This window comes from Urocitellus parryii, chromosome 5, assembly GCF_045843805.1.
Source record: "Urocitellus parryii isolate mUroPar1 chromosome 5, mUroPar1.hap1, whole genome shotgun sequence".
Taxonomy (NCBI): Eukaryota; Metazoa; Chordata; class Mammalia; order Rodentia; family Sciuridae; genus Urocitellus; species Urocitellus parryii.
This window is the reverse complement of record NC_135535.1, coordinates 102,464,062-102,599,640: the sequence shown is the minus strand read 5'-3', so window position 1 is coordinate 102,599,640 and position 135,579 is coordinate 102,464,062. Positions and strand designations below refer to the sequence as shown.

The 135,579-nt window shown below is 39.7% G+C and overlaps 1 protein-coding gene, 1 non-coding gene and 2 pseudogenes across 3 annotated transcripts; 2 read left to right on the top strand and 2 right to left on the bottom strand.

The window, feature by feature from the left end:
* Positions 1-9,521: 9,521 nt before the first annotated feature.
* On the bottom strand, positions 9,522-14,331 carry Nanog (Nanog homeobox). 2 transcript variants are annotated; one of them, XM_026415279.1, is made up of 4 exons: positions 14,181-14,331; positions 11,747-12,012; positions 10,505-10,591; positions 9,522-9,962 (listed from the first exon to the last, which is right to left on the bottom strand). In XM_026415279.1, exons 1-4 carry the CDS (start codon positions 14,329-14,331, stop codon positions 9,522-9,524), a joined length of 945 nt encoding a protein of 314 aa, XP_026271064.1. The 2 variants fall into 2 exon arrangements, with proteins under 2 accessions (XP_026271064.1, XP_026271065.1); XM_026415280.1 differs by having other exon boundaries at positions 9,522-9,914.
* Positions 14,332-91,389: 77,058 nt separating this feature from the next.
* Positions 91,390-109,359, top strand: LOC144255025 (antigen WC1.1-like; annotated as a pseudogene).
* A 7,083-nt stretch (positions 109,360-116,442) lies between these two features.
* On the bottom strand, positions 116,443-116,544 carry LOC113201526 (U6 spliceosomal RNA). The gene has a single exon (XR_003303169.1). It is a non-coding gene; the product is annotated as a U6 spliceosomal RNA (small nuclear RNA).
* Positions 116,545-119,951: 3,407 nt separating this feature from the next.
* On the top strand, positions 119,952-135,215 carry LOC113201513 (antigen WC1.1-like; annotated as a pseudogene).
* The last annotated feature ends 364 nt before the right edge of the window (positions 135,216-135,579 follow it).

The window sequence follows — 135,579 nt, the reverse complement described above, 5'->3', positions numbered from 1 at the left end:
AGTTGTGCTGTGGCACTGGCTGATAAACATTCTTTTGTCTTTGTTTTGGTACTGGGGGTGTTATGCTTGAATTCAGGACCCCCAAAAGACCACCAGAGACCATGATCTATGTAAGCAGCAAAGAGGTGTTTATTGCAAGCTAGCTCGGTCCTCCGTATGCACACAACAACTGGTGACATTGAGGGGCCCCAAGCCCAGGGTTTACAGCAGTTTTATACACTCTTTGGGGAAAGCAAGGACTTCACATACATCATACCATCTCTTAGCAAATCATCACACACCTCGGGAAAATCAAACAACAACTCTAAAACATGATTAGCACATTCATTGTCGGGAACAAGTTGGGTAGGGGTGTTGGTTACTACTGATTGGTTTAAGCCAAGAGGGGTGTACATGCTGAACTACATGGTTTCCCAACACGTTATCAACCACCATAACCTACTGGGAGGGTCATCTGGCATCCCAGGTATTTCCCTGTCTCATGCTGATTGGTGGCTGCTAGGGGGTTGCTAGGGATCCCCACCTAGCCTGACTGAGTCAAGGACACCTGGCGCAGCAGATCTCTCCTATTATTTGTAGATAAACAACTCAGCAGGGTGGGTATGTGCCTAGGAGTGCTCTGTGGGTCTTTCCAAGGACAAAGGTCATTCCCCTTCCTTGGACAGGCTTTGCTCTGAGGTAGAGGCTGGTTTTTCAGGGGCTGAATCCAGGGGCGCTTTACCATTGAGCTACAACACCAGCTCTTTTATTTTATTCTGTGACAGGGTCACACTAAGTTGCCATGCTGGCTTTAAATTTGGTATCCTCCTACTTCAGCCTCTGGAGTGGCTGGGATTACAGGCTTGTGCGACCACATCTAGCACTGTTTAATAAATTTGAACTTCCTCAAAATGTGAATCCTAAATCTAGTTCCCACAAAGGTAAGTTATCACTGTCATTTCATGATTGTTTGATACAGTCTGTACTACGTAAATGATGTTTCTGGATGTTGTATACTGTATGTCGTATATTACTGAGAATCAAACCCAGGGGCTCTCTACCTTAGCTAAGCTACATTTCAAGCCTTTTTGTTTTTACTTTTTTTTTTTTTTTTTTAAGTTTTGAGACAGGGTCTTGCTCAGTTGCTGAGGGTCTTGACAATGGTTGAGGCTGGCTTCAACTTTCAACCATCTTGCCTTAGCCTCCTGTGTTGCTGGGATTACAGGCAATCATCATCATGCCTGGTTTGTATGTCAGTTTAATTATTACTGACTCTTTCTAGATATGTTTCTGTAAACCTGCAAGCCTGGTCACAGATTTCACTTTAAATGTTTTAATATAAGAAATGAGGATTAAAAAAAAAAGAAAAACCAGGATTAAATTATTAACATACATCATTTTCACATACTATATTGCCTTCAAGCTGATTTTTCTTATTTCTTGGAATTTTTAAATTAAATTATTTAAGTCTAATTTGTTATACATGATGGCAAAATGCAATTCATTTCATATTACACAATTTTTCAAGTCATTGATTGAACACTAAGTATTTTCACATCATTCGTGTCTTCATACATGTACTTAGAGTAATGATGTCTAACTCATTCCACCGTCATCCCTACCACCATCCTCCTTCCCTTCCCTTAGTACTATCTAAAGTTCCTCCATTCCTCTCATGCTCCCTCCCCCCACCTCCATCGCCATTATGATTCAGCATTCTTTTTTTTTTTTTTTTACATTTATTTTTTAGTTGTAGTTGGACACAATACCCTTATTTCATTCATATATTTTTATGTGGTGCTGAGGATCGAACCCAGGGTCTCGAACATGCAAGGCGAGTGCTCTACCGCTGAGCCACAACCCCAGCCCATTCAGCATTCTTATATCAATGAAAACATTCGCCCTTTGGTTTTTGAGATTGGCTTGCTTCACTTAGCATTATATTCTCCAATGTCATCCATTTACCTGCAAATGCCATGATTTTATTCTCTTTTAATGCTGAGTAACATTCCATTGTGTATATTTACCAAAGTTTCCCTATCCATTCTTCTACTGAAAGACATCTAGTTTGGTTCCATAATTTAGCTATTGTGAATTGTGCTGCTATAAACATTAATATGGCTGTGTCAATGTAGTATGCTGTTTTTAAGTCCTTTGGGTATAGATCGAGGAGTGGGATAGTTGGGTCAAATGGTGGTTCCATTCCAAGCTTTCCAAGGAATCTCCATACTGATTTCCAGATTGGCTGCACCAATCTGCAGTCCCACCAGCAATGTATAAGTGTGCCCTCCCACCCCCCCACCCCCCCACACACACCCCCCATCTTCGCCAACACTTATTGTTGTTTGTATTCTTGATAGCTACCATTCTGATTGGAGTAAGATGTCTTAGAGTAGTTTTAATTTGCATTTCTCTAATTGCTAAAGATGTTGAACATTTTTTCATGTTTGTTGATTGATTGTATATCCTCTTCTGAGAAGTATACACATACTGGGGATGTAATATACACACACACACATACTGGGGATGTAGCTTATAGTTGTGTGCACATATGTGTATGTATGTGTGTGTATATATATATACTGGGGATGTAGTTTGGTACAGTACCACCTCTAGTACCACCAGATATGGCACAAATTAACAATTTGTAGGGAGAATTAAGAATGATGAGAGGTGGAACTTTTAAAACATTTGGGCTGTGGTTGTAGTTCAGTTGTAGAGTGCTTGCTTAGCATGCTTGAGGCTCTGAATTCAATCCCCAGCACTGCAAAAGAACCCCCATACAAACAAAAAGCCCCATAATTTGAATGCCAAACTGATACTAATTTACCAATATGTTTCCCCAGGAATCCTATAATTAATTAATCCTATAATGGAGGATATCAAGAAAACTAACTTGTGGCTTCATCTTTATACACACACACACACACACACACACACACACACATATACTGGGGATTGAACTCAGGGGCACTCTACCACTGAGTTACTTGTCCAGCCCTTTTAATTTTTAAATTTTGAGATAAGGTTTTGCTAAGTTACCTAGGACCTTGCTAAATTGGTGAGTCTAGATTTGAATTTGAGATCTTTCTGCCTCCACCACTCAAGTTGGTGGGATTATTGGCATGCACCACCACAGCTGGCTAGACAGGCTTCTTGATTGCAGTGCTAAAATGCAACCTCTTTATATGTCAGAATTTAGAGATATCTATTTGGAATAATATAAAAATATAAAATAATCAAGATAGTAACTATGTTCAAAAACAGTAAATTCCCCTATTTTCCTTAAATCTATTAGCCAAGGTTAAGATGATTTCTTTCCTATCATTAAACACCACCAACCAGGCTATATACTACCAGCCCAGCTTTTTCTACTTAGTATATCAGATATATTTCTACTTCATGAAATTTATTTATTTATTTATTTTAAAGAGAGAGTGAGAGAGGAGAGAGAGAGAGAGAATTTTTAATATTTATTTTTTAGTTCTCGGCGGACACAATATCTTTGTCGGTATGTGGTGCTGAGGATCGAACCGGGTCGCACGCATGCCAGGCGAGCGCGATACCACTTGAGCCACATCCCCAGCCCAACTTCATGAAATTTAAATCTGTTACACAGTGTAAATTTAGATATTACACATTACAGATGCAATTCAATCTATTTTGTTGATATTTATTTTGGTTATTTGTTGACATTTGTTTTGGTTGTTTGCCACTACAAATAATGCTATTAACATCTTGTTATTATTTAATTAAAAATGCTAAGACAGATGTTTTTAAACATTAAAAAATGCATTCATAAACAGAATAGAAAATTGTCTCAAAGCTGCAGTGTTTTTGGATTAGTCATTCTTTTGATCATTCTGTTTTCATGGCCAAATGAGAACTCATCACTGGTTACTTTATCAGAGATTGTTACATAAGATTAAAAGAATGGCGGGGGCTGTGGCTCAGGGTAGAGTGCTTGCCTAGCATGTGTGAGGCTGTGGGTTCAATCCTCAGCATCATATACAAATAAATAAATAAAATAAAGGTATTGTGTCCAACTACAACTAAAAAGTAAATATTAAAAAATAAATAAATAAATAAAAGAGGAAAAAAAAAAACCTGACAAAATAGTGCATGCCTATAATCCAGCAGTTCGGGAGCTGAGGTAGGAGTATTTCAAGTTCCAGACCAATCTCAGCAATTTAACAAAGCAAATTAACATTAAAGCAAAATTCACTCTCTGTGTAAGCAAATCACCATAAAAGACTTGAAAATGTTATAAAAATTAGAAGAGGTGCAAACCTAATTTAAGGCTTTTCATTGGCACAAGGTGAACCAAAAGAAAATTAGTTACAAATTCACCTTCCAGCCTCAGTTCTTTTTTTTTTTTTTTTTTTTTTTGGTATTAGGGATAGAAACCAGAAGTGCTTAAACCACTAAACCACATCCACAGCTGTTTTTACTTTTTGAGACAGGGTCTTGCTAAATTGCTTAAGACCTCCCTAAATTACTGAAGCTGTCTTTGAATGAGCAACTCTCCTGCTTTCAGCCTTCTGAGCCACTGGGATTATAGGAGTGTATCATAGCACGTTGCCAGTCTCATTCTTTTTGCATCCCTCTTTTTCCCTTAGAAATTTCATTCCCTAGCTGGGTGCAGTTGTTCACACCTGTAATCCCAGTAGTTTGGGAGGCTGAGACTGGAGGATCCTGAATTCAAAGCCAGCCTCAGCAAGGGCGAGGCACTAAGCAACTCAGTGAGACTCTGTCTCTAATAAAATGCTAGGGGTATGTATGGCTCAGTGGTTGAGTCCAATCCCTCATACCAAAAAAAAAAAAAAATTCATTCCCTGAGGACTGTGAATGTGGTGCAATGGTAAAGTGTTTGCCTGGCCTATGTAAAGGCTCTGGGTTTAATCCCCAAATTCCCAGAACCATTAAAAAAAGGTGGGGAGTCTGGGGTTGTGGCTCAGTGGCAGAGTGTTTTTCCTACCATGTATGAGGCACCGGGTTCGAATCTCAGCACCACATATAAATGAATAAAACAAAGGTGCATTGACAATTAAAATAAATAAATAAATAACAAAAAATTGGCCAGGCATGGTGGCACACTCCTATAATCCCAGTGGCTCGGGAGGCTGAGGCAGGAGGATCGCAAGTTCAAAGCCAACCTCAGCAATTTAGTGAGAACCTGTCTAAAAATTAAAATTAAAAAGGGGGAATTGGGGATGTGGCTCAATGGGTTCAATCTCTGATACCCCCAAAATAAATAAATAAATAAATTTAAAATTTTTACTTTCTCTTTTCTCCTTCTATAAGGTGGATGTTACTTCTAATTATGTAGGTGAATTGCTTTATTAAAATGTATGAAGTTTTAAAAACCAACCACAAGAATGTGATCCTAATTAGAATAAGATGATTCCATGTATGTAAAATATGTCAAAATATACTCTATTGTCATGTATACCAAAAAAGAACAAATTAAGGAAGCAAAAAACAGTAATTGCAAAGAATAATAATAAAAGAAAATGAAAGTTTCAAAAATTCAATGTTTTGGTCTTTCAGCTTATATTTCTAGTTTATTCTGAACCTAAAAGAAAACAAACATTTGGATTCTGTTTTGAATAATACCACTGATCAGAAGACCTGGTGTCTACAACTAAAAAACAAAAAATTCAAAGAGCTGCAGACAGGTGCAGGAAAATGGGGGAGGGCTGTTGGTATATTGCTTATCTTCTGAGGCCAAGAGGACTTTGCCTCAAGCAAGAGATCAAGGGAATTGGTTACATAAAGAAGTCAACCAGGTTTTGATTTGCATTTCTCTAACTGCTAGAGATGATGAACATTTTTTCATATACTTGTTGATTGACATCTCTGAGAAGTGTCAATTCAGGTCCTTGTCCCATTTATTAATTGGGTTATTTGTTTTTTTCATGTTTGGCTTTTGAGTTCTTTATAAACCCTAGAGATTAGTGCTCTATCTGATGAGTGAGGGGTAACTGTATTCACCTCACAGCTTGTTTCTTTTGCTGAGAAACTTTAGTTTGAATCCATCCCATTTATTTTTTAATTTTTTTTAATGTTGACATTTTTATTTTTTTAGAGAATTTTAATATTTATTTATTAATTTTCGGTGGACACAACATCTTTGTTTGTATGTGGTGCTGAGGATCGAACCCGGGCCACATGCATGCCAGGCGAGTGCGCTACAGCTTGAGCCACATCCCCAGCCCTCCATCCCATTTATTGATTTTTGGTTTTAATTCTTGCACTATAGGAGTCTTATTAAGGAAGTTGGGGCCTAATCTTACATGATGATTAGGGCCTGCTTTTTCTTCTTTTAGATGCAGGGTCTCTGGTTTAATTCCTAGAAGTCAACCAGGACTGACAAATGCTTCTGGCACAGGAAATTAGCTCCTGTGGATACCAAAATGTAGGCATTTGCACAGGTCCCTTGGTGTGAGGTTGTAGTGAAACCTGATGTAAAAGTAGCAGCTGGTCCAGTCTCTCAAAATTATTCCTGGTCCTTGGGTGGTTGATATAAATTGTATGGTTCTAGAAAAAGTTGTCTAAGAATTTTGAGAGGCCAGGGTTGTGGCTTCAGGTAGAGTGCTTGCCTAGCACGTGTGAGGCACTGGGCTCGATTCTTAGCACCACATAAAATAAATAAATAAAAGTATTGTGTCCATCTACAATTAAAAAAGATATTAAAAAGTAATTTTGAAAGGTTAAGTGTCTACAAACTTACTTCTGTGTAATGGTATCACCAACTCCAACTATGGTTATCAAGACACAAATTTAGATAAACTCAGGGCAAAGAGTATAGCTCAGTGAACACTTGCCTAGATTATTTGATCCTAGTACAAGGGGAAAAAAAATCTAGAAATCACTTTACATCAATTATAAAGACAAGGCACAAAGTATGGTAGCCTACCTTAATATATTTAGGATGGGTGCCATATGGGGTGGATGGGTAGCAATGTTTATGACCTGCCTCCTTGCCACTTCTACACAGCAGCCATCAGATTCATGGTGTGGAATGAAGGAAATTAATGACTAGGACCTGGAATGAGAATTTAACCCCTAATTAGCCATGACTCTGCAGAATCGCCATGTGAATATGCTGAATCGTCATGAGAGTATGCTGTCCGTCACTGAAGGACAGTAATATTTCTGGCCACAAAAGCAGAGAGAGAGAATTTGTAATATTTTTTAGTTCTCAGCGGACACAACATCGTTGTTGGTATGTGGTGTAGAGGATCGAACCTGGGCCGCACGCATGCCAGGTGAGCACGCTACCGCTTGAGCCACATCCCCAGCCCAACAGCTCTCCTTAGCTTGATGAATAGCTGTGAAATTTACTTGCATTTCCTGAGAGTGAGTGCTGGTGTGCCTCTAGTACGTATACATATGTAGTATAGATAAGAATATTACATGCTTCTGGATTCCTTTTTGTGTTATTTCATTAGGTCAATAAAAATGGTTCCTTTTATTTACTCATACTCTACCTTTTACATGCCCTAGGGAAGTGCTTGGTTTTTTGTTTTATTGTTGCAGGGTTGTTTGTTTTTTTGTGTGCAATGCTGGGGGTGCTGGAAGTCTTTAATGATTACTAGATCAGATTGTTTCTTTTCTCCTTTTTTTCAGGTACTGGAAAATGAACCTAGGAGTGCTCTATCACTGAGCTGTAGAGCCCTAAGCCTTTTTGAGATTTGATTTAGCTAAATTGTCCAGGTTGGTCTCCTGACATGGCACTGTATCTGCAAATTTAACAATTTCAATAAAATTACACATGAAAGGAGGAAAAAAGTTTGCTTAAGTCACCTAGCACTGTATATGTGGTTACCTTTCCTTTCCTTATTTATATAAGATTACATAGTTTTTTATCCCATATCAAAAAATGTAATGAATGGGGTACAGCTCAGTGCAGAGAGCATGCAAATTGTGATAAAGAGCCAAGAGTGGTGGTGCACACGGGTCATATCCCAGTAACTGTGGAGGCAGAGACAAGAAGAGCACAAGTTTGAGGCCAATCTCAGAAATTTAGTGAAATCATCTCAAAATTAAAAAAACAAAAACAAAAAAACAACCTGGGGCTATAGCTCAGTGCAGTGGTAAAGCTGGTTCAGGACTAGCCCAGGCAACCTAGTGAAGGACACCTCAAAAACAAAAGTAATAAAACCCTACTATTTAAACCAAATGTTTACTAGTGGAACTACAAAATGAAATAAACAGAGACAACTAAAGGTAAAATAGATCTTTTATTCATTTGTACTTAAATTAGCCAAATGGGTACTGATTTATCAGAATGCGACTAAGTATAAAATATCTTAAGTATCTTTCTATAAATATTAATGAGCAAATTAGGCATTAGAGTAAAATGAGAGTCCAAACAGGTGGAGGAAATCAATGAAGCACATTATGTAGCTTAACCCTTTACTCTTCACCTCAACAACTGCCTTTTTTGGTACCAGAGATTGAACCACCCAGGGGAACTCAACCACTGAACCACATCCCCAGCCCTTTTTATACTTCATTTAGAGACATGGTCTGAGTTGCTTAGGGACTTGATAAGTTGCTGAGGCTAACTATGAAGTCACAGTCTTCATGCCTCAGCCTCCTGAGCCACTGGGATTATAGTCTGCACCACCATGCCCAGCAACAACTGACTTTTTAATAAGTAAAACCTTCCAGTAGCAGAAAGTGGAACTAATCCTTCTTATATTTATTTGTACTTTTTAATTCCTATTCTTAAGGTGAAGATTCTATATCCTAAAGACATCCAAACTAGGGGCTGGGGTAGTGACTCAGTGGAAGAGTGCTTGCCTAGCATGTGTGAGGCACTGGGTTCAATTCTCAGCACCACATATAAATGAATGAATAAAATAAAGGTCCATCAACATCTAAAAATAAAAAAAGATATCCAAACTAGTAACAGTTCTTTTCTGCAGCCAGAGACTTCTTGTCTGTAGCAAGCAAGGCTATTAAAACTTCTTTAGGCTGGGGCTGGGGCTCAGTGCTAGTGCCCTTGCCTGGCATATGTGAGGCACTGGGTTCAGTTCTCAGCGCTGCATATAAATAGATAAAATAAAGGTCTATCGAAAACTAATATATATATATATATATATATATATATATATATATAAATCTCTTTGAGGGCTGGGGTATGGCTCAGTGGTGGAGTGTTTTCCTAGCATGCATGAGGCCCCGAGTTTGATCCCCAGCACCATATACATACAAAAACTTGTTTTTGATGAGTCTCTAATCGGACTCAAAATCCTCAGATTGGCACAGTAGCACAATGAGAACCAGGATATCAAGCAGAAAAGTATACAGCTCCAAAATTAAAAACAAAAACAAAAATTGGGCTGTGGTTGTGGCTCAAGTGGTAGAGTGCTCACCTAGCAAGTGTGAGGCACTGGGTTTGGTCCTCAGCACCACATAAAAATAAAATAAACATATTGTATCTCCTAAAACTAAAAAATAAATATTAAAAAAATCCTTCAAGGAAGGAATTGAGCCACTGCCCAGACCAAAAATGAATCATGTACCCATCCTTACATATTTTCAGACTGCCTGTTAAGAGAGTAATTTAGGAATAAATCCATGGGTTGTGGAGTACTAAAATACCTATGGCTTTCACCAGTGATTGCCAAGGTGGTCTCCAAATCACTGGCAGGAAAATTTTGTTGGAACTGCATAGAGGGCTGCAGAGATTCCTCTCCATAGTTATAGAATGAATTGTTCCAGGTCTGATTGTTCCAGGCCTGATTGTTCCAGGATTGGGTATACCAGGTCTGAGTATTCCAGGAGTGGTTGCTCCAAGACTGGCTATTCCAAGACTGGCTGCTCCAAGACTGGCTGTTCCAGGTCTGGTTGCTCCAAGTTGGGTTGTTCCAGGTCTGATTGCTCCATGGTGGAAGGTTTCCAGGTGAATTAACCTGGTACCCCTGGTTATAATTAGAGTAGGGACCTGAATATTCAGTGGGTAGTGAGCCCTTTGAAAAGAAAATGGTGGATTTAATCTCATGCAAATCAAAGGGAGATCAGTAGAGTAGAGTAAAGGGACCAGGGGGAGAGAAAGGGAAAATACTTGGAAATAATAGTGGCTAAAATTATATTAGGTGCCTGTATGAATATGTAGCAACAAATCCCATCATTATGTACAAGTGTAAGGCACCAAAAAATATGGGAAAAAATAGTGGGATGACTCAAACGGTTTAAGGAAAATAACTAACTGGAATTGTATGCTTCAGAAATGGAATAAAACTAAAGGATCATCAAAAGGAAAGACCAGCCGGGTGTGGTGGCACACACTTGTAATGACAGTCCCACGGGCTCGGGAAAGGCTGAGGCAAGAGAATCATGAATTCAGAGCCAGCCTCAGCAACTCAGCAAGGCCCTAAGCAACTCATAGAGACCCTGTCTCAAAATAAAATACAAAAAAGAATTAGAGATGTGGCTAAGTAGTGAAGCGCCCTGGGTTTAAGCCATAGTACCAAAGGGGGGGGGGGGAAGACCAGATAAAATTTCCTGTTACCTGAGTCACACTATTGCTATTCTTTGGCCAGTTGTTTTTCTGCCATCTCTTACATTTCATTCTTTGGTTTTGGAACCAGGTCTTAACCTTCAGAAAAAAAAAAAATAAAAAGGAATTACAAAATACAAGGAATGTATTCAGAAATGGAATAAAACTAAAAAATCATCAAAAGGAAAGATCATAAGACCCACTATATTTAAAAGACTACTGATCTCCCTGCTTGTAGGTTTTGCCAACACTATTAGTTATAGATAACTTGTTTGCAACACCTCATCACCCTAGGAGCACAATTATTTTTGGCACCAGAGATGGAACACCGTAAAACATTTGACAACCAAACATCTCCTGGACTTCAGTGATGCAACACACACACACACACATATACACATACACACACACTTTACACTATTAAGTAGGATGAAGAGCTTTATATAAATTCTTTATTCTTTGGGGGCCAGTATTGGGGATTGAACCCAGTGCCTCTCACATGGCTGGCAAGTGCTGTATTACTAAGCTAAATCCCCAAACCTTTTTATTTTGAGATAAAGTCTTGCTAAATTGCCCAGACTGGCCTCGTACTTGCCATTCTCCTGCCTCATATAAGTGAACACAGACTGAGAATAAAGGATAGAAGAGGTTAAAGCAATTGGAGAAAGAAAATGTTCAATAAATGTATGAAAAGTGACTGACCTTGTTAGTAAAAAAATGCACACAGGTAAAGAAAATATAATGAGGGCTGGGGCTGTAGCTCAGTGGGAGAGCATTTGCCTCCAATGTGTGAGGGACTGGATTCAATACTCAGCACCGCATAAAAATAAAGATATTGTGTGTCCATCTACAACTAAAAAAAAATTTTAAAAAATATAATGAAAAAAGATTCCATTTTCATTTTAGAATTAAATTATTTGTACAGGGGTGCTTTTACATAGTATACATAGAGGTAACCTACCTGTAATCCAGCAACTCAGGCACTAAGGCAGGAGGAGCAAAAGTTCAAGACCAGTCTCAGCACCTTAGCAAGGCCCTAAGCAACTTAGCGAGACTGTCTCAAAATAAAAAATAAAAAGGGCTTGAGATTTGGCTCGGTGATTAAGCACTCCTGGGTTCAATCTCCTGTATCAAAAAATTTATGAATACATAAATAGAGCTGGGGTGGGGAGTTAATACTGAGATACATCAGAGAGATGTTAGCCACATTTATCTGTAAATTGGCATTATTTTGCAACAACAAAACAACCCTACCTGTTTGTAGCTAAGGTTCAGATTGCTAGAAAGTTCTTGCATCTGCTGGAGGCTGAGGTATTTTTGTTTCTGAAACCTGTCATTTAGTACACACAGCTGAGTCTGAGAAAACACTGTGCGAATCTTCTGTTTCTTGACCTGGGTCTTACTGTCTTCCTTCTTTATTGTGCTTTCTTGTACAGAAGTGGATGGTTTCACTTTGGGACTGGTAGAAGAATCAGGGCTATCCTGAATAAGCAGGTCCATGGAGGATGGAGAGGGAGAGACTGCTGGGAACAAAACAAATTTGATGCTTTTCTCTATAACTCTATAAATATTTTTCAAATACTTAAATATTAAATTTTTTCTTTTCAAAGCACTTTTATAACCATCATAACCTTAGACATAAGGTGAATAAGGAATAATTCTTTTTTTTTCCTTAACCAACCCTGAACACTTTACCAACCTAAGTACAAAAATGCAAAGTATTACAAGTGGCTGTGGAAATGTTTCAGTAGTAGAGTGCTTGCCTAGCATGATGAAGTCCTGAGTTCAATCTCCAGTAAAACACACACACACACACACACACACACAAAAAAAAAAAAGTTTATAAGTATCTGTATTTTATAAATATATTTATTTATTTTGTTGGGGTGCTGAGGATGGAATCCAGAGCCTTGCACCCACTAGTCGAGGGCACCACTGAGCTACACTCAGTCATAAACTCAGCAGCCACCTCATTAATTATTTGCATTGAAGTATTCTCAGTGATTCAACACCAATAGTACTCTGTGGTCTTGAAATAAATAGGCCTTAAAACAGCAAAAATGCACACTCTTCTGCTTCTTACATGTAATTTTTAAAATCTTCAACCAAGCATGAGAAATGGATCATGTCCTAAAATTTAACTACCTACACACATTTGTGCATGAAAAACAATGCTTGAGCCGGCAAGCTGCTGGGGAGACTGAGACAGGAGAATTGGGAGTTCAAAGCCAGCCTTAGCAATTGCAAGGCACTAAGCAACTCAGTGAGACCCTGTCTCTAATAAAATAAAAATAAGGCTGGGAATGTGGCTCATTCCCCCCGCCCCCCCCCACTCCACCCCCAGTTCAATCCTTGGTAAAAAACAAAAACACAATGCTCAACTACAGCAGTCATTACATTAGGGTTCTACCACATGGGTAGAATGATTAATTGGCTAGCATGTGCCAGGCCCTGGGCTCCATTCCAGGCAACCCCCCAAAATATATATGTATAGTTATCATTTTCTGTACTTTTCTTTTTTTCACTTTTTTTTGGGGGGGATCTTACTGGGTATTGAGCCCAGAGATGTTCAATTACACTGAGCTACATACTCAGCCCTTTTTATTTTATTTCAAGATAATGTGGTTGTTGTTTTTAATTGCCTAGAATTTATGATCTTCCTGCCTCTGCCTCCCAAGTAGCTGGAATTAATAGGAATGCACCACTCTACTTGGCCTAGGCATATGTTTTAAAGCCCAAATCGATTTTATTTTATTTATTTTTAATATATATTAGTTTAGTTGTAGATGGACACAATATCTTTACGTATGTATGCTGGTGCTCAGGATGGAACCCAGTGCCTCACACGTGCGAGGCAAGTACTCTACCACTGAGCCTCAACCCTAGCGCCCCCCACCCTTCGCAAATGGATTTTAAATCTGAGCTCTAGCCACATTCTGTTTGACTGTTAACAAGTTTAAAGTTTTATGAGCTGGGTGCGCAGTGGCGTCTGCCTGTAATCCCAGTGGCTCCAGGGGCAGTGACAGGAGGATCACAAGTTCAAAGTCAGCCTCAGCAAGGTACAAACAAACAAACAAACAAAACTTTCATGGAATTATCTTTACCATAAAATTAGGTCAACATTTGTTTGGGATTTAGGACAGTTGAACATAGCAGATGCGTCCAAACTTGGAACTGCTCATTAACATTCACACAACCACTACTATGGCAGAAGAAATTCATCTATATAAATCATACACTAATTAGATAATCTCACCTTGACTCGACTTGCCATTTTTGACCAACCAAAAATATGATGCTTATCCCCAAGCTGGGATGTTATTTCCTCTGGCTAATGAACCATAATATTTACTGTAACCAGGTGCCCAACACTGTTTAGGACTTGTACATCTCTTATTTAATTGTGACAACACACTTTTGTTTCCACAATGCCTAAAAGTATATAGGTTTTCAAAAACATACAAACTGCTCAATTCCATGCCCCTCATCTTAGTCCATAATTCCTTGAGACCTGTGGCATAATTGAAAATGTCCCCAAATTACAATTCAAAAGAGAACTTCCAAAGGACAATAATGACACTTTTATATGAATGAACTGTAATTTCTCAAGAGGGCAATGGACCCTTAACCCCTTTCCTTTCCTCTCTCCTAAGGAACTTGGCTTTTCAAGGATTAAATATTTCCTTACCAGTCTCTGTGAGGGGCATCTCAGCAGATGACATTTGAGCAGGTGGATACATTTCCTCGGGACCATTAATCACAGGTATTGGTGAAAAGACCCTAGAATCAGATGCTTCCAAGCAAGGCAAACTTTGCGGAAAAGCCGGATCCATGCTCATGTTCCTCAAAAAGAGGAAAAAAAAAAAAGATAAAAAGAACAAGTCTTTAAGACTTAGGTAAAGACCTAAGAAAATGAAGATCTGATAAAAAAAAAATATATCAAGAAGCCAGAATGAAGCCAGTCTCCGCCTCAGCAGGCAACCCAATCCAGTAGAAGTCTAAAACTTTAGTTTCTGAATTTGTAATATAGATTCTATCACCTTTAGACCCGCCCCTCCCGTCAGCCCCACGCCTCCCCACACCCTAGTGATTCCCTTCAACCAGCCTCACCAAGGCCATTGTAATGCAAAAGTACCTGTGGAGTAGCTCTGACTGGGTGGGGAACCAGTGGGACCACAAAATCTAGAAACAAATTTATATATATATTTTATATATATATAAAATCTGTAAACAAATTCAGCGATTAAATACTTTTAGGTTCACAGTGTTTCCACCTTTAAATCAAAGATGCACCTCCAAGTTCTAGAAATTTCAACCTATCTTCATTCTCTCCTTTAATTTACCCTAAAGGGAGAATAAAATATTAAAATGCTTTGCCTAAGGGGATTAGTTGATGTTAAACAAGGTGCTTGTTTACACCACCCACCTTAGTTCCTTCTAGTGTTGTTTAGCTCTTCCAAAGACAAAAAGTCTTTCCTTCAGGACTGTTGGTTTTTAACAAAAACCAGAGGAAAGGACATGTGAACTACTCACATAAGACACTTTAGTATCCTGTTAAACATTTATCTACCTTTATTATGGGAAGTAATTATTTATTTATGTTGTGCTGGGAATTGAACCCAGGGCTTTATGCATGCTAGGCAAGCACTCTACCAACTGAGCTATAGCTCCAGCCCACAGGAAGATTTTAAATTAGTTTTTATATACATGTTACTCGCTAGAATCTTGGTTCATTTACTTTTATGTCTCAATTTCTTCATCTGTAAATAAAGATAAATCACTTTTTGTATTATTGTAGGAATTAAAGAAGTTATACTAGTGATTCATATTTGTCCTCTCAGTGATCTACATAATGTAATGGTGGCTTGTTCATAGATCCTGTGCTACATGAGGAGCCTGTGCTCCAAACCAAGTTTGAAAAAAAACAAACAAACATTTTTTTGTATGATTATCATTTTAATACAGTGAATGTGATAGAATAAAAACACCAGCTTCTTATTTAATCAGGGACATTTCTTGATATAAAATGAGATTTACTGACCTCTAAGCCAGTCCAACTGGAAGGAAGAAGGTACAGAGAAACCTCTCAGACTTCTTCCCCTTTGACTCTTTCTTTCGTTTTTCCCTCTTAGGCTGGGAATGTTGTCATGTCCTTCAAACACCATCTCCACCCCTACTTTACAATTTTATGGATGAGGAGTATATTTATCAAACAAAAATTTCAGAATTAAGTCTCAGCACTAACATACTTAAGGACAAAAGTAACAATCTATAGCTTTCCATTTTTTCCCCATTCCTGAATCCAACATTCAAGAAACCTAAGATTTCCTGCTCTTTTCCTGTCTTCCACTCCTCAAAGCAAAACCCAAATATGTATTTTTCGGAGGCGTGATTCTAACCCTCCCCTGCAGCTGTAGGACTTGGATCACCACCCAGTACGGCTGGCCTTCCCCCCTCACAGGCTGGTTTTCATTTACAATCAAACGATGATGTCATTTTGTGAGAGTAGGTGTGTGGTTGGGCTCAAACCAAGGAGATATTATACTGTGTAATCTTTTGTCTTTTTAAACTATCACCTTTAGAAAAAAAGTAAGAATGGAGGCCTCAGAAAGTGAATAGAACTGGATGATTTGTGCTGTCACTGTCTCATTAGAAATACAATATAATAATAATATGTGCAAGGGCTCTAGGTTCCATCTCCAGCACAGGGGAAAAAAATCTTTTAAAAGGGAAAAACTTTGGGTTGAGGATGTAGTTCAGTTGGTAGAGTGCTTGTCTCACTTGCACAAAGGCCCTGGGTTCAATCCCCAGTACCACCAAATAAAAAAAAAAAAAAGAGAAAAACTTGACTTCCTGTTTCTCAATCAGTACAGTTTGGTAAATGGGTGCTGTCAAGGCCACCAAATATCTGAGTTTACCCGCATCTCTCTAAAAGGCAGAAGTTTTATTCTTTGCTGAAGCCTCTTTGCATAAGAGCCTGGATGAATGTCCCTGCCCCCATGAGGGTCTCTGGGTCTAGGGCTGAGTCTCTGGGGTGAAAGATCAAAGACCAGGGGGCTGGTAGCTGGAAGGCAGGTTTGCCACATTCTTTATCAAGGACAGCAATTTGAATAAGGTTGAGAAAAATTTCTGAAGCTGTGGGGAGACTTTGCTGGAATGGGTTGTGTGAGTGGAGGAAGAGTATGTTAAAATGAGCTAACAATTGGTAGAGCAGGTCGGAATAGACCAAAAAGTCAGTTGTAAAGTTGTGTGATAAATACTGAGAAAGATGGGCTGGGGATGTGGCTCAAGCTGTAGCGCGCTCGCCTAGGGGTCGTGTGGCCAGGGTTCGATCCTCAGCACCACATACAAACGAAGATGTTGTGTCCGCCGAGAACTAAGAAAAAAATAAATAAATGTTAAAATTCTCTCTCTCTCTGTCCCCCTCTCTCTCTCACTCTCTCTTAAAAAAAAAAAAAATACTGAGAAAGAATGAGGTATACAAAGTAGGGGAGGAAGTGGGAGCGGGATCAGAAAACTGCTGAGGACTTCAGGTGAGCTGAAAAGATAAAATAAGGAAAGAACAGGGAAGGGGATTCCAGAAAGTTAACAAATGAGAGAAAACGATGGGTTCCAATTATTGATGTTTACAAAAAGCTCCAAGGCAAGGATGCAATAGGAGAGAGTCTCAGAGATACCAGGGCAATATGGTACACTCTTGGCTATGGTAAGATATGGTGAGCTCCATTAGCCTGATACATGTACATGCATGTTTGATCACTGTGACTTTAATAAAATCAGTACAGATGGAGATGTCAAATGAAGTCACTGGAAATTAGGGACAAGAAACCTGACGCAGAAAGAAGTGACCATGGGTAGTAAAAAGACCGTGTTTTTTTTTTTTTTTAAATTAAATCTCTTCTTATTTATTCTCTCCTGGCATTCCTTCTATTATCCTGCTTCTCTCTCAGCCTCCTTTCTGGTTCTCCCACAGATCCTGCATAATCTAAAAGTAGCCAGGTGCGGTTGCACACACCTATAATCCCAGTGACTTGGGAGGCAAGGCAGGAGGATTGCAAATTCAAAGCCAGCCTCAGCAATTTAGTGAAGGCCTAAGCAATTTAGCGAGACCCTGTCTCAAAGTAAAAAATTAACAGGGCTGGGAATGTTGCTCAGTGGTTAAGCATCCCTGGGTTCAATCTCCAATACCACACACACACACACACACACACACACACACACACACTTAAATAAATAAATAAATAAATAAAAGTTAGATTTTACCAAAACTTAGTTCTCACACTTTTTCTAAAAATTATTATTATTTGTCTTTTTTTAGTGTATTATATTCATACATAATAGTGGGATTTGTTGTTACATATTCATACATGCACACAATATACCTTGGTTATTTTCATTCCCTAGTATCTCTTTTTTCCCTCCTTCCTTCTTGCTCTCATTCCTGCTCCTCTACTGACTGGTCTTCAAACTATTTCTATTCACACTTCTTTGATGACCTTATTCTGTCTTGTCTCTTTTTGGTACTGGGAATGCTTTACCACTGGGCCTCATCCCTGCCCTTTTTATTTTTTGAGGCAGCATTTTGCTAAATTACTTAAGGCCTCACTAAATTGTTGAGGCTGGCCTCAGCCTCCAGAGTGAGTCTCTGGAGTTATAGTCTAGTCCTGTGCCACTGCTCACAGTTTTGTTCTATGATTTTAAATACATGCTTTTGACTCTAATGTGTAGCTTCATTCCAGGCCTATTCCCAAATTCAAGTCTCATATATATCCACTGCCTACTTAACATGGCCAGTTGGATCTCATCAGAAAATTAATATATCCAGGGCCAAACTCCTTAAATTCCTGATAGACAGCCTCTTCTTTGTCCTATTTTCCATGTCAGTGGGTAACAATTCCATCTTTTCAGTTGTCTGGGTCAAAATTTTAATGCCATCTTTGTTGGCTATGTGCCTCAAAGTGTATCCAGAATCCAATTTAAAAAATATATATATTTATTTTTTTAGTTACAGGTGAACACAATAGTTTTATTTTATCTTATGTGGTGCTGAGGATCTATCCTAGTGCCTCACGCATGTTAGGCGAGTGCTCTACCTCTGAGCCACAACCCCAGCCCCCATAATCCAATTTCTAAGAGTCCAATTACTTCTTCTTCTTTTTTTTTTTTTTAGAGAAAGAGAATTTTTAATATTTATTTTTTAGTTCTCGGCAGACACAACATCTTTGTTTGTATGTGGTGCTGAGGATCGAACCCTGGCCGCACGCATGCCAGGCGAGCGCGCTACCGCTTGAGCCACATCCCCAGCCCCCAATTACTTCTTTCTTTCAATTTTTTTTCTTCCATGTTTCCTTTTTTCCCCACAGTTGAGAGAATTTTTGACCATCACATGGATCACAAGTTGGTGAAGCAGCAATGTCAAGAAATTGTTATTTTTGTCTTCCTTCCTCCTGCTCGCTCGCTCGCTTTCTTTCTCTCTTTCTCTCTCTCTCTTTCTTTCTCTCTCTCTTCTTTCTTTTCTCTTCTTTTCTTTCTTTCTTTCTTTCTTTCTTTCTTTCTTTCTTTCTTTCTTTCTCTCTTTCTCTCTCTTTCTCTCTTTCTTTCTTTCTTTATTTTATTTCATGTTGGTGGGATTTAAACCTAGGGCCTCAGGCAGGTGCACTCTATCTCTGAGCTACATTCCCAACCCTTTTTATTTTGAGATTTTAAAATTTTATTTTGCTAAATTGCCCAGGCTAAACTTGAACCTGTGAATCTCCATCTCAGCATCTAGAATTGTTGGTATTACATTACAAGTGTTTACCACTGTAACTAATTTGATTTTTTTCTTTTCTTTTCTTTTTTTTTTGGGGGGGGGGGTACTGGGAATTGAACTCAGGAGCACTCAACCACTGAGCTACATCCTCAATCCTATTTTGTATCTCACTAAGTTGCTCAGTGCCTCACTAAGTTGATGAGGCTGGCTTTGAACTTGTGATCCTCCTGTCTCAGCCTCCAGAGCTGATGGGATTATAGGCATGTGCCACCACCTATTTCTTTCTTTATTTCCTGTGGCATAGGAAGTTGGGGGTTTGAGATGACCTGTGTCTCTTAACAAAGAGTAAGTTCATATTTGGCATGTGTGCTAACCCATGCTGGTGCTGACCTTTCCTAAGGATTTCCAAGACTACTGCCCCATCCAAACCACCATCTATCCTTTTCTTCTCATTTTTCATTTGGATTATTCCAACTTCCCCTACTATTTTTTGTTTGCACCTTCCTTTAATCTGGTACAAATGTATTGACCAGATAAGTTTTTTTTGTTTGTTTGTTTGTTTGTTTGTTTTGGTGGTACTAAGGAGCAAACCCAGCATTGCTCTATCACTGAGGTACACCCCTGCCCTTTTTAAAATATTGAGACAGGGCTTCACTAAATTGTTGAGTGCTGGCCTCAAACTTGCTATCCTTCTGCCTAGGCATCTTGAGTCACTTGGTTTACAGTGGTGCACCACTGATCCTGGCTAGAAGTCTGTTTTGAGTGAGGCTCTAAGCAACTCAGTGAGATACAAAATAGCATTTAAGTTGTGGCTCAGCAGTAGAGCACTCGGAGGCCCTGGAATGGATCCTCAGCACCACATAAAAATAAATACATAAAACAAAGATATTGTGTCCAACTACAACTAAAAAATAAATATTGGGCTGGGGATGTGGCTCAAGCGGTAGCGCGCTCGCCTGGCATGTGTGCGTCCCGGGTTCGATCCTCAGCACCACATACCAACAAAGATGTTGAGTCCACCGAGAACTAAAAAATAAATAATAAAAATTCTCTCTCTCTCTCTCTCTCTCTCTCTCTCTCTCTCTCTCTCTCTCCTCTCTCACTCTCTCTTTAAAAAAAAATATTAAAAAAAAATCTTGGGCAGGATGCAGTGGCACATGCCTGTAATCCCAGTGATGGGGTGGGGTGGTGGTGATGGTGGGGGACAGGTGTGGAGGCAGGAGGATTGAAAGTTTAAGGCCAGCATTTAGCAATATAGCAAGGTCCTATTGAAAGGGTAAAGTTTTTAAACTACAAAGCCTAAGTTAAAATGTAAAGGATAAGATTAAGATTTGTTTCAAGTTCTGTGAAGTTTTTAAAGTTCTGTTAAATTGCAATTTCCTGAAGTGAAATTAAGTTCTGTTTTCCTGGAACCTGCAATTCATGTAGAAGCTATAAAACAACCCCCTCCCAGAAATCGTGCAGTCCAGCACGGACACACTTCAGGGCCCAGACCAATCAGTTTGAATGTGTACCCCGCTGTAGGAATGACCAATCACCCCCGCCCGACCTGTTCCCGCCAATGAATGTGCTAATCATGTCTCAGAGTTGTTGTTCAATTTTCCCGGGCCTCATCATGATGATTTGTTCTGATGTATGCAAAGCCCCCCGCCCTCCTCAAAAAGTGTACTAAACACTGCTTAACCTCAGCTCTGGGCTCTGGGCTGCTCTCCCCTCTTGAGTGAGCACGGAGCCCCAGCGTGCTGGATTGGATCCTCAATAAACCCCTTCTGCTGATTGCATGAGTCAGTCTCTTGGTGGTCTCTTCCTCCAACATTCGAGGGACCCTTACACTATGCAATTTAGAAAGATCCTGTCTGAAAGCAAGAAACAAAAAAATGAAAATAAAAAGTCATGGGACAATAATAATAATAACAACAACAACAATAACACAGCAACATATGAGGCTGAGGCAGGGAGGCAGGAGGATTAGAAGTTCAAAGCCAGCCTCAGCAATTCAGCATCTCAAAATTAAAAATAAAAAGGACCGGCGTGTAGTTCAGTGATAAAGATCCCCTGGGTTCAATACCCAGTATAAAAAAAAAAAAAAATTTCTTCTTAGTAGAGCAAATGCCAGAACATAAAGAAGGCCTTGGGTTCAATCACAGTGCTGCGAAAAAGAAAAAGTTCTCCAGGCAAGTCTTTTGCCTGCTGTTGTTTGACAACTACCATTCTAGGACAGAACCAGGCAAAAAGTATCATAAAAAGTATTATTTGTTGATAAAGGAGTGGGCTTAAATGAGAACTAGGGCTTTGTATGCAAATTGAGGGAAAGAGCCATTTTATACACACACACACACACACACACACACACGTTTTTGGTATGGGGTGCTTAACCATTGAGCCACATCCCTGTCTTTTTTATTTTTTATATTGAGACAGGGTCTCACTAATTAGGAACCACATAAGCTGCTGGGATGACAGGTATGCACCATGAGCCACTTTAATTTTTTTTTTTTTTTTTTGGTACTGGGGATTGAACTCAGGAGCACTTGACCACTGAGCCACATCCCCAGTCCTATTTTGTATTTTATTTATTTATTTTTAAAGAGAAAGAGAGAGAGAGAGGGAATTTTTTATTTATTGTTTTAGTTTTTGGCGGACACAACATCTTTGTTTGTATGTGGTGCTTAGGATGGAACCCAGGCCGCACGCATGCCTGGCAAGCACGCTACCGCTTGAGCCACATCTCCAGCCCTTGTATTTTATTTAGAGATTGGTTCTCAATGAGTTGCTTAGCACCTCTCTTTTGCTTTGAACTTGAGATCCTCCTGCCTCAGACTCTGGAGTTGTGGGGATTATAGGCGTGCCCCACTGCCCCGGTTAAATACTTTTTTTTTTTTTTTTTAAAGCCAGCAAAGTCACTTTTTAAAATATTTATTTATTTATTTATTTATTAGTTATTGGCGGACACAACATCTTTGTTTGTATGTGGTGCTGGAGGATCGAACCCGGGCCGCACGCATGCCAGGTGAGCGCGCTACCGCTTGAGCCACATCCCCAGCCCCCGGTTAAATACTTTTTAATTGACATACAAGAACATTTTTCTAGCATACAGGAGGCTCTGGCCTCCATCTCTCCATCTCTAGTGCTCAAAAAGGAAAACAAAAATAAAAGCAAAAACAAAAAAAATCCAAGAATGTTATTTGCTTGAGGTCCCCTAAACTGACAATTCAATGAGTCTTTAAAACAATCTTTTCTCTAAGAAATAGATTACTTTCAAATTACCCATATTGTAAAGAGGAACTACTCAACTATGAACACTGATAATTTAGAAATTACAAGTGAAATTGCATAGTTTATTCTTCACTTTTTTTTGTGTGTGTATGTGTGTGTGTGGTGCTGGAACCCAGGGCCTTGTGCAAGATGAACACTATCAATTGAACTATATCCCCAGCCCACTTCACTTATCTTGCTTGTCATCCCTGTAAGCACATACATTTTTTTTCTAATATTTATTTTTTAGTTCTCGGCGGACACAACATCTTTGTTGCTATGTGGTGCTGAGGATCGAACCCGGGCCGCACGCATGCCAGACAAGAGCGCTACCGCCTGAGCCACATTCCCAGCCCCAGCACATATATTTTTCACCCCAAAAGTGTATCAGCGGTTCACTTGATACTTTGACTATATCCCTATGGATTTGAAATTTATATGTGTGTTTTTTTTTTTTTTTCTTTTTGCCAATCTTCTTTTCCCTGAACTTCTCCTCCTTGATCTTCCTTTCTGGCATCTTTTCCTTCTTGTTCTCTCCTCCCTAATCTCATTTTCTCTGAATCACCTTTATAAAAGACCCCTATTCCTGGGGATGGGCAGAATCATAGCCTGTGGGACAGGAGTCACCTGTGTTTCTCCTTTGCTAGCAAAGCATAAACCTTCTTTTTCCTTTTCCTCAAAACCGTGTCCTTGTTATTGGATTGGCATCTAGGACAAGGACCAAGCTTTTGATTACAAAAGGACTTTTTTTCCAGCACTGGGGATGGAACCCAGGAGCACTCTACTGCAGAGCTACTTCTCTGGCTCTATTTTTTTTTTTTTAAGAGAGAGAATTTTTTATTATTTATTTTTTAGTTTTCCGTGGACACAACATCTTTGTATGTGGTGCTGAGGATCGAACCCGGGCCACATGCATGCCAGGCGAGCGCGCTACCACTTGAGCCACATCCTCAGCCCTCTGGCTCTATTTTTTGAGACAGGGTCTCACTAAATTGCTGAGGCTGACTCTGAACTCCCAATCCTGCCTCAGTCTGGGATTACAGGTATGTGCCACCACACCCTGCAAAAGGACCTCTTTATTATGAAAAAAAAATTAAAACTTCATTATTGAGCAATATGATAGACCTTCATACATGTATCATTTCATTTAAGTAATTGAAACATAGCTACTATTTTATTAAAGATCTTAGTGTGAGTACAATTTTGAAATCCAATAAAAGATTCACCTGACATAAAAAATATGAGACACCACTGACTCTGTTTCCCACCACCCCAGTCTTTACTTTAAAATAAAATTTATTTATTTTTTTTGAAAGAGAGAGATAATTTTTTTTTTTAATATTTATTTTTTAGTTATCGGCAGACACAACATCTTTGTTTGTATGTGGTGTTGAGGATTGAACCCGGGCCGTACGCATGCCAGGTGAGTGGGCTACTGCTTGAGCCACATCCCCAGCCCCCAAAATAAAATTTAGAAAGGCCTGGGGATATACCTCATGATCCAAAGTACTGAAAATTAATTGATTAATGATTTCTTAGAGCTAAAACACTATGACTTGTGGGTCAGTTTGGATTTGTTAGATCTTTAATTAAAGGCCTTTAACATTCAAAGACTGAATTATTATTTTTATTGTACCAAATTCCAAGGTCTCCAGGAGGGAAGTTGAGAAGGGTAAAAGGTCAAATTGAATTGTCAAGACCCCTGGCCTGAGCAACCCTGTTTTTACAAAAATATGTATTATTCTCTCTTTCCCACCCTACCCTCAGGGGATCTTTGACCTAAAGTAAAAAAGGATTTTTTTTTTTTTTCACTTCTGCTAGGTCTAGCCTCCAGGAATCAGAGGAGTATCAAGAAATGCCTATCAAAGTTTAACAAAAACAAAAACTGAAACTGCTCTGAAATAGTATGCCACTGGCACAGAAGAAAATAATTTCCTTAGTTGCTCTGTAGATGTTAGAAAAAGAGGAAGAGCTTAGATTGCAGTTCTTAGGAACTGGGTAAAGTGAAGTGAAGATGAAGATGGTAATAGCATTGGGGAAAGTAAAGGAAAAATCTAGCACTATGCTAATTCTATTTATTTATTTAGCAGTCCTGGACATTAAACTCAGTGCTGCTCTACCACTGAACTACATCCCCAACCCTTTTTATTTTGACTTGGGGTCTTGGAAAATTGCCTAGGCTAGCCTTGAATGTGTGATCTTCATGCCTCTGCCTCTTGGCAGATTATTCTATCTTGACTTCAGCTGCTGCTGTAATTAGCTGTAATAGGACAGCACAAAGCTGTTGACCCTAGTTATATTGTATCTAAATATTATACTTAGGTGCTGGGAGTGTAGCTCAGTGGTATAGGGCTAGCCTAGCATGCTCAAGGCCTTGAGTTTGGTTCAGTCATCACTGAAAGAAATGTTAAAATATTTCAGACTGAATGCAGTGGTGCACATCCATAATCTCAGTGCCTTGGGAGGTTGAAGTGTTAGGTAGTAGCTAGCAATGAGCAGTGAAATACACAGCAAGATCACAGGTTTACTGTTAGTTTTTTGTTTTTTCCCCTTTGGTATTGGGGATTGAACTCGGGGGCACTCAACCACTGAGCCACATGCCCATCCCCTTTTTGTATTTTATTTAGAAACAGAGTTTCACTGAGTTGCTTAGTGCCTCACTTTTCCTAAGGCTGGTTTTGAACTCATCATGATCCCGCCTCAACCTTCCAAGCCACTGGGGTTACAGGCCTGTGCCACCATGCCTGGACTAAGTTTTCTAAGTTACTGCCAAGACAAATGAGTAAATAATTTGTAGCAGATAACCTGTAGAAAAACATCAGTATAAAAACCTTGAGGATAAACAGACAAAAGTAAAAGAGATAATGGGCAGGGGATGCCTCAGGAAAGAAGGATTGATTTATGGGACTAACTCTTGACAGGACCCATAAAGGTCAAGATAAAACTTGGTGCCAAGGGTCTCCCACTAGCTCAGAAGTGTGTGTATGTGCAGGGGGGTGGGGAGTAATTATTTTTTTTTTTTTAGAGAGAGAGAGAGAGAAAGATTTTAATATTTATTTTTTAGTTTTCGGCGGACACAACATCTTTGTTGGTATGTGGTGCTGAGGATCGAACCCTACTGCTTGAGCCACATCCCCAGCCCGGGAGAGTAATTCTTTAGTGATGCTACCTTCTGACTGCTTATTGACCCCAATGCCCACATTAACATGGGATTAACTTGTAGATGAATATCCCTAGTAGGATGGCCTCCCTGACAGTTCCAGAGAGGACCAACTAAGGTCAAAATCTCTACCACTCAAAGGGCTGGAGTTGTGTCTCAGTGGTAGAGCACTTGCCTGGCATTTGTGAAGCCCTGGATTTGATCTTCAGCACCACATATAAATAAATAAAGTAAAAGATCCATTGACAACTAGAAGCTAAAAAAAAAAAGAACAAGAACTCTACCTCCCAACTTAATGGAGGAATTGAACACCTGATTGGCAAAGAGTACAGAAAGTGGACCTCAGTTTCTCCTGGTAGACCTCAAATGGTAATAAATTTGGAGAGAACATGTCTCCTTTGTCTTTCTTTGCTTGGAGATAGCCCATACTCCCTTGAGAGTGCTCCCAGTTTTTTTTTTTTTTTTTAAGAGAGAGTGAGGGGGGGAGAGAGAGAGAGAGAGAGAGAGAATTTTTAATATTTATTTTCTAGTTCTCGGCGGACACAACATCTTTGTTGGTATGTGGTGCTGAGGATCGAACCCGGGCCGCACGCATGCCAGGCGATAGCGCTACCGCCTGAGCCACATCCCCAGCCCCCCAGTTTGACTCTCATGTTGCTTTTAGTTTAATTTCACCTCACCTCACTTCCACTCTACTGTTACTTGTAATAAAGTTCGTTTTCGTGGCTTTTGATGTTTGACTTTAAATTTTCTTTCGTTGGAACACAAGAACAGAGATTTAACGTTTCAGCTTCCTGCTTTCCTGTGACAGAAGCAGGAAGGTCCCAAGTTCGAGGTCAGTCTCAGAAATTTAGCAAGACCCTGTTTTAAAATAAAATACTAAAAAGTGGACTGGTATTGTAGCTTCATGGCAATACGCCCCTATGTTCAATCCCTACAACCCCCCCCCAAAAAAAAAATTCAAGATATCACAGTATTCTAATTATTGCAAAGGGATTAGAGGAAAAGAAACAAGAGTAATTATGAAATTTAATCATGTGATAGTGTTACGCCAGATTCGTGGGACCCCAATAGACCTCCAGGAGCCGAATCCGATGCAAGCACACAAGAGTCTTTATTGCAAGCTAGACTCACAAGAGTCTTTATTGCAAGCTGGTTGTGAGTCTGGACTCACAACCGTTCCTGACGGAGTGAGCCCCGGTCCTTTGTTCAGTGAGATTTTATAGGTTTTGGGGGGATACTCTATGTGTCACAACATCATACAGCAAATCATTCCATACCATACGGGAAAATCAAACAACAACTCTTAACATTGATTAGCACATTCACTGGCAGGAACAATTTGGGTAGGAGTGATTGGCTAATAATAGAGGGGGATTCGTTTGAACTGATTGGTTTAGGCCATGAGGGGTGTACGTGCTAAACTACATGGTTTCCCAACATGTTATCAACCACCATAAATTACTTGGGGGTCATTTGGCATTCCAGGTATTTTCCCTGTCTCATGCTGATTGGAGGTTGCTAGAGGGGTTGCTATGGGTCTTCATTTAGCCTGACTGAGTCAGGGACACCTGGCACAGCAGACCTCTCCAGTTATTTACCAACAAACAACTCAGCAGGGTGGGTATGTGCTTAAGAGTGCTCAGTGGGTTTTTCCAAGGACAAGGGTCACGCCCCCTTCCTTAGGACAGGCCTTAGAAGCTGCTGTTATTTATTTATTTTTAAAAATGGAGTCACATTAGTTTCTCAATAGAATTCAAAGCTAAGGCACACAACATGCAGTTGAAAAGAAAATTCAAGGGCTGGGGATGTGGCTCAAGCGGTAGCTCGCTCGCCTGGCATGCGTGTGGCCCGGGTTCGATCCTCAGCACCACATACCAACAAAGATGTTGTGTCCGCCAAAAACTAAAATAAATAAATAAATATTTAAAAATTCTCTCTCTCACCCACTTGAATCAAACTGTGAAATATGATGTATTAAGAACTATGTAACGTTTAAAAAGAAAAGAAAATTCAAGTTAGGTCAGGTTGTGCCTGTAATCCCAGCTGCTCAGGAGGTTGAACGAGGAAGATCTCTTGAGTCCAGGAGTTCAAGTCTAGCTTGGGCAATACAGCAAGACCTGATCTCTAAAATTCTACTTTTAAAATAAATAAGTAACAGGAAACTCACATTAAAGGAAACATTTAGGCCAGAAGAGGTGGTCCATGCCTGTTATCCCAGCCACTTGGAAGGCTGAGGTAGGAGGATCATAAATTCAAAGCCAGAAATTTAGTAAGGCCCTAAGCAACTTATACCCTTAGCCAGTCAGTGATTTCTCAAAATGAAAAATAAAAAGGGAAGATCATGTGTTCAAAGCCAGTTTTAGCAACTTAGTAAGGCACTGAGCAACTCAGTGAAACCCTTTCTCTAGATAAAATATAAAAATAAGGGTTGGGGATATGGCTCAGTGGTTAAACACTCCTGGGTTTAACCCCGGTATCAACAAACAAACAAACAAACAAACAAAAACCCCAAAACGGAAACATTTTTCTTTAAATTGAAATGCCTTCACCAGTGAACAAATCAATGAATTTAGAACAGCTTCAATTAATTTTTACTGGATACATACAATTCATGTAGCCACCATCCAAGTGAAGACTGAGGGCATTTCCTGTGGCCCAGTGGGCTGGCTTGCCTTTTTTGTTAAGGCCTCCAAATCTAAAAATCCAATGTTCCTTAGAACTCCAAAAACCATGAAGATATTTGTACAATGTAAATGTTCGTGAAAGGCTGACCTAAGCAGAGGAGGGTTTTAATAATCAAGTGGGTAGGATGACTGTCTTATAGGTCCAGTGAGATTCTCTCCCCAACCTCTCCAGTTATTGCCCAATGGACTCATGAACAGAGTGGCCATGGTGGAGGAATAGAGATTATGCTCGACTGGGGCTGGGGATGTGGCTCAAGCGGTAGCGTGCTTGCCTAGCATGCGTGCGGCCCGGGTTCGATCCTCAGCACCACATACAAACAAAGATGTTGTGTCTGCCGATAACTAAAAAATAAATATTAAAATTCTCTCTCTCTCCCTCTCTCTTAAAAAAAAAAAAGAGATTATGCTCGACAAACTCAACAGCCAACAGCATGGACTTGAACTCACTAGGACTGACTTGGCCACAAACTACTAAGCCCCAAACTATAAGCAGCAGAGACCAACACAGGGATGGGGATGCAGCTTGCTGCTTTCCATACATGAGGCCCTGGGTTCGATCCCCGGTATAAGGGAAAAAATATACGGAAGCATACACCTATAATTCCAGTGACTCAGGTGACTGAGGCAGGAGAATCACAAGTTCCAGGCCAGCCTTAGCAACTTGGTGTGTTACTAAGCAATTTAGCAACACCCTGTTACAATTTTTTTTTTTTTTTTTTTTGGATACCAAGGATTGAACTCAGGGGTGCTCAAACACTGAGCCATGTCTTCAGCTCTATTTTGTATTTTATTTAGAGACAGGGTCTCACTGAGTTGCTTAGCATCTCGCTTTTTCTGAGGCTGACTTTGAACTCCTCCTGTTTCAGACTCCTGAGTAGCTGGGATTACAGGCTTGTGCTGCTGTGCCCAGCCCCTGTCAATTTTTTTTTTTTTTTTTTAAATGAAAAGGATTGGGAATGTGGCTCAGTGGCAAAGCACTCTGGATTCAATACCTGGTACCAAAAAGAAACAACAACAACAACAACAACAAAAAATACATATAAACAGAACCCAAAAAGGGTTTGGGATATAGCTCAATGGTAGAGTGCCTCTCTTTTAAATCTAGTATCAGTGGCTGTGACTCAGCGGTAGTGCACTTTGTGTGAGGCACTGGGTTCGATTCTCAGTGATACCACTGGTTATCAGTTATTGGTGACGAGTTCTCCTGCCTCACATGTTAAAATTTGAACCTTAGAGAAGCACACTGAGGCAAGCATATAAAGCAGAGTTTATTTAAAAAGGGCTAACATAGACTTCTCCCTGGAGGGAGAAGCAGGCCATAGCTGATATCCCCAGAAGCAAGGTGTTCGGCCCTTTTCATGTCCTAGGCTTCCTTTGTTTTCCTGCTCTCTCCCCCTTATTTTTCTCCTTCCTGCCTATGTGCCCCAGAAATGCTCACTAGACCCAGGAATGCTCCGTGGGATGGCAAAAAGGTGGGAAACAGGAGGGCTGAAGGGGGAAGGGCAGGATGGTGCAGCCCAGGACACATTAACTAACAACTTTATAGCTCCCAGTGGGGAAGGGCAATTCCTGGGACTGGTTACTTTGGCAACAGGTTGGAGTAGGGGGCAGGTTCTTGATAAGGGTGGAGGAAGGGCTGTGAAGGAATTATCATTTCAGTCCTTCAGGGGACAGTCTCCAACTTCCCGGACTCACTCAAAATTGGTCTCCTTGATCACCTGACTCAATTTACCTATCTATACTGACTGCCTGTCTAATTCTGGCTTCATCAGCACGGCATATAAATAAATAAAATAAAGGTCTACCAATAATTAAATTTTTAAAAAATTATTATTTTTTAAATTTCAGTATCACCCAAATAAATATGTATATTTATATATTACATATATTTATATACATATTGAGTATAGATGTTAGAGGGTTAATACATATGAATTATGAAAAATCATATCTATGTCTATCTAAATCTCTGATGGAATTGGGGAGTGACCAGAGCAGTGGGAGATAACTATGATCTTCAGTTTCTTCTTTTTTTTATATTTATTTTTTAGTCAGAATTGGACACAATACATTTATTTTATTTTATTTTTATGTGGTGCTGAGGATCGAACCCAGGGCCTCACATGTGCTAGGCAAGCACTCTACCACTAAGCCATCACCCCAGCCCCTAAGTTTTGTTTTTCTTTGGTGTTGGGGATTGAACTCAAGGGCATTGAGCTACATCCCTAGTCTTTTTAATTTTTTTATTTTGAGACAGGGTATTGCTAACTTGCTAAGGATTTCATAGGGTTGCTGTAGCTGACCTCAAGTTTGAGATCCTCCTCTCTTAGCCTCCTGAGTTGCTGAACTTATAGGTATGCGCCACTGAGCCTGGCTCTAAAATTTCTTTTTCAATCATTTTCCATACTCTTATTCGACCCCTAATTTATTTTATCAGTCATTATCATATCCATTGATATCTTCTTGTCTTCCCTGCCTTCCTTATTTCACCCTCTAACTTGCTCCTGTAAAAAACTGAAGAAATTTGGTCCTCTAATTTATGACACACCCCAAACAAAATCAGGTGCACTATCAAGTTTGCAGAGAAGGTAGAAAGGGTTGTTCAGAGGTGCATGACAGTTTTCGAAATGCATTAAACCCATTAAATTTATTTCCACAGAAGTTGGTGATTTCTTTATTGATTTTTTCTTAAATAAAATCAATGAACACACATAATAAAAACTTCAGATCCACAATAGGGTAAAAATACCATGTTTAGAAATTCCTTTTGTTAGGGTCTGGCAAACGTCGGAGGAAGAGACCACCAAGAGACTTGTATCATGCCAAAGCAAAGGGGTTTATTGGTGGGGGGGGAACCAGCATGCTGGGGCTCAGAGTTCTCCTGAGAGAAACTGGAGCCCCGAGTACAGCTTAAGCAAAGTTTTTATACAGTGTTTAAACAGGGAAGTTCATATGGCAGTTAGGGTGCGAGAGTGCGATTGTTACAAAATAACCATTACAGAATAATCATGCCTTTTGTCAGGGGGTGTTGGGTCAGGGTATATTTTAACATAAGTAACTGTTTTTAACATAAGTTTCGGGTTCCAGGAAGACAGAACTTAAACTTACAGAAAAGCAAAACTTAAACTTAACAGGAGAGAAAAACTTAAATTAACCTTTACACTTTGAATCTCCTCACCTAGTTCTATCATACCTTATTTCTTGTTTGTTCTACTATACAAAATTAATGAGTTACTTTTTCATTTATACATGAGAATGGTGTCAGACAGATGTTTCTTAACACTGTCCATGTATTTAACATATATCAACAGATATTACATCTGGAAAATAATTTCCATTGAAAAATGCAGGGCTCTTCCTAAAACACATGTGAAAATGTCAAAGAGGTAGGCTCAGTGGTAGAGCACATGCCTAGTGTGTCGAAGCCTGTGTTCCATCCCAAGTGTTGTTAAAGGAAAAAAAAGATCAGAAGTTGGGGGTGGGGATGTGGCTCAAGTGGTAGCGCGCTTGCCTGGCATGCATGCGGCCCGGTTCGATCCTCAGCACCACAGATGTTGTGTCCTCCTAAAACTAAAAAATAAATATTAAAAAAATCTCTCTCTCTCTCTCTCTCTCTCTCTTAAAAAAAAAAAAAGATGAGAGGTAAGGAAGGAAGGTATGGGTGTAGAAAAAAAATATATATACATCTCTATATATCTCACACCAGAGAACATTAAGAGTGTGTAAACACTACATGTGAAACACAAATTGGTGGAGCATGGAATATTTCCCAGATTACAATGAAAAACACAGCTTTTGAAGTGAATACATGAAAGGACAAAGTGAGACCCAAGAGGCTCATCACCTTGAGTGGGAATATCTTTCCTCGTGGCAAACTGAATGCATGTTCCTTTGTTTTGCTTAAGAATTTGTGCCATAATTGTCCTCTAAGAGGAGGGGACTGGTCCTTTTATTGGGTTAGGAGAAGATGTACATAATTAATTACCCTGAGCTAGCTGCCAGTAGCAACTGCTATGGGAACTATTGCACATATTTTTTTTCCTTTTTTTTTTTTTTTGGCTCTGGGGATCAAACCCAGGGCCTCTGACATGCTAAACAAGCATTGCACCGATGAGCTACACTACACATTGAGCTCTCAATGCATGATATTGAAGCTGATCTTGCTCTGTCTCATCTCATTGTAAGTAAAGTGTTGATGCATCTTGTGTCTGCGTGGTGTTTCATGGCACTCTAATACTGAGATACAATGGGTAGAAGGGTTTGGGCTTCCGTTCCTCATTGACATATTGATATTTTGTGTCTGTTTTCCTTGGATTGATAATGGTACATGGCATTCTGCTCGAAATTTATCAACTAAGATAGTACATAAATATATAGAAATAATATATAAGAATTCTAGCTGGACATGGTGGTATAAGCCTATAACTCCAGCTATTCAAGAGGCTGAGGCAACATGATTTCAATTTTGAGTCCAGCCTCAGCAACTTAGCAAGTCCCTGTTTCAAAATAAAAAGGGTTGGGGATTTACCTGGTAGTACCTGACCACCTCTGCCAGTACCTAGAGGGTTTCTGTTTTAAATCACCAGTACCAAAAAGAAAACAACAAAAACAATAGAAAATTAAAAGGGCTGGGGATATAATGCAGTGGTAGAGTGGCCCTGAGTTCAATTCTCAAAACTTGGAAGAGGGCTGGGGATGTGGCTAAAGCGGTAGCGCGCTCGCCTGGCATGCGTGCGGCCCGGGTTCGGTCCTCAGCACCACATACCAACAAAGATGTTGTGTCCGCTGAGAACTAAAAAATAAATAATAAAAATTCTCTCTCTCCCCTCTCTCTCCTCTCTCACTCTCTCTTTAAAAAAAAAAAAAAAAAAAAAAAAAAACTTGGAAGAAAAAAAAATACTTGGGGAAAAAGTTGATATTGTTTGTATCTTAATTCCTTCCAAAATCACCAAGAGAGGAAAGACAATTATCAAAAATATATTTGGGGGCTGGGGATGTGGCTCAAGTGGTAGTGCACTGGCCTGGCATGCATGCGGCCTGGGTTCAATCCTCAGCACCACATACAAAAAAGATGTTGTGTCCACCGAAAACTAAAAAAAATAAAAAATTAAAAAAAATTAAAAAATTATATATATATATATATATTTGGCATATAAAAGCAACAGAAACCACATACTGGTTTATTATTATTATTTATTGTTATTTAATGTGCACTTAAAAAATTTTATTAGTTATTGATGGAACTTTATTCAGTTATTTGTTTATATGTGGTGCTGAGAATCAAACTCAGTGCCTCACACATGCTAGGCAAGCACACTACAACTGAGTCACAACACCAGCTCATGGTTTTTTATTATTATTATTATTATTATTATTATCATTATTGGTACTAGGGGTTGAATCCAAGGGTGCTTTACTTTACTTTACTTTACTTTACTGCTCTATATTCCCAGCTCTTTTTAAAAATTCTTATTTTTTAGTCAAGTTCTCCATAAATGCCAAGGTTGGCCTTGAACTTGTGATCTTCCTGCCTCTCCCTCCTGAGTAGCTGGGATTATAGATGTGAGCCACAGTGATAAACCAAGGTGTTTTTTGTTTTGTTGTTTAAAACTGCAACCTGCCGCCTAGTGGTACATGCCTATAATCCTAGCAGTTTGGGAGGCTGAGGCAGGAGGATCATTGAGTTCACAGCCAGCCTCAGCAATTTAGTAAGGCCGTAAGCAACTCAGCAAGACCCTGTCTCTAAATAAAATACAAAAAAAGGGCTCTTGGGGGAGGGCTGGGGTTGTGGCTCAATGGTAAAGCGCTCGCCTAAGTACATGAGTGGCCCTGGGTTCTATCCTCAGCACCACATATAAATAAACAAAGGTATTGTGTCCAACTACAACTAAAAACCAAATATTAAAAGGTGGGGCTAGGGATGTGGTTCAATGGTTAGTGCCCGTGGGCTCAATTTCCAGTACCAAAAACAACGCCCTCCCCAAACCCAAAGAAAAACAACAAAAACTGCAACAAGTAGTTTATTGATTTTACAAGGGAACAGTTGTACACATCAGTAATGACTCAATAAGAGTAAAAATAAAATGAGACTATCAAAATTTATAGGATAATCAAATTAAGTTACAAAGTCAAATGACCATAAGTCTCATCTTGAGTTCTTTGACAAAACCAGGAGTTATGACTCAAAATAACAATATTTATCTGCTAATACAAGGAATAAAAATTCTTATCACTGATATTGATAAATTTTCAAAAATAAGGAAATATCATGAAGTGTTTCCATTTAATTTGAATATTGCTGTAAATAGCTATGATTCAAACAAAGAACATACCAAGAACAGCTTGGTCCCAGAGAAAAGTATAGAATGAATCAGCATGAAGCTAACAGAATTATCTACACAGTCACTTAGGTCAGTTCTGAAACTGTCCCATAAATGCCTCAGAAGACTTAATTGCCCTGCTAGAGGGAAGCTGTGGCTTACCTATATAAATCCTTCCAATAAATCGCTGCTTCAAACTGTTTAGCAGTGAAGGGCTAAGGCTGGGGCTCAGTGGTAGAGCGCTCGCCCAGCATGTGCGAGGCCCTGAGTTCAATCCTTAGCACACATAAAAAATAAATAAATAAAATAAAGGTATTGACAACTACAACTAAAAAAAAAAAAAACAAATAAATAAATATTAAAAAAAAAAAACAATGGCAGTGAATTCCTTCTTTGCTTCTTCAAGGGCTAATATGAGATTTTCCTGGATATCTGATACTATAAGGGCTCCACCAGGTGGCCACTACTTTGCCATCTTTGAAGGTAATGTCTGCCTGGGACAGTCTCAAAAAATGTTATCTACCTCCACACCCTTGGTGTAGGTTCCAGGATAGCCTGTACTTGCCAAGACAGTCATAGTAGTGTGGCTTTCTAGCCAAAAGGCAGAGAGATGCACAGCAGACCCTCTAAGGTTTGAAGAAGTGAGAGGAAGCTGGGTGTGATGGTGCACCCCTGTAATCCCAGTGGCTCCAGGAGGCCGAGACAGGAAGATCCCAAGTTCAAACCCAGCCTCAGCAATTTAGCAAGGACCTAAGAAAGTTAGGGAGACCCTGTCTCAAAATAAAAAATAAAAAAGGTCAGGGGATGTTGCTCAGTGGTTAAGAGCCCTGAGTTAATTCACTGGTACCACAAAAAAAAAAAAAAAAAAAAGTGAGGATTATTTGGCACTCTGGCTTGCCAACACAGCAATTAAACTTCAGAACTTTGGGACTTAAGCTGATGTAATTCTGTACTGCAATCAATAAAAATCTAAGATTTGGGGGTGTAGCTCAGTGATGCAGCACTTAAGTGCCCACCGATGTACGAAGCCCTAGGTATAATCTCCCTCACTGCAAAACAAAACAATAAAAATCAAATGCCTATAGCGTCTGTGTGATATACAACTACATGCAAAACGAGCAGTAAATCAAATTGTTTTTGTGCCCCTGGCTGCGACATGAAAGAGTGACAGGACCCTCAGTTACTATGGAAACACAAATAGAACTGACAGTCAATATAGTCCTTCTTCCTTCACTGCAACTTAGAAGTTTTATGTGTGGAAGCTTTTTTATTCTTGAGTCTTTTGCTGCGCTTTTGCTCAGACAGTTCTTTCATGTACTTCTTCCTCTTTTCAGAAAACCATTGTTGTATCTGCAAAAAATGAGGCAGGTGGGGTGATTAGTACAGGAATCAAGATGCTGGTTATATGCATAACAGTGCTACAGAAGTGACTTTGTGAAGAAATAGGTCGTTATACCTGTTTATCTGTCATGCTGAATTCAAATGAGAGTGACAGCCTGTCTTGTACTGTGGGGCACGAGCTTAATTTAAACTTTGCCCAAAGAGTGTCCATGAGGGATTTGCTGACTGGTCTCTTCCTGGGACACAGCTCATCATGTTCCTCTGCATTTTTCAGGTTGTCTTTTAGCTTCGCTTCTTCTTCTTCTTTGGCTTCTTCTCTCCAGTTGCGCTCCTCCTTTCCTTCATCTTCACTAGGACACTCAGGCGAATGCTCTGGACTTTGGCTCCGTGGCGTAGCTGGTTCTTTGTGAGTGACAAGATCTGTGAATAAAACCAACAGACACATGAGAATGTATTTGATTTTTGTATCAATGTTGTATATTGGGGGAAAGCAGAGAGGAAAGGGAAAGTCCATTATCAAAATCGTGGAATATTTTCATAAAAGGTACAAATTGAAATTAATTCACTTATGTTTTCTTTATTCTTCCCCTCTCCCCTTTTTTTTTGTTTGTGATTTTGTGTGTGTGTGTGTGTGTGTGTTTTATATTACTAGGGATATAACCTATGGCCCTGTGTGTGCTAGACAAACATTCCACTACAGAGCTATCCCCCCCAGCATACCTCCTTTTTAAAAATTTCCACTTTGAGACAGGGTTTCACTGTTGCCCAGGCTAGCCTGGAACTAGCTATGCTACTGCCTCAGCCTTCCAAGTAGCTGGGACGATAGGTACACCTCCTATCTTTCTTTTCTGGGGATTGAACCCAGGGATATTTTATTATGAGCTACATACCTGGTCTTTTTTATTTTTTAGGGTCTTACCTAAGTTGCTGAGTCTTGCTAAATTGCTGAATATGGCCTGAAACTTGTGATCCTCCTGCCTCAGCCTCCCGAGACACTGGGATTACAGGCATGCACCACCACACCTGGCTGCTGTTGGATTTTAAACTAATGTTCATAATGGAAGAATGCGTAAGTATTTTATACTTATTCTATTAAATAGGTGTTTTGCAAATTACAAAATGTTTTAGTATTATCTCATGGATGCAAAAATTTTGAATAACATGACTGAATAAGTATGGAAGGAGAGTTGAATGACATCCACATAACTCTAACAGTGGTTATAAAATGGGAATGAAATGAAATGAAATGGAAGTGACTGAGGGACACTTTTGCACTGTACAACAGACACTTCTGTATTGTTTGACCCACATACAATGTCAGTGCATTTGTTTTTAGGTATATTAAGGAAAATGATCACATTAATGAGCCCCATACAATACCTGAATGTGGAGAAGCACTGGAGTGCTTTAGGAAGCCTTTTTTAAGTGTCTTTGTGCTGTGGAGATGTTGCAGGCAGTCCATATATTGTGCATCTTGAGCTAAAAATTGTAGAACTGAACTCAGGGTCTCTTCAAAGCTCATGCTATTAACAACATCCTCCAAAGGCAGATTTACATTTTGGTTCAGGCCAATCCAATTATTCTGTGAACTGGATATGCCTGTGTCATCTAAAATGAGAGTAAAGAATTTCTACAAGTTGGCTTTATTATTATTATTAACAGTATTATTATTCTGGGTATTGAACCCACTCCCTTCCACATGCTGTACACTCCCACTGATATACGCTTGCAGTCCTTTTTTAAAAAAATATTTATATTCATTTATGTTTTGCAGTACTATCAATTGAACCCAGAGATGTTCTACCAATGACCTAATTCCCAGCCCCTGCCCCATTTTTTTTTTTTTAAATTTTGAGACAGGTTCTTTGTAAGTTGCACAGGATAGCCTTAAACTTGCAGTCTCCTGGTCTCAGCCTCCTGAAACAATGGAATTACAGGCATGTGCCACCACATCTGGCATCTTCTCTTTTTCTTTTATCACCTATTTTGCCATTTTGATATAAAATATTTGTAATAAACTTGGGAAGCTGGAAGATTACAAGTTGGAGGCCAGCTTCAATAACTTGGTAAGAACCTGTCTGAAAAAACAAAAATAATAATGAGGATGTAGTTAAGTGGTAAAGCACTGCTGGGTTCCCCAGTACTAAAAGACAAATAAGTAAATTAAATAAATAAATAAATAGATAGATGTGTGGATGTAGCTCAGCGGTAAAGACCCCTGGGTCTTTATTTTTGAGGGGGTACCAGGGATTGAACTCAGGGTCACTCAACCACTGAGCCACATCCTCAGCCCTATTTTGTATTTACTTTATTTTTTAAAAAATATTTATTTTTTAGTTGTAGTTGAACACAATATCTTTATTTTGTTTATTTATTTTTATGTGGTGCTGAGGATCAAACCCAGGGCCTCACATGTGCTAGGCGAGTGCTCTACCACTGAGCCACAACTCCAGCCCCCTATTTTGTATTTATTTAGAGACAGGGTCTCACTGAGTTGCTTAGTGCCTCGCTTTTTGCTGAGGCTGGCTTTGAACTCTTGATCCTCCTGCCTCAGTCTCCCAAACCACTGGGATTATAGGCGTATACCACCGCATCCAGATTCTTTTTTTTACTTACCGGAGCTTTTTGGTTTTATGAGGTTGTCATCAACTTCCAGCCCTTGCTGATAGTCATTCATGATTGTTTTGTTTTGGATCTTCTCTCCCAGAAGCTGACTTTTTTAGAGATAAAAATATTCTTAATACCAGACGTCTTTACCTAAGAAAAGTCCTAAAAGAAATAAAAAGTAAATAAGTAAATTTTAACTTTCCAAAACATCTGTATTTCAAAAAAATGAAAATCCTTGAATTTACTAAATTCCCAATTTTAAATTCATTTATCTAATTTTATTGAAAATAAAATAAATGGGCTGGGGATGTGGCTCAAGCGGTAGCTCGCTTGCCTGGCATGCGTGCGGCCCGGGTTTGATCCTCAGCACCACATACAAAGATATTGTGTCCCCCAAAAACTAAAAAATAAATACTAAAATTTTTAAAAGAAAAAGAAAATAAAATAAATTTTCTTGTGGTTGCTGTTGGTACTGGGACCAGGGCTTTACACACAGGAAACCTGTGCTCTACCACTGCACTAATCTGTTCAGCCTTAGTTATTTATTCATTCACATATTCTGTTTCATAGTGTATATTTGAATAATTGGTAGTTCTTATTTTGAGAATTCCATGGTCAAAGTTCTATCATGTTGGAAAATGCACATGCACATCATAGAGTCAGGTTTTTTTTTTTTTTTTTGTACTGGGGATTGAACCCAGGGGTACTATATTATTGAGCTACATCCTTAGCCTTTATTATTTTGAGAAAGGGTTTGAGTTCTTGAGGCTGTCCTTGAACTTGGGCTCCTCCTGCCTCAGCCTCCCAAATCATTGAGATTAAGGCCTGTGTCACTGGTTTTAGCCCTTTTAAATATTTTAAAAATTTGAGACAGGGTCTCTCACTAAATTACCAAAATTGACCTTCAACTTGCAAACCTCCTGTTTCAGCATCCCATGTAGCTGGTATTACTGTGTCTGATTATCTTTCTCATTACAATTTACATGTTGAAGCCTGGTGCAAGCCTGAGCAACATAGTGAGACTCCATCTCAAGCTAAAAATGAATAAAAGGGGGGCTGGGGTTGTGGCTCAACAGTAGAGCACTTGCCTAGCATGTGTGAGACCCTGGGTTTGATTCTCAGCACGACATTTAAATAAATAAATAAAATAAAGGTATTCTGTCCACTACAACTAAAAAATATTAACAAAAAATGAATAAAAGGGTTGGGGGCATTGCTCAGTGGTAAAACATGTTGGGTTCAATCTTCAGTACAAAAAACAAATGTTTTTGCATGGTGACAGTTCTCATTCTGTGGAACTCACTTTTTAAAAAACAATTTATTATAGTTATTTTGATCAGCAAACACTTGTTGTTAATCCCACCCCAGCTAAATGAATAAAGAGTGTCACAGAATCAGTCCTAGAGACTGACTTTTGTGTGAGCCTACATGGGATCTGACATCTGATTCCAGTTTGTTAATGCCTAAAGGAGAGACGCAATTGGATCTGTTGGCGGTAGCCTAATGGGCACAATTTGTTGAGGGTGGTGGCTTTGCTGGCAGGCGGATCAGGTAAACCAAGTGTGCAATCATGTGAAAGGAGCTGAACTGGGGCTGTCATTGTTGCCTGTAGTGTCACAGGCCATTCATCCCATCAGCTGTCTCCTCCTCCTCCTCCTCCTTTTTTAGTGTGGGGATTGAATCCAGGAGCACTTAACCACTGAGCCACATCCCCAGCCCTTTTTATTTTTTATTTTGGGATAGAGTCTCCCTAAGTTGTTAAGAGTCTCACTAAGTTGTTGAGACTGTCCTCCAACTTGCAATCCTCGTACCTCAGCCTCCAGAGTTGCTGGGATTACAGGTGCACCCTACCACACCCAGCCCAGAAGTTCTCCTTGAAAGGTACACTGACTTGCATAAGCCTGGGTTTCAGAGGAAGTTCCACAGGTCTTGTAGGGGTAGGGATTGGATGGACAATAAATTTGCAAAGGACCTGAGATTTTCTAGGTTTGGTTTTCTGGAAAACAGAATCTGTCTTCCAGGCTTTAAAATATATATATATCCAGCTAGGTGCGGTAGCACATGCCTATAATCTATGTGACTCAGGAGTATAAAGCAGGAGGATTGCAAGTAGAGGCCAGCCTGCCCAATTTAGTGAGTCCTTGTCTCAAAAAAAAAAAAAAAAAAAAAAAGGAAGGGCTAGAAATGCTGTTTAGTTGGAAAGCACACTTGGGTTCAATCTCCAGTATCAGGAAAAAAGATACACACACACTACATATATTTATTTATTTCCGGGCTGGGGATGTGGCTCAAGTGGTAGCGCGCTCGCCTGGCATGCGTGCGGCCCGGGTTCGATCCTCAGCACCACATACAAACAAAGATGTTGTGTCCACCGAAAACTAAAAAATAAACATTAAAAAAATTTCTCTCTCTCTCTCTCTCTCTCTCTTAAAAAAATTATTGATTTCCAAGGGTTAGCAGTTTTAGGAATTTAGCATTCAGCTCTGTGGCAGAGCCCTTATCTAGTAGTACTCATGAGGCCCTGAATTCAATCTCTGGCACTGAAAAAAAAATTCAAGTGTTGTTAGGTGGCATGTATCTGTAACCCCAGCTACTCTGCAGTCTGTGGCAGCAGGATCACAAATTCAAGGCCAGCCTGGGCAACACAGGGAGGCCCCCTTTAAATAAAACAGACAAACAGATTTCTTTCCCTGGCAAAATCCAGCCAAGTTGATACAATTTAACTGCTCTCTTTAGAAAATTTTTTTACCCTGGGCACTGGGGGGACATATACTATCAGTCCTAAAAGGAAAGCTATTTACTATGCCTGGCAGGCTGGTGAGAATAAGTGCTCTCAGAATTTTTTCCCAAATTGATACAGAATTTTAATATATATAATCATATTTTTACAATTTGAGTTCTGATGTTTCAATATGTGGTAATATTATGGTGTTAAGCCAGGATCATTGATTATATACAAGATAACAATTATTATCCTAGTTTGCCAGAAACTGGCTTGATTTTTGCCTTTTTTCTTTTTTTTTTTTTAAAGATAGAGAGAGAATTTTTAATATTTATTTTTTAGTTTTTCGGCGGACACAACATCTTTGTTTGTATGTGGTGCTGAGGATCGAACCCGGGCCGAACGCATGCCAGGCGAGTGGGCTGCCGCTTGAGCCACATCCCCAGCCCCTTGCCTTTTTTCTTGGCATAATTATAAATAGTGCTTCCTTTTGCTTTCAAAAATCCCATTTTGGATGATATATTATGTGACTACTCAAGTTATGTATATTATCTCTAATTTTTCCCTATCATGAATAATACTTTAATAAATATTTTTGCTTAAATTTACATTTTAAGTTTTTGATATATGTTGCTTTTCTTTCCAGAAAGATTCTATAAATTTACACTCCTACCAGCAATTATAAGAGGAGTCATTTTCTAAAACCTCAACACACTGAGTAGTGCCATTAATTTTTAAGAATCTTTGCCAGGGGCTGGGGATGTGGCTCAAGCGGTAGCTCGCTCGCCTGGCATGCGTGCGGCCCGGGTTCCATCCTCAGCACCACATACAAAGATGTTGTGTCTGCTGAAAACTAAAAAATAAATATTAAAAAAAAATCTCTCTCCCTCTCTCTCCCTCTCTTTAAAAAAAAAAATCTTTGCCAGTTTCATAAGTGAAATTGTGATTTACTGCTGTAATAGGAATTTATTTCATTGATACTGTGGGTAAGCATTTGGACAGATTAGTGTTCTTTCATTGCAAGCAACAAGCAACAATTTTGTGTGAGTTAAATCAACAGGAATGCAGAGAAAGAAAATCAGAGACATTTAAAATATTTAATGTACTTCAGGTGATATTTTTGAAATTGCTTTTGATTATAATAGAAACTTCACTCTATGACTGACAAGTCTATTATTTGAAGAACATATAGGCATTCTTTTATATGGCTGAGGATGTGGTGTATTAGTTGCGCACACCTGGATTCAATCCCTGGTACCAGGAAAAAAAAAAAAAAAGCTGGAAGCTGGGCATGGTTGCTTGCACATGCCTGTCATCCCAGCTACTTGGGAGGCTGAGATAGGAAAATCCCGAGCTCCAGCCCAGCCTCAGGAACTTGCTAAGGCCCTAAGCAACTTAGAGTCTTCCTTAAAATATGGGCTGGGGCTGTGGCTCAGTGGTAGAGCACTCACCTAGCATATGTGAGGTACTGGGTTCGAGCCTCAGCACCACCTAAAGATAAAAAAAGGTATTGTTCATCTACAACTAAACAATAAAGATATTTAAATAAATAAAAATAAAAAGGCATGGGTATATGGCTTAGTGGTTAAGGTTAACCACTGAGATCAAGCTCTGGGTTCAGTTGGCACTGTGGTTGGCGGGTACAACTCAGCTGGAACAAATGAAAAGGAAAGGGCAACTCCTGTTGTACAGTACAATGGTGTCAGGAGGGCAGTACAATGGTGTCAGGAGGGCAGTCAGCTGCCTAGTGAAGTCCTGGGGATTTCAAAAGCTGAAGGGGAGGTCTGGGAGTTAATGGTAGAGGTCTATCTAGCATGTAAGAGGCCTTGGGTTTGAAACCCAATGCCACACAAATCAAAACTCTGAATGTCCCCTATTGGAGGACCTAGCACCACACGCTGGTCCTCATCATCCTCTTGGAAGTACAGGCTAGGAAAGTGCCAATGGTACCAGCTTGCATTCTGAAATTTGGGGGAATGTTTTCTCCTGGGGTACATTGGTAACTGGAGGGGAATGCCCCGTAGGTGGTAGGATTCGGTCTCCTAAGAAATCACAGAGTAGTAGACATCAACAACTGGGGCACAGGACTGAACATCAATGTGGAGGGTGCAGTGAGTGGAGCAGGGCTTCGGTTTGAGAGTGAAACACATGCAGACTGCCTAGAAGCCCTCTTGCTCCTCAATGTGGTGCACCTGCTCTTAAGTAAGAGAGTAGCAGCTCGGCACCCTGGCATGTGCCTGTAATCCTGGCTACTTGGGAGGCTGAGGCAGAAGAACTGCCGGCTTGAGGCCAGTTTGGACAACATGTGGAGATCCTGTTGTTGTTTTTTTTTTTTTCCTAAAACACGGCCACACATGTGGTAGCAAGTGCATACAATCCCAGCAACCATGGAGGCTGAGGCAGGATTGAAATTTCAGACTAGCCTCAGCCATTTAGCAAGAACCTCAGCAACTGAGAGACCCTATCTCAAAATTAAAAGGCCTGGGGATGTAGCTTAGTAGTAGAGCACACCTGGTTCAATCCCCAGTCACACAAAAAATTTAAATTAAATACATTTTTTTTTTAAAAGGCAGAGCATGGTGAGAAATGCCTGTAATCTCAGCGACTTTCGAAAGCAGGAAGATCTCAAATTCAAGGATAGCCTGGATAATTTAGCAAGACCCTGTCTCAAAAAACACAGGAGTTGAGCATGTAATTTAGTGGTAGAGTGCCCTGGGTTCAACCCCCAGTACCAACACATCTGCACAATTAAAAAAAGAAAAAAAAAAAAGAAAGAAAAGAAAAAGGTAGGAGTCCAACCTCAGGTCAGCCTTGGGGAGCTAGGACTCAAAGGGGAAATTAAAGGAAAAAGAAAGTTTTATGTAGATAAACCTAAAAAGTGAAGTCCCAGAAAACCTACTGACTCAGAGTGTCACCACTGCAAATTACTAAATTTAGCAAGAAGACTGGGCCACATTAGAATCCATCAGTAATTAATTCATCGAGTCCTTACTGATGGCTTCGTATATGCTCAGCACTCTCATAGATCCTTGGAATACATTAATGAAAAAAGCTGACTGAAACCTAGAAAAAGGTGTTTGCAATATTACTGGATTTTTTTCAGAATATGAGAAGCACAGGACCAACATTAACCTCTCAAAATTGGAAGGAAATCTCATAGTGATTTTTAAATTTGGAGGTGGGATTCCTTTTCCCTGGAAAACTGGCACCATATAGATTTTTGTTTTTGGTAGGGCTGGGGCTTGAATCTAGGGCCTTGCACGCACATGCTAAGCACACATTGTAGTGAACTTACCTCCTATCCCTAAAACTTCTTTCTTTTTCTTCTTCCTTCCTTCCTTCCTTTATTTATTTTGATACCAGGGATTGAATCCAGGGGCACGTAAATATTGAGCCACATCCCCAGCCCTTTTAAAAAATATTTTGAGACAGGGTCTTGCTAAGTTGTTTAGTGTCATGTCTCACTAAGTTGCTGAAGTTGGCTTTGAACATGCAATCCTCCTGCCTCACTCTCCCAACTCACTGGGATTACAGGCATGTGTCATTACACTTGGTTCTAAAATTTATAACTTAAAAGAATCCAGTGCTGGACCTAGAACCCAGGACTTAGTGCTTGCTACACACTCCACCATTAAGTCACACCCTCAGCCCCATGGCTCCATTTTGAGTGTGAAGCCAAGAAGATCTTCCTCTCTTTTTTCTTGTCTCCTAATTACATGCAGTTATCACTATTTCTTTGCTATGATCTTTGTGGGTGAACACCAAATAGAGAAGACTTAAGCCTTAGGAAGAGTTTTGTTTGGGAAATGACATTTTCAAGAGATTGGTGTTATGATTTAAGCTGCTCCAGTGCTCAGGCACTTCTAAAAATATGTCTTGCTACTTTTTTTTTTTTAAACTTTTCTAATGTAGCTACATTGAGTTGGGAATGTGATATTCTATGGAACTATGAGAGATGCAACATACTAGAATCTCAGCGGCTGGGTTGTAGCTCAGTGGTAGAGAAGGTACTTAGCATATACAAGACCCTGAGTTCCATCCTCAGCAAACCTCACCCCCACACAGTTTTTTTTTTTTTTTTTTACTACATACTAATTTAAGGCAACTTGCAACAATATTAGGTTTTTCTCATGAGTATTTAGATATTCTCTCATCTTAATAGAACAACACTTGGGCTGGAGTTGTGGCTCAGTGGTAGAGCACTCGCCTAGCATGTGCTACTCGCTGGGCTCAATCCTCAGCATCACAAAAAAATACATAAATAAAACAAGGTATTGTGTCAACCTACTACTAAAAAATATGCCTAGCGAGTGCCAAGCCCTGGGTTCAATCCTCAGAATCACATAAAAATGAATAAATAAAATAAAGGTATTGTGTCTAGCTACACCTAAAAATTAAATATTAAAAAACAAAACAAAACAAAAAAACTCCTGCACAGCAAAATAAACAATTAAGAATGTGAAGAGAGGGCTGGGGTTGTGGCTCAGTGGTAAAGCGCTTGCCCAGCACACGCATGAGGCACATAAAAATACTAAATAAAGTTATTGTGGCCATCTACAATTAAAAAAAAAAAAAAAGAATGTGAAGTGAGAACCCACAGAATGGGAGGAAATCTTTGCTACCTACTCTTCTGATGGAGGCCTAATATCTAGAATACATAAAGAACTAATAAATCTTAACATCAAAAAACCAAATAACCCAATTAACAAATTGGAAAAGAGACGCTTCTCAAGAGAAGCTATGCCACTCCTCGGTTATTTATCCTGAAGAATTAAAGAGATCATCCTACTGTGATACATGCATACCCTTGTTTACAGTAGCACAATTCACATAGCCAACCATGGAACCAGCCTAAATGTCCATCAATGGATGAATAAATAAAGAAAATGTAGTTTAGCTGGGTGGGGGTATGCCTGTTATCCTAGTGGCTCCAGAAGCTAAGGCAGGAGGTTTGCAAGTTCAAAGCCAGCCTTAGCCATTTGGTAAGGCTCTAAGCAACTTAGTGAGACTCTTTCTCAAAATAAAAAATAAAAAGAAAGGGCTGGGTGTGCAGCTTAGTGGTAAAGCACCCCTGGTTCAATCCTCAGGCACCACCACCACCCTCCCCCCGAAAAAAGAAGAAAGAATAGAAAATGTGGTATATATGCACAAGGAATTTTATTCAGCCATAAAGAAAAATGAAATCATTTCTTTTATAGGAATATAAATGGAACTAGTGACCATTATTCTAAGTGAATAAGCAAAACAGAAGGTAAAGGTTGAATGTTTTCTCTCATATGTGGAAGCTAGAGAGGAAAAAGGAAAAGTGTGTGTGTGGGGCGTGGGGGTGGGCAGGGAATCTCATGAAAATCAAGGGGACAACAGCAGAGAAAAGGGACCAGAGAAGGCAGGTGGGAAGGGAATAGGGAAGTGGTAGGGAGTGATATTGACCAATTTTTAAAAAAATATTTTGTTCGTGTATGAACATGTAACAACAAATGCCATCATTATGTACAAAGATAAAAAATATGGGGAAAAAAGAGCTGGGGGTGTAGCTTAGTCATAGAATGTTCCTAGATTAAATCCCCAGTAACCCTCCCCCCCACAAAAAAGTATGTTCTATTTTATGTTATGTTATTTATTAATTTATTTTAACTCTGGATGGAACCCAGGGGCACTTTTGGTTTATTTTATATCTCAGTAAGTTACTTAGGGCCTCACTAAATTGCTCAGGTTGGTCTCAAACTTGTAATCCTCCTGCCTTGGCCTCCCAAGTCACTGGGATTGCAGGCTTGTGCCATCACGCCCAGCCTTGTTATGAGTTTTAACATAAAAATTTCAAAGAGTGAGAACTTAATGTATTTGTGTTTGACACTGCTCAAAAGTTATCTGGAGTGGGTGCAGGAGGGTGCATGCTTTTAATCTCAGCCACTACAAAGGCTAAGATAGGAGGATCCTAAATTTGAGGCCAGTCTGGACAACAAATGAGATGCTGTCTCAAAATAAAAAATGCAAAAGCTAAGGTATTAGGTCATTGGTAAAGCACTTTGCTTGGTTTGAAGAAGTCCTGTGTTCAATTACCATTATCATCAAAACAAAACATAACAAAAACCAGTCAAGGAATATGTCAGAAATACAGGCGATCATATTTGTTTTTTTGTGGTGTTGAGTATTCAACTCAGGGCCTTGGGCATGTTAGACAAACCCTCTACCACTAAGTCACATCCCCCAATAGAAATATCAAGAATAAAGCAATAAGAGTGACACTGGAGATCATCTTTATTGGATTCAGCAGTCACGGGTTACCATTGACCAAAAAAAAAAAAAAAAAAAAATCATAGTCAGGCACAGTGGCACATGCCTGTAATCCCAGCTGCCTAGTAGGCTGAAGAAGGAGGATGGAAAGTTCAAGGCCAGCCCCAGCAATTTAGTGAGGCTATAGGCAATTCAGCAAGAGCCTGTCTCAAAAAATAGAAATAAAAAGTGCTGGGGATGTCATTTGGTGGTTAAGTGCACCTGGATTCAATTGCTGGTACCAAAGAAAAGCAAACAAAAATCCTATTATTTCATAAAAAAATTCCAGGAAGTGGTAGTTGCATGGGTGCATGCATGAAAGCTCAGCAGTTCAGGAAGCTAAGGAAGGAGGGTCAGGTTTAAGACCAGCCTTGACAATTTAGCAAGACACGCCCTCAAATTAAAACAAAAACAAAAAACAAGCTGGGCTTGGTGGCTTATGCCTATAATCCTAGCAGCTCAAGAGGCTGAGGTAGGAGGATCATGAGTTCAAAGTCAGCCTCAGCAATTTAGTGAAGTGCTAAGAAGTCAGTGAGATCCTGTCTCTAAATAAAGTACAAAAAAGGGCTGAGGATGTGGCTCAATGGTTGAGAGTCACTGAGTTCAATCCCCCAGTATCCAAAAAACAAACAAACAAAAAAAGAACACCCCCAAAATAACAAGAGCTGATGATATAGAGCATCCCTGGGTTCCATCCCCAGTACTGCAAACAAAACACAATAAAAGAGAAAGAAATTTTCAAAAAGTGATAAAATAATAGAATAACCATTTATTTCTTTCTGTTTATTTATTTATTTTTCCCTGCAGTACCAAGTAGTGAACCCAGGTATGCTCTACCACTGTGTTTTTCTATCCAGTTTTTATTTTATTTTATTTTTTATTTTTTGGTGGTGCTGGGGATTGAACCCAGGGCTTTATGCATGCGAGGCAAGCACTCTACCAACTGAGTTATATCCTCAGCCCTCTATCCAGTTTTTAATTTTTAATTTTGAGGTAGGCTCTCACCAAATTGCGCAGACCTGCTTCAAATTTGTTATCCTCCTGCCTTAGCCTCCCAAGTAACTGGGAGTATAGGTGTGTGCCGCAATGACCAGATCACTGGAGCTATTTTTGAATCACATTTTTCTTTTATAAAATATCAACCAGGAAAACCTTGAATTTTTGTTAATGACCAAATAGGCATAAATTTGTAAACATGGTCTTTAAAAAATGAGTGTTTAAGTTTTGAGAGAAAGAGACTATGCTCATCAGATTTGTATTTTTGGAAAAACCCCTAAGGAGTACGGGGAGAATAAAATTGAGGACAAGACTGACAGTGACTAAACAGAACTATTGTATGAGTCCATTTTCTGTTGATAATAACAACACCACAGACTAAGTTACAAAGAAAAAGATTGTTTTGACTCACAGTTCTGGAGCTCTGAGGTCCAAGTTCAAGTGTGGCTTATGGTGATGGTCTTTTTCTGGTAGAGTCCCCAAGTGATATGGAACACCCAGTGTTAAGACACAGGAGCTCAAGACCTTATGCCTCTTCTGGTCTCTCTCCCTCTTCTTATAAACCATCATAACCCAATCAGGAAAACTCCACCCTAATAGCTTGATCTAATCTTCATCACCTTGTGAAAGTCCCACCTCCAAACCCATGAGCAGATTAGTAGCGGTGCTGCATGCCTGTGAATCCCATCATCTTGGGAGGCTGAGGCAGAAGGATTGTAACAGCGAGGCGCTAAGCAACTCAGTGAGGCCCTGTCTCTAAATAAAATACAAAATAGGGCTGGGTATGTAGCTCAGTGGTAGAGTGCCCTTGAGTTTAATTCCCGGGACCAAAAGAAATAAGTAAATAATAAATAAATAAATTCCAGATTAGTTCCATCCTTTTAATACTTCAATAGGGATTAAATTTAAATACATGAAGCTTTGGGGGACATTCAAACCATAGCCAAGATGAGGCCAGGATGTCAGCTGTCACAGTCAGTGTGAATAGAAAGCCATCCATATCTAAAGAATGGCAGTGAATGAGGACCAGGAAGGGAAGAGGCATGGAGAAATGTCTGAATGCAAAGTCCACACAACATAGTGATTAACAGAACGTGGCACAAGAAAAACAGAGGCTGAGTAAAAATTATAAAGAATGGCTTTGGGCACAGGGTGAAGCTCAGTGGCAGAGAGTTTGACTATCTTTTTTTCTTTTAAAGATATTTATTTATTAGTTTTCCGCGGACACAACATCTTTGTATGTTGTGCTGAGGATCGAACCCTGGCTGCACGCATGACAGGCAAGCGCGCTACCACTCGAGCCACATCCCCAGCCAGGAGTTTGCCTATCTTGCTTAAGGCCTTGAGTCCAAAGTTTAATCCCTGCCCCCTCCCATAAAAAGGGTTGTCTGTGAGTGTAGGTTTTTCAGTAAAAGGTGTGAATGCTATTTTTTTTCCTCCCCCCCCCCCCCCAGCTACTGGGAATTGAACCCAGGGTCTTGCAAATGCTGGATAAGCACTTTACCACTGAGCTATATCCCCAGTTCCTCTTACATTTTCATTTTGAGACAGGGTCTCTCATTAAGCTGCCCAGGCTGTCACTGAACTTTCCATCCTCCTGCCTCAGACATCCAAGGAGCTAGGATTACAGGCGGGTGCTTGTAATAAAGAAATAGGCCAAAGACGTAATTCAAGGGAAACCTACACTTAGTAATTGCGCCAAATGATAGGAGCTAATGAAGACATTGGACAGAATAGTCTCAAAGAGTTGGGAACACAGGGGCAATTTTTTTTTTTTATGCTGAGTATAACAGCTACACAAGATAAGAGGAAGGTGAATTGCATATATGTATATGTTAAGACTCTTATAACCAAATCATTTCTCCTCTAAACCTTCTTGCGTTGTCTCACATGTGAGCTTTTGGGGGGACACCTGGAAGGATGGCCTTAGGCTTTAGCCTAAGCAACTCCATTTTAAAAACCTGCAGCCTCTCCAGGCACAAGCCTACAGAGCCCTCCAATGCGTCTTCAGGTATAGCATGGTAAACAAGTCATAAAAAAGCCTCTTGATATAAACAAGTCACTTTCTACAATCCTGACAACAGTCAGAGTGAAGTCACTTAGTATAAACATGTCACTTGCCTTAACCTTGATAAGAGTCACAGTGTAAAATCAGGGCAGAAGCCACCAAACCTTATGACCTGGCTCTGAAATGTGAAATGTCTTTCTTAGTGAAGAAACCTGATTATAACAGCTGATAGGGACCCAAAGGGCAAGCAGAACTTCCAAAATTTAGTATAAATGATAGAACAAAAGGACAGTCAGCCAGCCAGCCAGCCAGCCGATTCTGATGCACACTTGCTGGAGAGCCTGATGAGGACCTGGACTGACATCCTAACTCTTATCATCTGCCTGATCCTCTGTATTGTTCTCACCACCTTCAAACTCTACAGCGGCATCTTGACCCTGGTGAGAACTGTGACTTCTCCTTACGACTGTCTCTTCAACCAGTCTTCAACTCCACTCCAGGAGAAGACTCCACCAGTTGCTGATCTAATTGCTGTGGTCTGAGTGTGCATCTGCTGGACTTAAGGCCTAAGACTTAGAACTTGAGATCTGACACCTGAACTTAGCATGCAGAGGGAATGTCTGTAATAAGTCTGTCATGATTAAATGTGTTTGCAGTACTTAGAATTAACTTAGAATTGTTTACTTTGAATTGATTATGTCGATTGCAGTGCCCAGCATTAAGGATTGTCATTTTCTTGATTAAGAAACTATTTAGTGAAATTGTATTGAGTGATTTTGAGTGAATAAAAGCATTGATAAGGGCACAAGTGCACGGACATGCTTTATTTTTCCCTTCGACCTCTTAAGTTGCACCTTTGCCCAATGCAACAACACCTCACATCCAAACCATAACACTAGGCACTTTATATAAAATAATATAAAACATTTGTATAAAATAATATAAACCTTTCCTTTTTTTGAGAGAGATAGAGAGAGAGAGAGAGAGAGAGAGAGAGAGAGAGAGAGAGAGAGAGAGAGAGAATTTTAATATTTATTTTTTAGTTTTCGGCAGACACAACATCTTTGTTTGTATGTGGTGCTGAGGATGGAACCTGGGCCGCACGCATGCCAGGTGAGCGCGCTACCACTTGAGCCACATCCCCAGTCCAATATAAACCTTTTTGACACAGAACACAGGCGCTGGGCCCAGCCAGGACTGGGAGAAGGTGCCCGCTGTCATACCTATGCTAGAAGTTCCTAAACAATGCCAAGCCCCCCCTCCCTGCCAGCCCAGAGGAAGTCATTGGTAACATGGCATCTATATAGCAAGGTTGGCAAATTACAAATCCTAAATAATTGTTTCATAAATTTTTTTTATGATGATTTTTTAAAAAATGTTGCCTCCTCCTCCCCCAGTAGCTTCTGTTGAAATCATTGCTACAGTCAACACACAATTCGTGAGTCTGTTTTCTTCAGCCTGCCCCAGTGTTAGGGTTTGGATGAGGTGTCCCCCCAAATCTCACCAGACAATGCAAGAGGGTTCAGAGGACAAATGATTGTGTTATGAGAGTCTTTCTTTCTTTCTTTTTTTTTTTAAGAGAGAGTGAGAGAGGAGAGAGAGAGAATTTTTTTTTTTTAATATTTATTTTTTAGTTCTCGGCGGACACAACATCTTTGTTGGTATGTGGTGCTGAGGATCGAACCTGGGCCGCACGCATGCCAGGCGAGCGCGCTACCGCTTGAGCCACATCCCCAGCCCGTGTTATGAGAGTCTTAACCAATCAGAGAATGAATACCTAATTGGATTAACTGAGTGGGTAACTGGAGATAGGTGGGTTATGGCTGGACGAAGTGGTTAATTTGGGGTGTGACCATGGGGTATATATTTTGTTTCTGGAGTGTGATGTGAGCTGTTTCTCTCTGCCATACTCTCCATTCATGATATTCTGCCTCACCTCTGACCCTGGAGGAATGGAGCCATCTGACTACCTCTGAAACCCTGAGCTCTCAAATAAACTTTCCCCTCTCTACAATTGTGCTTTTTTTTTGGTGAGGGAGGGGGGCGCATTGTGAGGGTTATTGAGCCACATCCCCAGCCCTAAGTTTGTATTTTATTTAGAGACAGGGTCTCATTGGGTTGTTTAGCATTTGTCTCGCCATTGCTGAGGCTGGCTTTGAACTTGAGATACTCCTGTCTCAGCCTCCCCAACCTCTGGAATTACAGGCAGGGGCCAACACATCCAGGTCTGGTTGGATCTTTAAGTCACAGCACCAAAAAAGCTGACTAAAACACCCAGGAATGGTAATGGTTTAGAAAACCCTTTGCAGGGGAGGAGGGAGAGAGGTTTCAGAAAGGGTGGATCTTTGTCTAAAACATGTGGGTTTTCAACACTGCTATAAATATAGAAATGTCACCTGGAGTTATAAACGGTAAGACTTTGGGGGCTGGGGCTGGGATTCAGCGGTAGCGCACTTGTCTGGCATGTGTGAGGCACTGGGTTCAATTCTAAGCACCACATATAAAAGGTTCTATATGGGGGTGGGACCAGGTTGATTAGTCCCTTGGCAGGCTGGGGCAGGTGGGAGCCAGGGAGCCAGGGCAGCTGCATGGAGGTCAAGGGTGTTGGATCATCCCTGGAGGCAGCAAGTGCCTAGGGCTGTCTGCTAGGATGTGCCAGCCCCACACTTGATTTCTTCGAGGCAGCAACTCCAGCTGAGGGTAGGAGAGGAAAGGAACAGGATCAGAGAAGGAAGGTGTGGAGTTCAGCCAGACCCCACAGGGCCTCCTCCAGACCTTGGATGGTAGGGCTCAGGCTTTTTCACTGGATTTCTGACCACAGAGTAAATGACTAGGCAATAAATCCTAGACAGTGGAAAAAACACAGGCAAATGGAGTCAGACCCAACTGGGCGTGAATTCAGTATCACCTATGCTATGTCAGAAAGGGAGGGGGCAAGTAGCTTGATTCATCTGGATGTCTGGTTCCTCATCTGCAAAATCAGAATAAAAGTAACTAGCTCAGAAATGTAATAAACTTTAAAATCCCATAGCTTCAGGATGTGGTTCCATACCTGGTCTATTTCCAGAGATGAATTTTCTGTGTGATACATTAGCAAATTCTCAGTTTTAAAATTCATAGTGTTTAATGCAATTTAATTCAGTTAAAGGCACAAGACAACATTTGATGACCATAATTACATCAATTGACCTAATAATTAAATGCAAATAATAAGAATGCAGTCTTGGAAACCTGTTTTAATTGAACATTTACCATTTATTCAAAGTTATACAATAATTTGAAGGATTAGAGTTTTCTGTGACATAAGATCATTTCACACAGGTTTATGTATCAGTTGAGCAGAAGAGAGGAGAAAAGGATGAGAAGGTGAGTAGCTCTATCTGGGCAGCTGGGCTGTAAAATCAAACTGGACAGCAGTCCCACAAACTCTGACCCCCACGATTACCTGCCTCTGTTTGAGAGCCAACTTTAATGACACTGGCTTCATAATTAGCGTCAAAGATTCTTTGAATTCTTCATAATTTTTTTGTTGTATCAATAAATGCCTTTTCCACATCAGAAGTAGTCTTTTTTTTTTCTTATATTTATTTTTTAGTTTTCGGCGGACACAACATCTTTGTTTGTATGTGGTGCTGAGGATCGAACCCAGGCCGCACGCATGCCAGGCAAGTGCACTACCGCTTGAGCCACATCCCCAGCCCCCAGAAGTAGTCTTAACAGAAGATTCCATGAAGATGAGTCCATGTTGTGCAAACCTTCACTTTCTTTTCCTACTTCTAGATTCCTACTCACTTTTATTTCCAATAGACTTGATGACCACATTGGAATTGGATGCTGGCAGCTGCTTCAAACCAGGTTATGAAGGGATTAAATGCACCTTTGTGAAGCCGTAGGTTAGTAAAACCCCTGCAAGCACTCTGTGATATGACCCTGCTATGGAAGGAAAGAACTTCTCTGTTCTGCTTCATATCTGAAATTTCTTGTTTCCTGTCAACAGTTATCATTGGAGGCTGCACTCACATTGATAGTGAGGTTTTCCACTGGCTGAAACCTACTGCTTGTAAACTGTGATCACGGAAAGCATGATTTATCAGTGCCTGTGTGGTTGATGATGCTGTACAGGCGTGAGCCCTAGTGGGCCACTGGCCGATAGGGCATTGGTTCTTTGTCGATTCATCATTATTGGACACTGAGGCCCTGGTGACTGCTCCTTGGAGAGAAGGACCCTGAAGAAGCCAGACAAACGGCCACAGGAGACTCAGAGGTAGACACAGCCCCACAGAGTCCACATCCTGCACTGCACCTCCACCCTCCTCTTTTCTTAATTCTTATTTTTAGGATGCATTTTTGTCTTAAATACTTAATTGAAAGAATTGTGAAAAAATAGAACAAAACAAACAAAAATAATAACAAAAAAAAAAAAAAACAAAATAAAAAGAAGAAGAAAAAAGAATTATGGCAAGCCCTGGATATGAGAATACAAGGTGGGGGCAATAAGATATGTTTGTGGAGGGAGTATAAGGTTGATGGTAGAATACTTTAAAATTTTGAGACAATTGACAGTCTTTCCATGTGCAAAAGATAGTATTTACAGAGTTTAATGATAATGTGGCTAATGGCAGTATGGGGGCAGGATGAATGCTGAAGCAGCAGAAATCTGGAGAAAAAGCAGAAAAAATTCACCTTTTAGAGAAAAAGGGAAACATCAAATAAAGGATAGATGTAAGAAAAGCTGAGCTTTCAAAATCGCCGCTGAGGAAATTAAGAAATGGATCTTTAAAATAAATTTTTTTTAGTTGTAGATAGACACAATATCTGTATTTTTATCTATCTATTTTTCTATCTATCTAATTATTTATTTGGTGCTGAGGATCGAATCCAGTGCTCCATACCTGCTAGGCAAGCACTCTGCCACTGAGCCACAATCCCAGCCCAAGAAATGGATCTTAACATGAATATCTGCATATGGTCAGAGTTTGAAGCTCCTGAATAGAAGTAGGATGCATGAATTATCATTACAGATAAATGCAGGTTTTGGATAGACAGTACGAATGTGGAACTTCCCAGCTGACTATATTTTCTCAATTTTGGGTTTTGAAGTGCTGGTAGAGTAAGTGAAGCCTGAGAGCAGTTGAGAGTAAGAGTGAGGCTTTTCTGAGAATAGGAAAAGTAGAAGATGATGAATTAATCAAATTGGAGGGAGGGGCAGGCCTGGTGGCAGAGGCCTGTAATTCCAGAGACTTTGGAGGAGGATTGCAAGTAATGCCAGTCTTCACATTTTATTGAGGCCCTCAGCAATTTAAAGAAACTGTCTCAAAATAAAAACTACAAAGAACTGGGGATGTAGTCAGTGATAGAGTGCCCCTGTGTTTAATCCCTACTACACTCCCCACCCCATGAAAAAGGGCAGATGATAAGAACAGAAAAATCATGATTAATTGTAAAAATGGTGCAAGCTGTAATCCCAATGGCTAGGAAGCTGAGGCAGGAGGAGCACAAGTTCAAAGCCAGCCTCAGCAATTTAGGGAGGCCCTAAGCAACTTAGCTAGACCCTGTCTCCAAAAAGGGTGGGGAGGCTGGGGTTGTGGCTCAGTGGTAGGGTGCTTGCCTCACACGTGTGAAGTACTGGGTTCTATCCTCAGTATCACATAAAAAAAATAATGATAAATAAACAAAATAAAGATATTATGTCCAAAATAAATAAATAGATAAATAAAAAGGGATTGGGGAATGTGACTCCATTGTTAAGTGCCACTAGGTTCAATCCCTGGCACCAATAAAAACTTTCAAAAAGTAATAGAAATAGTTGCCTGAAACTGATATAATCATAAATTATCTTTGGACAGTGAAATTTGTTCAGATGGAATTTGTTTGAATGAAGATAAGATCTAGCCAGACCAACAGCTTTAAATGAAAATAGTAGTTTTTCTGACTAATAAAATAATAACAAACAGGCATTAAATAAAATGAGGATAACAAAAGGAAAATAAAATATAATCACCTTTGCCTCTCCAACCAGCTAAAAAGTTATTGTTTTTCCTTTTCATTACTTTTAATGTGTATACAAACTTGTTTATAAGTGCAATATAAACAACAGTGGTAAAGTAATATAAACTCTGATTTATATACTGCTTTTTAATTTTTTTTTTTAGTTGTCAACGGACTTTTATTTTATTTCTTTATATGTGGTGCTGAGAATCAAACCCAGTGCCTCACACATGATAGGCAAGTGCTCTACCACTGAGCCACAACCCCAGCCCTTAAGGAATGATTTTTAAGTGCTGCATATTTGACTTAGGGCCCTACTCATACTAGACACATGTTCGGCCACTGCACTATACCTGTGGCCCCGCAGAAGTTTTCAGAATTATTTTCAGGGGGTACTAAGATTTAAACCAGAGCCTTGAGCAAGTGCTCCAACACTGAGCTGCATCCTCAGCCTTTTTGTTTTTTACTGCTTTCATTGGTGTTTCTCTTGCCTTAGTTACCTTGGATGACAGGTATGTGCCACTGTGCTCAGCAATAATTTTTTAAATTGGAGTTTTTTTTTGGGGGGGGGAATATTAATTAGAGATGACTTTTTTCTTTTTTTTACAGTGCTGAGAATTGAATCTAGGGCCTCAAGCATGCTAGGCAAGTGCTCTACAATTGTGCTCCATCCCAAACACCATTTTATTTTTATTTTGAGACAATATCTTGCTAAAAGCCCAGGATGGCCTCAAATTTGCCATTATGCTGCCTCATCCTCCTAAAAGCTGGGGTTACAGGTGTGTACCACTGTATTCGGCTAACCTTATTGATTTGATAATAGATTTGATTAATATTTTCCTTAATCATTTACTAAAAAAAGAAATGGAAGCCAGGCTCAGTAGCACACGCCTGTAATCCCAGCGGCTTGAGAGACTGAGACAGGAGGACTGAGACAGGGGAACTGAGAGTTCAAAGCCAATCTCAGCAATGGCAAGGTGCTAAGCAACTCAGTGAGACCCTGACTCTAAATAAAATACAAAATAGGGCTGTGGATGTGGCTCAGTGGTTGAGTGCCCTCGAGTTAAGTCCCCAGTACCGCCCCCCACCCCACCCCCACCCCCACCAAAAAAAAAAAAAAGAAATGGAAGCAATTCCCCTTCTCAATTTTGAACTCACAGAAGACATGGTCCCAAACTGTGTTCACTTTCTTTTCTTTTTCTTTTTTTAAAATATTTATCTTTTAGTTGTACACAATACATTTATTTTGTCTATTTATTTTTATGTGGTGCTGAGGGTCGAACCCAGGGCCTCGCACATGCTAGGTGAGCTCTTTACCGCTGAGCCATAACCCCAGCCCACTGTGTTCATTTTCTATAACAAACACCTGAGATGATCAGCTTACAAAGAGGAAAGGTATTTGGCTCACAGTTTTGGAGACCTTTGTCCATGATCATGTGACCCTGATGTTTTTGAGCCTGTGGTGAGGCTGAACATCATGGTAGAAGTATTTGATGGAGTAGAATCACTCACCCCTTTGCTAGAAAATGAAAAAGAGAGTGAAGATAGGGCTGAGGGCCCACAATCCATATCCAGGGCATGCCACTATGACGTTAAGTCATCCATACCCCTCAAGACCTCAACTTTTAAAGTTCCATCAGCTTTTAAAATTTATTTATTTAAAAAATTTTTCTACTTGTTGATAGACCCTTATTTTATTCACTTGTTTATATGTGGTCCTGAGAATTGAACCCAGTGCCTCACACATGTCAGGCAAGCACTCTACCACTGAGCCACAATCCCAGCCCCAAAGCACTTTTTTTTTTTTTGGTGCTGAGGATTGAACCCAGGGCCTTGTGTATATGAGGCAAGCACTCTACCAACTGAGCTATACCCACAGTGTTCCACCAGCTTTAATAGTGCCATGACTTGGGAGGGGATCCTTTGCCACGTGGACCTTTTTGAAAACTTTTTTTTTAAAAAAAGAGAGAGAGAGAGAGAGAGAGAGAGAGAAAGAAAGAATTTTTTTTTAATATTTATTTTTTAGTTCTCGGTGGACACAACATCTTTGTTTGTATGTGGTGCTGAGGATCGAACCTGGGTCACACGCATGCCAGGTGAGCGCACTACCGCTTGAGCCACATCCCCAGCCCATGAAAACTTAATATCCAAATTATAGAACAAGCCCAGATTCCAAACTGACCTATTACACCTGCTTTCCATCCTCAATTTTCCTTCCCCACCAGGATTTGAAATCTTGGCAAAATGAACCAGGTGCAGTAACACCTACCTGTAATTACAGCATCTTGGGAAACTGAGGAAGGAAGATTGCAAGTTTGAGGTCACTCTGAGCAATTTAGAGAGAACCTGTCTCGAAATGAATAAAAAATGGTGAAGTTGGAGCTCAGTCATAAAGCACCCCTGGGTTCAGTCCCCAGTACTCCACACACATGTATGCCCCCCCCCGCCCCAGCCCAACACACACACACACACAGGAAAAGAAAAAAAAATAATTTGGCAAAATTTAAACATAGGACCATATTCTTTCAATTAGAATCACTGATGGCTATTCTTTCTTAAACAGTATTATGGCCAAGGTAATACTGCTTGCTTGTTTGTTTGTTTATTTATTTATTTCAGTACAGGAGATTGAACCCAGGGGTGCTTTACTACTGAGCTGCATCTCTACCGGCTGCCCCACTTTTTTCTTTTCTTTTCTTTTCTTTTTAATATTTATTTTTTAGTTTTCAGTGGACACAACATCTTTGTTTGTATGTGGTGCTGAGGATCGAACCCGGGCCGCACGCATGCCAGGCGAGCGTGCTACCGCTTGAGCCACATCCCCAGCCCTCTTTTTTCTTTTCTAAAAAAAAAAAAAAAAAAAAAAAAATGTATATATATATATATATATATATATATATATATATATTATATACTATAATAAATAAAATAAAGGTTCATCAAATATATATATATATATATAATGAACCTTTATTTTATATATTTCATGAACCTTTATTTTATTTATTGATATGTGGTGCTAAGAATAGAACCCAGCACCTCACACATGGGAGGCAAGAGCTCTACCACTGAGCCACGACCCCAGCCCTTTTCTTTTGTTTTGAGACAGGGTCTGGCTAAGTTGCCCAGTCTGGCCTTCAACTTGGCATCTTCTTACCTCAGCTTCCTCTGGAACTGGGACTACAGGCATGTGCCACCATACCCAGCATTACTGCTACTTACTGAACACAATAGTTATATTATTTCAATGCCATTTTAATTTATGACTTGAGATTTTTTTTTTCTTTTGGTATCAGGGATTGAACACAGCGGTGCTTAACCACTGAGCCACATTCCGAGCCCTTTTTATAGTCTATTTTGAGACAGGGTCTCACTAAGTTGCTTAGGGCCTTGCTAAATTGCTGAGGTTGGCCTGAAACTTGTGATCCTCCTTCCTCAACCTGTAGAGTTGCTGCGATTACAGGCCAGTGTCTCTGCACCCATCTTAAACATATTGTTTTTGAGCATCTGTCAAAGTTTATTTCTTCCTTCATGAGGAACCTAAGATAGAGATAACAGACAGTGCCACTTACAGTGGCATGGGAAATAAGAAGGTTCAAATAAGGAGTTAATACCTATGGTTCCCCCACTGGGTACTGGTTATTATTGACTGCTGCTAACTTTTCCTTTCCTTCTGTAGAGCTGAGGATTGAACCCAGATTCTCACCCCTCACCCTCACACATGCCAGGGAAGTGCTTTATCACTGAATTATTCCCCAGCTGCTTTATTTTTTATATTCATAATACTGTCATGTCTTTATTAATTGTTCTAAATTAAACTTAGAACATGATGATTTGGAGCTATGTTCCCAGAAATACCATTAGCAGAAACAATACATCATGTATCTGAGAAGCAAGCCATAAACAAATTGACTTTAGACTGCTAATCAGTTGTAGGCATCAAGGTCCATCTCCCTGGCTTGATGCCTGTTAGTTGAGAAGCACTGAAAAGTGTCGAGGAGAGTTCTGCTAGCAGAGATATGTGGTTTCCTTTGTTCTCTAGTAGCTGTCAATTTCTTCACTATTCAATATAAAATACACAACCACTATTTGCTTGGTTTTCAAAGGACTAAAATTTTCTTTCTTGCTTCTGATAGTTTAAAACTCTGTCTTTTGTTCTGAGCTACATCCCCATACCTTTTTATTTGATTTTGAGACAAGGTCTTGCTAAGTTGCCCAGGCTGGTCTTGAAATTGTGATCCTCCTGCCTCAGGTTCCTGAGGAGCTGGGATTACAGGAATACACCACCACGCCCAGCTAACATTCTATTTGATTTAAAATTTTTCATATTATCAGGTTTGAGCTCCCCAGAACTGATTCTATTCCCGAGTTCAGCTTGGAGAATACAGGCCTTCCTAACAAAAATCTGTTAGAAAAAGAATCTTGGAAGTCTAAGAGGAGATTTTTGCTCTCCTGAAACTAAAAAAGTAGATCATTCTGTATCACATACATGTCCTGTACTAACTGTCCATGCTCTTTTCTAAGGGCGATACCTCCTATTCTGTACTTGATCTCTCTTTTTAGTTGCCCAAGAACATTACTCTAAATATTTAGTCTCATTACTACTTACTGCATCACCAATGTTTCCCACAGTGCCTGATCACTTCTATCAGCATCAAACATGCAAAATTCTAAAAACTTCTCAAAGTCATATGTCAACAGTAGGCTGTCCTACTGATAGGGGATATCTGATAATAAGTCACTCAGACTTCTTTATTTTTGTGGTATTGGGGATTAAACACAGGGCCTTGCAATATGCTAGTCTAGAGCTTACCACTGAGCTGTACCCTCAGACCATTTTAAAATTTTGAGACAAGATCTTTCTAAGTTGCCCAGGCTGGCCTCAAACTTGGAATCTTCCTACCCCAGACTGAGTAGCTGGGATTACAGGTACACAGCTACCACATTAAAACTTTTAAATTATTATGTACAACTGTAATGCACCAATTAAAAAAAAAGTGGAAGAAAATTTTAAATTGAAAATTAAGGGCTGGGGTTGTGACTCAGAGCTCTCGCTTAGCATGTATGAGGCGCTGGGTTTGATCTTCAGCACCAAATAAAAATAAATAAATAAAGTAAAGGTATTGTGTCCAACTACCATTAAATTTAAAAAAAAATTTAAATTAAAAATTTAAAATAAAAAATTTATTCCAGAGACGGAAGTAAAAAAACAAACTTTCTTTTTAACTAAAAAAAGAATGTGGGGGAGCTGGGGATGGGCCTCAGTGATAGAGCACTTGTCTAGCATGGATAAGGCTCTGTGTTCAATCCTCTATAACACACGGAGGGCGGGCAGGGCAGGGGGGGAAAAGAAAAGATAAAAAGAAGGAAAAAACTTTCTTCATTTGTCTCTACAATATAAACAAGAAAATTGATTTTTTAAAAAAATCTGATCATGGTGCTGGGTATTAAATCCAGGGCCTGGTGTGTGTTAAGTGCATGCTTTACCTATATCCCCAGCCTGAGAGGAATTCTTAATTTATTTCATTTTCCAGTTCTAACAGTTTTTTAGTAGTTTCTAGTTCTCTGTTAATTTTTTTTCTTTCCTTCTGCAGGTTACAAATAAATCCATATCAGGGGGCTGGAGAGTGGTGCAGAAAGTCACCATAGCATGACAAGGTAGTGGACACATTCTGGCAGCCTGATGTGGAGTCCACTTTCCCTTCATAGCACTCCTGCTCACAGAGCAGATGAGGGTAAGGCCATCTGGTCAGCATGTGCCCATTTACCCAGACACAGCTCAAAGGCTGGGACAGTCATCATCATGCTCCTCGAAGCTCACAGCTCTCAGGTGCCTCCTAGACTTCTGTGGGTGCTGAAAAGGCTTCTCCTTGGGGCAGACATTATGAATTTGGCCAAAAGGATAGTAGTCTTAGATCAAAGGTTGCAAACTGGCCATCCGTAAGCCACCTGGGCAGCTCAGTCATAGTGAAATCATTCTCAACAGTGAAGAGGTGCATTCTTTGAAGGGACAGTGTCCGGGAAGCCCATAGGTGTGCAGGGATTCTGGTCAGAGCTTCCCAGGGAAAAGGAGAGTATTAAAGCTGAATATTGTTTTTTGGACCCAGGGGCACTTAACCTCTGAGCCATGTCCCCAGCCCTTTTTATTTTATTTTATTTTTTTAAATTTTGAGACAGGATCTAGCTAAGTTGCTTAGGACTCACTAATTTGTTGAGGCTGGCAATCTTTGCAATCCTCCTGCCTCAATGCCCTGAATGAGTTGCTAGGATTTCAGGGTTGTGTCAGCATGCTTAGCTGCTTTATTTTTTATTTTTTGAAAAGGCGTATGTTGTCCAGGCTGGTCTCAAACTTCTGGGATCAAGTGATCCTCCTGCCTCAGCTTCCCAAGTAGCTGGGACTACAGGCATGAACCACTGCACCAGGCTGTCCCAGAAGCCAGCTACTTCCTTCTCCACAATTAACGCTACCTTCTGAGGAGAATGGACAGTACACTGGTCTGGCCCTCAGGGCTGATGGTCCTAGTTCCAGAAAAGACAAAGGGGTCATGCATTTGATCACTGCAGGGTCCTTACCTTTATCACAGTTATCTCAGGAAAAGCTAATGGTTCAGGCAGACAATTGCAAGGACCTCAGGACCTCAAAGAAGGGAGCCCCGGGCTCTAAGGATCAAGTCCCTAAGGAGATGCATTGCAAAGGGTGAGTCAGCACAGTAACTACCTTTGGCAAAGTTTTTCATCTATTACTCATAATCTTGAGTGTATTATTCATATATAGCTTAAAAATCTGATTCTAACACTTTGTTCCAGGATTTTATTTCATTTTCTGTTTTAAGTCAGATCTTACCTATTTTTTTCTTTTTTTTCTCTCTCTCTACTTAGGATAGAAGCCAGGGGCTCAAGTAGGGCAAGCACAATACATGGAGTTACATCCCTAGCCCTTTTGTTTTGAGAAAGGGTCTTGCTAAATTTCCAAGGTTGGCCTCCAACTTGTGAATCTCCTGCCAGTCTCCCAAGTTGCTGGAATTACAGGATTGGTCCACTGTGCCCAGCTTAAAAAAACCATGTCTGTTTTTTTTTTGGTACCAGGAATTGAACCCATCAGTGGTTAACTATTGAGCCACATCCAAGTCCTTTTTGTTTTTTTATTTTGAGACAAAGTCTCACTAAGTTGCTTTGGGCCTCACTAAGTTATGAATTCTGGCCTCAGCATCCTCAGCTACTGGAATTATAGGCATGTGCTACCACAGTGAACTAGATCTTGTCTTTTTAATGTACGGTTATTTTCTATCAAATACCAGATATTATGCGTAAAATCTTGAGAGAAAGCATAACTCCCTACTTGACTTCCTTTCAAAGGTAACAGTGGAGGCTCCTGAAAAATACTACTTTAGCCAGGTAATCAAGGTCAATATGAACATTAAGTTATAAGCATGTTGTACCCTTGGGCTGAGGATGTAGCTCAGTGGTAGAGTGCTTGCCTAGTACACATAGGGCTCTAGTTTAATTACAAATATATATATATATATATATATATATATATATATATATATATATATATATATATAAAGCGTAAACTGGACTTAATAGTAATCCCAATGACTTGGGAGGCAGAGGCAAAAAAAGGACTGCAAGTTTGAGGTCAATCTCGGTAGTTTAATAAGACCCTTAGGAACTTATTGAGATCCTGTCTCAAAAAAAAAAAAAAAAAAAAAAAGAAAAAAAGAAAAGGATTGAGGATGTAGCTGAGTAGCAAAGTGCTCCTGGGTTCAATCTTCAATACAAGGAGAAAAAAGAAAAAAGAAAGAAGTGATGTAATAAAAATGGTAGTTTAACCTTCTGGTTTTTCTACCAAAATCTCATAATCCAAACTGTCATAAGAAAAAAAAATCAAACAAATACCCAAATGGGATATTCTGCAAAATATGCGACCAGTATTCCTTTATCAAGTTCATTAAAAACAAGAGAATTCTAGTGGGGACCTCTAATGCTGGCGACTGGGAATGCTGAGGCAGGAGGATGGATGGTAAGTCAGAGGTCAGCTTTAGGAATTTAGTGAGAACCTGAGCAACTAGGTGAGGCACTGTCTCAAAATAAAATTGAAAAAGACTGGGGATATAGCTCATTGGTAGAGTGCTTGCCTAGCATGCACCAGGCCCTAAATTCTATCCCCAGTATTGCAAGTAACTAATTTCAAATTTTAGAGATGAACAAACTGCATTTTAGTGTGAGATTAACAATTTATTTTCAGTTCTTCATTATTCCTAGGGTACTTATTGGTTGGGTCCTAAGCCCCTTGCTCTGGAGTCTTCTAAATCTCTATTTTTGAGTTTTGGCCTCTCTTGTCACTTTTGGTGTAGAATCTTTTGGTCAAGGTTTTTTTTGTTGTTGTTGTTGTTTGTTTGTTTTGGTACCAGATTGAACCCAGGGGTTCTCAACCACTGAGCCATATCCCCAGCTGTTTTTATTTTTTATTTTGAGACAGGGTCTTGCCAAGTTGCTTAGGTCCTTACTAAGTTGCTGAGGATAGCTTTGAACTTGGGATTCTCTCAGACTCTGGGAGTCACTGGGATTAAACCCAGCTGCTTTCTATGCTTTCAAACAGTTGTTTAGGTATTTTACCCAGCTTTGCTAGTTGGTCTCAGCAGAGCATTCACCTGACAAACTATTCAGCCACAGTCCAAACTGGAAGAATCTGCTTCTTTTTTTGGGGGGGGGGGCAGGGATTGAAAGCAAGGGTGCTTAACCACAGAGCCACATCCCCTGAGCCACATGCCCAGCCCTTTTTAAAAAAATATTTTATTTAGAGACAGGGTCTCACTGAGTTGTTGAGGCTGGCTTTGCACTCACGATCGATCCTGTCTCAGCCTCCAGAGCTGCTGGGATTATAGGTATGCACCACCTCGCCCAGTTCTGTTTCTTATTTTTGAATGTGCCTTTCATATTCTCATTGACTGAACAATTCTAAAAAAACCCAGGATTCCCAGGAGTCCTGGTGCTTATTCTTAGGGCCAGACAATAAAATAAATTTAATAGTAGACTTTAAAAGATCAGTCATAAAAGTCACATAGACGGGCTGAGGCTGTGGCTCAGTGGTAGAGCACTTGCCTAGCATGTGTGATACACTGGGTTCGATTCTCAGCACCACATATAAATAAATGAATAAAATAAAGCTCTATACATCTAAAAAAAATAAAAGAAGAAAAACCACATGGATAATAGAATAATAATATATACATATAAAAAAACTAGTTAGGGAGTAAATCTTGACAGCTAGATAGAAAGAAGGTGACTGGCCTGATATCATACTGTGGGAAGGCAAAGCACTGGCCTCCAGTCTGTTATTCTGATCGAGTACCTTCCCATTAACATTCTCCCAAAGTGATCCCCAAAGTACTGGCAGGAAATGAAATGCTAACACTGGGTCTAACACAGATGTATCTACTTTCTCTAACTGTAGATGATGATGATGGCAATGACGATGATGCCGACTGTTCTGGGGACTGAACCTGGGGCATGCCAGGCAAGTGTCCCATCACTGAGCAACATCCCCGCCTTTTAAAAATTTCATTTTGAGTCAGAGGCTCATTAAGTTGCCCAGCTAACCTCAAATTTGGTATGATACTGCCGCAGCCTCCCAAGTCACTAGGGTTACTGCCTTGTGCCACTGGACCTGACTGTCTTTGACAGTGCCCTGTCTTTTATTTTCAGCATTATTCTTTTTATGATACTGGCAACATATGCATTCATGTCTGAGTCTTTTATTTAGTGAGCCATCTTGGCAAAAAAAGATGTTAGTTAATCTGTTAATTAAATTTCCAAATCTCTCAATTTGGAACTGCTGGTTATTTGAGGGCCCCCAAAAATGTGTGATTAGGAAAAAAGGCAGGGGAATGGTTCATCTTTTTTTCCCTCTAGTACTAGGGATTGAACCCAGGGGCACTTTACCAAGGAATCACATTCCTAGTCCTGTTTTTTATTTTTATATTGAGACAAGAGTCTGGTAAGTTGCCCAGGCAGGCCTCAGACTTGTGATCCTTTTGCCTCAGTCTTCTGGTTTAGTGTGTTCATATGCCTGCATGCGCACGCGCATAACACAGCTGTATTAATTATATAATTCACGCACAAACAGCACTGTTTCAAGAAAGAAAAAGCAGGACTTTTCTTCAATGTGTTTCACTTCTTAAGAGGTAACACTTATTCTCCATATCTAAAAAAATACACCCCAAGAGAAGGTTATTAGCTATGTTAGTTGAGCCAGATAGGACAGGCTTAGAATCTAGTCTGTCATCTTTCCTCATAATAGCTTTATCTGAGTCCACTTTAATACTCTTATCTTTTCTCTCTCTGATATCAACTGTCTCATCCTGGATCAGCCATTCAGACTGAAAAAAACACATAGTGGGGGGCTGGGGTTGTGGCTCAGTGGTAGAGTGCTTGCCTAGCATGTGTGAGGCACTGGGTTCCATCCTCAGCACCACATAAAAATAAAATGAAGATATTGTGTCCATTTAAAACTAAAATAAATAAATAAACATATATTTACACACACATCTGTGTATAATTTTTTTTTTTTTAAAGCATAGTGGTCTTTTTTCTGTTGTTGTTTGTTTGCAGTGCTGGGCATGGAACTCGGTGCCTCCCATGTTCAAGCCAGTGTTCTAACATCCACACCCAAGATGCATAGTTTTATCAAAATTGATGGTTTAGTCACTGATGTCAGTTGAAAAATTCTGAGTTGGAAGCAGCACTAGAGACTGTTGAAGTAAGAAAGGAAAGGAGAAAAACATCTGTAGAAATAACAGCACTCCAGGGCTGGGGATGTGGCTCAGGGCTGGGGATGTGGCTCAAGCGGTAGCGCGCTCGCCTGGCATGCGTGCGGCCCGGGTTCGATCCTCAGCACCACATACAACAAAGATGTTGTGTCCGCCGAGAACTAGGAAATAAATATTAAAAAATTAAAAAAAAAAAAAAAAGAAAAAGAAATAACAGCACTCCAGAGTGAACTATCACTGGACTAACTACACTTCTCAGCTGATTAAGAATGGGCTCTGGAAAATGACCCAGGAGCTAAGAGATAATAGGGTAATGGCAATACTTGGCCCTTAGGTAAGGAAAAGCAGGAATTAAGTGTTTCAAGGATACACAGCACTTCTTGGGACCTTTGTCTTTGCATCAGATTATAGCTCTTTCGCTGGTCAACATTAACCAATGTGCACACAATGAAAATAGTGAAAAACACCCAGTATCCAAGACACCTCTGTGATTCCTGGAGAAGTGGTTTGCAGAGCTGGAGATCCAAGCTGAGCCCCTCACATGATAGGAAAGTATAATACCCAGACTCAAGAAATAGTTCCTAAGAAAGACCCAGACAGGTGAAATTTGTCTTTGCTTTCTTTTTGCATAGTTCCAAATTAACTTCCCATCAAAACCATAAGAATTATTAAGAAATCTTTACTGAGATATGAAATAATAGATATTGCTAATATTCCCATAAAAATTTGTATTTGAGACTCATGATGTTTTATTACAAAAATTTCATTTTTAGTAAGGCAAACCTATAGAACTTTATCTACAACCACATTTTTGGGTGCAGAGGTCTGTATGTCCTGCTGCTCTTTGTGAAAGACTACATATTGATTTACTTAATGCAACAGCATAAATGAAAAATTTATTAGCTGATAAATATTGCTATTTTTGAACTTGATTACTTTGTAAATCTATGTTTTTTTTTTTTTTTTAATACTGGGAATTGAACCCAGATGTACCTTACCACTGAAATACACTCCCAGCCCTTTTTAAGTTATTTTGAGACAGGATCTCACAAAGTTGCGAAGGCTGGCCTGGAACATGGGATCCTCCTGTCTCAGCCTCCTGAGTTGCTGGGATTATGGGTGTGCGCCACTGTACCTGCCTTAGAAACATTTTTTAATAATGTAAGATTTTAGTTTTTCTTTTTACTTCCTTGACATGTGGTACTGTGATAGGAATGTGCCCCTGCCTAAATTCATATGTTGAAATCCTAACCCTTGAGGTGATGATCAGGAGGTGGGGCCTTTGGAAGTTGTTCAGCTTGTGAGAGCTCCCCCACATCATGGATCTCAGTGCTCTGATAAAAAGACTCAACCTGGGTGCTGTGGCACATGCCTATAATCCCAAGGAGAAGGGGGAATCTGAGGTATTAGGGTGGCTGAGGCAGCAGGATCACAGGTTTGAGGCCAGCCTGGGTAAATTAATAAGACCCTGTCTCAAAATTTAAAAATAAATAAATAAATAAAATAAAAATGGACTGGGGATGTGGTTCAGCAGCAGAGTAATTGCCTCATATATGAAGGTCCTGGGTTCTATCTTCAGGACAACCACCAAAAAAAAAAAAAAAAAAAAAAAAAAGCCCCTGAGAGGGTTGAGGTTCAGTTTAGTGGTAGAGCACTTGCCTTGCATGCATGAGGCCCTGGGTTAATCCCCAGGATTTCAAAGAAACAACAACAAACAAAACAAAATTTAAAAATAAAAACAGAAATCCTGAGAGCTAGCTCATCCCTTCCACTATGTGAGGACACAGTGAGACGACACCATATATGACCAGAAAACTGGAACCCATCTGCTGGTACCTTGACCTTGGACTTCTCATAATCCTGAACTCTGTGCAATAAATTGTTAAAATATCCATTTTACTGTATGTTGTTATAGCAACCTGAATGGATAGAGACTTATTTTTCTTCTATTTCTCTGGATATTCTTGTTTGTCCCCTTTGCAGTCTCATCCTCTACAAACAATACACTCAAAATTGGAATTAAGAAAATCTTAATACTGAAAATTCTCTTCTCAGTGTGCACTCCAGCACAGACTCTGTGCCCAGCAACCCATTGTGTGTTCTCTGTCATGAAAGGCAGCCCAGCCATCTGCTCATGCATTCAGAGACTTGGAAGTTGTCCTAGAAACCTTATTCTCTCCAATCTTCCCTTTCCAATCTGTCACCAAATCCTGTGGATGTAACCTCATAAGCAGCTCTTGAATTGGTCTACATCTCCCTACCTCCATTCCACTTCTAGTTCAGGCTCTGGAAGCCGGCAAGGAATGCTCTAAAATCCTCCTCATTGCTCTCCTCACACCTACTCTTGCCCCTTTTCAACAAATTCTCTCCATTTATGCCAGAGACAGTTCAAAATAGAGCCTGATCCTGTCACCACCTTGCCTTGGTGCCTGTAATGGTTCTTCCCGTGACTGGATACATTCCAATCTCACTTTACCCTGCAAGGTCTCACAGCTAACTTCTCCTCTGACCATGGCCCAGCCTTCCCTCCTCTGGCCAGTTTGCCAGCTGTGAAGCAACCTGAAACCCTAAGGACTGCTGTTCTAATTGGTCTCTTTGCTTGGCAGAATGGTAACAATATTCACATGGAAATCTGTTTTTCGGAATGCATAAGCAATAATAGATTGCTTCTCGTTTGTGTTTTTTTTTTTTCTTTTTTTTATTTGGGAACTGGTGATTGAACTGACGGGTGCTTCTTTATCACCATATTACTAAGATACATCCCTGACCTTTATATATATATATTTTTATTTTGAAATAGGATCTTACGAAATTGCTGAGGGCCTCACTAAGTTGGTGAAGCTGTCCCTAAACTTGTGATCCTCCTGCCTCAGTCTCCAGGGTCACTGGGATTACCGGTATGCACCACAGCACCCATCTTTATTGTTTGTGTTTTAATCAGAATAGTCTTTCACTTTCACACATAAATAGATAATACAAACATATAAGCTCTGAAGGACTCCTCATTCAAAAAAAGAATCTGAAAGTCTTTGTCTTCTTTAGTCTAATACATGTAAGTGGAATTTTTTAAAAGTCTAGTTTTACATATTGCTGACAGCAATTTTATGTCTCAGCAATGTAAGTTCAAAGTACTGAACTTTATTTAGTTACTTATTTTACTTTATTCTATCCTACTTATTTGGTTATTTATTTTTGTGATTCTCAGGATCAAGCCCATGGTAGGCAAATGCTCTGCCACTGAGATACATTCCCAGCTCAGTGAAAGTCACTACCTGAAAGTCACTTAATATAAGCAGAGACTCATTCTTTTGTGTATGGCAATGGTGGGAATTGAACCCAGGACCTTGTGCATGCGAGGCAAGCACTCTACTAACTGAGCTACATCCCCAGCCCAGAAACTTAATTTTGAGACTGTCTCTCAAAGCAAGTTTCAAAAGAGAGTAATATGTGAAAATACCAAAGTTTCAAGACCAGGGTTGTTGATAAAGAGAATATGACTTATATGGTTTCTAAAATAGAATTATTGAATTAAAGTGATTTTTATAGAAATTAGTGGCGACATTGTAACCTGTTTTTATAACTAGCCTCACTTCATCATATGGATTTTGTTTCACATGAACTATAAGATGTTTTATATTTGCCATTTTAATATGGAGATTTTATTTACAGTCTTTAGGCAATCTAACTTAAACAGCATTTATTTTATTTTATTTTTTAAAAAATATTTATTTTTTACTTGTAGTTGGACACATCACCTTTATTTCACTTGTTATTTTTTTTTTTTTTTTTTGTATGTGGTGCTGAGGATCAAACCCAGGGTCTTGCACATGCGAGGCGAGCACTCTACCGCTGAGCCGCAATTCCAGCACTTAAGCAGCACTTATTAGTATTATTATACTATACAAACAGATGAGCACCATTATTTTTTTATTTGATTTAATTAATTACACATGGAAGTACAATGACCTTGATATATCATACATTTGAATCAGATTTTAAAGATTCCTTATGTGACTTTTTTCTTAATAAACCTGGCCCTGCCCACAGGCCCCTGTTTTTACCCTAACTATGTCACTCGCACTCTTGTGGGTGTTTTCCCTTCTTGAAGATGGAGACAGTGATGGGGTAATGATCATGAGATAACCAAACAATTCAGCCTGTGGGGAGCAGCCAGACCAGTGCCTGATAAGCACCTGATGGATATCAGTATTATTGTCGAATGGATATTAATAGTATTAATGTCATGTAGAACTCCATATATTTTCTTTCGTCTAATTTTACCTCATTTGGGGTCCAGTGTATGTTTTTCATTCAAAACAGGGCTTAATTATAATTTATGGGTTTAAAAAATTTTCCTTTGTGAAATGTGGAAAACATACAGGGGTAAGACAATTTTTGTCTTACTCTTTGTTAAAAGTTTTATTTTTTGGATTGTTTAGATAGTTTTGATTTTCTCCTTTTTTTTTTTTTTTTTTTTTTTAGCCTAGATCCTTAAATATGTTAAAGAAATTGCCCATCTTAGGAATATTTAAGCCACTAGTATTTTCTAAGTATCTATAAACTATCTGGCACAGTGGCACAGACCTGTTATCCCAGCTACCAGGAGGCTGAGGCAGGGAGATGAAAAATACAGGCCAGCCTGGGAGATTTATTTTATTTATATATTTTTTCTTTAAAAAATGTTTTTATGGGCTGGGGATGTGGCTCAAGCGGTAGCGTGCTCGCCTGGCATGCGTGCGGCCCGGGTTCGATCCTCAGCACCACATACCAACAAAGATGTTGTGTCCGCCGAGAACTAAAAAATAAATATTAAAAATTCTCTCTCTCTCTCCCCTCTCTCACTCTCTCTTTAAAAAAAAATGTTTTTATTAGTGCATTGTACTGTGGTATTTATGTTTTGGGGTTTTGTTTGTTTGTTTGTTTTTTGGTATCAGGGATTGAACTCAGGGACACTCAACTACTGAGCCACATTCACAGCCCTATTTTGTATTTTATTTAGAAACAGGGTCTCACTGAGTTGCTCAGTGCCTTGTCATTGCTGAACTTGCCATCCTCCTGTCTTAGCCTCCAGAGCTGCAGGGATTATAGGTGCTCACCACTGTGCCTGGCTATTAGTACATTATAGTTATGGTGGAATTTATTTTAACATGTTCATACACTAATATAACACAATTCAGTCTATTTCTATTCCCAGTATTTCCCCTTTCTTTCTTTTCCTCCCTCTCCTGATCCCCTTCATCTACTTTATTGGTCTCTCTTCTATTTATTTTTGTTTTACTTGGTGCATCATAAAGATATGCATAAACATGGGATTCATTGTGATACATTCATATCTGCACATAGAATAGTTTGCTCAATTTCATTCTGCAGTTTCTCCCCTCTCCTGTCCCTCCTCTCTCCCCCTCAGTCCCTATCCTTTGCTTTACTGTTCTCCCTTCTATTTTCATGGGATCCTCACATTTTAAAAATAATTCCTATTTATCTCCAGCTTTCACATAGGAGAGAAAAATTTTGACCCTTTATTTTCTGAGTCTGGCTTACTTCATTTAGCATGATGTTCTCCAGTTCCGTCCATTTACCAGCAAATGACATAATTTCATTTTTTCTATGGCTAAGTAAAACTTTATTGTGTATCTGTATCACATTTTCTTTATCCATTCATCTGTTGGCAGGCATCTGGGCTGGTTCTATAACTGCAGCCTGGGCAATTTAGTGCAGTCTTTTCTCAAAATAAAATAAAAAGACCTGGGCTTATAACTCAGTAATAAGGGCTTGCCTCCCAAGTGAGAGTCCCTGGGTTCCATCCCCAATAAATACAAACAAAAATAAATTTTAAAAAATTATTAGTTATTCACAATACTAATAAAATAAAAGGCTATGCTATAATAAATTCGATTTCCAGCTGGCTATGGTGGCACACACATGTAATCCAGCTATTTGGGGGACTGAGGCAGGAGGATTACAAGTTTGAGGCCAGGCTGGGCAACTTACAGACTATTTCAAAATAAAAGTTCTGGAATGTAGCTCTAGGCTAGAGCACTTACCTAGACATACATGGTTTTGAGCTAATTTTTTTTTTAAGTACTTGTAGATGGATAGAATGCCTTTATTTTATTTATTTTCACATGGTACTAAGGATTGAACCCAGTGCCTCATACATGCTAGGCAAGCTCTCTGCCACTGAGCTATAGCTCCAGCCCTGGGTTAAAGTTTTGACACTATAAAAGAAGAAGAAGGAGAAAGAGAAGAAGAAGGGGGAAAAAAAAGAGAGAGAAAGACTTTTGATTTTTTTTTTTTTTAAGAGAGAGTGAGAGAGGGGAGAGAGAGAGAGAAATTTTTTTAATATATATTTCTTAGTTCTCGGCGGACACAACATCTTTGTTGGTATGTGGTGCTGGGGATCGAACCCGAGCGCGCTACCGCTGAGCCACATTCCCAGCCCCTGATTTTGTTTCATTTGTTTAATTCCAATCCTCCCCCCCAACTGTGTGAGAATTGAGTCCAATAGTCTAGGCATTTTCTCAGCTCCATTTATTACTTTTTCCTACATTCAGAACCTCACTAATACTTCATTTTTATTTTCATACAAGATTCTTTTTTGGGTTATAGTCAATAGAATTTTAATTTTTTCTTCTTTGTAGTGCTGGGGTTGGAATCCAGGGCCTCTTGCATCTAGGCAAATGCTCTATCACTGAATATAACCCTGGACCAGTGGTAGAGCATTTGCCTAGGATTTGTGGCTTCCTGAGTTTTCTACTCAACTCAATAAGGAAAAAAATTTTAAAAAAATTTTTACATTTATGTTTTCTACATGCCCTGGTGAAACTTATTCTGTTATTTTACATTATCAGCTCTGGAGTTATGAAGTCTTGTGCTTTCAGTGCCTTTGAGAGACAAACTCTTTTAGCTGCCAAATGATTCAGATCAAGGAAACTATTACGCCAAATTCATAAATTTGTATTAGTGTCTCATTCTTTGAGCTACTGGCCTTTTTCTTGTTTTGCTTTAATTCTGATTTTTTTTTTCTTATTGAACTAGATCTCACTTCAACATGAGTACAGTTTCTGAACTGGCAGGCACAGGGATGGAAGTTATCTACTAGACTGGACAAAAACATTACCCTACCATGAAGGTCAGTTGTAACCCACCCTCTTCTGCAGCAGTTTGGGTCCTGTGGTTCCTTGGTATCTTCAAATACCTTTTATATCAAAACATGAGGATGCTCACATCCCTTATATAAAATAGTGTAGTTTTAACCCATCTTCCCACAGACATATCCCCCCCCCTCCTGGGAATCCAATCCAGGAGGAACCTCATGCATGTGAGGCAGGTGCTCTAGCATTGAGCCATAATCCAGCCTTTACCTAGCTTTATAGCTGTACACTTTCAAGATCCCTTTAACACTTACCTGTTTATAAACTTAATTAAAATTCTTTAAATTAGGATGGAATCTATGTTTTTCTGTTTTTTGTTGTTTTGTCACAGGCCCCCTTGCTTTTGGGTGACTAGGAGTATGGCTTTCCAGGACTTAAAATTCCTACCATATAAGACCCAGGAGCTCTGCTGATTTTAATCAGGAAGGACCCCTTATATTTGTCTTTTTTTTTTTAAAGGGAGAATTTTTTTTAAATATTCATTTTCGGCGGACACAACATTTTCGTTTGTATGTAGTGCTGAGGATCGAACCCGGGCGGCATGCATGCCAGGCGATCGCGCTACCGCTTGAACCACATCCCCAGCCCTTATATTTGTCTTTTATAGAACAATCTCTGACCACTACACACTTGTTTTTTTCCCCCAGCAAGTTGTACATGTCTCAATGTTGCCACCTCCTGTCAAGAAGAGGAACAGCACCGCATCCTTCACGTTTTAGGCCAGAGCCTAGTGAAGACTGGGAAGTATCTCCCCTCTTTTTGCTGCTATTTATTCAGAACCCTCCTGCATGGAAGAGGGAGTGAGTAGCATTTATGGCTTAGCATTATTTACACTTTAAGTCAACAACTTCTATTACATTAACAATACTCTCAACTATTTCATTCCCCTTGTGATAAGGTTTAATTATATTCAATGATAATACATACTTCATGTTTTCTCCTCTTCAAACAGTATTGGTATATTGTGATTTCCTAAGAACTTTTAATTTTTATTAAATTTTTAAAGTCCTCAGGGCAAGAAATATATAATATATGTAATTCATGTGTGTGTGTGTGTGTTTTGTAATTTTTGTGATTGAATTCAGGGGTACTGTACTACTGAGTTATATTCCCAGTCTTTTTATTATTTTATTTTTTGTACCAGGAATTGAACCCAGGGGCACTTAACCACTGAACCACATCCTCAGGCATTTTTATATTTTATTTTGAAACAGTCTTGCTAAGTTTCTTAGGGCCTCATTAAATTGTTAAGACTGGCTTGAACTTGTGATCTTCCTGCCTCAGACTTCCAAACTGCTGGGATTATGGGCAGGCACCAAGCCCTTTTTATTTTTCAGTGTCTTGCTAAGCCACTGGAATTACAGGAACAAACTACCATGCCTCGTTTCTCCTGTTATCTTTTTAAAGCTTGTGAGATAAATAAAAATGTTGTGCATTTTTATCTCTAAAAATCGGAATTTGTGCCTTATCCATTTTTTGTGGAGCCTGTAATGGAACCCTGGTTCTTATACATGCTAATCATATATTCGATTACTGAGCTAGAGCCCCAGTCTTCATCATGTTTTTTTTTTTTAATTAACAGTGTTCCTGGAGGTTTATCAATTTTATTAGATGTTTTAAAGAAACAATTTTGGACTCTGTTGATTTTCTTTATTGTGTGGACTTCCTGTCTTATTGATTTCTTGTTTTGTTTTGCTTGGTGCTAGAGATTGAACCCAGGGTGTGGAGTGTGCTGGGCAAGGGCTCCAGCATGGAGTGACACACACAAGGAGCCACTTTTTATAAATCAACTCACTCTGTAGCAAAAAGCCTCATCCTCTATTATTTCTAGGAGTAGAAATCTGTGCACACGTAATCATACTTTTTAAACACAAAATTTGCATTCCCAGTGTCTCCAAATTTATTTCATTTTGTTGTTGAAGATTTGAAAAATAAGAAGAATGAAGACATTCTGAACAACCAATTAAAAAAAAGAAGAAGAATGATGAAGACAATTTTTATTGAATAAAGTAAAACTCCAACCATATAAAATGAGTTACCAGGAATATTTTCTTTCCCTCTAGCCTTTTAAAGTTTTCTCTTAGTATGTGTAGTGAATGATGTGTGCTTGGTTACATACATTTTAGAGACATCTTGGGAATCAGAGAAATAGCTGACATTCCATCAGGAAATCAGAAGCATCTGCCTCATGCCAGAAGTTCACAAACATCAGGTACACTGGAATCACCTGGAGAACTTTTAAAAATAGGCCGCTCAGTGGCAGAGTGCTTGCCTAGCATGTGTGAGGCACTGGATTTGATACTTAGCACCACAAAAAAATAAACAAATAAAAATAAAGGCATTCTGTCTATCTATAACTACAAATAATAGTAGTAGTAGTAGTAGTAGTAGTAGTAGTAGTAGCAGCAGTAGTAGTAGTAGTAATGATAATAATAATAATAATAGTAATAATAATAGGCTGCTGGTCCCTATCTCTCCGAGGTTCTGACTTGGTAGGCTTGGGATGGGTGAGAGAGAACTGCGACAGACAGATTTCCAAGTGACTTATGCTGCTGGTCCAGGGACCAATTACAGAACCACTGATCTGTATCATCCAGCTCTGAGCAATCAGGTGGGTTCCAGAGTCAAGCAGAAGTATGCAATTGTCCTCACAGTCTAATGGAACAATGTGTTTTGCACTCAAATTAGTAACTTGTTTTTCCTGTTACTAAAGCAGGGAATTTTTCTCATTGAAGTATATGAGGAGCTTTCAGTAGTAGCTGAAGTTTCTAGAAGCCTTTTTCTCCTTTCCTCGTTTAAGTATTACAGTGAAACGATCACAAAATTTTCATCCCCCATTAGAAATTGATCATTGTCAGCCAGGCACAATGGCATGCCCCTGTAATTTCAACTACTGGGGAGGCTGAGGCAAGAGTATCACAAATTTCAGGGCATCCTGGGCAACTTAGAAAGATTCTGTCCCAATTATGAAAAAATAAAAAGGGCTGGGGATGTAGCTCAGTGGTAGAATCCCTGGATCCAATCCCCAGGACTGCAAAAATAGAAGAAAGAAGGAGGAGGAGGAGGAAGAAGTAGAAGAAAAAGAGGAGAAGAAAAGGAAATTGATCATTGTCATGAAGCCACAGGGTCTGCTCTCCATAAAATGATCTCTGGAGATTTGTGTTTCAATAACTCCTCCTGTAGAAACTTCCAGCACCTAAAGCACCTGGCACTTTTCACTAGCCTATGTGAAAATACACCATCAGTATTTCTGCCAGTTAGTGAGGTATGGGAGCAGTGTTAAGAGGGTGGGGTGGAGTATTGGAACCGAAGAACTTATCAAAATTTGAGGAGCTCTCTAGAATGTTTGATAAAAGATCACTACATGGCAGACCTTTAAAATCCTTCAGTACATTTGTTCCATTGTAGCAAAGTGCCCTGTATTTTCCAGAATTTTCCAAAGCAAGGAACCTCTGTGTCCACGAGAATAGAGGGATTTGGGGCAATTTTATTTTCTGCTTCTATTACAACTTCTAGAAGAGTACCTGGCACATGTTAGGTGCTCAGTAACTATTTGTTAAGTGAATAATTAAAATTGAAATTCTTAAAACAATAAAAATTCATACTAGCATAATTTCAGTTATCTCAGTGTTCCATTACAACTCTGAGTGCATTTGCTCCAGAGGTTATAATTTTATGGCTTTCCAACTTCAGAGAAACACTCTGTGGTTCCTTGTAGGGAGCTGAAAATCACTTCTACAAAGCAGAGCATTATAAATAATAAAAAAAAAGCTCCTTTCCTTAAAGAATCGGCCCATCTTCTTATGCAACTTCAATAGGCTTGTAATGTGGAGAAGCAGGCTGGGAAAGCATGTGGTTTGCCAGAGGTAATGCTCTCGATTTCCATGTTATACTGTCTTCTTTGATTAATGAAAGATAAGGGGCTCTCTGGCCCTTCCACTTTCCTCCACTGAACCATATAACAAGAAGGCCTTTGCCAGATGCTGGCATCTTGAAATTAGACTTCCCAGCCTCCAAAACTCTAAGGCAACACATTTCTGCCCATTACTTAAAAAAAAAAAAAAAAGAAGAAGAAGCTGGGTCCTGGGTGGCCATACCTGAAATCCCAATGATTTAGAGGCTAAGATAGGAGGATTATAAGTTTGAAGTCAATAAGAGCAACTTAGGGAGACCCTGTCTCAAATAAAAAATAGTTTTGGGTGTAGCTCAGTGGTAGAGTACCCCTGGGTTTAATCTCCAGTACCACAGTGGAAGAAGAAAACATAAGGGAAGGAAAACATATTTTAAAATATCTCTGTTTATCCAATAACCTGACATATTTACCAGATTGGTGCCTTACTCCATTTGTGCTGCTATAACAAAATACTTGAGACTTTATAAAGAACAGAAATATATGCTCAGCATGGTGACACACTCCTATAATCCCAACTACTCAGGAGATTAGGAAGGGAGAATTATGAGACCCCATCGTATACACACAAAAATAAAATTTAAAATACCAGAAATTAATTACTTACACTTCTGAAGCCTGAAAAGTCTAAGAAGAAGGGAGCCAGCATTTGCTGTCTGGTGAGGTCCTGTCTCGTTGCTGCATTTTCAGTGGGGGCTCATGCTGTGTTCCTCATATGGCAGAAAAGCAGGTGAGCACAAAGGGCCTTCTTCAGCCAATTTATTGTATTTTTTGGTACTGGGGATTGAATGCAGGGATATTTAACCACTGAGCCATGTCCCCAGCTGTATTTACTTTTTATTTTGAGACAAGATCTCACTAGGTTGCTTAGGGCTTCACTAAGATGCTGAGGTTGGCCTTGAACTTGTGATCCTCCTGCCATAGCCTCCAGAATTGTTGTGATTACAGGTGTGCACCACCACACTTGACTTATAAATTTTTATTTTTTTTTAAGCAGAAGGAGTGCATACAAAACAATGACATAAAGTATAGTAAACACATAAAACAGTCACAGGGCTGTTTAGTACCATTGTTATCCTGTGCTGTACATAATTATGTGTGCTATAGTTTTTTTTTTTTTTTTTTAGCTCTTAGGAGCATACTGAGGGCCTCCATAGGCTAGGCATGTGTGCTGCACCACTAAGCTACATCTCACCCCTGGGCTATATCACATAACTGGTAGTGTCGCAGGATTGTAATTGATGGCGTTTTCCTGAGGATCTCATGTGCCTGCTAACTTCAATTGCTTTGTATCTAGGACATTCCTAAGAGCAAATGTGTGTGAATTGCCATGGGATGGGGCTTCTTCATTGACAGTCCACCCTCAAATCTTTTGGAAAAGCTTAGCAGTATAAGAAGATCAACATGGTGTGACATGGTGGCACATGCCTGTAATCCCAACTGAAGGATGAGTTAGGAGGTTCTTAAGTTTGAGGCCAACCTTGGCAAATTAGTGAGACCCTATCTCAAAAAAAAAAAAAAAAATTAACAGGTTTGGGAAAGTAGATGACTTCTAAAGCACCCCTGGCTTCAATTCATCATAACACAAAAATACAAATATAAATTGAATTTAAAAAAAGAAATTATCATGATTTTAGACATCTTGGAGAGATTAAAATGCCTCCTGAACATTGACTTCTCTTCAAATTCTGCATTGAGTCTTTGCATGATTTCAATGGGTGTGTGCACACAGCCTTAGACCAGGTTGGAAGGGGAGCCATCACATTTAATTTGTATTCATCCCACCCTGGGAGAGGGCTGTTATCTCATTCCACAGATGAGGACTAGGATACCAAATTTCCAAAGACACCTGCTCTGTCTGACCTCAGATCCCATGTTTTTAACCATTAGGGGCACTGCCCCAGGGAAGGTAGCACCCTCTGATGAGTGGGACTCCTCACCACCCTCTAGGCAGTCACCTTTGTCCCATACATGAGCACTTTTGTTATGTTATGTGGAGAGGACACATTCATCCTGTGTATGTGTCCTCCCCACAGGACCCATGTGCTTTATTAGGGGGTTCATATTCATGTAGTCAGTGCTAGTGGTGACACAGTCTGGGTGAACGGATTGAGCATGAAACTTTAAATGAGTCAACAATTAAATTTTATTACTACAACTTCTTAAAAGGTCAAACTAAACCTTAAAAATATCTGTGTCACAAAAAATAAAATGACAATTTCCAAGGAGACGGGAAAAACAGCTATATTGGGGGAATTGGCACTGGGTCACACTCAAGAGCTGACATGAAAGGAAGTTCCAGAGAATGTTCTAGAACAATGGCATCTGGAAAAAGTGGAGTGGGTTCTGGGTTTGACTGTTTCTGAAACTCCTATCTCTGGATTTTTGGTGCCTGGAATTGCTGTTGACACAGGGGAGGGTGGCTCTCTTTTAATAGATGTGCATACAGCTGGCTCAGCACTTACAGCAACTGGAAGACATGGTGCAATATCCTCTGGCTTGGTTGCTGGCAGCTGAGCTGCCTCCTGTCCACAGGTGTCACAGTGGCCTCTGGAGACTTGTCCCTTCTGTGGATATTGCCAGCCTTGAGCCATCCTCCAGGGTTGATGACTGATCTTCTTCCAACCCAGGGGCTATGCTATGAGCTATCCCAAATGTAAGAATGTAAATTTGGCTTTGTCCCTGGAGGCAGTTCCGTAACTTGAGGTGGCACTGGAGCTGCTGGAGAAAAGTCCCAACAGGACTATCTTTGCCTGGGCCTTTCCCAATTCACACAAGAATCCTCTGAGAGTGGCCTCAGGCCCTGACCCCACAACAGGGCGTTTTCCCAGACTAGCATCCACTACTTGCAGGATGCAAAGCTTCTTGTGTTCAGGACCAAATGACAGTTCCTGGTAGGACCAGAACCAATTCTTCCTCACACACTTTGTCAGCTATCCCAAGTCCCCTCATCAGGGCTCATACTCACTGGGATCTGGGTTCTCCAGCTGTGTAAGGAGTCTGTGGACATGAAGGGTCAGCTCTGATTCAGGCATGGTAAGCAGAAGGAAGGTCCTGAGATGTGTCAGATTCTTCAGTTTCAGGGACTCACCAAAATCTTCTGGATAGCTGTATAGCCATGTTTACACTACCTAGCAGAGGGTGCTGGGGTGGGGTGAGGCAGACAGCAGTCAGTGGCTTGGCTTCACTTTCCCCTGGAGCCCCTTAAGACCATTGCATCATGTGTTCCCCTGAAGTGACTGTGCATCCCACATGCAACTGGGCATGGAGGGCAATTTTGTGAGACAATTTGTGTATAGCGGCACCCACCCCTACTGTCCAGCCTCTAGACTGGAAAGTGTGGGCTATCATGGCTGGGATCAACTGTTTTGGGGAGGGAGCCTCATGGGTTCTGGATCTGAGCCCCCAGACACTCCTTTGCTCCCTTGGTGCCCAGAAACTGACTACAGTCCTCTATGTTCCTCTTCCTACATATAAAGCCAGAGCCCTCAGCCCTCTGCCAGGAATCACACAGGGATGGGACCTGGGGTTTGCCTAGTCCTCCTCTACACCGGCCTCCCAAGTGCTCCCTTCTGGAGACAGGAATCCTCCCTCTTGGTCCAAAGAACAGTCACTTCTTTACTTGAAGATACTCCTCCTTGACATCTGGATAAAGGATTCCATACATAGAGAAGGCCAGGAGGGTGTCATCTCTAACATCCTGTGCCGCTCATCTGCCTAGATGCCTGATGGGACTGCTGATTTCCCAGTGGAAGTGTGATGGAAGCTCATGAGGGGCTGGGAGTTTTATCTGTACTGCTCCCTGAATGGTAAGCGAAGCTCCTGCAAAGGTAGGGGATTCACATATGCCACGATGGAACCCAACCAGCTCCTCATAGATATCTCAGGGCTAGGGACTCTCCGTCCACACCAGGAGTCCCTGCTGTGGTTACATGTAGGTTAGGGCTCCTCTCAGATACAATCCACAGTCTCCTTCCCAAATGAGGACACTCTTTTGCCTGAGGCCTCAGAGAGATGAGGCCTGAGGCAGAGGACTTCTTCATGGGGGAGGTGACAGGCCCATAGGAGAAGCCCACAGCCCTGGACAGCCTGCTCCATGGGCCAGGCCTGAGGCAAGCTCTCCCAGGGTTGGTTCTCTACACACCCAGGGAGTGTGCTCCTCTAAAAATCCTAGTTGATACAGAACTAATTCAAGTTCAGAGTGATGCAGTTCATTCCTTACACTAAGCCAGGAGATGGCCATGTTCTTGGGCTTGGAGGTAGTATGCGCCTTTTACACAGCAGCTCTAGCACTTCCTGGTACTGGCCAACCTTTCATAGGTGTGCAAAAAATTTGTGGAAGTAGGAGGTGTTCCCACTCTGCAGGGAGGAACCAGGCTCTCTCTCTCTCTTTTTTTTTTTTAATATTTACTTATTTATTTATTTTAGTTTTCGGTGGACACAACATCTTTGTTTGTATGTGGTGCTGAGGATCGAACCCAGGCCGCACGCATGCCAGGTGAGTGCACCACCACTTGAGCCACATCCCCAGCCCCAGGAACCAGGCTCTTCAAGAGCTTCTCCAAGACATGTGCTTGGAAACTCCCCACTGGGCTGGGCACATCCACCAATGGGACATCTCATCTTTTCCCTAGGTTGGGGGACCAAAGAGGGACGATTCAAACACGGAAACAGTAGCAAACTGCAAAAGACTCACTGCCATACAGTAAGTGAAAATAACACAAGATGATTTTTCTCTATATTTTCATATTCTTTCATATTCATATGAAACACACACACACACACACACACACACACACTGGGAAGGTCTGGGGTTATCCATGAGTTGCCCTGTGTTCACTCCTGGTGTTCTTGGGGAAAACAGCCAGAGGCATTGGGGCCGATCACTGACCTAGTGCCTCCATACTTGGGAAAGGCCCCTACTGAGGTCTTTCCCAAGGCCTGAGCATCCACAGATCGGTAGATAACAAACAAGAACTCATGAGGGAATTGCTGTCTCTACACAAGTGAGCAGATTGAGTTTGTCTCTGGACTGCGAGTGCCTGGCTACCAGGGTTCCAGTTTCTGTTTGTCCATTACCAAGGAAGTGAGTCTGCTTCCTTGCAGTCTGCTTACCTTGAGCCCATTCCTCACACAAGATGGTCCCAAAGGGCTCCTTGGATGCTGGCTGCTCCCCTCTCCCCATGCCATATGCACAAGTGGACACAGTTACACCAACACACTCTGGCCCACTGTCCCCAGGCATGCCAGAATGTATCCAACACCTTAGGCTTGGAAGACAGAGTTGGGTTCAGACCAGCCTCTCCTTCTGGTCAGGTATGTGACACTGGAGAAGTCATTATGCCTCCAGGGACTCTCTAGCTTCTCAACATGTTCCCCAGGGATAATTCTAGCATCTGCTTTTGAGATTGTCATCAGGCATATGTGCCTACATTTTCTTGTACTACCTGTAGAAATCTAATGCTGGAGTCACATGCCAGTAGTGCACAAACATACAGATGACACAATCACAGGAAAGGGAGTGACAAGGAATGACACGCACCTCTATCCAGATCTGAGTCCCACAGGGAGATAGGGAAAGTCACTTCTCCTTTTGGCATATTTCCCACTCTGTACCACTGGAGGTTAAGTGACCGATTTTCAGAGTCTCCTTCTGCCATAGACCTGCCAATGGCTTCCTGTGAGATTTAGAATTGTCCCCATAGTCACATTGTATAATGTGGGCACCCCACAATAGCTCTCAAGCAGTGTGGGGACAAGTGCATGGAATACTGCATACATGGCTTATGTGAAGGGCGTCTGAGTGGCAAACTGCTTACCCCACAGATACAGCCCTGGGCATGAGGCTGTGTGTAGCAATCCCTGCGCTTGCTCCACAGCCCGCTCCTTGATTGGTCGCTGCAAGGACAGTTAGCCAGAAGTTGTATTGGTGGCTGCCTGTAATCTGCTTAGCTACTGCCTGAGTATATAAACATGGTAATTGCACAATAAAATCAGACCTGCTTCCTGCTTAGTCTCCAGAGGTCTTGATTAGCAACTCGCAGCAACACTCTCCTCCACCCTGTTCCATGGACCTCCTGGCTGGATGAAGAGAGCCCACGCAAAGCAGCACAGGATCTTGGTGCCCAAGACCTGTAGCCTCCTCCCTGCTAAGTGGATCTAAATCTGCATCTTGCTTCTAAGAAACAGAAATCAACTAAGGTCATGGGATATCACTTCCATAGTCAAGTTATGGAAAGTCTTTTGTGTTTTGACTCTCTCCCACCTTCTTCTGTATCGCAATTCATTCATCCTCCCTGTAGGTAATGAAGCTGAGACATTATGAGAAGCCCTGTGAATAGACCCATGTACATCCACCCAACAGAACAACACTCAGGCTCAGACACACTGGATGCTGCGAATAAGACAAGAATGAGGTCAGAGATAGATTCTCCTAGCTCATCCTCCAGGAAACCACAGCTTCAGTCCTGATAGACCTAGAGACACAGGCACCACCTGAGCTGATGTGGATCTCATTGCTCAGAAATGGTGACATCATCATTGTCTGTGGCTGTCAGCAGTGAGCTAGTTGGATGGTGCTCCACAGCAGTGGACAACTAGTGTGGTGACTAGGCCCTGGGTCTCCCTCCCCCTCCCATCTTGGTTTAGTCTCTCTAAAGCCACACTGGCCTTCTTTCCAACATCCCACCCTGAGAAAGGCACTTTCTGCCCAGTCTCTTCATGGCTGAGTCTTCTTCATAACATTTCTTCCCCAATTGATCAAGGCTGCTTCCTCTTGTCATTCTGGTTTCAGCAGAAGTATCACCTCACTGACATTCTCATACCTCCCCCTAGTTTCCCCAGCCTAGCACATGCAAGACACTGGGTTCGATCCTTAGCACTACAAAAAATAAAATTAAAAAATAAAGGTATTGAGTTCATCAACAACAACAACAACAAAATGATTAGGGAAAGCTGAGTGATTCTTCTGTCATGTCATAAAATCTTAACACACTTACCTATATTTAAGAATTGATACAACCACACAACTTCTCACCCTGCCCCCTGCCCCTATATGAAGCACGATACCAGACACATGTCTCAGTTGCAGGCATGTGAGGCCCCAGTGAGAGAATCAGACACCTCGTGCCTGTGGAAAACCTCAGACGAAAGTCATCGCCTTTGGAGATGGGATAGGTTTCTGAAGTCACCAGGCACTCCACAGCAGCAAGCAGAAAGGGAAATGTGGATGAATTGGACAAGGTTAAAATCAACTGTGTTACCATAAAGAGATGGAGAAGACAACCTGCAGAGTTAGAAGATGGTTGTAGTGGATGATTGCAAGGGTTGTTGCAGAACAACTGTACAGAGATACATCATTCAGTGGGACTCTGAGTGCTAAGGTTGCTGCCCAGCAGTAGGTCCCTGCACAAGCCATCAATCACCAGTGTGACTGAGCACTTGAAGTCTGGCCAGTGTGCCTGAGAGACAGCCTACTGCTTGTGAATGGGCAAAGATCTGAGCTGGCGTTTCACAGGAGAAAGTCCTGGGAGGATCAGAGCAACCAGAGGAAGCTGCTGGAACCAGTCCAGGGCCATGGTTCCAGGAGCTGTAGCAGGATTGAGGGGCATGCAGCTCCCTCCAGTGTGAGTTTCCCAGAAGAGGTCTAGCCCTCAACAACACTGCCCTCCACCAGTAGCACTCAGCCTATGTAAATGGGGTGGGACTCAAAGGGTGACGTGGTGAGAGAACCCCCTACAGAAGGACATTGCTGGCGTAAGTCCAGAAAGCAGGCCAGGCTGAGCTACTGAGGGATGCTGGATAGCTGGTAAAGAAAGGAGAGGAGGGGTTTCCCAGGAGCCAGCAGGCCCTGTACTCCAAATGGGGAACATGGTACTACACTAGTGTTTTCCCTGTGCTTCTTAAGCTGCAGGCGTGCTGTGGAGCTGCCTATTTTGGAATGATATATTTTAAAATAAATCAACAAAAGTAGTGGTGAAGAGACTTTCACACGCTGATATTTATTCACCTAAAACAAAAACAAACCAAGTCAAACTGGATTGAAGGAAACTGTTAAAACATCTCAAAGCCCATTGGCTAAAACTCAGAGCAGATACACACTGAGTGCATAACTGGCCTGCTGTTCCCATCCCAGGGGGGGAAGGCAAGCTCACTGTGCCCACTGCCTACACACTGCTTTGGTGGCCACAGCGATGGAGCAGAAGGCCTGTCCCTTTGTTCATAGGTGGCATCATCTTATAACCTGGAAACCAGGTGACTGCTTATTTTTAGAGTTTTTGGTTTCAAAGATACAAAGAAGGCAAACATGCAATAATCAATAGCTTTCTCTTTTAAAGTATGAAAAATATCTCACTCCCCCCAAAAATCATCAGTCAAATGCTTATTCATAGATTTGCAAGAAAGACACAGAACCTATATTAGAATCATAAAATCTATTTGGAAGAAATAACCAAAACACTAATATAACTAATGTATAATAGTGGAAAAACTTAACATTATTATAAAGCTGGTTTCCAAATCAGTGTATGAACATACTGCAGCCCAGTCTGAGCACAAATGGCTTATGTTTTTCTGAAAGTTGGTCTTGGAAGCAATAACTTATAGAAGGAGAAAAGTTCTGAGAGTAGCCAGTACATTTCTAAAAAGGAATATTAGTGAGGAAGGACTTGACTGGTCTTGGAGATACTAATCCTTCTAGTGACTCCAGAAGGGGACGGACAGTGCCCTCACTCCCAGAAGAGGTCCAAAGTGCATGTGTGGGCATGAGGGGAGGCTTATTCAGTAGCTGGCCTGCTTTGGAAAATGCCATCAGTGAGCATGGATTTCAGAAAAATTAAAGCTCTGCATGTTTTTAACTATGAAAGTTGCAAAAATCAGGAGAATGTTTCACTAGCCTTTGAATAGGGTTGTCTTCACAGGCAAGCTTGGAGGCCTGGGGGCTAGAAATGAAAGGGTAGGGGCAAGATCACCAGGCCAGGGGTGGGGTCCTCCCTGACTACTGCAGCTGAGTAAAGTGATTAGAAATTTAAACAGGAGGAAATGTAGGCAATGAACATGAAGCCTTGTCAACCTTGTGAGTAGATGTGGACTTGGCTGATGGAAAGGAACACTCTATCATCAGATGCATAGACCTCTATCTCTTATGACACCTGGTGCTGTCAAAGATGTGGGGAAATGGCACTTTCAGACCTTGTTGTGTGAGTGCTAGTCACTGTCACAGAAACCTATTGATGGCTGAGAAAAATTTTTAAATATGTCTTTTATTTCAGGGGGTGGTGTTGGGAAAGAAGTGGAGGTGGTTTTGCCTTGACTATTACTGAATCTTCTACCTCTAGCTTTTTGGTGTCTGTGATTTCTGCTACCACAGAGGGAGGTGACTCTGTTTACAGAGATGTAGACACAGGTTTCACTATCCACAGCAACTGGAAAACATGGTTCAATATCCTCCAGCTTGGTTGCTGACAGCTGAGATGTCATGGTGGCCGCTGGAGACTCTCACTTTCCCTCTGTTGATGTTGCTATAGTTGATGTGTCTTCCAGTTTTGATGATTGATCTTCCTCCAGCTCAGCAGGTGTGGCTGTGAGCTGCCCCAAGGGTAAGGATGGAAATTGGAGCTCTTCTGCCAGAGGCATTCCTATAACTTGAGGTGGCACTGGAGCTATAGAAGACAAGACCCCCAACATGACTGCCTTTTCCCTGGGCTTTCCCAATTCATGCAAGAACCCTAACCCTGAGAATAAACCAGCTCCTGTCCCCACAATAGAGGTCTTCCTAGATAGACGAGGGTCCACCAGGCTCGTCTGGCTTGGAACCAAATACAAGTTCCTGGTAGGGACAGCACAAGTCTTCCTCACACACTTGATCAACCCCAGATTCTCATCACAGGGCTCAGACTCACTGGGATCTGGGTCCTCCTGCTGCATAAGGAGTCTGAGGATGTGGAGGGTTGCTGAGGGCCATTGCCAAGTAGAATGACGCATCGAAATTTCCTTGCCAGCGTACCCCATGTTGCTTAGAGGAAGGACTCGTGGAAATGGACTTGCCTTGGACATTCGCTATGACATTGCATGTATGTTTGAGAAAGGTGACCCTGCTCAAGGACCAGGGTGGATCTAGGTTTAGGGTGTATCCTGCAGGTTTTAGGAAGTATCCTCTCCTTGGGTTTAGGGCGTTCCGGGTTTAGGACAATCTGGGTTTAGGGCAGTTCCAGGTTTAAGGTTATTCCTGCTGGGAATAGGGCGTATCCTGCTACCTGAGTTCCTGTTGAGTTCTCGTGGAATTGAGAAAGTATTTGGGATGTGAATTGGGCAGAACTTGGATTTCCCCAGAACGTGTTTGTTGAGGGCTGGTGTGAGTTCGGGAATAAAGAATTGCTGTTTGAATCTACAAGGTGTGTGGTGGCTCGTGATTCTGTGCCCAGCCAGACTGCGGCAGAGGGTCAGCCCTGATGAAGGCACTGTGAGCTGCAGGAAGGTCCTGAGATGCTTCAGGGTGTCCACATCAGGGGACCCCAAAACATCTTCTGGAGATTATATATCTACTTATCTATCTATATTAATGTTTGTTTGATAGAGCACAGGGTTCTGTGGAGTTTGGAGTGAGGCAGGCAGCCATCAGGAATTGAGTCTCTCCAAAACCTCCCAAGGACCCCTTCATGATGGGCTTCCCAAAGAGTGCCAAGCGGTCCACATGCAGCTGGGCAAGGAGGGCAATTCTATGAGGTGTGTCTAGGTGGTTCTCCAACTTCTGTCTAGTCTCTATATAGGAAAGCGTGGGCAACCATGGCTGGGATTGGCTATGCTGGGAAGGGATCCTCACAGGGACTGGCTCTGAGGCCTCAGCCACTCCTCTGCTCCTTGGGGACCTGATACCCCACCACACCTCTCTGTATTCCTCCTGTAGGCAAAGCCATGTACCTTAGCCCTGGGCTGGGAATCATACAGGTGTGGGACCTGGGGTTTGCCCAGGGTCTTTTACACCAGCCTCCTGTGTGCCCCCATCTGGAGAAAGGAACCCTCCCTCTTGGCCCAAAGACCATTCACTTCTTTACTTGAAAGTATTCCTCAGCATCTCCCTGGAGGTTTTCATACCTAGAGAAGACCAAGAAGGTGTCACCTGTTCCATCCCATGCCCCCTACCTTCCTAGATGCCTGGTGGAATTGAATAACTTCCTGATAGTAATGGAAGCTCTGAGGGCTGGTTTGTCTGCACTACTTCCTGAATGGTAGGCCTCTGCTTCACATACATTGGAGCCATGAATGAACCCAACCACCTACTGCCTATCTATCTCAATGCCTGGGTCCCCTCAGTCCATCCCAGGGGTCCTTCTTCTGGCTACATGGAGATCATGGACCTTGCTGGATGCAATCCACATACTCCTTCCTGAATGTGGAAGCTGTTTTTCTGAGGCCTCAGAGGAGTGAGGCCTGAGGCAGAAAACTTCCTCAAAGGACTGGCCCATAGGAGAAGCTCGGAGCCCTTGGCAGGCTGCTTCACAAGACCAGGTCTGAGGCAAACACTCCTGGGGCTCATCCTACATGGTCTTCTAAATACCCAGCAGGGTTCTCCTCTGAAAATCCTACTTTCCACGGAGCTGACTGAGGCTCAGAGTGATGCCCGGCATTCCCAGCACCAAGCCTGGAGATGGCCATGTCCCTGGGCTTGGAGGTGGTATCTACTTTTTACACAGCAGCTCCATCGACATCTGTGTATTAATCGAATAATGGTAGTTGCACAAAAATTCGTGGACAAAGGTGGTGTTGCCTCTTCACAGGTGAGCACCAGATGACTAATGATGTCCTCCAGAACAATTGCCTTGAGTGTTTCCACCAGGCTGGACAGATTCACTGGTGCAACTCTGTTATGTTCATCCTAACATGGGGAACCAAAAAGGGACATTTCAACATGGAATCAGTAGCAAATTACAAAATGATTCACTGCCATACACTCAAATGAAATCAAAAGAATTTTCCTTCTTTTTCTCAGGGACCTCTCTCTCTCTCTCTCTCTCTCTCTCTCTCTCTCTCACCCACCCACACACACACACACATGGTTGTGAGGTCCGGGGATATCCAATGGGGAATCAGAGTGGTGAGCTAGCCTAAGCTCACCTGCTGTGGGCTGCTCTGTCTCATTCCTGGGTTCCCTGAAAAAAAGGAACCCCAGAGACAAGGGGATCAAACACTGACCCAGCGCCTCCACACTTGGGAAAGGCCCTACTCAGGGCTTTCCTGAGTCCTGAGAAGCTACAGATTGGTAGACAGGAACCATGGCTCTGAGCTTAACTGTCTCCATACAAATGAGCCAACTGGGGCTGTACTGGATTGTGGGTGCCTGGCTATCAGAGTTCCAAGTTCTATTTGTTCCATTGTCAAGGAAGTGACCTCACTTCCTTGGGGTCCCCTTACCTGAAGCACTTCCTCACAAAATAGGTGCCATCTAAGAATCTCCTTTCTCCCTGTGACACATGCACAAGTGGATACAATTATACCAACACACCCTAGCTCAGGTTTCAATAAAGGTCTGGGTAGAGCCAGCCTCCCAGGTGTGGGAAGACAGAGATTGGTTCAGACCCATCCTCTCCTTTTTGCTGTGTGTTTGATCCTGAAGAAGTCACTGAACCTTGCAGGGTCTCCCTACCTTCCCAAAATGTTTCTCAGGGACCATGCTAGCATCTGCTTTTCAGATTGTCATCAGGTGTATGGGTCTATACATACCTATATTTACCTGTGAAATGGGAGAGTCACACGATGATAATTAACAAACATACAGATGACATAGTCACAACTGGGGTGCGGGGAGACAAAGGATGACAAAGGATCTGAGTCCCTCAGTGAGACAGGGAAGGTCCCTTTCCTCTTGGCCTTCCACTCTGCACCAGTTGAAGTGACTGATTTTCAGAGATTCTGCCTCTGTCATAGACCTTCTAGTGGCTTCCTGTGAGCTTCAGACATGCCTCAGATGCCTCTTCTCAGAGTAGGAGGTCTTCATGCCATGGGAGCTCCCAAGAAACACAGCATCCTGGAGCCCAAGGCCTGTAGTCCTCTGCTCTCTAGGTGGATACAAACCTGCATCTGGCTTCTAAGAATAGAAATTAGCAATGGTCAAGGTAAAGTACCCAAAGGTTGAGTTATGGGAAGTCTCATTTCTGTCTCCTCGTAGGAAATGAAGCTGAGACATTCCAAGCAGCCCTGTGGACAGCCCCAGGGGCATCCATACCTAAGTTTCTTGACCAACAGAGGGTTAAGAAGGCTCAGTCACATTGGATTCTGCCAAAAAGACAGGAATGATCTCAGAGGCAGATCCTTTTGTGCCGCAGTCCGGTTGCATCAAAATAACCGGGGGGTGACGAACAACTTGTGTAGATTGATACAGCAGGAGTAGGAGCTGTTTATTGTAGGACAACAGAGGTATTTATACATTCCACACAGCTTATCTTAATTAACATAAACTAGATACAGCAGTCAATCAATAAGAAATCTCTACATTTAATAGCTCGCTGGCGCCACCTCACAAACCACTCTCCCTGGCAAAATGCCAGGCACCATCCTGACTTGTTTACAGACTCTAACACTTTTGGATGTGCCTCCTGAAGACCAGAGACCCAAGGCTCCTGACAGACCTAGATACACAGGCAGTAGCTGAGCTGGTCTGAATCTCGGTGCTCAGAAACTGGGACATCACCGCTCTCTGTGGCTATCAGCAGTGGAATGCTAACCCACAGCACTGGACAACTAGTGTGGAGACTAGGCCCTGGGTCTCCCTTCTCCTCCCATCTTGGCCCAGTCTCTCCTAAGCCATACTGGTCTCCTTTCCAATGTCCCACCTCACTAATGCCACTTCCCCACTCCAGTCTCTGCACTGCTCAGCCTTCCTCATGGCATTTCTTCCCTAATTGATCTTGGCTGCTCCCTCTTGTCATTCTGGTTTCAGCAGAAGTGTCATCTCCCTGACACTCTTACATCTGCCCCTTAGTTACCCAATCCTCTTTCCCCTCTTTGAAATGGTTGTTGGTAAAAGCTGTCCTGAAACTTTCTCAGGCTTCCTTCTTTTCAACAGTTTAGCATGATTAACTGATTTAAGATTCACATTCACCCTCCTCTTTGCTGATTCTTGTATAACTGAAGACCATGGCACACATGGGATACATTTAAGGGCAATCAGGGACTTTTAAGAGGGCTTGGTGTTCCATCACTTAAATTAAATCTCTCAGGAAACCCTTAATTAACATAAACTAGATACAGCAGTCAATCAATAAGAAATCTCTACACTTAATAGAGTGATTCTTCTGCCACGTTGCAAAACCCCACACATTCACTAATGTTTTAGAATTTGCAGTCTGCTATACCCCTTTTGTTTTCCACTGAGATTTATGAAAGTAAAGTATCACATTTGAAGAGAGTCTTGCCCTTCCTGGCAGTATCATGAACCCTGTGATCTTTAAGATCCTGGTTATGATAGATGTGCTCTCTGGTTACGGAAAATGGCACATCACCCTCTACTGATTTTCTGACTTTTTCTTTTGGTATCCTTCCCTGCACCACTGGTGGGCAGTATTTTGAAAATCTGTACTTATCTTTGTGACAAAGTGACAGCAGCATGTCTTGTCATAGTTCTTTTGTGCATTGGTCATCAGGGAGACCAGGGAGAGGAGGGATGAAAGGGGCCCCATCGCAGAGGGTACTGCTGGGATAGGTATATTCTTGGTGTTTTATGTTTTTGATGTTATTTTATGAGTTTCTTTTAGTGAAATGTCCTAGGAATTAATTCTACTAGTATTTTATTCAGCTTTTTGTGTTGTGACAAAGAACTGACAAGAACAATTTTAGAAGAAAAAATTTATTTTGAAGCCCAAGGTTTCAGAGGTCTCAGTCCATAGATATCCTACTCCATTCCTTGTGGTTTGAGGTAAGGCGGAATAACATGGTTGAAGAATGAAGCAGGGGAAAGGATGTCAGGAGATGGCGACCAAAAAGCAGAAATAGGGAGAACTCTGCTCAACAGAGACAACATATAAATCCCATCAGGGACCAATCTCATGCAGCCACTGCCTACATGACTATAGTCACCACCCAGTTAATACTATCAAAGGATTAATGTGCTGATTAAGACATTTATAACCCAATCATTTCACTTTTAAACTTACTTCATTGACTCACACATGAGCTTTTCTGAGACAGCCAGTATCTAAACATCACAATTAGTTTTCACAGTTGCTTTTTGGTGGCTTTGTTTTCCCTTTTTTCTCTTTCATGTATTTGATTATTTTTCTTGATAATTTGAGAATTCTGAATAAGCTTCAAAGATAATACAAAATTCCAAGATAACCCTAACCCAGATTCCCCAATGCTATTATTTTTTTATATTATCCCCTCATCCTGCCACATTTATCAATGAATAAAATATTTCTGAGTAACACTCAAAGAGTAGGTGGATAAGATATGTTCCTCATGAACTGGTGAGATTATACTATGTATACAAAACGAGATATGAAAAAATTATGCTCTCTCTATATAATAAGAATTGTATTGCATTCTGCTATCATATATAAATTAAAACATTTATACACAAAAAAGATATGTTTCTTACTCTTAAAAAATCATCAAGAATATTTACATAGCTACAGTGTCATTGCCAAATTCCATAAAATAAACTGTTAGCTTTCACATATGATGGAGACCATGTGGGACTTGTCTTTCTGTTTCCTGGGTTATTGAACTTAACATAATGTCCTATGATTCCATCAATTCCATCAATTTTGATGCAAAAGGGAGGACTCCAGTCCTCTTTATGGCCATATTTATACTACATTTTCTTTATGAACTTTTCTTCCAGTGGGCATCAGATTCCATTCTGTAGCTATTGTGAAGAGTGCTACAATACACATGGAAATGTATGATTGCTGTTTCACAGTAAATATCATTGTCCTAGTGGGTATTGCTTTTTAATGCATCACCCACCCACCCCCCAAAAAATAGCAACACAAATAAAAATACATTTCATTTTGCCCATTATTTCCAGATTCATAAATTTAGCAAGGATTCTTGGCAGCTGCTTCTTGTGGTCTCTCATGAGGTTGCACTTGGATCTCATCTTCAGCTGAGGTAATTTTAGACTTTACAAACCTGGGAAACCAGGATAGTTCATTCACATGGCTGGTAGCTTGAAGTTCAACTGTGGCTACTGACAGAACAACATGCAAATACTCTCTCCCACATGATAGTCCACAGAGTAGATTTCCCATTAAGCAAACATCCAATGTCAAGAGAAGGAGGCCTGACTTTCTTAGCTAGGTTCCTACGTCAAGCTGTGATGCCTTCACCAAATTCTGTTGCATTTTGACAACTCACCACTGTCAGCCCAGATTGGAGGGCAGGAGGAATGGACTGAAGAGGTCAATAGATAGAGTGTCACAGATTTTGTGGGTATTTTTATAAACTAAATGTGTGTTGAATATCTAACTTTGTATATTTTCTTTTTTTTTCTTTTTTTAATTTTCATTGTTGGTTGTTCAAACATTACATAGTTCTTGATATATCATATTTCACACTTTGATTCAAGTGGGTTATGAACTCCCATTTTTACCCCGTATACAGATTGCAGAATCACATCGGTTACACATCCATTGATTTACATATTGCCATACTAGTGACTGTTGTATTCTCCCCTCTACTGTAATTCATTTCTCCCCCTTGTATTTTTTTCCCTTTCCCCTCACTTCCTCTTGTATGTAATTTTGTATAACCCTGAGGGTCTCCTTCCATTTCCATGCAATTTCCCTTCTCTCTCCCTTTCCCTCCCACCTCTCATCCCTGTTTAATGTTAATCTTCTTCTCATGCTCTTCGTCCCTACTCTGTTCTTAGTTACTCTCCTTATATCAAATAAGACATTTGGCATTTGTTTTTTAGGGATTGGCTAGCTTCACTTAGCATAATCTGCTCTAATGCCATCCATTTCCCTGCAAATTCTATGATTTTGTCATTTTTTAATGCAGAGTAATACTCCATTGTGTATAAATGCCACATTTTTTTTATCCATTCTTCTATTGAAGGGCATCTAGGTTGGTTCCACAGTCTTGCTATTGTGAATTGTGCTGCTATGAACATCGATGTAGCAGTGTCCCTGTAGTATGCTCTTTTTAGGTCTTTAGGGTTTTTTTCTCTATCAAATATGGCCTTAATAACCTAAAACTCATCAAGCAAATAGGAATGTCAAATTCTCTCACCATCTCTCTTAGTATCCTATTATATTTCTTTTGTTTTTGTCTTTCTCTTCTTCACTATGTATTTTCCCATGTTCTTCCAGTTAATATTTCTATTTTGTGTTAACCTACACTGCTGTTAGACTCATCCTCTGTTTTCTTACTTCTAGTCACTGACTTTATTGGTCTTTTTTACTGAGATCTTTTTAGTTATACATAACTCTCAAATATTTATTGATTTTTTGTTATTTTCTACCAAGATCCATGTCATGTCATTTAATTTATAAAATGTAATCATGATTATTTGAATTAACTATAAGGATTTACCAATACCACTCTATGAAAATCTTTTTATTTTTCTCCTTTGTCTAATTTGTTTTATACATAATTTGCTTTTTATATATGAGGCTTTTATGATTGACAGGCATCATATATGAAAAAATCTACAAAAACGTCAGAAAGAAATTTATCTAACTTCTTCAATTCACTTTATTTAGGGTAGATCACATTATACAAAAAGAATTAAAGTTGTGAGATACTGGGCACCATCTCTGACAAAAATGTTTTCTATAAAATACAAGTTTCCTGGGTGTTTAATTTGATTCCTCTTCTTTGGTCCAACCTAAATTTTACTTGGCACTCCCAGGAAAAATTGGCAAACATGCTGAGATTTTCGGAGTCTTACCTACTACGTTTGAATGCCCAAATGCCTCCAAGGAAAAATCACTGATTCTAGTTTTTACTTTTCTCTGAACTCAACTCCTAAGTCTTGCTTCCCTGGAAGATGTGCAGTACTTTCCAACAGCACTGCCATATTCACACTTTCCTAAAGTCATTCCTGGGACTTTAGTAGATTTATACTTCATTTAACTAAGAGAGAAGTGTGTGTTAGAAGCAGAAGCAGAATCCTTGAATAGAAGATAGGAAATTACTGATTGTGGGCTACAGCTTTCAGATGCCATCACTGGATTATTGTCAAGTTTAATTCCATTTCCTGCTCTCTACTCCATCTGTAGGAAACCAGACCCAGCTGCTACCCCAGTGCAATGACTCCTGGTCTGAACCAGCAGGCTCTGCAGCCTCTGAGGGCCACTCTGCCAACTGTTCAGGTGAGCAAGGCTTCCAGCAACAGAGCCTTCCCATTCCCTGTGCAAATGCCCACTGACATGACCCTGTCTCTCCTCAGACAGCAGAGAGCTCTGCCTGGTGGATGGGGGCAGTCGCTGTGCAGGGAGAATGGAGATCCTGCAGCAGGGCTCCTGGGGCTCCATCTGTGATGACAGCTGGGACCTGAATGATGCCCACGTGGTGTGCAGACAGCTGGGCTGTGGAGTGGCCCTGGAGGCCACCGTCTCTGCTCATTTTGGAGAGGGATCAGGGCCCATCTGGCTGGATGAGGTGAACTGCACAGGAGAGGAGGCCCATGTGTGGCAGTGCCCTTCCCAGGGCTGGGGGCAGCACAACTGCAGTCACAAGGAGGATGCAGGGGTCATCTGCTCAGGTCTGTGATATACTCTGTGCATAGGCTGGAAGGGTCTGAAGGATGATGTCTGAGCCCTGCAGCAGGGTTGAACAGTTGCTGACAGCGCAGTGGTGAGGTGGTGCTCTCACAATTCCTGTCCTTCCAGCAGAGGAGAAGATGAGGTGCTTCCATTTCCTGCTGTAGCAGCTGAGATTCTGCCCCTTCCATCTCAGCACTGTCCCCTGACACAGTCATTCTCTACAGTGTCCATTTAAAGCCGTCATCAGTCTTCCCTTACCTGCCAGTGCAACATCCTGACCCACTGAATTAGTCTTATATTTCTTCTGTAACAAGTTACCATAGATTTAGAGTCTTAAGACAATACAAAGTTATCACCTTACAATGTGTAGGTTAGAAGACAGACTTGGGTCTGTGTGGGCTATAAACAAGGCGTGAGCAGGATGCAACAGCCAAAGCTCTGGGAAGACTCATTTTCTTACACTTTTCCACTGTTAAAAGTTGCCTGAATTCCTTGTATGAACCCTTCCTTCTTCAAACCCAAAGTGTTTCAACCATCTCACCATTCCATGTTCACATCACACTCTGGTGAGGGCCAGAATGGCTTATCTGATTGTGAGGATACAAGTGTAAGGATGTCATTACATTGGGGAAATCCTATCCAGGATGATCCAGGATAATCTTACAATGAAAGCAAACTTTTGTTAATATTTTTTTGTTGTTGTTTTTGTTTGTTATTTTGGTACTGGGCTTGAGTCAAGGGACTCCACCACTGGACCACAGCCATGACACTTTTGTTTATTTTTTATTTTGAGACAGAGTCATTCTAATTTGCTGAGGCTAGCTTTGAACATGGGGTGCTTCTTTAGCCTTCCAATCAACTTGGAATACAGCCATGTCCCATCTTGCCTAGAGAAAGGACCATTTTCTTAAGCTTGTTTGAAAAGCCCTTTTGCAATGTGAGCTAAAATAGTCATAGTCTCCCAGGATTGGGAAGTGGACATATTTGAAGCTCCACTATTCTACTACCCTCTGTTTATGCTCATTTTTTAGGATATGTCAGATGGTTAATCAGAGAGCAGATAAAGAATTCACTTTCTGCAGAGCTCCCAGATCAGTATTCCTGCCTATTCATTTGCTAATATTACATTGTTGTAGAAACTGAAAAAGAGGTACAAGTTAGCAAAACAGGTTAAAGGGACAAAAATTTCAGTCTTCTACCTAGTGGGCACGTCCTCAGGAGAGTCAGCAATGAGCACTCACTACTTAGGAATAAAGAAAAAACAACAGTAAGAGTTGAATGCTCACTGACCCCTGTTTTCCTCTTTTCCATTTCAGAGTTCCTGGCCCTTAGACTGGTGAATGAGGACCAGGAGTGTTCTGGGTGGCTGGAGATTTTCTACAACAACACCTGTGGCAGTATCTGCAGCAGCCCTATGGAACACATGACCTTGTCCATGATCTGCAAACAGCTTGGCTGTGGGGACACTGGGACTCTGGATTTCTTGTTTCCTCCCAGGGAAGGTTCTAGACCCCGCTGGATAGATGGAATCATCTGTTGAAAAACTGATAGCTCTCTCTGGCAGTGTCCTTCTGACCCCTGGAAACACCAATCTTGTTCTCCCAAGGAGGAAGCTCATATCACGTGTACAGGTGACCTACTGTCTATTTCTATGTGTTTGTCCTATGCCTGTAGGTTGTTGTCAGGAAAAGTTCATATACGCAAACATAATGGATGAGTTGAAGTAAGTCTACAAAATGAAAACTGGATAGAGATTACTTGATCAACATGTTGCAGTCCTGTTTTAAAGATAGATGTGAGGAAACCATTGATAACAATTTATATGAAAAGTATCAGAGACAGAACTGAACATATGGGAGCATGAAGTTATACTCTGTTGAACGTTCTTAGAAATTAGCTAATGCAGTCTGAAGTTATATTAATTAAACTGTATTATCTTAGTGACAGGGTGAATGATTTGACCTCAGTTATACGCATTGCTTGCTATGTGGTTGGTATCACTTTGTTCCCACACTTCCACCCCACCATAGGTAATGTGGCTTAATCATCACTATCATCTGATTATAGGTATCACAATGATCATTTATCTGAGATGAGGAAATGGAGGATAGGGGTACCACTTCATATCTCTCACGCTTTCAAGTTAGTAAGGGGCAATTTGTGGAACCAAATATATTGGGCTCTTATTCTAAAATCCATCTACACCAGATGGATAGTCTCTCAGGTCATTTTGTTGATGGAAAGTAATCTAGTGATTTGTAGATAGAACCTTAATTCCAAGGCAGGAGGACAGACACAGAAAACAACACCACCACTGTCTTCATGGATTTTACACTCCAGCCTGACAACAAAATTATGCATAAATGTGAGTGTCATGAAGGTATGGTGGAAATGTGTGATTTGAGGAAAAAAGAAATCATTTTTAGTTTGATAACTAAAGGAGGAGTAGAGATCCAATGAAAGAAGAAAGTAGAGTATTTATCAGTGTAAATACTGAGGTGGGAAGAGCATAATGACCTTGAGAAGCACTGATAAAATCTCATAATGTGTAGAGCAAGAAGAGGGTGGGTGGAGAGATGCATGATTACCTGGATGGTAAGAAGAGCTAGAGGTACCTCCAAAGCGTGTTCCAAAGCGTGGTTCCATGGTGGTTCCATTCCCAATTTTCCAAGAAATCTCCATAGTGCTTTCCATATTGGCTGCACCAATTTGCAGTCCCACCAGCAATGTATGAGTGTACCTTTTTCCCCACATCCTCACCAACACTTATTGTTGTTTGTATGCATAATAGCTAACATTCTGACTGGAGTGAGATGAAATCTTAGAGTGGTTTTGATTTGCATTTTTCTAATTGCTACTGATGATGAACATTTTTTCATGTATTTGTTAATTGATTGTACATCATCTTCTGATAAGTGTCTGTTCAGGTCCTTGGCCCATTTGTTGATTGGGTTATTTGGGTTTCCTGATGTTTAGCTTTTTGAGTTCTTTATTTATCCTAGTGATTAGTGCTCTATCTGATGTGTGAGGGGTAAAGATTTGCTCCCAAGATGGAGGGTCTCTATTCATTTCACAGATTGTTTCTTTTGACGAGAACAAACTTTTTAGTTTGATTCCATCCCATTTATTGATTCTTGATTTTAATTCTTGTGCTATAGGATTCTTATTAATGAAGTTGGGACTTAATTCCACATGATGGAGATTAGGGCCTACTTTTTCTTCTATTAGATACAGAGTCTCTGGCTGTATTCCTAAGTCCTTGATCCATTTTGAGTTGAGTTTTCTGCATGGTGAGAAATAGGGGTTTATTTATTTTTTTGTTGCATATGGATTTCCAGTTTTCCCAACACCATTTGTTGAAGAGGCTATCTTTTTCTCCCATGCATGTTCCTGACACCTTTGTCTAATATAAGATAATTGTATTTTTGTGGGTTAGTCTCTGTGTCCTCTATTCTGTACCATTGGTCTACCAGTCTGATTTGGTGCCAATACCATCCTGTTTTTCTTACTATTGCTCTGTAGTATAGTTTAAGTTCTGGTATAGTGATGCCACCTGCTTCACTCTTCCTGCTAAGTATTGTTCTAGCTATTATGGGTCTCTTATATTTGAGATGAATTTCATGATTGCTTTTTCTATTTCTATGAGGAATGTCATTGGAATTTTGATCAGAATTGCATTAAATCTGTATAGTGCTTTTGGAAGTATGGTGATTTTGACAATATTAATTCTGCCTATCCAAGTGCAAGGTAGATCTTCCTATGTTCTAAAGTCTACTTCGATTTCTTTCTTTGGGGTGCTATAATTTTTATCATATAGATCTTTCACCTCTCTCATTAAGTTGATTCCCAAGGTTTTTTTTTTTGAGGTTATTGAGAAAGAGGTAGTTTTCCTCTCTGAGGATTTGTCACTTATATACAGAAATGCCTTTGATTTATGGGTGTTGATTTTATATTCTACTTTGCTGAATTTGTTTACTAATTCTAGAATTTTTCTGGTGGAACTTTTAGGATCTTCCATGTATAGGATCATATCATCAGAAAATAGTGCCAATTTGAGTTCTTCTTTTCCTATGTGTATCCCTTTAATTTCTTTTGTCGAATTGCTCTTTCTTGTGTTTCAAAAACTATGTTGAATATAAGTGGTGAAAGAGGGCATCCCTGTCTTGTTCCAGTTTTTAGAGGGAATGTCTTCAATTTTTTTCCTTTTAGAATGATGGAGGCACAGAGATATTTTTCTGTTATCCCTAGGTTTTCTAGTGTTTTGAACATAAAGGGGTGCTATATTTTGTCAAATGCTTTTTTTTTGCATCTATTGAGATGATCATATGATTCTTATATTTGAGACTATTGATGTGATGGATTACATTTATTGATGTCTGTATGTTGAACCAAACTTGCATCCCTGGGATGAATCCCACTTTATTGAGGTCCCCATCTTTTTTATATGTTTTTGTATTTGATTTGCTAGAATTTTATTGAGAATTTTTGCATCTATGTTTATTAGAGATATTAGTCTGAAGTTTTCTTTCTATGATGTGTCTTTGTCTGGTTTTGGAATCAGAGTAATATTGGCCTCATAGAATGAGTTTCAAAGAGATTCCTCTTTTTCTTTTTCCTGAAATAAATTGGAAAGTATTGGTATTAGTTCTTCTTTAAAGGTCTGCAGAACTCAGCTGTGTATCTGACCACTCCTAGGCTTTTCTTGGTTGGTAGATTTTGATGGCGTCTGCTATTTCATCACTTGAAATTGATCTGTTTAAATTGTGTATATCATCCTGATTCAATTTGGCAAATTATTTGACTCTAGAAATTTATTGATACCTTTGATATTTTTATTTGATTGTAGAACAAGTTTTCAAAATAACTTCTACTTATCTTCTATATTTCTGTAGTGTCTGCTGTGATATTCCTTTATTGTCACATGTGTTAGTGACTTGAGTTTTTTCTCTTCTTCTCTTTGTTAGCATGGCTAAGGGTCTGTCAATTTTATTTATTTTTTTAAAAGAACCAACTTTTCTGTCAATTTTTTCAATTGTTTCTTTTGTTTCAATTTCATTGATTTCAGCTCTGATTTCAATTATTTCCTGTCTTCTGAAGCTTTTGGTGCTGATTGTTCTTTTTCTAGGGCTTTGAGATGCAGTGTTAAGTCATTTATTTGTTGACTTTTTCTTCTTTTAAGGAATATACTCCATGCAATTAACTTTCCTCTTAGAACTGCTTTTATAGTGTTCCAGAGATTTCAATGTTGTATCTGTATTCTCATTCCCCTGTAAAAACTTTTTAACCTCCTCCTGATGTCTTCTGTAACCCATCATTCATTCAGTAGCATAATATTTATTCTCTAGATGATGGAATTGATTTTATTTCTTATTTTATTATTGATTTCTAATTTCATTTCATTATGATCTGATAGAATTCAGGGTAGAATATCTACTTTTTTATATTTGCTAAGAGTTGCTTTGTGACTGGTATGTGGTCTATTTTAGAGAAGGATCCATGTGCTGCTGACAAGAAAGTATATTCTCTTATTGAAGGTTGCAATATTCTATATATGTAAGTTAAGTCCAAGTTATTGATTATATTTTTGAGTTCTATAGTTTCTTTGTTCAGCTTTTGCTTGAAGATCTATCTAGTGATGAAAGAGGTGTGTTAAAGTCACCCAAAATTATTGTGTTGTGCTCTATTTGACTCTTGAACTTGAGAAGAGTTTGTTTGATGAATGTACATGCTCCATTGTTTGGAGCATATATATTTACAATTGTTAAGTCTTGTTCCTGTATGTTTCCCTTGAGCAGTATGTAGTGTCCTTCTTTATCCCTTTTGATTGACTTTAGTTTGAAGTCTACTTTGTTTCATATGAGTGTGGAAAACCCTGCTTGCTTCCACATTCCATTTGAGTGGTATAATTTTTCCTAACCATTCTGTGGATGTCTTTTCCTATTGGATGAGTCTCTTGGAGGCTTTTTTGTTTGTTTGTTTGTTTGTTTTTGTTTTTGTTTTGTTTTAATCCGCTAGTCTATGTCTTTTGATTGGCGAGTTTGGGCCATTAATATTCAGGGTTATTATTGAGACATGATTTGTATTCCCAGCCATTTTTGTTTATTTTTATTATTTAATGTGACTGGGTTTCTCCTATGATTAGATTTTCTTTTAAAATCTGATTTTCATCATTTTATTCATTTCCTCTTCTTGGAATATTTTGCTGAGGATGCTCTGTAGTGCAGGCTTTCTAGTTGTAAATTCTTTTAACTTTTGTTTATCATGGAATATTTTTATTTCATCATCAAACCTAAAGCTTAGTTTTGCTGAATATAAGATTTGTGGTTGGCATCCATTTTCTATCAGAGCTTGGTATATATTTTTCCATGGCTTTGAGGGTCTGGGTTGAAAAATCTGCTGAGATTTGAATTGGTCTCCCACTATATGTAATCTGATTCCTTTCTCTTGAGGCTTTTAAGATTCTAACCTTATTCTGTATACTACACATTTTCATTATAATGTGCTTTGGTGTAGATCTGCTGTAATTTTGTACATTTGGTGTCCTATAAGCCTCTTGTATTTGGTTTTCCAATTTATTCTTCATGCTTGGGAAATTTTCTGATATTATCTCATTGATGAGATTGTGCATTCCTTTGGTTTGAAACTCTGTGCCTTTCTCTATCCCAATAACTCTTAGATTTGGTCTTTTGATGCTGTCCCATAATTCTTGGATGTTCTGTTCATGGTTACTAACTTTCTTCACCATGTGATGAACTTTATTTTCCAGATTATATACTTTGTCTTCATTATCTGGTGTTCTTTCTTTCAAGTGATCTAATCTGTTGATCATGCTTTCTATTATAGTTTTTTGTTTTGATTTATTATATCCTTCATTTCAAGGATTTCTTTTTTTTTCAGGATCTCTATTTCTATCTTGAAGTAATAATTTGCAACTTGTATTTGCTCTCTTATCTCGTTGGAGTAATCAATTTTTGCCTGTATTTGCTAATTTAGGTCATTCTTTAATTCAGAGATCATTTAATTATGAACCTTCTGAACTCATTCTTTGACATCCTATCAACTTTGCTGTCCATGGGTTCTGTTATTATAGTGTCATTGTTTGTTTGGGGCACATTCCTCCCTTGTTTTTTCATGTTGTCTATCTGTCTTCCTTTCTTGCAGTGTGGATCTGAGAAATTACAGTTTCTTCCCTATGTTTCTATAGTATCCATGCAGATTGTCTCTACCCCACCTTGATGTTGGGCTTCCAGACTCTGCTGGTGTCTCTCAATGGGTGCTCATGCATTCTATATCTGTGACCTGTGGAAGTTAAAGTGGGTGGATCTAGGCCACTGGGCTTGACCTCCCTTGGTAGTCTGCTGGTCAGAAGAGGCTGTCCTGTACCAAAGGTTAGGCTCTGATGATGTCTGCCACACTGAAGGAGGGGTGAACTGGACCTCCTGAGAGCCTGGATCCCATGTGGAGTGTGGTTCCCATGTTGGCTGGTGTCGGTGGTCTGGGCTGGCTCTTGGCTCCCCCAGTAGTCCACTGGTCAGAAGGGTTGGCCTGCACCAGAGGCTAGGCCTTGGGGAGAGTGCCTCTCCAGGAAAGTGGTGGACCAAGTGTGCTGTGCACCTGGGCTCTGCAGGAGCCCGTGTGGGTGAATCTAGGATTGGCATCCCTTCATAGTATGCTGGTAAGAACTGGACATTCTGCACCAAAGGCTGGGCTCTGGCATTATCTGCCCCACTGGGGGAGGAGTGTACCAGGCCTACTGAGAGCCTGGAACCCACATGGGCTAGTATGGTGGTCTCAGTCAGAATTATTATTGAAAGGTTTTTACAAGTGTCTGCCATTTTTTTTTTCTGGGAGAGTTTGAATAATCTATGGTCATGTATTTCTCCTTATTCATTTTGGAGTTTTGACAATTTACTGAATTGATAATGTTTAATTATTTTTTCTTGACAATTTACTGAATTGATAATGTTTAATTATTTTTTTCTTTCTCACTTGTTTATCTCCTCTTCTAGTGAGATTTATTCTTTCCTATGCTGTCATGGCTAGGTTGTCTTGCTTCCTGCTCTGTGTGTAGGATTGCTTCATTATCTTCTACAGTGCAGGATCAGTGGTTCAAAATTCCTTTCACTGATGCTTATCTTCAAAAGACTTATTTTCCTTTAATTCTTAAGGATAACTTTTCTGAACATAGTCATTTAGGTGGCAACTATTTTCTCTCAAGGTCTGAAGTACATCATTCATTGCCCCCTGGCTGTTAATGTTTCTGCTTATAAATCTATTATGTTAGGGTCTTCTTAGTAAGCACCCTTCTCTTGATGATGTGCCTTGGGGTGTAGGTGTCCTGTAGAGTTGAGATTAATTCAAAGTGGACACTGAGATAATTCAAAGTGGCTGTTTCTCTGGCTTCTTGGGCTGGTTATAATGGATTTTGAAACTCCAGGTATTATGTCAGAGTATAATATTTTTCTCTATATTTCTCATGCAAATGGGGTCCTTCTGGTAGTTCACACATGCTGTTATAGACAGCACAGTGTGTAGGGCATTCTTTCTGTAGCTATTTATCCAGTATTATTTTTAGTGTTTGATCTGAGAGGATATGGCAGCAACCTGTACTGAGGTCCTTCAAGGCATTTTTCCACAACATTTGAATTATTTCGCCCATGTTTTCTTAACCTGGAGATTGTCCAAGAGCTGGAGTTATGCCTACTTGTGGCAGCCTTATCTCCGCTGTGGATTTCTCTCTTCCCTATTCATTAAGTTGAAATACCCACCAACACTTCAGCAGGACTAGGTCATGGCTTCAGTAAGGTGCAACTTCTCTAGATTGGTTGGAGTTATATCTCAGTGGCAAAGCACACACCCAATATGTTTGAGGTTCTCTGCTTGATCACCAACATAACTCAGCAAAAAGAAAACAAGAGCAGTAACCACAACATAACAATAAACTGGCTAGCCATGTTGGCACATGCCAATAATCTCAGCCATTCAGGAGGCTCAGGCAGGAGGATTGTGAGTTGAAAGCCATCCTCAGCAACTTAGCAAGGTTTAAGCAACTCAGTGAGACATGTCTCAAAATACAAAAAAAAAAAAAAAAGAACCCGGTACATGTCTGTAATCCCCGTGGCTTGGGGGACTGAGACAGGACTATTTCTAGTTCAAATCCAGCCTCAGCAATTTAAGAAGGTGCTAAGCAACTCACTGAGACCCTGTCTCTAAATACAAAATAGGGCTGGGGATTTGGTTCAGTGGTTCAGTGCCTCTGAGTTTAATCCCCTGTACCAAACAACTCCCCCAAAAAATAAAATAAATAAATAAATAAAGGACTGGGCATGTGTCTCAGTGGTTAAGTTCCTATGAGTTCAATTTAGAGTACCAAATAAAATAAATAAATAAACTAGCTATAGAAATACAGTAATAACCAAATGCACTCAACAACAACAAAAACAGCTATAACAATTGATAAGGGGAAGAAGAAATATAGAATTAAAAAGAAAGTCAAAAATTAGTAAAAGAAAAATTAATTAAAAAATACTCAAGTTGGAAAATAATAGAGAAGGAAGAAGGGGAGTTAAAAAGGAAGAAAAATATTTGTAACAAAAAACGGGGGAAACATTAATTAGGCAGGTGGCACTACCTGTAATCCTATGGGCTCTGGAGGCTGAGGCAGGAGGATTACAAGTACAGTGCTAGTTTGAGCAGCTTAGAGAGAACATGTCTCATAAATAAATAGGTAAATAAATAAAATTATAAAAGACTGCGGATGTAGCTCAGTGGTTTAGTGCCTCTGGGTTCAATCACCAGTACAATAAAGAGAATGGTAGGGTCAGTGAGAAAGAGGAAGAGAGAAAAAATCCATTTGAAGTATTAAAAATAAATTAATTAATAATAGTAAAGAAAATATAATAAAGCATAAAGAAAAATATGTCAAAAATTCTTCCCAGCTAAAATATCTGCATTGAAGATACCTTTTCCACATCATCTAACACTTGAATCCACCAGGTATGTGAGAGTCAGTAAACTGCAAAAGAAAACCAGTTGCAGTTCTTCTCTCTTCCCACCAAACATGCTGGGATTGAGGGCAGTAGACTGTCTATACTGTGCTCCTTGTTTGATATCAAGGAGGCTAAAGGAGTCTTGACAAGACAGGCCATAATTTCCCTGCAGGGGTTTGACTGGAAACCTGAAGGTATGTCAAATGTCAAGTCAGCTTTTCCTTCAGTGGTCTGCAGACCCAACAGGTAGTCACATACTTGCCCCAGAGGCCTCTAGAAGGTGACCATTGAGGTGTGCCAAGGGTCCTAGCCATGGCGAATCCCTGGAAAGTCCCTGGAAAGCATGTGGAAAATAGTGTAATCCCTGAAATAGTCAACATGGCAATGCCATGAATTGCCAGACGTTGTCTCTGAGCTCTGACACCTGGTCCCTATGTGCAACCACATGTGCCTGGAATTGCTCTTCTTCACAGAGGGTTGGACCATATTCAATGAGACCTCCATCCCTCCCCTACAATTTGATGCTCTTGGCATGTTTGTGACAGGCACTCTTCCTATCTGAGACTGTAGAATACTAACTTACACTGAATCACTGTGACAGGGTGGCCTAGGGACCTAAAATTGTGCTTACTCCACATTATCAAAACCCCAGAGGACTTTAGTCCCTAATAATGGCCACTTCTTAAGATAGTTCCTAGTTATATCACTCAGAGAGCTTGCTGAGCAATGTGATGAAATTTTCTCTAAAGTTTGCTTGTTGTACAAGAGTACTCCCTCTCAGAGAAATGCCCCAAGTTTGATTGAAAGCTTGTAAGAACCATTTTCCCACAGGTAAGACGCCATCTGGGTTGTCTGCACTCTCCAATTTACAGCTGGAGATGAGGCTGTAAACTGCTTTGTACATTTCTCTGGGTTGCACTTCTTCTTTTCCCTGTTGTTTAGAGTTATCAAACACAGTTTAATAAGTAGTTCTTTGTAGTTCCTCTATTTCTCTTCTTAAAGTAAAATTATCCCTTTGTGCCCTAACATTTTTAACTCACAGGGTCACAACAAATTTACTTCTTTTCTGCTATTTACTTCTTTTTTTTTTAATAATAACAACTTCTGAAAGAAGAATTTGGGGAAAAAAAGTAACATTCTATGATACGTAGTGAAGTTTAGTGATGTGGATATCCGAAATCATTTTGTGGGGAAACTTGCTCAATCTACTTAAAGAGAGTCAAGTTTTGACATTACATATCCAATCTGAATTCTAAAACCTAGAATCATTAGTGAAATATTTTGAGGTAAAGCATGGTCCATTCACTTTTCAGTCTTAATGACCATATGATTATGATTTCTCCTAGATTCATGGCTGTCACCTGATGTTTTTGATGATCTCATCCTTCCTTACTCTATCCCCTGTCTCTGGTCCTCCCACATCTCGGGCCATTGGCACTCAAGTTTGTGTGCTCAATAAGAACTAATCAGATGCTGGCCAATTGACTTTTAGAAATCATTCAGAAAAAGACACTTTCAACTACTCAAGGTAGGAAACCTGACATTCTAGAACCGTGTTATCAGATCCTGTGAAAATTTCTGCAAATAGTAAGTTTAACTCTGATAGCAACTACCTCATAACTTCTACCTGAGACATCTAACTAGACTATGATGTGTTTAATCTCACTTTTTGTTTTTTAAACAATTAATTCTCCTACTTATTTTGTAGGAATTGAAACTTAGCTGCTGCCTTGCTAAAAAAAACTCCATGTCTTACACATCAACCTCTACAATCTGAATGTAGATTCTGCCAACTGATTGGTTGGGGAAGGGGGTACCAGAGGACAAGAGTACCCTTCTCCTTTTCTTTGTAAATACAACCATTGACATGATTCTTTCTCCTCAGAGACTCCACAGCTTCGCCTGGTGGATGGTGGCAGTCGCTGTGCAGGCAGAGTAGAGATTCTTCACCAACATTCTTGGGGCACTGTCTGTGACCAAAACTGGGACCTGAATGATGCTCATGTGGTGTGCAGACAAATGGGCTGTGGAGTGGCCCTCCATGCCATACTTTCTGCACAATTTGGGGAGGGATCAGGGCCCATCTGGCTGGAGGACCTGAATTGCACAGGAGAGGAGGACCAAGTGTGGAAGTGCCCTTCTCTAGGCTGGGGGCAACATGATTGCACGCACGAGTGGGATGCAGGTGTCATCTGTTCAGGTATGGTCTGCACATTCTCCACTGCTTAAGAGAATGGAAAGGACTAAAATTGTGTATGTGATTCTAGGAAAATAAGAGACAGATGAGCCTCCAAGGACTAAGAGGTCCCCATGGACCCTGGGTATTCAAAATAGCAGTGGATATATCTTGTAAATCTCAAATATTGTCCTTTCCCTTCTTTGCAGTAATACTTAAAAGGATAGGTTTTGTTTTTGTGTAATCATTTCACTTAAAATTATCTTCAAAATTTTGTTTCTATTGATTTACCTATAAATTACCACACATATCTCTTTTTTTTCAAAATATAGACAAGAATGGGGCTTGCTTTTTTCAGTTGAATTGAATGTTTATATATGTATAGCCATACATAATTTTTTACTGAGTTGGTAGGTGTATAGCCACAGGGATAGGATTAAACACATCACAGGGGAATATAAAGAGTTTCACAAAATAGCAATTCTCCTTTCCAGATTCAGACATCAGAATTATCAACTCATTGGCAAGAAGGACCAGAGAACTGTGGGTTAAATGCTCTGAGTCACAGGTTTTTCTTCCATCATTAAAACAATAGATTCTCTCTACATTTCTTCTCAAAAAACACCTGTGGTATAAATTCATATGCCAGAGATAAATTTAGCTCTGTGATGACAAATCATTGTTAGATGAAACAAAATATTAATGCATATTTATTGTGGTATGATATTATATAATTTAGACTCATATCAGGTGGTTGCTCAGTGATCTCCCACAAAAACACCGCATTAACTGCAATTCACACACTAAACTGGCTTTATAAGAAACAATAAAGCAGGTGAGTGCATGCTTTTACAAAGATAAAAGAGAGAGAGAAAGAGAGAGAGAGAGAGAGAGAGAGAGAGAGAGAGAGAGAGAGAGAGAGAGAGAGAGAGAGAGGAGAAGGAAGACTTGCCCTTTCCCTAACCTCAGACAGCCCAGCATGAAAAGAAATGGATACTTTTGGGGAATGGAAAAGGAATTAAGCCCAGAGTTTACACTTGAAACTCGGTACTAGGCTGCAACAGTGAAACCTGGTGCCTGACAGAGCCCAACAATACTGTCCCCATGCCCATAACTTCACACTGAGACTCTGGAACTGTGTTTAGTTGGGCAGCGAAGAGACTCTCCACCACTATTCCAACCTCTAGCAGAAGAGGGGAAAGCAAGACTCTCTAAGGATCAGGGCACAGTGCTGGCACAGGACTTTGTCTTAGAGTCTAGTGCCAGAACAACAGTGATTATACACAGTATTGCACAGGAATTAGAGGCTTCAAATGTAGAACATAGCAATACCTGTTGTGGCTATACCATACTGATTTTTAGTCCTTCACGTATATCATGAGTAGTGGGATAACTGAGTCAAATGGTGGTTCCATTGCAAGTTTTCTGAGGAATCTCTATACCACTTTGCATAATGGTTGCACCAATTTTCAGTACTACCCACCTTGTATGAGTTTGCTTTTATCCCAAACTCCTTGCCAACATTTATTGTTGTCTTGTATTCTTAATAATTGACATTTCAACAAGAGTAAGATGAAATCTCAGTGTAGTTTTAATTTGCATGTCTCTAGCTACTAGAGATATTGATTTTTAATATATATTTTTGTTGACCAATTGTATTTCTACTTCTGCGAAGTGTCTGTTCAGTACCTTAGTCCATTTATCTACTAGGTTATTTGGGGGTGGTTAAATTTCTGAGATCTTTATTTATTCTGAAGATTAATATGGAAATAGTTTTCTCCTAATCAGTAGGCTCTCTCTTCATATTTTTTATTGTTTTCTTTGCTATGAAGAAGCTTTTTGATTGAATCCATCCCATTTGTTTCTTGATTTTACTTCTTGCACTTTAGGAGTCTTGTTAAGGAAGTAGTTTCTAAGTTCTTGTGGTGGAGATTTGGGCCTATTTTTACTTTTTTTAAGCACAGGGTCTAAGGTATCAAGCCTATGTCCTTGATCAACTTTGAGTTGAGTTTCATGCAGGCTAAGAGATTTGGGCTCAATTATATTTTGCTACATATGAATTTACAGTTTTCCCAGTGCCATTTTTGAAGAGGCTATCTTTTCTTCAATGTATATTTTTGACACTCGATACTAGCTTTCAGCTAATATGAGATAACTGTATTTATGGGGTTTGTCTCTGTGTCTTCACTCTGTACCATTGGTCTACCTGTCTGTTTTTGTGCCAACACCATGCTGCTCTTTGTAACTATAGCTATGTAGTATAATCTTAGGTCTGCTATTGGGATGCCTCCAGCTGTATTTTTATTGCTAAGAATTGCTTTGGCTATTCTGGGTCTCTTATTTTTCCAAAAGAATTTCATGACTGATTTTTCTATTTCAATGAAGAATGCCATTGGAATTTTAATGGTAATTGCATTAAATCTGTATAGAATACTTGAGAGTATGACTATTTTCACAATATCAATTCTGCTATCCATGAACATGGGAGATCTTTTCATCTTCTATGGTGTTTTTCATTTTTTTCTTTTTTTTTTAAATTTTTAATATTTTTTTATTTTTTTTTAGTTTTCAGCGGACACAACATCTTTGTTTGTATGTGGTGCTGAGGATTGAACCTGGGCCGCAGGCATGCCAGGCGAGCATGCTACTGCTTGAGCCACATCCCCAGCCCTCATTTTTTTCTTTAATGTTCTGTAGTTTTCATTGTAGAAGTCTTTCATCTATTTTGTTATACAGATTCCCAAATATTTTAATTACTGAAGCCTCCTACCCCTCTGCCCTATCTAGAATTCATCAGTTCCTTCCATGCTCCCACTCTCTACCCCACTATGAGTCAGCCTCCTTATTCAGAGAAAACATTCAGCTTTTGTTTTTTGGGGGGACTGGCTAACTTCACTTATCATTATCTTCTCCAAAGCCATCCATTTACTTGCAAATACCATGATTTTACTCTCTTTTACGGCTGAGTAAAATTCCATTGTGTATATATGCCACATTGTTTTTATCCATTCATCCAATGAAGGGCATCTAGGTTGGCTCCACATTTTAGCTATTGTGAATTGTGCTGCTATAAACATTGATATCGCTGTGTCCATGTAGTATGCTATTTTTAATTCTTTGGGGTATAAACTAAGGAAAGGGATAGCCAGGTTAAATGGTGGTTCCATTCTCAGTTTTCCAAGGAAGCTCCATACTGCTGTCCATATTAGTTGCATCAGTTTGCAGTCCCACCAGAAATGTATGAGTGTACCTTTTTCCTCACATCCTCGCCAACTTATTGTTGTTTGTATGCATAATAGCTTCCATTCTTACTGGAGTGAGATGATATCTTAGAGTAGTTTGATTTCCATTTCTCTAATTGCTAGAGAAGATGAACATTTTTTTTCATGTGTTTGTTGTTTGATTGTACATCATCTTCTGAGAAGTGTCTCTTCAGGTCCTTGGCCCATTTGTTGATTGGGCTTTTGTTATTTAGGTGCTTAGCTTTTTGAGTTCTTTATATACCCTAGAGATTTGTGCTCTATCTGATGTGTAAGGGGTAAAATTTTGCTCTCAGGATGTAGGCTCTCTATTCACCTCACAGATTATATATTTTGCTGAGAAGAAACTTTTTAGTTTGATTTCATCCTATTTGTTGGTTCTTGATTTTAATTCTTGCACTATAGGAGTCTTATTAAGGAAGTTGGGGCCGAATCCCACATGATGAGGATTAGGGCCTACTTTTTCTTCTATCAGGTGTAGAGTTTCTGCTTTAATTCTTAGGTCCATGATCCACTTTGAGTTGAGTTTTGTGCATGGTGAGAGAGAGGGGTATAATTTTATTTTGTTGCATATGTATTTCCTGTTTTCCCAGCACTATTTGTTGAAGATGCTATCTTTTCTCCAATGCATGTTTTCGGCACCTTTGTCTAATACAAGATAATCATAGTTTTGTGGGTTAGTCTCTGTGCTCTCTATTTTGTACCATTGGTCTACCAATCTGTTTTTGTTATTTGTGCCAATACCATTCTGTTTTTGTTACTATTGCTCTATATTATAGTTTAAGGTCTGGTATAGTGATTCCACCTGCTTCACTCTTCTTGCTATGTATTGCTTTAGCTATTCTGAGTCTTTTATATCTCCAGATGAATTTCATTATTGCTTTTTCTATTTCTTTGAGGAATGCCATTGGAATTGCACTAAATCTGTGTACTGCTTTTGGTAGTATGGTCATTTTGATAATATTAATTCTGCCTATCCAAGAGCAAGGTAGATCTTTCCATTTTCTAAAGTCTTCTTTGATTTCTTTCTTTAGAGCTGTGTAGTTTTCATCGTATAGATCTTTTACCTATTTTGTCAAGTTGATTCCCAGGCATCTTCTTTTTTTGAGGTTATTGTAAATGGAGTAGTTTTTCTCATTTCCTTCTCAGAGGGTTTGTCACTGATATACAGAAATGCCTTGATTTATAGATGTTAAATTTATATCCTGCTACCTTGCTGAATTCATTTATTAGTTCTAGAAGTTTTCTGGTGGAGCTTTTTGAGTCTCCTAGGTATAGAATCATATCATCAGCAAATAGTGCTCATTTAAGTTCTTCTTCTCTTATACATATCCCTTTAATTTATTTGGTCCGTCTAATTGCTCTGGCCAGCATTTCAAGAACTATGTTAAGTAGAAGTGGTGAAAGAGGGCATCTCTGTTTGTTCCAGTTTTTAGAGGGAATTCCCTTAATTTTTCTTCTTTTAGAATGATGTTGGTCTGAAGCTTAGCATAGGTAGTCTTTTCAAAGTTGAGATATGTTCCTGTTATCCCTAGTTTTTCTTTTTTAACATGAAAGGGTTCTATATTTGTCAAATGATTTTTCTGCATATTTTGAGATGATCATATGATTTTCATCTTTGAGTGTATTGATATGATGAATTACATTTGTTGATTTCTGTATGTTGAGTCAACCTTGCATCCCTGGGGTGAATCCCACTTGATAATGGTGCACAATTTTTTGATATATTTTTGTATTCAATTTACCATAATTTTATTGAGAATTTTTGCATCTATATTCGTTAGAGATATTGGTCTGAAGTTTTCTTTCTGTGATGTGTCTTTGCCTGGTTTTGAGATCAGGGTGATACTGGCCTCATAGAATGAATTTGGAAGTGTTTCCTCTTTCTCTATATTCTGAAATAAATTGTAGAGTATTGGTATTAGTTCTTCTTTAAAGGTCTGTAGAACTTGGCTGTGTATTCATCTGGTCCTGGGCTTTTATTGGTTGATAAGCTTCTGATAGAGTCTTCTATTTCATCACTTTATATTGGTCTGTTTAAATTGTCTATATCTTCCTGATTCAATTTGGGCAAATCATATGACTTAAGAAATTTGTCAATGCCTTTACTATCTTTTATTTTATTGGAGTATAAGTTTTCAAACTAATTTCTAATTATCCTCTGTATTTCTGTAGTTTGTGTTGTGATATTACCTTTTTCGTCGTGTGTGCTTGTATTTTGAATTCTCTCTCTCCTTCTCTTCATTAGTGTAGCTAAGTGTCTGTTGCTTTTATTTATTTTTTCAAAGAACAAAGTTTTTGTTCTGTCAATTTTTTCAATTGTTTCTTTTGTTTCAATTTCATTAATTTCAGCTGTAATTTTAATTATTTCTTGCCTCCTACTGTTTTTCTGTTTATTTGTTCTTCTTTTTCTAGGGCTTTGAGATGTAGTGTGAGGTCATTTATTTGTCGACTTTTTCTTCTTTTAAGGAATGAACTCCATGAAATGAATTTTCCTCTTATTACTGCTTTATAGTGTTCCAGAGATTTCAATATGTTGTGTCTATGTTCTCATTTACCTCTAAGAATTTTTTAATCTCCTCTTTGATGTCTTCTGTAACCCATTGTTCATTCAGTAGCATATTGTTTAGTCTCCAGCTGATGGAGAAATTTTAATTTTTATTTTGTCATTGATTTCCAATTTTATTCCATTATGATCTCATAAAATGCATGGTAGTATCTCTGCATTTTCGTATTTGCTAAGAGTTTCTTTGTGGCATAGTATATGGTCTATTTTAGAGAAGGATCCATCTTCTGCTGAGAAGAATGTGTATCCTCTTGACACAGGTTGAAATATTGTATATGTATGAGTTAAGTCTAAGTTATTGATTGTATTATTGAGTTCTATAGTTTCTTTATTCAACTTTTTTTTTGGAAGATCTATCCAGTGGTGAGAGAGGTTTGATGAAGTCACCCAAGATTATTGTGTCGTGGTCAATTTGACTCTTAAACTTGAGAAGTATTTGTTTGACTAACCTAGCTGCACCATTGTTTGGGGCATATATATTTATGATCATTATGTCTTGTTGGTGTGTGGTTCCCTTGAGCAGTATGTAATGTCCATATTTACCCCTTTTGATTAGCTTTGGCTTGAAGTCTAATTTATTTGATATGAGGATTTTTTTGTCCATGTGAGTGGTGTGATTGTTTCCAACCTTTCACCTTCAGTCTGTGTATGTCTTTTTCTATCAGATGAATCTCCTGGAGGCAGCTTATAGTTGAGTCTTTTCTTTTAATCCGTTCTGCTAGCCTGTGTCCTTTGATTGGTGACTTTAAGCCATTAACATTCAGGGTTATTATTGAGACATGGTTTGTAATTCCAGCCATATTTGTTTAGTTTTGTTATTTACCTTGACTTGATTTTCTTCTTTGATTAGTTTTTCCTTTAGGGTACTACTTCCCTCTGCTGATTTTCATTGTTGTTTTTTGTTTCCTCTTTATAGAATGTTTTGTCAAAGATGTTTTGTAGTGCCTGTTTTCTAGCTATAAATTCTTTTTAACTTTTGTTTATTATGGAAGGTTTTTATTTCATCTTCAAATATGAAGCTTAATTTTGCTGAATACAAGATTCTTGGTTGGCACTCATTTTCTTTCACAGCTTGATATACATTATCCCAGGATCTTCTAGCTTTCAGGGTCTATTTGAAAAATTTGCTGTTACCCAAATGGGTTTTCCCCTATATGTAATCTGATTCCTTTCTCTTGTGGCTTTTAAAATTCTCTCCTTATTCTATATGTTGAAAATTTTTGTTATGATGTGCCTTGGTGTGGATCTGTTGTGATTTTATACATTTGGCATCCTGTAGGCTTCTTCAATTTGAATTTCCAATTTATTAAATAAATATTGAATGCTTCATGAATTTGCATGTCATTCTTGCACAGGGGCCATGCTAATCTTCTCTGTATATTCCAATTTTAGTATATTTGTTGCTGAAGCAAGCACTTGATTGTATTCTTGACTGATATCCATTTTCTCTCGATGTATTGTAGAACTTGGATAAGACTCCATCTGGTCCTTGGCTTTTCTTGATTGGTAGGCTTTTTATGGTGACTTCTATTTTAATGCTTGAAATTGATCTGTTCAAATTGTTTATGTCCTCCTGATTCAGTTTGGCTAGATCATATGTATCTATAAATTTATCAGTGTCTTCAAGATTACTTATTTTATTTTTGAGTATAAATTTTCAAAATACTTTCTGATTGTCATCTGTATTTATATGTAATTTATCTGTTTTCATCACAAATTTTAGTAATTTTTGTTTTCTCTCTCTTTGTCTTAGTGGCTAAGGATTTTTCTGTTTTATTATTTTTTTTTCAAAGAACCAACTTTTCATTTTGTCAACTTTTTGAATTATTTATTTTGTTTTAATTTTATTGATCTCAGCTCTAACTTTAATTTTTTTCTGTCCTCTACTGCATTTGCTGTTTATTTGTTCTTGTTTTTATAGGGCTTTGATTTGTAATCTTAGGTTACTTATTTGTTGACTTTGTATTCTTTTAGTGAATGAACTTTCCTCTTAGTACTGCCTTCAAAGTGTCCCAGAGATTTTGATATGTTGTGACACTATTTCTATTTCCCCTAAGTATTTTTTTTTCATCCATGATTTCTTCTGCAATCAATTGGTCATTTAGTAGTGTATTATCTAATCTCCTGGTGCCAGAGTAGCTTCTATTTCTTGAATTTTATCTTTGATTTCTAATTTTATTCCATAATGATTGAACAGAATGCAAGGCATTATCTCTATTTGTTTGTATTTTCTAAGGGTTGCTTTGTGGCATAAGATATGATCTATTTTAGAGAAGGATTCATGTGCTACTAAGAAGAAAGTGTCTTTGAACATTGATGGATGAAATACTCTATATATGTCTTTAAATCAAAATTATTGATTGTATTTTTTATAGTTCTTTAGCTTTTGTTTGGAGGACCTATCCAGTGGTGATAGGGGTATGCTATCCTCACTCAGTATCATTGTATGGTGATCCATTTCTTTTTTGAAATTGAGAAAAATTTGTTTAATGTACACAAAAGCTCCATTTGGGACATAAATATTTACAATTGCTATGTCTTGCACATGTATAATTTTCTTAAGCAAAGAAATGTCCTTCTTTGTGCCATATGATTATCTTTTGCTTGAAGTTCACATTATCTGATATGAGGACAGAAATCCCTGTTTGTTTACATGACCATGTGAGTGATACAGTTTTTCCCATCTTTTCACTATTTGTCTGTGAATGTCTTTAACTATGAGGTGGGTCTCTTGAAGAGGCATATTGCTGGATCTTGTTATTTTAATCCAACATGCCAGTCTATGACTTTTGATTGATTGGTTTTGGCTATTTATATTCAAAGATATTATTGAAATATGATTTGTATTCCCAGACATTTTGTTTCATTTCTGGTTTTTAATTTGATTTAGTTTAGCATTTAATTGACTACTCCTTTAGTGTGCTTCCTCACTTTGCTGCTTTCACTTTTATTTTTTAATTCTTCTTCATAAAATATTTTGCTGAGAATGTTCTGTAGTGTAGGGCTTTCTATTTATGAATTCTTTTTAATTTTGTTTATCATGGAAGGTTTTGATTTCATCTTCAAATATGAAACTTAATTTTGCTGTGTATTGTATTCTTGGCTGACATCCATTTTCTTTGAAAGTTTGAAATATATTATTACAAGACCACAGAGATTTGAGCATCTGAATTGAGAAATCAGCTGAGATGCAAATTGGTTTTCCTCTAAATGTAATGTGACATTTGTTTTCTAGCACCCTTAAAAAAAGTATCCTTATTTTGTAAGTTAGGCATTTGAATAAATGTTAGGCCAGAAAGAAAGAGGAACACAAATGAAAAATACATTTCATTTTACTCATCATTTCTAATTCATAAAATTGGGAAGAGCTCTTGGCATTTGACTCTTGAGATCTGTCATGAGGTTATACTTTAATGTCATGTGGAACTGAGATCATTTGAAGACTTGACAAAGCTGGGAACGCAGGATAGTTCATTCACATAGCTGGTAGCTTGAAATTGACAGAACCACCTACAAATGTTCTCTCCAACATATACAGTAGATATGCCATAAATCAAACATCCTAAAGAAAAGGAGGCATGACTTTCTAAGCTAGGTTTGTATGTCAAGCCATTTTGGCTTCACCACATTCTATTCCTTACATCTTACCATGGTCAGCCCAGATTCAAGAGAAAAAGGAATGGACTTCACAGGTCAATGGACAGAGCGCCACATATTCTGTGGATATGTTTTAAAGCTATATGTGTATTCAATATCTGACTATATATTTTCTAAGATGTACTTTTAGCACTATTATAGTGGCCTAAATACCTAAAAGTTATAGATAACATAGGAATATTAGGTTCTCTCACTATGTCTTTCAAGTCTCTCTTTGTACTTTCTATCCTTATCTTTCTGTGATTTACTCAGTGTATTTTATATATTTTTGTACTTAGCAATTTCTATTCTGTGATAATCAAATGTTTTTTACTCATCTTTGGGTTCTTATTTTTAGCTCTTGACTTTTTAATTATCAAATTTTTACTATATTTTTGTGGTTACTTCTCTGCCAAGATGAACATCATGCCATTTAATAGACAATTTATCATGATTACGTAAATTACCTATAAGGAAACACCAATACTAATATGAAAAATCTTTCTCATTTTTCTCATTGTTCTCCATTTAACACTATTTTTATGTGGTATTTTGGATCAGCATTTTTTTTTAAAAAAACTATACAAAACCTTCAGAAAGTATTTTATTTTGCCTCTTCCAGGTACTCTATTTATGATAGATCACATTATATGAAAACAATTGAAGTTTTTAGAAACTGGACATCATTACTGTGACAAAATACTTTTAACTCACAAAATATGATACAAGTTTCCTGGTTGTGTAACTTGATTCCTCCTTTTTGGTTCAAACCAAATTATATTTGTGTATGGCCAAAACAATCTGGCAAACATGCTGAGATTATCAGTCTCACCTTCTAACTTTGAGTGGGCAAATGCATCCATGGAAAAATAGTGGGTCCCACATTTAATTTTTTCTGCATTTGACTCCTAAAGTCTAGCTATCCTAGTAGCTCTGCAATGCTTTCAAGAAGTACTAACATAATCCCACTTTCCTAAAGTCACTCCTAGTGCCTAACATAAAGCCCCAAAGTGTCATATTAGAAGCAGAAATCATCATTAGGAGAACAATTCTGAAGATAGGAAATTACTGATCAGGGGCTACAGCTTTCAGATGACATCCTCGATTATTATGTAACTTAATTCAGTTTCATCCACTCTACACCCATCTGTAGGTAACCAGACCCAGCTGCTGCCCCAGTGCAATGAATCCTGGCCTGACCCAACAGGCTCTGCAGCCTCAGAGGGCCACACTGCCAACTGCTCAGGTGAGCAACACCCCAGCACCAGAGCCTTCCCATTTCCTGTGCACATGTCCACTGACATGACCCTGTCTCTCCTCAGACAGCAGAGAGCTCCGCCTGGTGGACGGGGGCAGTCGCTGTGCAGGGAGAGTGGAGATCCTGCAGCAGGGCTCCTGGGGCTCCATCTGTGATGACAGCTGGGACCTGAATGATGCCCACGTGGTGTGCAGACAGCTGGGCTGTGGAGTGGCCCTGGAGGCCACCATCTCTGCTAACTTTGGAGAGGGATCAGGGCCCATCTGGCTGGATGAGGTGAACTGCACAGGAGAGGAGGCCCATGTGTGGCAGTGCCCTTCCCAGGGCTGGGGACAGCACAACTGCAGTCACAAAGAGGATGCTGGAGTCATCTGTTCAGGTCTGTGGTACACATTGTTAACAGGCTGGGAGGACAGGGGAGGGTCTGCAAGATGTTTTTTGAGCTTCATACAGGGTTTGGGACAGGGCAGAGGGGAATGACAATTCCTGTCCTTCCAACAGAGAACATGAGGTGCTTCTGTTTCCTGCTGCAGCTACCGAGCTTCTGCTCATTCCTTCTCAGCACTGTCTCCTGACACAGTCATTCTCTACAGTGTTCATTTAAAGCAGTCATCACTCTTCTATTACCTGCCAGTGTAACATCTTGGCCCATTGAATTAGTTTTCTGTTTCTGCTGTAACAAGTTACCATAGACTGAGTGACTCAAAACAACACATATATGTCATCCTACAGTGCACAGATTAGAATTTTGGACAGGGTTTGTGTGGGCTATAAACAAGATGTGAGCAGGCTACAACAGCTGCAGCTCTGGGAAGACTCATTTCCTTCCTTTTGAAGCTTCTAGAATTTGACTTAATTCCTTGTCTCATGGCCCCTTCCTTCTTCAAAACAACAACAGTGTAATCCTCTGACCATCTTTTCATATTCACAACTTCCTATGATGAGGGGCAGAAAGAATTATCTACTTTTGATGATAGAGGTCTAGGGATATGACAGATTGCACTCAACTACCAATCCAGGATGATCCAGAATAATTCACAAAGGAATCTTAATTGTGTCTTAGGAACACTTTGGCAAGGAGTTAAAATATTCACACACTCCAAAGACCAGAAAGTGGACATATTTGGATCTCCAATCTTTTGCCTCTGTTCTGTCCACCCTTCTTTTCTAGGATCTGTCAGACTGAGTGACTCAAATCAACACATATATGTCATCCTACAGTGCACAGATTAGAATTTTGAACAGGGTCTGTGTGGGCTATAAATAAGGTTTGAACAGGTCAGGTATTAAATACTAAGTTTCTTTTCTACAAAGCCCCCACGTCACTGTTCCTGCCTGTTTATTTGCTAATAATACATTGTTGTAGAAACAGAGAGGTACAAGTTAGCAAAACAGGTTAAAGGGACAAAAATTCCAGTCTTCCACCTCCTGGACACTTCCTCAGCAGAGTCAGCAATGAGCACTCACTACTTAAGAATAAAGAAAAAACAATACTAACAGTTGAATGCTAACTGACACTCATATTCCTCCTTTCCATTTCAGAGTTCCTGGCCCTCAAGCTGGTGAGTGAGGACCAGGAGTGTGCTGGATGGCTGGAGATTTTCTACAACAATACCTGGGGCAGTGTATGCCGCAGCCCCATGGAACCTGTGACCTTGTCTGTGATCTGCAGACAGCTTGGCTGTGGAAACACTGGGACACGGAATTTCTTGATTCCTTCCAGGGAAGGTTTTAGACCACGCTGGGTTGATGGAATTCGCTGTCGAAAAACTGATAGCTCTCTCTGGCATTGTCCTTCTGACCCGTGGAAACACCAATCTTGCTCTCCAAAGGAAGAAGCTCATATCATGTGTACAGGTGACCTACTGTCTATTTCTATGTGTGTGTCCTATGCCTGTAGATTGCTGTTAGAAAAGTCTCATGTATTTAAAAATAATGGATGAGTTCAAATAAGTCTACAAAATGAATACTGGATTGAGATTACTTAATCTACCTCTTGCAGTCCTGTTTCAAGGCAGATGTCAGGTAACCTGCAATGATAGCAATTTATGTGAAAAGTACCAGATACTTAACTGAGTGAATGGGAGCATGATGCTGTACTCTGATGAACATTGTTAGCAATTAGCTAATGCAGTCTTACCTTATATTAATTACTCTGTATTTCCTTAGTGAGAGTGTGAATTATTGGACCTCAATAATACACATAACATATCACTTTGTTCCCTAATACCACCACATATAATGTAGCCTAATCGTCACATTAAAGGCTTGGTAGACATTATGGTGGTCATTTATTTCAGATGAGGAAAGCAAGGTTTGGAGTAAACAATTCATATACCTCACACTTTGAATTGAGTGAGTTGCAACTTGTGGAATTCAATACAATGAGCCGTTTATTCTGAAATCCACTACAGCAGTCAGACCACCTCTCAGATTAGTTTGTTGATGATAAGTAATTGTGTGAATTCTAGGTAAAAACTTAATACCAAGCTGGAAAACAGACACAAGAAGAAAATATCACCCCTGCTCTCATGGAGTTTTCACTCCAGCCTGATGATACACACCATGCATAAAGTTTAGTGTCATGAAGGCCTGGTAGGTGCTGTACAAATATGTGCACTGAGGAAGAGAAAAACCATGTTTAGGTTGAGAAATAAAGGAGGATTAGAGTGCAATGTAGGAAGAAAGTAGAGCATTTGCTCAGTTTAAATACTGAGGTATTGATGGGACAGGCCATAATCATGCTGGAGGTGTTGCATTTGAAATAGTAGGGGCATAGTAAAAGTCAAAGTTACCCCAAGCCCTTCCTTCAGTGATTTGTGGACCCAACTGGTGGGCACACACTTGCTACAGGGACCTCGTGCACTTGGAGTCTAGCCAAGTGTCACACCATGGTGAATCTCTGGAATTCTTGTGAAAAGTGGTGTAAACAATCAAACTACTGAGCTCCACCCAGGAAATGGGGCACAGGAATGGGTTGAATCACCAGATATGATCTCTGATCTTTCAAACCTAGCCTCTCTGTGCAGCCTCCTGAGACTAGAATCACTCCTCTTCACATTGAGAAGGCCCACATATCAATGAAGCTTCTAGTCCCTTCTCTGCAGCCATCTTGGTGTTTGTAGAAGGGAGTTTTCCTATCTGAGACTGTAAGTGCTCACATCTTCCATCCAGTCACTGTGGAGGGGTGACCGAGGGACCATGTGTTATAATGAATCTATATTTTATAATTCCAGCACAGTTTTGCCCTCACAATGGTAGCCTTCTCAAGATGGCCCCTGGTTATAACACTCTGAGAGCTTGCTGAGCAATGTGATAAATTCCTTCTCCATATCTGTCTTGTTATATGGAAGGCATCCATCTGAGAAAAACTCCACAAATTTGATCTAAAACTTGTGAGAACCCTGTGTTTCTCCCACAGGTAAGATAGCTGGAGCTGAAGTTGAAAATTGCTTTGTATATTTCTCTGGGCTGCCTTATGCTTCTCCATATTGTCAACATTTTTCATCATTTTTTCATTGGTTCCCAGTTTTTTTCCTCTTTCTCTTCTCAAAATACAGATTTCCCTGTGTGCTCTGACTCTTGTCACACAAAGTCATAAAAAGTGTAATTCTATTCTGCTATTTGCATCCTCATCAAGAACTCCTGGCAGGAAATCCAAGCACAGATTGGATATATTAGGGGAATAAGTAACATTCTATGATTGCTAGTGGCATTTAGGCTATGTAAATATCTGATATCATCTATTCAGGGAGGTTGCCCAATCTACCTAAAGTGAACACAAATTTAAATTTAATATCCATAATCGAAATATGAAGCCTAGAATCAATAGTGAAATATATTACAATAGCTATGGTTTGTCTTATGATCCATTTACTTTTTAGACTTAATGCTTATATAATTTCATTTTTTCCCCTGGATTCATGGCTGTCACCTGAGACTTCTGACAAACTCATGGATAGTCATGTGTATGTGCTTTACAAGAAACCAATTCAAATACTGGCCCATTACACTAACTCTTAGAAATCATTCAGAGAAGACACTTTTAGCTACTCAGATTAGGAATCTTAGCATTTCTCAAATTCTTTTGTCTCATCATATGCAGAAAAAGTTTTACTCTGATCAGATCTACATAATAACTTCTACCTGAGACTACTCATTTGATTTTGTTGTGTTTTATTTCATTTCTTATTTTTCAAAATTAATTTCTCAGGTTATGTTAGAAACTCAGACTTACCTGCTGCCTACTATAATGAATGATTCCATGTCTTACTCAGTAAGTTCTACATTCTGAAAGTACATGCTGCCAACTTCTTGGTTGGGAAGGCAGTACCACATGACAAGAGAACCCTTTCTATTCTCTTTTTAAATACAACCATTGACATGATTCTTTCTCTCAGAGAGCCCACAGCTCCGCCTGGTGGATGGTGGCAGTCGCTGTGCAGGCAGAGTGGAGATCCTTCACCAGCATTCCTGGGGCACTGTCTGTGATAACAGCTGGGATCTGAAAGATGCTCATGTGGTGTGCAGACAGCTGGGTTGTGGAATGGCCTTCAATGCCTTGCTCTATGCACAATTTGGAGAGGGATCTGGACCCATCTGGCTGACAAAGATGGAGTGCACAGGAGAGGAGGACTACTTGTGGAATTGCCCTTCCCTGGGCTTGGGAAAGAACAACTGTGGGCACTATAATGATGCAGGAGTCATCTGCTCAGGTATGGTCAGTACATTCTCCACTATCTAAGAGAATGGAAAGTTCCAGGAAGTAGTGTCTTATCCCTGGGGGAATAGGAGGTGAATTATACAGAGAGGACTAAGGTCCTTTTCTGAATCTGTGGTTTCAAGTGTAGCACTGGATGACAGGCTTCATTTATTCCTGTCCTATAAATCTCTGATATTGTCCTTTCCCTTCTCAACTCTCTTACTTCACAAGATATTTTTTTTGTAGACCATTTAAACTTAAAGTCAATTTTCATTCTTTCATTTCTCTAATTTATAGTTTTTTTAGGTTTACAGATAAATTAGCACACACACTCTGTTTGCAGTGCTTTTCAAAGGACAGACAAGAATGAAGCCCTATTTTTCTCAGTTGAAGTGAATGTTTGTAGATATATAGTCAGAAATATTCTGTACTGGTTTAGTAGGTATATGGGCACAGGGATCAAACACATCATAGGGGAATTTATGGATTATTGCAAAGTTGCAATTCTCATTTCTAGATTTAGACATCAGAATTTTTATGTCATTGGCAGGAAGGCCAGAGATCTGTGATCTCTCACACAAACACCATGTAAACAGTTTTTCAGACACCAAACAGTGTGATAAGAGATAATAAACCAGGTGTATGAAAAGAAAAGTAAGCAAATGATTGCCTGCTTTTATGATAATACAAAGAAAATACACATTGAACGAGAGAGGAAAATAAGAGTTATCATTTCCTTTAATCGAAGAAGCCCAGCATGAAGAAATATGCATCCTTCTTGGGGAATGGAAAGCTAATTAAGTCAAGGCCTTAGATTTGAAACATAGAACTAGGCAGGTGCCCAGTAGAGCCCAATAACCCTTGGTCCTGTGCCAGCAACCTCAGATTGAGATTCTGGAACTATGTTTATTTGGACATCTAAGAGACTATCTCCACCCTCACTCTTCCAATCTGTCTTGGCAGAAGGAAATCAACACTCTGTTGTCTAAGGAGCAGGACACAAGAACATATATAGAATTTTGTCTTAGAGACAATGCCAAGCACATTATGATGATACTCAGTACTCAGTAGGAAATAGAGGTCTCAAATGTAGGACAGAACTCTTAGAGACAGCATGACCTATGTGCTGTGGGACACATTCAAGAAGAGCCTGTGGCTGGTTGCAGGAGTCTTGGGCCATGAGTCCACCTCAACAGTAGGCAGCTCATGGCATTGAGGACCTTGGTCCCTCCCCAGAGCTGTGTTTCCTTGGCAGGCTGTGGCCTAGTGTGTGACATAGCATCGTAGCACTCTTTGCCACAGGACCACACTCCTCACTCCTTCCCAAAGTCCCAGGGAGCACACTATGGAAAGATTTAAGTCTCTGCTTGGGCTTGAAAGTTTAGTTGGGTGCCCAAATTTGACCTGGATGCTTGAGCTCTTGTTATTACATATTATAATATAGCTTTCAAAGATGAAAAATAAAGAGTCTCAAGGAATCATGAATAAAGACACAAAGAACACATAGGGTGTCCTAATTCATCTGAAAATTAGCTTTCTAACAGGAAACATGTAGGCCAGAAGTGAGTACCATGAGATTTTCATACAACTGAAGGAAAAATCTATGAATTAAAAATATACAACATTGGGCTGGGTATGTGGCTCAAGCGGTATCATGCTTGCCTGGCATGCATGGGGCACTGGGTTCGATCCTCAGCACCACATAAAAATGAAATAAAGATGTTGTGTCCACCAAAAACTATAAATAAATATTAAAAAATCCTCTCTCTCTCTCTCAAAAAAAATACAGAACATGGCAAAGGTGTCCTTTTCAAACAAAGGAAATACAAAGCTATTATCAGACAACCCTCACCCCCCAAAATCACCATATAATACAGCAATCACTGCTGAGCATATATCCAAAGGAAATGAATTCAGGATGTTGAAGGGACCTCTGTACTCTCATGTTTATGGCAGTTACTGACAGTAGTTGAAAGGGAAATAATCTAAGTATCCATCAATTTATACCTGAATACAATGAAGTACATTTACATAATGGAATACTCATTGCCCCCCCCCCCAAAAAAAAAAAGAATGAAATCCTTTCATTTGCTGCAGCATACATGGACCTGAAAACCATTAGGTTAAGTGAAATAAGTCAGGCAAAAAGGACAAGAGTCTTATAATCTCATTATATGTGAAACCCGAAAAAGTTGACCTCATAAAAATTTATTAGCTTAGACTGGAATTGTGATTTCCATAGGCTGGAAAGTGTAAGGGTTAGATATGGAAGGCTGCAGATTGATCAATCAATTATAGATTTTACTTAAATGGACCAGAAGTTCTTGTGCACCATTGCACAATAGAGTGACTATAGATAGCAATAAGAAAACTTTATTTCAATAAGCAAGAAGAGAGCATATTGGAAATTTTCACAAAAGGAAATGAAAAGTGTTTGAGGAAACAAAATAACACAGTATATCCATACATCAAGAGATCTATTTACTCCATTAATAGGTATACTATTTATATTTTAGGTATTAGTTAAAATAAATTTAAATGAAAAAAGAAGAACAATGCTATGGAAGAAAAATGTGAGGGAAGTTTATATAGTTTATGTGTGATGGATTCACCCAGTAATACAAGAGAAGTGCCTTGTGAGGTAAATTTGATAATAATGAGAACAATGGAACATTTTGAGGAAGATAGAGGAAACTTCCAGTGTCTGGGGGTGGCAACAGAGGATTAACAAAGAGCATATAAGGATTATCTGAGCCGCACTTAAGACCCTGGTGTAGGGTGGGGAATCTATGTACATTTTTGTGAATTTTGGACACCCTTGCTGTGTCAAAGAAGAATGATTTTTAAGTGTAACTCAAAGTTGAGGTATTGAGGTCAGAATGGGGGAGTAAAAGGTCCCATGGATGACACCTTTTTAAGAAAAACTTGAAACTTGCCCAATGAAGCAATGTGTCCTGAAGCAAAGAATCAGACAAGGATAGATCTGATTGTAATCTCTAGTGAGAGTGATTCATGTGAATCAATGGACTTCTGCAGATGCCATTTTTCTTCCCCCCCGCCCCAACCAGGACTCTCATAAACTTCAATTGGCTTGAAATTGTTTGTTTTTGTTCTCATTATTTCCTTGAAATATACATGCCCAACACCTAAAATCATTTCTGGGACATGGTAAATCCTAAAAAAAACATTAGTAATTTGGATTAGAAACCATGAAAGTAGATTCTTAATACTCTCTTCAAATACCTCTCTCCTATATCAGGTCAAGGTGAAAAGTTTAGATTATGCCTACTTTGAAAACCAATCTTCCTCATTTTATCCTTTCCTAATCACACACATTTTTGCCCTTTTTGGGTCTCCATTGAACTCTCTCTTTGTCCCCTGCTCTGCCTCTCAGGGAAGGTCATGCTGCCTCCTCTAGCTTTCAGAGATGAGTGGGAAGCCCAAGAATACAGGGCAAGTTTTGTCTTCAAGGAAGATACTGGGATCTATGTGCACCTCTGCCTGGCCTAATACCCCATCTGATAAAGACATTCGCATCTACTCAGGTGACACTGTTCTGTGTCCTAAAGAGTATAATAAGATTTTGGAGTGAAGGACAAGGAGACAGGTGGATTCAGAAACAAAGCTTGTGTTCAAAGCCCTGGAGACTTGTTTAGATGCAGATGAGTGGAGCAGGAAATCGTGGCCTTAGTGGAAGTAAAAAAAAAAAAAAGTGTGATCTTGATGAAAGATGTTGGAAATAAACCTGGCCACCCTGCCTCTTTTGTTTACCTGGATAAATTTGAGCCCAAAAGTTTAATAGCAATGTGAAGTGAAACAGGCCATTTCTACAAGGGTAGAGAGCCCTAGTTTTGTAAAAGCTGTGATGTGGAGAATTGGGTATCTCCCAGGAGCTGGCACAGATACAGAAAGTGTATTTTCCTGCAGACCAGGTTTCTATAAGCCCTTCTGGGATTTTACTGAAGTGTTTTTGCAAATAAACCCAGTTGGTAAAGTGGAGGCCACCTCTGTGAAATAAGAGTAGAGAGGTAGCACCAGAGAAAGGCACAGGGTATATCATCTATTGAGGGGCTGGTTGAAGCAGTGGGGGTGGGCGGGTAGGAAAGGGGGAGCTTGAAAGCAAGAGCAGCTGTCATTGTGAGGCATAAATGAGGATATAGTGGACAGGCCTGGATGCCAGCTTATCTCTAACTTCTAAAATGTCACTTACTCTCCTCAAGTTCTGTCTTCTCTGTCAGGACTTAAGGATGTAGCATATGAGCATCCTCAATAGTATATCATTTTTAGTAACCTTTAACACATTTAACACTGTCAATAGCATTTATCTCTGTAGAGCTTTAAACTTAGCCATGAAAAAGGCCTAACCATAAGATAAAATTTTGGAGTGATGGATGAGGAAACATCACAAATCAGAAATTCTTCTGATTTTTAATAGGGAAATTATATAAAAGTTTATTGCAAAGGATTGATATTCCAATAGAATGCAGTGCATAAGACAAAGATACCCTCAACGAAAAGTTGAGGGATTTAGGTTACTAGAGAATTCAGATAGAGAGGTTTAGGAAGGGAAAATGAGACTGAGAATGGATTTAGGATAAATATTATAATACCTCATTTATTTATACAGGAAGCACCTACACCTAGACCTTGCCTGGGAGCTTCCCATCTGTCTGTCCCTACAAGAGAAGCTACCAAAAGACTCTCTTTGCTGTCATGTGCTAAACACACACTCTGCACCCTCAGGTCTTTTTGGTTCCAATTCTCCAGGTTTCTTAGGCCACAGAGCAGGACCATTTTCCTTGATTTGCTATTGTGGTAATTGATGTTTTCCTCTTTTTGACTGAAGTGCAAGTGTGTCTATGACTCTTCTGATTTGACATAAAAAGCAAAATTTGTTCTGTAATGTTCAAGATGTAGATGTCAAACCTTAAGATTTCAAAATTACTTTAGTTTTTGCTGTGTTTGTCCTTTGGAATTTTCATGGAATTTGGTTAATTGTATTGGTTCTACATTCAGTAGTTTTTGTTAAAATATCTCTTTTTTAAAAGACAAATAAATGTATTGCTGAGTTTGCAACAATACTGCCCTCTGAACACCTCAGGATTTCTGATCAGCACAATTACAGAGACTCAGTTATGGTTTGAGTACATGTACGGTATGAATTTTACTCTTTCCCCTCTCAGGCTGTATAGCTGGATCAGGTTTCTCTGATCTATGAAGAGTAGAAGAGTAAAGGTGAAACCTATATTGGGTGATCTATTTCTTTATTTAAAATTCTGCTGATTTTTAATAATGGAAATTATATAAAAGTTTATTGCAAAGGTTTGATATTCCATTAAAATTCAGTGTCTAAGACAAAGATGCCCTCATAACATTTCAACCAGAGGACACTACACTCATATATCCCAGTGGATTATCTCAGATCAAACTTGCATGTAATGTTATTTTATCTCCACTGAGACATTCTAACTCTTGGAAGCTAGCACTGAGTCAAATATTATTTTTAAAAAAGGAAAATAAAAAAAGGAGATAGTGCCACTTCAGGCAAATTTGTGTTTCTATCTGAGCCTAAACTACAATCAGTCATGCAAATCTGGTGGCCCTCTCTGGTGGTGCTGATGTTGACCTTTAATGTGAAGGAGGAACTGAGTGGAAACCAGAGTTCACAGAGAAGAAGACCTGGTGTATCCATAGGCAGAGCCTTCAGCCAGCCAGGTTTCTGTTCTGGAGGCTGGTTTTTGTTGTTCCTGTCACTGGATAGTGATGGCTGATTTTATGATGCTCCTGTAGGCCTCATATTCTTTAAAATATAACCTCCTAAAGATTAGGGATTTCAGTTTGGAATTTGTATATCTGCATTTTGACTCTATATGTAAGTTACACTATATTACTCCTCTATAATGATAGAAATTAAAAGTATCAATGTAGTTACACTTTACTCATTCACACTTCATTTTAATACATCAGCTTCAGAGAGAAAAGGGAGTATATTAAGAAAGAATTTTATTAATTAGATTAATGCTTTTGATCTTCATTCCACAATGATGATTTAATTGGGGACAAATATAATGAACATGCTATTTTCTTCAGAAAGGATTCCTTGTTGAACTTCATTACTACATAAAAGTATTATTACATTACAATTTCACCTCTATAACCAAATGCCTCCTCAAATTATCTGGTCCCATACTTGAAATCACTTCCTGACCAGCTTTAGTAGATGTATAATGAAGTTTTAAAACTCTGTTTATTAGAAACAAAATAAGCCCTTAAAAACACAAAATAAAAGAAAAAATAACAATGCTTAAGCTCAAATCTCTCATAACTTCTGTTCCTACTTACAAATGGCCTTTCTTTCTTCTATCATGTGAAGAATGATTCAAAGAACTCTGATTATTATAGTCACAATAACCTGTTTTCTATCTCAGTCTCACACCATTTAGTGGGCTCTTTTCCGTTGCCTAATTGAGAAATAAGTATAAACTGTCAGTTTCCAGACCTATTGATTTTTTAATACATTAATTAATGTTATATGAGTTGGAATTATTATCTATGAATTGATAATTTCAGAGGATAAAATAGTGAAAAATTAATCCTAGTTTTTCTACATTGAGTTCACTTTCAGTGGATACATATGGATCTAATTTAAAAAAAAGGAGATGGACTTCACAGAAAGTCATTAGATTAAAATGATTAAAATTAAAATGATTAAAACACACAGATACACTTATAATACAAAGAATAATATCTTCATATTAAAGAAAACTGCTTATTACACACTATATATATTCATTTCTTGGACATATACACATGTGTGTAGAGCAGTATGTATATTTATTCCTTGAATCAACAATTTAGAATTGATCTCACAAATTCCTTCTCCAAAATTTGTCTTCAAACACTTCCTCCATGAATTCACATTCAGGAACCATCTGTTGAATCCAAGCCCCACACCACAATCCTGAAAAAAAAAATTCACAGCATTACCTGTGAATTGTAGCTTCCTCCTTCTATTAATAGGCTGGTACTTGTTGTTTGTTTTTTCTCCCATAGGATTTGTGCATCTGGTTGGAGGACATGGACTCTGCTCTGGGCGAGTGGAAGTGAATTCTGGAGAAGGATGGATTCCAGTATCTGATGGGAATTTCACATTACCCACAGCCCAGGTTATATGTGCAGAGCTCGGGTGTGGCAAGGCTGCATATGTCCTGGGGAATCTTCCCCTCAGAGAGGACAGTGAACAGGTCTGGGCTGAAGAGTTCCAGTATGAGGGGCAGGAGCCTGGCCTCTGGTTCTGCCCCAGAGTGCCCTGTCCTGCAGGCAGCTGCCCCCACAGAGGGACTGTGCAAGTTGTCTGCTCAGGTGAGACTCACAACAGGACTTTAACTTCCCTACATACTCTATGGGGATAAGAAAAATGTGTGATTTTGCTAAAACCTGTCTCTACCAGGATATACAGATGTTCGGCTCATGAAAAATGGCAGCTCTCAGTGTGAGGGTCAAGTGGAGATGAAGACCTCTGGAGGCTGGAAAACACTCTGTGCCTCCCACTGGAATATGGCCAATGCCAATGTAGTTTGCCGTCAGCTGGGCTGTGGAGTCGCCATCTCCACCCCAAAGGGAGCATACTTTGTGGAAGGAGGAGATAAAATCTGGAGAGATCGATTTCACTGCTCTGGGTCTGAGTCCTTCTTGTGGAATTGCGCTGTGACTGCCCTGGGTGTTCCTGCCTGTGCCCATGGAAACACAGCCTCTGTGGTCTGCTCAGGTAAGAGAGGGCAGGGCTGAGTGGTACTAGAGTGACATGTCTCTAAGAGCAAACAACATGGAGAGCTGAGTTCAAAAATGAGACATTTTGTGGTGAATTATGATTCTTAATGATCACTCATCTTTCAGCCCTGTCAAAAAATATTAAAAGGATTGGTTTTAAGTAAGAATTATAATTATTGAAATTCATGTATAACACTATATAACAATGAATGACAGCTCTGTCACATTCCTCACCCTAGACTATCAGAGAGAATCAGCAGCTCCCAGATGTCACTCTCAAATTCCTCCAGTCACTGTGCATTCCTCCCCTCCAAAGAAGAACACTCTAACTTTTGCTGCCAAAGAATATTTTCTTCAGATATTGAGCTTCATGTAAAATCATGCACCATGTTCTCTTTTTGTGTCTTCTTTGACTCAACATAATGTTTACAATTTACCTATTTTTTAATTTTCAGCTGAGTACTATTTTTATTGTTGTAGAGTTTTCTGCAAATAACTACAGGATCATATATTGATCAATTCAAATGATGTGGATATTTGAGTTGTTTGCACTTTTTGAGTACCCAAATAATTATCCTACGAATTACCATGTCAGTATTGTTTGATGCAAATATGGATATAATTGTTTATCTTTATTCACCCTTTCCCTTTCATATGCCCCCCACTTTATATGGTCTTCTTCCTGGAGTCAAATTCTTGTTCTTTATGAAGCACAGCATATCAACACTTGCTGCACTTATAGTGTTCTAGTGTCCTTTAAAAAAGAACTTAGTTATCATAAGATAATAAAAATATTCTTCAAGAGTACCTTGTACACATTTAGTTACATTTCTTTTACATATAGTTGAACAATCTTTCTGGAATTGGTATTTTATATAGTGTGTGATATGAAAAAACTTTCACATCATTGTTTGTACATCCCATTGACTCAGAATCATTACTGAAAAGCCTTTTCCCCATTTCTGTGTCACCTTTGAAATACACAGGGTGCAGATATTTCTGACTCTTGCTCTATGCTCTGTTCCATTCCATTCTGTCATTTTCTAGGCTTGTAGTCATGCACACCTCCTTAACTATAACTTTATACCATGCCTCATTAACTTTTGTAAAGATTTCTTTAAAGTAACTGCTCTAATTGTGTTGTTTTTTCTGCCCAGTGCATTGGTCATGCTTGGTCGTCTGCATTTCAAATACATTTTACAAACAACATGATATATTTAATTCAATAATAGAATGATGCTCTGTATATTGAGTTTGGATTTGACCTAAACATCAATATGGAGCTAATTAATGTATAAGGTAAATCTCTAATTTCCCTCAGAAATTAAACTTAACTTTCACTAGATATACTATTGGTGTTTTATGTTTTTGATATTATTTTATGAGTTTCTTTTAGTAAAATGTCCTAGGACATTTAATGTTTTAGTCTACTTTTTTGTGCTGTGACAGAAAGGCCTGACAAGAACAATTTTAGGAGAAAAAAATATTTTGAAGCTGAAGGTTTCAGAGGTCTCAGTCCATAGATATCCTACTACACTTCTTGTGGTTGGAGGTAAGGCAGAATATCATTACACTTCTTGTGGTTGGAGGTAAGGCAGAATATCATGGTGGAAGAGTGAAGCAGGGGAAAGGAGGTCAGCAGATGGCCACCAAGAAGCAGAAATGGGGGGAACTCTCCTCAACAAAGACAACATATAAATGCCAAAATCATGCCAACAGGGACCCATCTTATCCAGCCACAACATACATGACTATTGTCACCACACAGTTAATACTATCAAAGGCTTAATGTGCTGATGAAGTTAAAATAACCAATCATTTCACTTGTAAACTTTTCATTGTCTCACACATAAGCTTTTCTGGGATACCCAGTATCTAAACACTACAACTAGTTTTCACATTCAATTTTTTGTGGCTTTGTTTTTCTTTTTCTCTTTCATTTATTTTATTATTCTGAATTAATTCTGAATTCTCAAATCATCAAGAAAAATAATAAAATAATGAAAGCTTCAAAGATAGCACAAAATTCTCAGAAAATCCTAACCCTAATTCCCCAATGCTATATTATCCCCTCTTCTTTTCTATATTATCCCCTCTTCCTGCCACATTTTTCCCTGAATATGTAAGATATTTCTGACTTAGTAGTTAAGAGTAAATGAATAAGATATTTCCTTATTCTTGAAATATTATCAAGACTATTTACATAACCACAGTGTCATTGCCAATTTCCATAGAATAACCTGTTGGCTTCCACATATGATGAAGAATGTGTGGTACTTGTCTTTCTGTGTCTGGGTTATTGAGCTTAACTTAATGTCCTATGATTCCATCTATTTTGATGCAAAAGGCAAGACACTATTCCTTTTATGGTCACATTTATACCACATTCTCTATGAATTTCTGTTGCAATGGACATCTGATTCCATACTATAGCTATTGTGAATAGTGCCCCACAAAATATGGGAATGTACAATTGCTGTTTCACAGTAAATATCATTGACCTAGTTGACACTGTTTTTTAATGCATCACTTCTCCCCCCAAAATAGTAACACATGTAAAAATATATTTCATTTTACCCATTTGGCAAGGGCTTTTGGCAGTTGCCACTTGTGATCTCTCATGAGCTTGCACTTGAATCTAATCTGCAGCTGAAGTCATTGAAGACTTGACCAAGCTGGGAATCCAGGACAGTTCATTCACATGGCTGGTAGCTTAAAGTTCACTTGGGGTTACTGAAAGAACCACCTCAAATGTTCTCTCCTACACGATAGTCTCTACTGAATAGATTTCCCATAAAGCAAACATCCTACTAAGTCAGAGGAGGAGGCCTGACTTTCTTAGCTAGGTTTCTAAGTCAAGCTGTGCTGGCTTCACCACATTGTGTTGCTTATAGACATTATAGACAACTCACCACTGTCAGCCCAGATGGGAGGGCAGGAGGAATGGACAGCACATGTCAATAGAGTGTCACAGATTTTGTGGGTAATTTCAAAAACTACAAGTGTGTTAAATGTCTCACTTTGTGTATTTTCTAATTTTATTTTTTGTGCAATCAATTATGGTCTTAATACCTAAAACTT

What these genes read in the sequence shown, in the direction of transcription:
- Nanog (XM_026415279.1), bottom strand. Translation starts at nt 14,331, where the DNA reads ATGAGCATGGATCCGGCTTTTCCGCAAAGTTTGCCTTGCTTGGAAGCA. An exon ending in GATGCCCCTCACAGAGACTG is followed by an intron (nt 12,013 to 14,180) that starts GTAAGGAAATAT and finishes TGTTCCCAGCAG; the next exon opens with TCTCTCCCTCTCCATCCTCC. An exon ending in ATAGCAATAGTGTGACTCAG is followed by an intron (nt 9,963 to 10,504) that starts GTAACAGGAAAT and finishes TTCTTTTCAAAG; the next exon opens with GGCTCACTACCCACTGAATA.